At 31.7% G+C, this 110,191-nt stretch overlaps 3 protein-coding genes across 9 annotated transcripts; 1 reads left to right on the top strand and 2 right to left on the bottom strand.

Annotated features, from left to right (window-relative positions):
* Positions 1-2,376: 2,376 nt before the first annotated feature.
* On the bottom strand, positions 2,377-4,786 carry LOC145963577 (odorant receptor 49b). Its single transcript, XM_083085672.1, is given in 7 exon segments — positions 2,377-2,477; positions 2,569-2,724; positions 3,105-3,200; positions 3,605-3,704; positions 3,868-4,685; positions 4,687-4,765; positions 4,767-4,786. Coding segments are annotated over 7 exon segments (1,320 nt in total). The 3' UTR covers positions 2,377-2,426.
* Positions 4,787-8,253: 3,467 nt separating this feature from the next.
* Positions 8,254-94,037, top strand: LOC145963575 (circadian locomoter output cycles protein kaput). 3 transcript variants are annotated; one of them, XM_083085665.1, is made up of 14 exons: positions 8,254-8,596; positions 26,571-26,664; positions 77,833-77,999; positions 78,325-78,398; positions 78,476-78,574; positions 83,924-84,296; positions 86,085-86,345; positions 87,235-87,385; positions 87,625-87,739; positions 87,839-88,901; positions 89,119-89,163; positions 89,235-89,272; positions 89,372-89,527; positions 89,602-94,037. In XM_083085665.1, exons 2-14 carry the CDS (start codon positions 26,585-26,587, stop codon positions 89,692-89,694), a joined length of 2,715 nt encoding a protein of 904 aa, XP_082941791.1. In that variant the 5' UTR covers positions 8,254-8,596; positions 26,571-26,584; the 3' UTR covers positions 89,695-94,037. The 3 variants fall into 3 exon arrangements, with proteins under 3 accessions (XP_082941791.1, XP_082941790.1, XP_082941789.1); XM_083085664.1 differs by lacking the exons at positions 8,254-8,596; positions 26,571-26,664 and adding an exon at positions 32,392-34,126 and having other exon boundaries at positions 89,390-89,527; XM_083085663.1 differs by lacking the exons at positions 8,254-8,596; positions 26,571-26,664 and adding an exon at positions 32,395-34,126.
* A 3,954-nt stretch (positions 94,038-97,991) lies between these two features.
* Positions 97,992-108,349, bottom strand: Aplip1 (JNK-interacting protein Aplip1). 5 transcript variants are annotated; one of them, XM_083085669.1, is made up of 8 exons: positions 108,111-108,345; positions 105,526-105,750; positions 103,789-104,009; positions 101,949-102,224; positions 100,324-100,476; positions 99,540-99,823; positions 99,059-99,237; positions 97,992-98,657 (listed from the first exon to the last, which is right to left on the bottom strand). In XM_083085669.1, exons 1-8 carry the CDS (start codon positions 108,191-108,193, stop codon positions 98,585-98,587), a joined length of 1,494 nt encoding a protein of 497 aa, XP_082941795.1. In that variant the 5' UTR covers positions 108,194-108,345; the 3' UTR covers positions 97,992-98,584. The 5 variants fall into 5 exon arrangements, with proteins under 5 accessions (XP_082941795.1, XP_082941792.1, XP_082941796.1 ...); XM_083085666.1 differs by having other exon boundaries at positions 103,789-104,030; XM_083085670.1 differs by having other exon boundaries at positions 105,538-105,750; positions 108,111-108,344.
* Positions 108,350-110,191: the final 1,842 nt, after the last annotated feature.

A 110,191-nucleotide genomic window follows, 5' to 3' on the forward strand; every position in this document is an offset into this window, starting at 1 on the left:
ACGCAATCGTAAGGTTAATTCAATTCGCGCGAAACGTAAGCGGCCCTTTACAAAGGGCGCACCGAGGGAAGGGTGCGAAAAGACTTTGCCCTTCATCGTTGGAGACGTTTCTTGGACGAAATGAAACCTGGATTGCGTTTTAACGCGCTGGAGTAGCCAATCTGGATGACATGCGTCTTCCTTTCTCGATATCTCTGACGCAAGATCCGCGATCTAAGCGATGATATATCTCTGGACATAAGGTGTGACACGCGCCGCCAGATGAGAATTAAGAAAGCACGTTCTCCAGAACGTATCGCTCCTTTTTTTCTATCCGATTACATTTATTTTATTCCATGCTCTTCATCTTTATTTATAATCCACGTTCGGACAGCGGCACTTTACGAAAAAGAATTGGATGGGATCCGGAATTGACCATCGGTCTTGGGAACACTCTTGCCGTCCTCATGAAAGGCAATGAGTTCGCAGGCGCGAAATTCTATGGCGAATCTACGAGCCTGTCGTTTATCTACCGCATCATTTCGCACAGTTTTTTTCCCCTTCGTTTTCTTAACTTCTGCCCGCGCTTATGTTACTTATGCCCCTCGAGAGCCCCGCAATTCCATCTTTCTTCCATCCATCAAATTTTCGTATCGCAGATTCCGACGGCGACTTGGATATTTTAGTCCACATTCTTACAAAACACGTTTTTACAAAACACGTTTGATATCAACTGTCTCCTGTTAACACACAGACTGTATAATATTTATTTATATCTTTTAAACTTGGCGCATATTTGATCAAAATACGCTAAGAATTGTTTAAACTGTATTTAATTATAAAAATTAAACATTTTTTTAATCATATTTTTTTACATAAATATATGTGTCAGTCAAAGTGTTATTGAGGTATATTTATATCGTAAATATGGTTTTGTTCAAAAGGCGCAAGTGTCTTGACAAAGTTGCGCTTATTGGCCGAAAAGTAAAGAAGCCACGTTTCTGCGAGAAGTTGCTAGGCTCGCTCGTTAGTACAGTAATATCGAAGAAATTCTATTGCCCTCGCTATCGACTATCACGTCTTTCTCTTCTCGTCGGTCCACAAATATCGCTTGCTCGGGAGAGACGCTCCTTTTTATAGATGCGTTTAATATATTCCGAGAGATATATTTGAAACTAAAAGCAACTACAGTAATTGATCCAAGTGTCCTTTAGAGAGATTTGTTTTGAATTTCACTATCGTTTGATTTCATAATTCGTACACGCACATATGAGATACGTAGACGTTCTTTCATGGGATGAACAGCGCTCTGTTAACCGTATTTCTCGTGATGCGGCAGAGTAACTCCCGACACGTACGTGCCGGGGGTGCAACGAAAAGAGAAAATGATCGATGCTCGACTTAAGCCAAGAGTTACATCGAAAGCCTTTCTCTCTCCGACATTTCCTTCGGATTAGTTTCCGCGAAGGTTAACGCCTGCCTCGTTACTTTAAGCAATCGTAACGGAGCTGCGGAGAGAGTGTTTCCGCAGCTAAATCTTCCCACGTTGTCAACACTACGAGCGCCAGTATTCAGAGCTAATCCACGAAAAAGCCTGTCGTATCCAGGATGAGTTCTTCGTCTTTCCACGTTTAATTTTCTCTAATGACGTGCAGCAATCAAGCATCGCGATTATCAGAGTATACAGATATAGTAATTATAAATGTTATTCATTTTTTTTCTTCATAGTTCAATCCATTGTATACACTGAAGTATTCTTTCGTAAATATCTAGGAGAAGATTGCGATAAAAAGATTGCATTTTTTTGTAATTTTCGTTTACTCGCTCAATTTATGTACAGATCCACGAAAAAACTGGTGTATCCAGAATGAATTCTCCGTCTTTCACCACGTTTAATTTTCTCTAAAGACGTGCAGCAATCAAGCATCGCGATTATTAGAGTATACAGATATAGTAATTATAAATGTTATTCATTTTTTTCTTCACAGTTCAATCCATTGTGTACACTGAAGTATTCTTTCGTAAATATCTAGGAGAAGATTGCGATAAAAAGGTTGCATTTTTTTGTAATTTTCGTTTACTCGCTCAATTTATGTACAAATACGCCACGAAAAAGCTTGTTATATCCAGAATGAATTCTCCGTCTTTCACCACGTTTAATTTTCTCTAACGACGTGCAGCAATCAAGCAAGGCAATTATTAGAGTATATATAATAATAAATGTTATTCATTTTTTTTTCTTCGGTTTAATCCACTGTGTGCACTGAAATATTCTTTCGTAAATATCTAGAAGAAGATCGCGATGAAAAGATTGCATTTTTTTGTAATTTTTGTTTACTCGTTTAATTTATGTACAAATAATATTATAATAATCATATAAATATTAACAATCTCATAGATTCTCTACGCAAAACAGTTCGCCTTCTAATGTCATTGATAAAATAACATCAATTCATACTGCGTATCATGGTGAAGAAGGATGCTGCGGATGATATCATCTAAAATATGGCGTCTAATCACTTGTGAAATGATCATGATTAATAAATATAAGATACTTTTTGCGAATATAATATAAATATATGTACGTACGGACGCAAAAGTTTGCAAGGATAACGGTACGATATATCCGGCGGACAACTGCGTTGGTTTCTGAGCTCTCATCGTAATAATATTTAGAGATCTTTTCAGCTGGTACGGAAAGCGATACCACGATGTAAAGTACATTGCTCTTGCTACGTCTTGACTCTGAAACATAATTCAGTCGTGCTATTATGTAAGTTTTAAGATGAATATAAATAAGAAACTGAGAAAAATAAAACATAAAAAGATGTTATGAAAATATATTATGTTATGATGCACGTGTTTTTTTTATACTTGCGAAAGAAACTTTTCAGTATTTTTCATCCTCGGATCATAATAACACATGTTCAACTCTAAAATATTCTCTATATAATTTTTTCAAATTCTTAAAATAATAAAGAGAAATTAGAAAAAGAGTTGACGATAAAAATAGAAATATTTTTATGTTATAAATCGATTTTGAACATCGGCACTTGTACTGCATTGTGTTTCTCATTTTTTCAAATTACATTTTTCATTCGAATTATTATAATCTAGTTACATACTTCGGTGAGAAGAACGTCCGCCGGCCAGTTACATAAAAACAATTGAATCATGGCAATTGACAATTGTGTTGTGTATTTAAATTTATCAGGATCATCCTGTAATTGTTACACGATTGATAAGAAAATTTCTAAGAGATATTTATTTCAACTAATTTATTTTTTTCTTTGGATTTCCCATAATTGATCACAATAAAATAATAATGGATAACATCAACAAAATTTTGAAAGATTTTAAAAGCTAATAATACTTTTATATTTTATCTATATTATTTTATATTGAACGTATCTTTCCTTTGTATGTTATTCATTAAATTTTAAGACTGCTACATTTTAAGTGTTAGTATGAAAAAGATTTATAAAAATTTTTAAGAATTTTCCAAGTCACTTCAAATATATATAATTTGTTTTAGAACTAGAAATCATAGAAGTTGAGAAAAATTTATTTACGAAAGCAAAATGATTGATAATACGTAAAAAAAAGATAATTTCAATTCTCTTACCCCTGCTAATTTAAATCCTACAAGAGAGACGTTGTACGTACTACCGACAAGCTGCGTTAAAAAGATGCCGTTGGTGAGTTTCTCAACTTCTTTGCAAAACCTGTTCGAACAACGCCAAACATTTATAGATTAGTCCAATTATTTATAATATAATTATATATAATTATTTTGCGCTTTCGCGCAAATATAGTTTAAGGCACATTTAAAAAATTTAATAGTCAATCAACCCCTTTATTTATTATATAAATCATTCTCTTACATACTCGAGTACCATTTGATGATAGTGTACACAGTCTTTGAGGTCAGATTTCGCACGATTTCTCGATACACCGCGCATTATTTCGAGAGTATCCGCGGATGTCGGACACGAGTTTTCCGAATACACTCGATTGCGATGGCTGAGGTTCAAGATTCGCGAATTGAGGACCTTGAAGTGGCCGCAAACGGTCAGGATGAGCACCGGTCCGAGGGTATCCGCAGCGGCGCAGGTGAGACCGACGTTGATCATGCTACTCAATTGCAGAGCGTACATTATCTCGTAATAGGGTGTCCGATGAACCTGGACCGGACAAGCGTACGGCAAAGTCCTCGTCGTTGCGTTCGACGAATCATCGTGCTGTCCCATAAAGAGACTCGCGACGGCGTAGAAGAAGATGGTGAAGGCGCATCCGAAAAGGTAGTAATAAGTCAGACTTCTCGTCGGCTTCACGTAATCGCGCACGCATTTCCTCTCGGTCGCGTTCAACGTCGTCCAGAGCTCCTCGCAGATCGCGAGCAATCGCTGAAACCTGCTACGGAACAGGAGAACGAGCGTGAATCGCGCCTGCCCGCCCACGAGGGAGAGTATCATCGCGAATGACTCCATCCAGGTGTCAAGGTAGACGGTATGCAACGCGAATTCGTACGTGTATAAGAACGCGTACGCGAACAGGCAACCGTAAGCGATCGCGCCGAGGACGTTCTGCGAATTTGTTCGCCGGATAATTCCGTCCTTGTACGATACCACGCCCGAGAATCTCAGCAACATGACATTCGCGCGGATGACACTCGCGAACGATTCGTTCGATACCATCCTGAACGAGGATCGAAATGCGACGAAGTCTGAATCTCGAAGAGGCGTCGAAGTGGAAGCGTGTCTTTCTTTTCGCTTGGAAATCGCCAGTCGACGGAATTCGCGGACATCTATAGGATATCTATATTCGCGAAAAGCCTATAGAATTTGCACCTGCGCGATTCGAGCGAGGAGATCCACGGACAAAGCGCGTACCTTGTGATTATTCTCGAAATAAACTTCCGCGAAGGAAAGAGCTTCCTGTGATACGTGACAATTTTCTTCCGCAAAAAACATCGGTGATCAAACGAATAATTGAGCTCAAGAATGAATAATTTGACATTTGTTTCAAAGTTGTGCGATGTCGTGACGATGCAGCATGCAATTCCACTCGGACATACGAATGCAAAGAGCTACACTAAACATGGGTTTTCTACATTTTTGCTCTTCTCGCGTGGAATTAAAAAGAACTCGTGGATATGATCGTAAGGTTATTGCACTATGTAAATTTGATTTTTCTTTTATAAACATCTCTTTTTAATTTTTGTTATTCTTATATTGATAAAGTGTCAAGTGATATTTAGTAATAATCGTGTTTGAACTTATTAAAGAAAATTAGTGAGTTAATAAAGTTGATATGATTGATGACAAATCATTTGATACAAAAAAGAGAAATTCGATATGTTTATTAAATTTATTAAATCTATTACATATATTATAAAATTCAATTAAATTTATTTAATTAAATTAAATCTAATTAAATTTACTTTTTTTCTATTATATATTATATTATATTTATATTCTATTATATATTATATCACGAGAAAAGACGCAGGAAATGCTAACAATGAAGCAACACCGATCTCCCTAACAAGTAATTATCTGAAAATAAAAAATTATCGGCAGCAGAATAGAGAGATATATCGATGATAGAATAACATCGATCTCCCTCTGTAAATAGAAATAGTAACATTTCTTATCAGGGAGAAAAATAAATCGATGACGAATTTAGTCGACGAAATCTAAACTATCAGGAAACTGATAAATCAAATCAATAATAGTCAGATATAAATCGTACAAAAATTCAAAACCTTAGTAAGAAACTCGCGACATCTGAATAAATTTTGTTAATCTAAAGCGTAATCGAGGGATAAGATAAAAAAGTAAATCGAATCAGGTATAAAAGGGAAAGCTCGCAAGGAGCATCAATCATTTCAGATCAGTCAATCAGTCAGTTCAATTGGTCACTTTAGATCAGTCAGTTCAGTTCGTCTTCAACAGTCCATCCTCAGTTTTCTTGATGCGGGTATACACTTTCGGTCATCAAAGTGCCACAAGGACCCCGTCATCCTTATATTTTAAATGGCGTTGACTCTTAATGGAATCCTTCTTCTCCCCTTCCATCTTCTACACACACACAAACACACACACTTAAAATTTTGTTTTTGTGGTTCAAACTATGCTAAAGTTGTTGTAATATCCAGTCGAATATAAAAAACGCTAAAGATCAGGAACCCATTGAGAGTCGCAACCCAATCATCACTAACATTTTTTTATTGCAAAATTATAAATCAATCTGATTTTTAAATTATTTTCTTTTCTCCTCTTCTTTGTTTATAATTTTTATATTTTAAATGGCGTTGACTTTTAATGGAATCCTTCTTCTCTCCCTCCATCTTCTACACACACACACAAACACACACACTTAAAAATTTGTTTTTGTGGTTCAAACTATGCTAAAGTTGTTGTAATATCCAGTCGAATATAAAAATAAAATTAAAGTCAATTCCCTCTATTCGACTGATAACCTTCATATTAATGTAATCCGCGAAAAAACACACATACACATACACATACTATTACACATGATACCGTCGTAAATTAGATTAAATTATATTAAATCGGATTATAAAATTTAATTATATTGTTATTCTTTTACTTATTCTTTTACTGTCTTAATTTAAACTTTGATTTGATGAATAAATTTAAGATTTTGTAATAAATGTTTTCATTCATTAACTTCCCGGCTCTCATTCCCAGCCATTGAAGATCGCATTTGGTCCCGCCCCGTAAAAGGGATTTCCTTACCGAAAATGGGACCAACGGACGAAACAGAGAAATAGCGACTGAAAAAGAGTCGTTTACCTGTTTTTCAGGCCTTAAGGTTCGTTCGATTCGCCCCGAGTCCTCTTATCGCATGACTTTGGAAAGATATTATTGTTACGCCCTCTTCCTTTGACCCATCCTTCCCCGGGTCTGAACATAACAACATCTTTAATTGAATTTTATTGTGAACTTGAAATTTTTTTCTAATTTTTTTAAATTTTCGACTGGTGTCTTAGCTTTTTAAATATCTCTTAACTAATTTTATTTATTTTTATTTTATTTTATTAATTTTATTTATTTATCTTTAATCTTTTAATTCGAAAAATGATAATATGTCAATTTATTTATAATTAAGAAAGACGAATAATAAGGTATGTAATATTGTAGTGCAATTAACGTAATTATCGAATGTAGCTTACTTAGATCTCGAACTGTATTATAGTTTAAACTACGGGTGGATAAAAACTGGTTAAACTGGATTTACTCTGCAATCAGTAACTCAAACTTGAACGTGCAAAGGTCTCCTATGATAAGTTAACTAACAATGAATAAAGAATCAAATGTGTACGCGTTTCGCTAATATTGCAATCTAAAATAGTAATTGAAGATATTCGATTGAATTGTAATTTATTTTACCCACTAATGTTTAAAAAATTATCATCTCCACATTGAAAGATAGCTGTTAATTATATTTTTTAGCTGATAATTATAATTATATTTCAAAAAGAAAAACGAAAAATAATGTATTACATTTATCAATAAATAGAAGCTCAATTATTATTTTTTAATAACAATACTAATTTTTAATAACTAATAATTGTTAATAAAAAATTCTTAATAATATATATATTATAAAAATAAATGTTCAAATGCGATTAAAAGCATCACTCAAGTAAATGCAAGACTATATCAGTATTTAATTTTGGTAAATTTTTATTAAGAACTTGGAATTTATTTATTTTATCCGATGGCGACAAAATATCGATTTATTTACTCACCTGGTGATGCGATGGGAGATTTCCTAGGTGGCAGCATAGCGATCTAACTTCATTTCGCGGCGCGACCGGCTACGATTCGAAATCTATCGAAGAATAATGACGTTGTAAATTCTCGAAGTGTCGACCAATCACTCTTCGTGATACATCTCGAAGTGCAGTCGGCGATGAGCGCGTCGCGGTGAAGTCGCCATCGCGTCGCTTCGCGATAATCGCGCGAAATAACGAGAGAAAGTGAATCGCAAGTGTCTCGTGAAGCGCCGGACGCTTGTCGCGATGCATTAAACGTCGGGATCGCGACATCGATGGGTCGGCTCGCTCGGGGATCTCGCGAAAAGTCCGCTTCCTCGCAAATCGTAATTTCTCGATTTATGTCATCGCGGCGAGCGCGCTCGGCTCGCGAGCGCCGGCGGACGCGGCCGAGGGGGACCGAGGGGGGCCGAGGGGGACCGAGGGGGGCCGAGCGCGGCCGAGCGCGGCCGAGGACGGCCGAGTCGGCAGAATCCATCGCGAATCGCGACAACAAGAAACATGGCGGCATTGCGCAGCTCCGTCAAACGCGAGGAGGTTGGAGCCAGGTAAACGCACGTTCTCACGCGTCACACAAGTATCGCACGCATCGCGACGAGTATCGCGACACCCGCGAGCCGTTTGACAGCATCGGGAGAACGATTTGAACGCCATGAGCGCGCGCCACGTCGTGTGACAGCATGTGCAGTGTTTTGTGACGAAGGGAGTTCGCCCGTCGCGGCCGACTTGGGAATCTACCTGTTTACCTGGATATCATCGCACGCACGACGACGCGCGATTATCACTCGACAATCTCTCCGATTTTCGCAGGTACGTGCGATTGTTTACATGTCTTGTCTCTGACTTTGTTTGTGTATTTCGCGCGACGAGGTCAACTTCTGTCTCGCTCGTTCTTTTTTACATTCCACGTCCTTCGCGGCGCTTTATCAAATCATCCGATATCGAGTTACGTCTAATTGTGTTCGCGATTCAGTCGGGAAGTTATTGCCGCGCGATGCGCGTCGCACGACTGAACTGTCAGTCTGCCGAATCGCTCGTGATTCCCCGTGTTGTCATATCGTCCCCAAAGGGCATTGACTTGTAAAGCGCATTGCCCTCGAAAAAGAAACAAACGGCCCTTATCTCCCGGTGTTAACAACCTGACGCGTTAACGATCTCGTTTGTTTGTCGCGGATAAGGTTATGGCAGATATTGAGGTAGGCCTTATGATATGTCGTCATAAATGTTGCGCAATGGCGATCAGATAACGAGTTGCCCAATTCGCTCGTTATTGGGCTCGAATTATCCTTGTCGATTATCTTCGCGACGCAATACGTTCGCTGACGTTTGTCGACGCGCCTCAAGTTCAAATCGATTTATTCGCCGATATATATATATATATATATATATATATATATATATATATATATATATATATATATATACTTTGTAGATGCGTGGTAATACTCGAGAATCGATTGAGAAAACATTTTGTGCCTGTAATAAACGCGAAGGTTCGGGACGCTCGAGGAATGTGATTTGAAAAGTAGAATAAATCGATAATCTGGATAAGAGGAATTGATTTCGAAAGTGATCCCGTGAAGGAGCCTAATTATCGAGGTTCTCGTAGATTGCCGCAGGCTAAAATAGCAGGGGGAAGAGTGGAACACGTTCACACATACATTCACGCACACGCACACATGGTGCGTAAGCTGGATATATACGTTCGCGGTAAATAGGTCAGACACTTCTCAATATCGCGGTCGTTGACCCGGGATTCGTCCCGCCGATAAAGCAGAACGTTAATTGCTCTGTTTCATTATCAATATGCACATCGACGAGATAGAGGTCACTACGGGATATATCTTTAATTCACGTGTGATTACTTTTTTCTTTCTTTATTTATTCGTTCATTTGTTCCACCGGACAGGGATTATTGGGATGCTTAGTTTGGCCCAGTCGGTCCGTTGTCTCTCCGAAAATGAACACTTTTTTTGATAAATGTCTCTTTCTGTTTGGAAACTGTGTTATTAATCATGACCTATATTTTTTAAAATATAAAGTAAAAATGATAAAATAAAAATGAATATGTATATTTATCAGTAATCTTAGTTTCGATAATTGGCATTATTTCTTGTTGACGTAAATATTGCATTTTTTTAAAAGAATGTTACTTTCAATGCAAAATCTATCTTCTTTCTACTTTAAGAAATGTAAATTTGATTTATTTATAAATTTGATTTAATAAAAGATTTTTAATGACAAGAATAATATAAATTTGCTACAAAAGAATGATAAAAAAAACCTTTTATAATCTTTGCATAATTTTATCTAATTCATAATTACGAAAAAGTGATTTTATATCTCTTTATTAATGTCCACATCTTTTTTTAATGTCACTTTTGTTAAAATAATTTATACAGTTCGCATTTATACGTGAACTGAATTCTTTGGTAGCGTTAAATTTATCAGAATTAGCTAAGCGTGGAGGAAGGGAAAAAGGTCAACGTTTCGATGTATATTTAAACTTCGTTCGATGATCGCGAGAGGACAAAATGTGCCGGCCTTGAACCCAAGAACTATATTGGACATTGCGTCTCACATTGCACTGCAAGATTTGTCTTATTATTTTTCGAGATTTTCCATGATTTATAGTTTTATATAAGAGAGAATTAATTTTTTTATTCAAAAACATTTATTTTAAAAACAAGAAATATCGATTAAGATAAAACAGTCACTAGTAAACGCGCATAAGAATCAGCATCCAAGCGAGACGTCGATTTTCAAAAATTATTCTAAAACAGTTCTCGAGTATTTTGTATTCATCGAATATATTAATATTAAACATTTCCTGACATTTTATAAAAAGTCTATTATATTTTATTCTATTGTATTTTATTTTATAGACACTTTTTGTAATAATTTAGAATAAATATAAATATTCATTGGAAATTTTAGATTTTATACATATTGGTCGTTCGTTTGGCAAATCAAATTATACGAAATAATAACTCACATAGCTTTAATTTCAAAACATTGGATTGCATATAATGCAATTTAATCGACTGAGTAACTTCCCAAGTAACAAAGTTTAACTCTAGACTTCAATAAAGTTTGAATATAAGCCGAAACGGCATTACTTCGCACCTTAAAGTTATCAAGGACAATGATCATAGCATGCGATACGGATACTATAGCAAAGTCGGGCTGAACAAACAACGCATTCCGCGAGAAAACTGGCAATCCTACAGTAATGCGTTTACATTGTAAAAAAGTCGAATTTGAGATTGGAAGCCGAGATGAAGACATGTTTACGTCGTACAACGTTTCTCCTCGGTTTAATCTTGTACAAGAACACAATTCTGCGTAGGATAAGAGATGATGATGGAGATTAGAGTCCAAATATATCTTTCTAGCATTGAAAATATGAAAAATATATAAAATATACAAATTACGTATTTTAAATATTTTTAACACATTTTATAAACAGAATTATAAACAGAATTATAAATAGAATATTTACAAATAGAATAGAGAAACTAATTTTATATTTTCAGAATTTTCTTTCGTTTGATTCTCATTTTATGAGTTTAATATCATCTTGAAATGATATTAAGATACATGAGTTGAAAAAACCATAAATGAGAGATAACTCAGTAAAATGTAAAGAGAAAAATATTATTATATTTATTACGTTTAGAGAAAAATATTATTATATTTATTATATTTATTTTCCGGAATGTAAATTTTATTTTACATATTTTTTTAATTCGAGAAAAATATAAACATATTTCGAAAAATACGCTACACCTAGAAGTTTGAAAATATTACACGCTATTATGCATTTAACGAGTTCCTGATGAATCGCGTATTAAAGTTATTCATATTGCGTGATATATAATTCGGAGCAACAGAATGTGATCGTCAATATAGTAAAGCTTGTATCTCTTTTTTTACTGCTATGTCGATTCAGCAAATTTTAACCCTACAATCGCTTTTTTGTTGCTATTTTTGCATGTGCCTTGATGGGCTAATTATGATGCCAGATACGAGCGATCCGCTAACCAACCGTCATGATCGTTTAACCAACTACCTTCGAAACTCGTAACGTCGGGTTGCCTTCTTTTAGAGAAATTAACCGACAGGATGGACTTATCAAAAATCTCGAGTGCATTCGCTTAAATTTGAACGGCCGGTTTTAGCTTCTATTTCTCGTATAAACTTAAAATATCGAAAATGAATTATAGAACTAGATCGATATCAGACGTACCGTTGGTTTCCTTATTATACTAAAAATCCCATTACATATATGCCTCATAATTAGTACCACTGTTTGTCGAATTATATATTCTGTATATGATCTGTGTATGTTTGATATTAATTTTTCAAAAATTTTAGAATCATAATTAATTCGAAATTTTTTATAATGAAAATATGTAAAGATATCTATTGTTTTATTAAATATTATATCGCTTTCTTTGAAAGGAACACGCTTTATTTTGTATTTAAAAATTTCTGATATTTATATTATTTTTTCTAAAACCGTACATTTCATTAAAGAAATATATAAATTTTTTTTTGTTTCTTATCTATAAAAATAATATTTTTTCAACATATATTAAAACTCCGATATTTTTGGAAATTATCCGTTTTTTTCTCTTTCTCTCGGAAGCTATTTATTTTTTTAAATGCATTTAAGTAGCATGTTTTAGGATTAGAAATCTTTGTTGTTCTTTTCATCGAGAGCTTAAAAGTAGCACACAATGCGTATACATTCCTCGTTCAAGGATACTAGCGGAATCATGACGAGACTCTCGTTAAAAATCGCGTGGCTTATCGCGGGCGATAAGCGTCTACATTGTATGTAAGTTTGAAATTGCTCTACGGTAAAATCCGCAGTCATTATCGTACGGTGGAAAATATAGAAAAATATGCAGACATAAGCACAGCGAGATATTACAGCGGACAGGTTGCACCGGGAATAATGCATTCGACGTCTCATAAATTTTGGCGGTGACTAATGACACGCAGAGCCGTGCGCGACGACAAAAGCGACGTCGTATCATCATCGATCAGCTGTTACAACAGCACCCGCGCGTAACCACGTACGTAGGGATTTAATAACCGTCGTATATGATAACGCTATTCTCTGCGGAAACAATGGTAACCGTTTTCTCACAAACGCGTTCGTGCGCATTTTAATCCCCGATTTTTCCCAAATGTTGCCGGTAAATTACGTAAGCGCCATTCATCGTCTTCCTTAATATATCATGCTATATTCAGTCTTGTCGTTATTAATCAATTTGCCGTTGGTTTAAGAAATCATTAATAATTGCGTGCCGATCGTAAATCATCTCCTCTAAGGCTAATATTACATTTGTCGTACGACAAATTTTTTTAACACATTGATTGGCTGCGGGATAGAAAGTTTCTAAAGATTCAAAAAATTATTATCCCGCAGCCAATCAATGTGCTTAAAAAATTTGTCATACGACAAATGTAATATCGGCCTAACTAGTGTCCCACTCCAAAAGATATTGCTGGCTAAGGTCTCTATTCGAGTTCCATATTTAGCGTTATATTGTTTGATTTTCATTTGGTTGGACCTTTCCGAGTGATAAGTGTTTGCCTAGTGTGGAAATCGATTAAACATCATTGTTTGGATTATATCCAAGTACTTGGATACTGTCAATTTGACAGAATTATTTCAGCTTCGTACGCTTTATTAATTCACAATACAGTTTCGTGGGAATTATAAGCGCTGAAAATCACATTTAATTGTTTATTTTAGTCTTTTCTCTCAAAATTTTTAGATTTTTCTAATGCATTTTTTATTATATAGTAGTAAAGCGTTTCTTAATCGCTAAGTAACGATCGCGTGTTAATAGCTACAGTCTTTTATTCAGTTACGATCAGTTTCCTATCGTTATTACGAATAATGATGTACGATAGAAATTTCCATTAAATGCGTAGTACTATTTCAATGTTACACACAGTTCTAAATATGCGTTTGAAACACGATGTTGTAGAAGCAATCTAATAGTGCAATATATACGTGAGCATTTCACGTTTGGGTCGTCGTCAATTGTGTCGTAGGCTTATTATCGAAACAGTAAATTTCACAATACGACCGCTGCAATGTGTATCAAAACAGAAACACTATTCACATCCTGACCTAGATATCCGCTAGTCCCTGCGTTCCCTCGTATTTATAGGAAGAATCTCGGACCCGGCCATTTTTTCGGTTCGATCTGATCTGAACGTTCTATCGTCTTCGAATAAGGATATCGAAAAGGGACACGCTCGAGTGACACGCTGCTTGGAATTTCAATAACAATCAATAGCGACCATTAATACAACTTTGGATACAAGTAATCGGACACTATCGAACTGGCTTGATTGATATCCGAGCTATAGTACTTTAAACAATGTGCGAAATTGACCTAAGTTGTAGTATAGTATTCTCTAGGGTCCATATTCTGAATCCTCTTTTATCGATAAAAGTGCCTCTAAAAGTGGCTTATAGCCAATCAGAAGGCTTATAAGCCACTTTTAGAGGCACTTTTATCGATAAAAGAGGATTCAGAATATGGGCCTAGATCACGAAGAGTTATTGAGAGATTTTACACCTTGTTTTCGACATTAATGATTTTTACAAAATTATTTCTTCAATTTAATTCTTTCCCGATTATACAGCTTTATTATAATTATCGTATTTAATGTTGTGAAGAAATGATAATGTTTGAGATACTATGGATTCAATAAAAAGTTTACTCTGCTGTGATTTTTCGTGATGCAAGCAACTTAGAAACTGCCACAATCCATTACGAGCCAACGAAGAAAAGTAAAACCGCATTCGTCATCTTATTACGGAAAATTAAGCGAGAGTTTCTCTCGGGGAAACGTTGCTATGGCGTTTGTCGAACAAAGAAGAAACATGGTAGACTTTTTATCGGGCGTGTTCTTGATCGGTTTGCCAGGTCGAATCGTGACGTGTCAGATTTGCAGCGCAAAAACAAACCGTGGCGAATCATCGCGAAACGATTGCTGCAACCGTCCTTTGAATTTTTATTTAAGCAATCTATATTAAACCGGTCTATTAAAGCGCGTGCAACAATGTTCGCCGGCAATGAATTACCGATGACATCGTTAATTTCTCGATTTTAACGCAATCCGAAGATCCGTCGCGGATGCACATAAATTTCCGCACAAACTATCGCCGGTGAACTTATCTTGATGACAACGTAATACATCATGTTCTAAACACAAGCTTTTCGCGTGCTACAGAGATCTACCGCGTGTTCATTTTCATCCGCGCGAATATCCATTTCTATTATTTTAACTATTTTATTTTTTTATTAATAGTCAATTTTATTTGTAAGATTGATTGAAAAGTACGATAGTTTTCTCTCCTTTTTTCTCTAAAATAAGTTCATATTTTCTATTTAATCTTAAAAAGAATCAGATTGTTTTTAACATAATCATTGAGTGCATCGTGACATCTGAAAAAGCCAGATAAAATAGGATAAAAACTCTCGATTATCTTTAGTTTCTTTCATAAAAATAAATAATAATAATTACAATGATTATTTCTGATGACGGAAAAAATAATTTCCACATTTTTTTATCGTGACATTTTTTCGTGATAATCGATACAATATTTTTCCACATTTATCTTTTCCATTCTTAATTTTCTTTTTCAATTAAGGAATATAATAATATTTAGATATTTTTATTTATTTATTTTATTTATTATGTATTTATTTATTTTATTTATTATTTTATTTATTATGTATGTCTAAGATTTGTATGTGTATATATTTAACCTGAATTTAAGGTGTTTCGCAGTAAAAAGAAATGATAAAAAGCCGACATCGGATTGAAATGTGCATGAGAATTACGTTGTAAAGATTAGGCAAGCGTATTCCAAACACCCCGTACATCGAATGCATAATTTTATCTCGTTAGATTTGCGCGGTTAGAAGTCTGCGACTTTTATAAATGGGAAACTTCGAACCGGGTAGCAATTCTTCGCGTCAAGTAGGGATAATTAACGATCGCGAATGTTGAATCACAAAGAGCGCAGGGCAGATATTTTAGAATCAGGATTCATGATATCAGCCGTTTCTTGCGATCGTGTACGGATCCGCGTATACGGATTGCGCAACGGGACGCCATTAGTCTTCATTAGAAACGGAATCGCGCAAATCTTGCGACGCATTTACGGGCTAAACATAAATCTATCCTTTACATTGATCGCGTCGTGTAATAACAAATTTTTCCCAACACATTGTGTCTGTCGCGTCCATCCTTGTTGCAACATTGATTTACGTCTAGCGGCATACGCGATTATCTCTCACACTGTCGCGCAATATCACCTGATGATCACTTTGCAAGCGTGCGTACGGATATACAATTATAAATGTAATTATATGCAATTAACACAGTCTAATGGGTAATCATAATCCTGCTCGTTGGGAGTCATTGTCTCGTTATAGGAAGTTTTGAATCAAGGCAGATCGTAAGTTTATCGATTACAATCGTATGATCCATTAAATCATTCGTTATCGACTCGATTATCGCGTTTCACTTTAAGATCGCTCGTTAATCTCGCAGTATCTGCAGATTTCATAACGGAACGTTATTCGATAACTATCGAATTTTCCTATTATTATTTAATGTTCACCTTTTTACGAGCTTCTCGCGTCACTTTCTCATAAAGCAGGGATCGTTCATATATTATCAGGTGGCGTCACCAGCGACTTCTAAAGCGGTCGTACATAGTTAATTAGTAGAAGAATGTTCGCTGATTAAACTGGGTCACGCGACTGACGTCCGTCTCCATGCTTGACCGGGTGATGATATTATTTTTACCTCTTCGAGAAGTGCGAGAGAAAGAGAGAGAGAGAGAGAGCCGTCGCAAATTGCAGGGGTGCATTGTTGACATCATCACGCATTCTCGCGTTGTTCACGTGAATGAACGTTACTGCAAGTCTCGTCAAGAGCGAGAAGTTCAAGGATACCGGTCTAAACATTTTAATATTCGGAATAATCGATTAATCGCTTTTAAATTCGCCATTAATGATATAGGCGTGCAGTCTAACTTAAATTATTATTTTTTCCTTTTTTAAACAAAAATTATATTTATACGATTATATAATCGTATTAAATAAATTGCATAATAAATACAATATTTATTATATTTTTTCGATTTAAAGTTCTTTATTCGATTTTGCATCAAATATGTAATAAATATTTATTTTATTTCTCGCTGCTCTGTTTATCTGACAGGGCTGATTTAAAGATATCAGATATTTGTATCCCCCTACTTAAATCTGCAAAACAACCAGTCCGGATTCTTTTTCGTTTTGCGCAGATACACCTGCCGCAGGTGCAGATCACTAAAATAAAATGTCGTAGGGCAATGGCCGTATAGTGTCGGCTAAAATTATCTTCATAAATAGACAAATGACGATGATTTGTATATTAAAAATAATTTGCAATATATTTATCGCACAGATATAAATTTGCAATAATTTTAATTATAATATCTTTTTTTCGATATAATACTTTTCTTAAATGCGATTTTTGAAGTAAATACTAATTAATGTAAATTTTACTTTATCATCATTAAATTTAACATTATAAACAAAAATACAATAACAATTTTTTTAATCGAACAATTGCAGCAAAAATAAAAAGCCAAGTATAAAGAGTCAAGTATTTCAAGTTGCTATTTGTGATTTTAAGGCTAAGAAAAGATATGTATAAATAGATTTATTATGCTGTGTTGAGTGTTTCATTTATGCACGAATGTTATGCGTGCTGCTATTTAATTCTTTATGATATAAGTTGTCATAGATTTCTATTATTAGTATTCACCTTTGCTATTGCAAAGGTTTTTTTCATTTGTGAGTAATATTATGTGCGTGATTGAAAAATTTATCGATGCGCGGAATTGCAATGTAATCTAAGTAATAATGTATAGATTTAAAAATATATCTACGAGAATTTATATATATATGCTTGACTATTTTACACGCATGTATATATTTTACATGACAAACATTATTTGCAAAAGTGCTAAAAATAACACAAGGTAACAAACAAGATCGCGTTGCGATTGCTAAAAAAACAAAAAGGTAAAAAGAAAACTCGGAATTGGCGTCTCTGAAGGAGTAATATTGCATGAGCTGGAGCATTATTGATGTATCGAATTCTGTCGAGAACAATCAACCTAAAATATCTCGATATATATATATATATATATATATATATATATATATATATATATGTGTATGTATATATGTACATATGTATGTATATATGTACATATGTATGTATATATGTATATATGTATATACATATGTATTTTGTATTTGTCCTTGAAGTAGTAATTCCATAAGACGTAAAAGCAAAGTAGTCTTGAAGTGTAATTATCTCGAAGAAAATAATATACATAACATGCGCTCAACTCATATATGTGCATAAGTTGCATAAACCATAGTATTATCCGCACGTAATTCTCAATTAAACCTAACTTGTGTTATTTTAGGTAATATTTTTTATGTAATTTTTATGTAACATTTTAGATGACATTTTGTGGTTATTATCGCGAGTTACATACCCGGGGACTTTTGTCTTATCATCTAATACAAGTAAAAGTATAAGTATCACTTGCAACAGTGTTGCGTCCTCCATGGAAAAGTCGAAGATTTCATGCTTATCGCGTAAAAAATGGGAATGTAACTGCGCAGCGATATCTGTTCGCTATTTCTGTTGCGAGAAAGATAAAAGGAGAGAGATAGTAGATGAGAGAGAGGGAAAGAGAGGATACGAAGTGCAAAGTTATCGTCGATATCGATGCACTCTGCTCACGGATTGCGAAGGTCGGAAGAGCGCGACCGTGTGCACGAAGCGATTGCTTTTTCAAACTTCCGATAATCATTATTTACCGGATGCCATGGTCAGAGACCCATGCATATTAGTGCCAAACACAATTTCAACTATCGTTCGCGAACCATTTATTATTGTTGCAGTCGTTATTGCTAATAATAACCGTCATACGTAATCTTCTGATTATGAAATTTTAATATTTATATATTTTCAATTTTTTTAAATTTTTATAATTATCACACAAGTCGCTACACTTGTTAATTTTTTTTGTACTTTGTTAATAATTTAAATATTTTGTTAAAGATTAAGGTTTTCTAAATTCAATGCAACTTCTTCCGTTACCTTAAAACTCTTAAAAGTTGATAACCTGTCGGAAGTTGTTTCTATTCATATTCTACTACTTATCATATTATAAATATATGAGAGCTTTTAATGGATCATATTATAAATATATGAGAGCTTTTAATGGATTATATATTTTATTATACAAAAAAAATAAAAATGTCAAAATAAAATTGTTATAAAACGCATGTTTCCAAAATATAAAAATTGTTTATATTTGTTGTTAAATTAAATATAAAATTATGATATTTAATTTAGTCATGGTTTGCGAAAAAATATTTCGAATAAAAAGTTAAAAAGTTCAATTTAACGGATTAAAAAAAATTGATATTGATATTTGAGGATATCTTACTAATATTTTTTTTTCTAAATAAAACGGTATTTTTTATACCTACAATGAGACAAAGTACCGATATTTTGTTCGATCGTAACTTTAATACATGAACTTTTGCTTACCTTTTAGCGCTTCGTTTAATTCGCGAGCATGTGCCAACGGCACGCAGAAAGGATTTGCAAGTATTTAGTCGGCAGGATCGGTCGCATGTATAATGCATGGTCGCCCGCATACGTGTATTTTATTAAAACGTTATTGCTATACCCGGCATATCAATGCATGTCGAGCGAACAAACACACGGGACTATAAAGCAAACAATTCGACACATTTCGAATAGTTATATAAAAACGTGGAAAAAACAAAAAAATATATGAATACACAATATGGTTACTGTAAAGATCATAATATAGACCTAAAAATTATTTTTAAGTTATAGTAAATTTTTTTAGATATAGCAAGAGATATTTAAATATTTTATTTTATTATTATATTTACGTAATTAATTATTGTTAACTTAATTATTGTTGTGAATATGATTCAAATATAATCATGCTTGTTAATTAAAATATATATATAATTTATTTCTTTATATTTAATTTTTATAAACAAATTATTTTCTTATTATCTATACTTAAAACATCTTTTATTAAATATTAAATCTTTTATTAAATTTGTTATTAAATATTTGTGTAAGTTTTGGAGAATATAAATAATATTTAAAAGAAAGTCGCAATTATAGGTCGCAATTAATATTTTATTTTTCATATAATTTTGTGGTTTTAAATTAATTAAATCTTGCTTAAAAAATTTAATCAATTTTTTATCAAAGAAAATTTGGTTGTTATACATATAAGAAAATATTATATATGTATCTCTTTCTAGAACTTCTAAAATAATTCTGTATAATCATAATTCATAATTCTATATAAATGTCCTTATACAAACATAAAAAATGGCAGAATAGTACTTTTATGTCCTTGTTCACTAAAAAATAACCAATATATTGGCAAAAGATATACGCACAAAATATGTTTATAGTATTTTTTCGCATCCGAAAAAGATTTCTCGCAGTTACTTTCTCCAATCTCGATAAATGCGAATGATAATGACATAGGAAACGTCGGCAAAATAAAGTAATAAGTTGCAATCACATTGTTATCTTCAATCTTTCCGCCTGATAAGCATTTGCTGAGAAATAACTACTTGTTCGCAGAGTCCCGGCATGTCCGTCACAACAAAATTAACTCGTGTAATGTGTGTCATGTCATTAATAAATCATTAATATCATTCATATCACAAGCTTGCGTCCAATAAGTTCTCGTAACCCAGCGTGATATGAAGATACATGACTTCTGTATACTGTGCTTGGCTGTATTAGGTCATCGCATGTTCTGAATATAATGTTATGGATTATTATTGCAGTTATGGATTATTATGTTGTGGATTATTAATGTGACGCGCAATCGATTGATAAAGTAATTGATGATTGTTTGCTAATTGCCTTGGAAATCAATAGCGTTAATTTTTCATAATGAAAATTGACTTGATCACATTAATGTAACGTAGCGAGGGTGCATTATATATTTTTATTATAATAAGTACATATTGTTTTATACATCAAATTAAATTTTTAATAATCGCATATGCAATATATAGAAATAATTTATTATTTATTGGAAATAATTTATTAATTTTGTTAGAAATATGTGACTAACTTAATTCTAAATTAAGTCACACAAATTTATTGTTTTTAGTTAACTGTTACTCTATTTTTCCTTTTTTATTTTTCCTAATTTTCACTAAACATAAGTTAAAAGTGAATTATATAAAGCAAAAAAATGCAAGAGAACATAGAACAAGAACAATATAATCATTTAATCACGAAGTATTGTTATGTTTAGAAATATAAACATTATTATGATTCACGTATGGAATCTTTATAGACATTTCATGAGATTACTTATGTACATCCGATAGACTCGTTATCCGTGAGTAGTCGTTGAACTTAACACAGGTTTCAGGAATTGCAGTGCATCTAAGAAAAATCAATATACCTTAAAGCGTAAAGATAATATAAATTGTGTGCATTTAGACACATACACACGCCTACACAGGTCTACACACGCCTACACACACACACACACCACTTTCATCTATTAAGAAATGACAGGTAATTACTCATCATTAATAATATATTCATCTATATATCCTTATATCCTTAAGAATATCACATTTGTGACATAATTGCGTAATGGAACTTCAGTAATAATGTAAAATGTGAATTAAAAGTTTTTATTGCATTGCTAAAACAATAAATTTTAGCTAATATACAGAATTTATCATTCATTATTGCAAATGTATAAACTCATGATAAATGTAAAATCATTCTCACATATTTATATATAAGATCGTATAAAGAATTAAGTTAAAAATTTGTCACCCGAAAATTTACAATTATTCGTAATCATAATTTGAATAAAAGTTTCTTATAAGCTCTCTCTATAAGAATTAATAATTTATAAATTGAATTTTGATTTTTGATACTATAATGATTAATTTACTGATATGATATACAATGATTATTCTATCTGTAAGTTGTAAAATTGTGATTGATTTGTTTCAATTTTAATTACTGGAGGCATTTTATGCGTGAAAAATATCTAACGTTACAAAAGATAAAAAGAGGGAGAAAAGAAAAGAGAAAGAGAGAGAATAGAAATTTTAGAAATATATATACATATCACATAGAATATTTTATAATACATCAAGTCACGCGTATATTTTTTTGCATCTCCTCTATAAAATTGTCTACGTTTCCGGGGCAAAGGATTTTAATTCCTGTTTTGTTTAGATCTTGCTCTTATATCACTCTTATATTTAAACATATAAAGTATCTCGAAGATATCTTTAAAGTCCTCTTGAACTCGCGCTTGATTATCTTAAAGAAAGAATTTTCACCAAAGATTAAAAGTAATTTATATGAATCACCGCACATTTCCATGTTGTTCACGCAAACATCTTATGATATCAATGTTGCAAATAATAAGCTATCGAAAAAAGTCATATGAAGACTTTGGATAACATAGTTACTTCATAAAGATAGTTGATATCGCGCTTAAACCGAGCAGCTATTTAAATCGTTATCATCACGGTCTTGTTCAAAGTATGTCAGCGATATTCGAAGCTAAGAGTTGGAAATTTCAAGTTAAATAATCATGATAATGCAGCTACTTTTCTCACGATTATGAGAAAGTTATTTTACAGTGCCCGTTATAAAATAATATAAATTCAAAATTAAATAAATTCAAATTGTTGTAATAATTGGCTTGATGTATACCTTTGTAGAAATTTAAACCCCGTGGCATATTCGGCTTTTTTTTTAATGGATTTAAATACCATGATATCAGCAGTCGAGTTTCAAGTGTCAGGGAATAGACGACGAATGGCATCCGGGTGAAAACGTAGGCAATAGGAAGTAGACGAGCGCGGTGGAGCGAAGCCAAATTGGTCCGCGAGCGTCGTTAATCCGCCATCGAATCGAGAGAGAGGAGAGTCGGAAACGACGGGTGGTCGCGCGTGTGCACGACGAGATTCGTCGAGACGAGCGGGTTTCGTCGTCGTTGATGACCGATGACGTATTGAACATCTTCCCGACCATCGCCGGGAAAACAAGAAGCCGCGACCGGCAGCGCGGGGTTATCCTCGTGCACCTGCGCCCCACGTGTGTGGGACCCCGGGGGTTGTATCGTGGCTCGACCCTCCGCGACAATTCCCGAAAATCAACCAGTCGAGTTGAACAAAAGAAGTCTGATGTCTAGACGGCTGGATATTATTGACGTAGAGCGACGACAAGGATTTCGTTATTGTCTTCCTCTTCCCCCTCCTTAACCGTTCGATGTTTACATTTTCGTTACGAGATTCGGTGGTTTAATTAATTAGCACTCTTTTGATGTTTTTCTATCGAGTTCTTTTTATTTTGTTATTTTTTTTATAGATTATGAAGAAAAAAATAATTTACGAATAATTTACAAGTGCAATTTATTTTTTAGAAATAAACTAGTGAATGATTAATGGGCGAAAGAATGATCATTGAATTTTTATGTTTTTTTTTCACTGTTATAAAATATTATGATCATATTCTGCCTCTGACGTCAAAGATGCGAATATGATATCACGTTTTAGTTATTACAGAGTTACAGAGTTACAAATTCAACAGTTACACGTTTCCTAGAAAGAGCGCTCATCCGTTTCATTCTTTTAATATTATTTTTTTACCTTTCAGTACTTTTAAGCAGTAAAAAATTAAAAATTAGAGGAAATAAATTAGAGGAAATAAATTTTTAAATAATATAGGAAATGGGAGTGGTATAAATATGAATATATGCAATGAGATATATAAATCTAAAATACATGATGCACGATTTATATAAAAAAATATGTACAAATACAGAAAAAAATTAAATTTTTATGACATATTTGACATATCTCTACGAAAGCGCTAAATATATAAAATCAGATGTGTAGATGCATCTCGCGTACTTTGTTCGAGTTCTAAAGGTTTAGAACCGGGTGCATCGTACGTATGTTACCTTTGTCTTATCAGTGTCGTCGCAAATACTGCGTATGCAGCGGAACTTATGATAGTAACGCGATGTCAATGACCTGATATATCAACGCAGTCCTACCTGACGCCAGTTTTAGGTACAGTCACTTGCTCGTCATTCTGTCTTTTACAACACCCTGAAAAACTGGACAAAGATTCAAGCCTCAAGTAGACTTGCAGAGCTCCACTTCACTATACATTGCGTCTTTTATAAAAAATGAACAAGATATTTTCTAAACAAATTCTCGTATTAATAAGAGAAAGATTTGTTGACGTAAATGGATTTTCTTTCTCTTTCTCTCTCTCCTCTCTTTTTCGCTCCTTTCATTCCTTTTATTCCATCATATATAATAAATTATATTTTAGTTCTTTTATTATGTATTAGGGAGAATAAAATATTACCCTTGAGCAGTTTTATACTTTAATCTCGAATAAATAGTTTTCATTACTGTTTTGAGACTTATACGCAAGAATAATGCATAATATGCCGATTAAAATTTTCTTGACATTAAATTACAATGACTAAAGTGCTCTGGAATAATTTCATTATCTAGCTTGGTTAATTAAAAATGCAATGCAATAGAAATATTTTATAGTCTCTTTATTCTATACAATACAAATACAAATTAATTTTATTTTACACAAGAGAAAATGCTTTCGTTAGAAATAATTGTTTAACCTTAAGACGATGAATAATATGTTGATTTTATAATATTATATATACTAAATATCTAAAATTGAGCGCTTTTTATTGAAAAAATACGATTTCAAAACTCGCTCAAAATATTTATAAAAATGTCCATTCTTATTTTAGTCCGTGAAAGCAACTATCCACAAATAGATATATGCATACTTTTCTTTGAGATATTCTTTTATATATTTCTTGAATTTTTCTGAAAAGTATATTTTTACATATTTGCAAAAGATACACGTTCGCATAGTCAAACTTTTTATTCTCTGCAAATATCGATCATCTCGAGGTATCTCGATATGATGGGGTCGGTCAATCCGGACAGGATTATTGCAGCGTCACGAATAGCGAAAACATGTGTCTGTTGTGTTGTGCGATCGGGATTACGTACGTGCTAATCTGCAACTGTACGATGTAACAGAGACTTGCGTGACCATGAACAAAGACTATCCTTGATCCTGGACAACGTCGCGCGATTGTCACGAATTAACGTTGTTATCCGCGCACGCGAAACGTGCGATCATTTTACGCGACGTGGTTTATCCGTGGTCTGAATCGTACGGATTTTACCGGTTTGCCGAATGTCGGTCAGTTCAACTTTATACCGGCATCACACTACGACGAATCGCAAATTCGCCTCGCATTCATGCTCATGCGCGCCCCAACCTGGCGAGTTTTCAATCTACATATCCGTTCAGAATTCGTCATTCATTTTAATAAAATAGATTTCACAGTTTGTTAAAATGAATACGGAACAAATGGATACGGATTGCGAACATGGCGTATTTAATTCTTATGTATGTGCGGTAAAAGCAGGTACAATTTCAAGGCTTGTCACAATTTATTTTTCACATTTTTCTTCGATTAATTAATTAATATGAAATAGTAAATCTCCGGACGCAATACGTTACAGTTGCTATTTCTGTCTTGCCGACTTAAACAAATTTTTTTTTATGCTATAGTTAAAATGTGTACGTATTTTTATGCTAAACTAGCTTTTTCAAAATTGAGCTCTTGAGCAACTTCGGTTTGTATTTAAATAGCTAACATTGCGAATATTTGATGCAAATATTCCTGATGTAAGGTTCAGGTGACAGGGGCTATATAATTACAATCAAGATATGTATTCTACGATTTTAAAATATCGACTATCTTATACGATCAATCACCATAATTTTTCTTTTTCTATCATATATATAACTGGCCGAGCATACTTATTGAATCAGTTTGAAGCTGTATTCTCTAAAAGTGAATCAGTGTATTATCACTGTAATCAGTGCTGTACTTATAACTGCTTGTAATCAGTGAGTATTTACTGTTTTTCAGTGATAATACACTGATTCACGCTAGTGAAAGTAGTATATATACTACTTCGTAATACACTGATTCACTTTTAGAGAGTATGTATCGTAATCGTTATGTCATTTGGTCGACGACGGTGCATCAGTTATCGTTTTTGTATCAATTCTTCCAAGCAGAATTTACTTGTTTTTAAACACTTAATCAGTTTTACTCATGTTAGGCGAGAATCCAAACGCAATCCATCGCACGTGTAAAAAGAATCTCGCTTAGAATGCATCAGACGAATACTTACGAGCATACGTGCTCGAATAAATATTTTACAGTTGATGCAATTGAAGTACGTCCTCTTTATTCGCTCTAATAGCAAACATTTAAATATAGAAGACGCCTCGTCGAGCACATTCTAAATGCGTATAATTTATTTGCCGTATAAAATAGAGTTGTATATTGCACTAGTAGAGTTAACTTTACGCCATAATATACTGTAAGGAAAAAAATTTTAGCTGAAAATTAAAAATCTAAAGAAAAGAAAACATGTTTTTTAATTTAACTTTTTTAATTTTTTTGTGATATATTTTTTTAATTTTTTTATGATATAATATTTCTAAATTAACCAAATATTACTTTAATGTGCAGGAAAACTCTGAAAAATGAAGGATGATGTGGACGAAGATGATTCTGGAACGTCCTCTTCAGGCACGTCCGTATCTGAAAGCATCATTTCATATGGGTAAGTCAAAATTAATACATCTGAAATTGTGTGCCAATAATCTTCGTTTTGATAACGATGAGGTACGTAATTATGTGTCAATAAGAGTATTTTTAGTATGATTTATACTGTGTAAAGAGAGATTCTCTTATATATCGTTGTTACATAAGTTGAAATTCGTTTTAATGATCATTAATTGCGAAATAATATTTATATCTCGAATCGTTAACTTACTCGTAAATATGATTATTTTAAATTTACGAGACGAAAACAAAAAACAGATTTGATATGAAAAAATCATACTAAGTGTGATCATATTGACTAAATTTAATTCAGAATGAAAGAGGAAAATTACACTTTAATATTTAAAATAATTCTTGAATTTTAATCATTATTATTAGCTTATTAAAAAAAAATACGTACAGATCGCTATCTATTAAATCGACGATTATATATGAAGTGGTATAATAGTTAAGTGATATAATAAGTTATGGTATAACTTGAAAATATACATGAATAGTTATTTTCACGGTGAACTTGCATTACAAAGTACCGCACAGTTTAGTCTACGTCTTATAAGTTAGCGGTACAAAATGGGCGGAATCAATTATAATTGATATTTTTATTTGTTGCTCATTTGTTGTTAAAAAGTTGCCAAAGAAAAAAATTTGTTGCTCTGTAATTTAAAAAAAAAATCATTTTCCGCTAAAGGAAGATTAAGTTAGCGGAACAATATATATAACAACAAAATTATACGTAATAATAATATAAAAATTTGTTGCTAATTTGTTGCTAATTTGTTGCTCTTAAAATATTCAATTTGTTGCTTGCAAAATAAATTTAAACAGCGGAAAACTTTTCACAGCGAGCAAAGTTACAAGAGTAAACTATCAGAAAAAAATTTGTTGCTCGCTTAAATTTGGTATTGAGATATTATTTGAATTTGTTGCTCTCGAAATATCCAAGTTTCGAATTTGTTGCTCGCGCAATAAGTTTAAATAATGATGAGAAACCTTTCACAGCGCGCAAAGCTACAAGAGTAAACTACTAGAAAAAAATTTGTTGCTCGCTTAAATTTGGTATTGAGATATTATTTAAATTTGTTGCTCTCGAAATATCCAAGTTTCGAATTTGTTACTCGCGCCATAAGTTTAAATAATGATGAAAAACCTTTCACAGCGTGCAGAGCTACAAGAGTAAACTGTCAAAAATAAATTTGTTGCTCACTTAAATTTTATATTGGAATATAGGTTGAATTTGTTGCTTTCGAAATATGTAAGTTCCGAATTTGTTGCTTGCAAAATAAATTTAAATAATGATGAAAAACCTTTCACAGCGTGCAAAGTTACAAGAGTAAACTATCAGAAAAAAATTTGTTGCTCGCTTAAATTTGGTATTGGAATATAGGTTGAATTTGTTGCTTTCGAAATATCCAAGTTCCGAATTTGTTGGTTGCAAAATAAATTTAAAAAATAACGAAAAACCTTTCACAGCGTGCAAAGTTTAAATTACATCGAAAACATATTGACTGAATTTTTACTTAATATATTTGGCACAAGTATTCAAGGCCATATAAATCTTATTAATTGTTATTGTATCGTCATATACATATTCTTGTAATTTAATTTGTTTATTATTTATACTTATTGCAACAAATTCGAAACTTGGATATTTCGAGAGCAACAAATTCAACCTATATTCCAATACCAAATTTAAGGGAGCAACAAATTTATTTTTGATAGTTTACTCTTGTAGCTTTGCACGCTGTGAAAGGTTTTTCATCATTATTTAAATTTATTTTGCAAGCAACAAATTCGGAACTTGGATATTTCGAAAGCAACAAATTCAAACTATGTCTCAATATCAAATTTAAGCGAGCAACAAATTTTTTTCTAGTAGTTTACTCTTTTAGCTCTGCACGCTGTGAAAGGTTTTTTATCATTATTTAAATTTATTTTGCAAGCAACAAATTCGGAACTTGGATATTTCGAAAGCAACAAATTCAAACTATATCTCAATACCAAATTTAAGCGAGCAACAAATTTTTGTCTAGTAGTTTACTCTTGTAGCTTTGCACGCTGTGAAAGGTTTCTCATCATTATTTAAACTTATGGCGCGAGTAACAAATTCGAAACTTGGATATTTCGAGAGCAACAAATTTAAATAATATCTCAATACCAAATTTAAGCGAGCAACAAATTTTTTTCTAGTAGTTTACTCTTGTAGCTTTGCGCGCTGTGAAAGGTTTCTCATCATTATTTAAACTTATTGCGCGAGCAACAAATTCGAAACTTGGATATTTCGAGAGCAACAAATTCAAATAATATCTCAATACCAAATTTAAGCGAGCAACAAATTTTTTTCTGATAGTTTACTCTTGTAACTTTGCTCGCTGTGAAAAGTTTTCCGCTATTGTTTAAATTTATTTTGCAAGCAACAAATTGAATATTTTAAGAGCAACAAATTAGCAACAAATTTTTATATTATTATTACGTATAATTTTGTTGTTATATATATTGTTCCGCTAACTTAATCTTCCTTTAGCGGAACATGATTTTTTTAAAAAAATTACAGAGCAACAAATTTTTTTCTTTGACAACTTTTTAGCAACAAATGAGCAACAAATAAAAATATCAATTATAATTGATTTCGCCCATTTTGTTCCGCTAACTTATAAGACGTGTTTATTAATTCTATTATAGTTTCCTATATGAATACACCCCTTCGCGGTCGTGTTCAGTTAATTAATCAACCGTAAATACGGCGCATTACTGTACTCTTATCTAACCAGAATTACTAGTTCGCTGCTGTTATAGCATAACTGAGCAAAACGTTTTGTTTTCCAATCCAATTGAATCGGTCATATCAAAGCTTACATTTTATACATGTTTGCTGAATGCAACTTTAGTAAAACTCATGAAAAAATTTGCCCCTTTTAACTTATCTCGTTATTAAGTTTTTTGATAAATAAATCTGAGATATTTTAGTTACTTGATAAAATATCAAAAATTATTTCTAAAATGTGTTACTTATTTTTTATTAAATAGCGAAAGCATTGCAAATTTTGAGATAATTGCTAACAGTAAGATAAATCTTTTTAGAGATATTTTAGAGTTACTTGATAAAATTGTTATCGGCAGTAAGATATTTAAAATTAACATGTTAAAATTATCTCGACTTTATTTTTTCTTTAGAGATATTAATATCAAAAGAGATATTAAATCATTATCAAAAATTATCAACAATTTGCAACAAGAACTGAATATCTCATACAACGTAATGTGATATGTATAAGATGATATGAAAATTAATGTAATTTCTTGTTTATATATATTTTCTTAATAATACGATCGATTATATCTGCACATATTATTTCAAGATTTGCCTCAAAAGCACACGTATTTTACTTATTTAAAGTCAGAACCAAAACAATGGAATCACAACGCGAAGCAAATGCGTAAATAAATTAAACGACAACACTATGCTGAGATACTTTTATGATACTTTTATCACCGTAATCCATATACATATGAAATTGTGCAATACTGAAATTGCAGATTTATATCTCTTGTTTGCGGACAAACATAAGAAAGTAACTCGATATACCTCATGCGCATGGTCCCTGATTATAGTATACAATGCCGCATTAAATGAATATTTATTTTGGATGATAAGAAGAATAAAATCGGACAACGCCATGAAGATACAAATTATTGTATTTGACATTCTCAGCGACAAATGTATGAAATATCACGCGGGATGGAGCCTAGTCTGACATTACGATGTACACGGTTAGGTCGGTCATCGTTTCGAGGGTTGCAACGAATTTTATTTGCACATTGTTTGAAATACGAGATGTAGAGAAAGATCACGTAAAATATTCGATTAAAAAACAACTGCAAATATCGGATCGTCATATTGGATAGATCGGCTATCAAGAAATTCGATGCCTCGCTTTTGGCTTATTTTTCGATAAAAATCATCGGTTTTCTCTGCATATAATATTTGTGAGAATTTAACGAATTGCGCAGTATTCGTTTTCTAAACATCGACCTTCGCATAGTTATTCTCTTGTGATACCTCTTGTGTGTGACCTCTGCGTTTACCATATTATTCTTAAAAAAATCCCGACATTTTTTTAGTCTCTCATGATTTATATATCATAAGAATGTCACAAGAAAATCTTGCAATTGCTCATCATTTGAAAGACCGAAGCCTTGCCGTAAAACAAATGCTGCTAATCATAAAACTTTTTTATGACACAAATGGCGAATAAAAATAGAATTTCTATTCACCATTTGTCGTCGCAGTTAGTATTTTTATTTTATCATTTAATTAGATTTGATTATATATATGTATGTATAATTATATGTATATTATATATATGTATGTATAATTGTGTACTCTCTAGTATATACATTTAAGAAAATCGTAAAGATATAAAATATTTATTAAATATTGTATTCATAAAAATGTGGATTTAATTTTACGAATTAGATTAGGTAGATATATTATATTTATAGCTCAAGTTTCATATGCATTTCAATGACGTAATACAAATTAGACTATTATGCATTAAAAAAAAAGATAACATTTCTGCTAATAATAAAACTGTAAAAATAAACACTGCTAAGAATAAGACCTTTTTGACATAAATGGCGGATAAAAATAGAATTTTTTTTTACCATTTGTCATTAAAATTAATATTTTTACCATTTAATTATATTTAATTATATATCATTATATATATATATATATATATATATATATATATATATATATTGTGTTTCTTTTAATATATACATTTGAGAAGAACAAATATCCATTAAATATCGTTTCATAAAAATAGATTTAATTTTACGAATTAGATTAGATGAATAAATTATATCTACATCCCAAGTTTCATATGCATTTCAATGAATTTTTTTTCGAATGCATAATAATTTAATACAAATTAGACTATTACGTATTAAAAAAAAGAACATTTCTGCTAATGAGACTTTTTTATGACATAAATGGCGGGTAAAAATAGAATTTTTATTTACCATTTGTCATTAGTATTTTTTTATTTAATTATATTTAATTATATATCATTATATATCATTAAATATAATTAATTATATATATATATATATATATATATATATAATGTGTATCTTCTAATATATACATTTGAGAAAAACAGATCTATTAAATGTTGTTTTATAAAAATGTAGATTTCATTTTGCGAATTAGATTAGGTGGATAAATTATATCTACATTGCAAATTGCATATGCATTTCAATGACGTAATGCAAATTAGATGATTATATATTAAAAAAAAGGTAACATATAAATGAAATTATAAATAATAAATAACATTGAAATACATAATTTTAATCATTCACAATTCATTGTTTTTATAAATATATTTTTATTATTATGTTTAAGTAAAAAGTCGTGTTAAATGCAAACGTTAATATTATTGCATTTCATTTCTGATATGTATATTCTTCTCCTACCGTAAATGCGATTTAAGAAACGCATCTAAATAAAGATTCGCAAAATGGAAAAGAAGCGAATATATCGATTTCACATACGTGTGCTCCGAAATCCAGCTCCTTCTTATCAGAAGCCGGCCGGTATGAGTGCGGCTTAATAATGTGTCGTTATCACGCCAAGCGGATGGACGATGCGGGGAGGGAGGGGCAGAGGGAGCGGACGAGGGGAGCGACGATTGGTTGCCTCGGCGAGAGGGGAAACGCTGATTGTTCATTGGGAGTGGGGATGGCGCTCGTCCAGCAGTTCGCATCCGACTGCCGTGAGCCGCGGATACGCGTTCTAGAGCTCGATACGCATTTTTCTCTCTTTCTCTCATCCATCTCTCGTTCCCTTCCCATTCGATTCTTCCCTTCCTCCCTTCCCTCCCCCCGGTGCAATGTGTTTTTAGGGTCGCGTGACGTTTCGCCCGCTGTCAGTTTTGCGGGAGTGCTCGCGCATCCAATCGCGAGGTGGACGACATCGCGTCGTGTCGCGTCGCGTCGCAGTTTTCCGTGCGAAAACGTGGTCCCCTCTTACCCGCATTTTGCGCGGGCACTTCGACCGGCGAGAATCGCAAGGACGCGACGTCGAACGTCGACGAAGAGCGAAGTGGGAGATCCTCAGGAACGTATTGACGCCGCTCGAGACAACTTGCGCCACGACGTTGGACTAACTGGATAAAGATTACCGCGTACGCGAAATAAATCAACGCTCCGCGAACATACGGAGCGAACGCATTCGGGATTACTGTGTCAAGGTCACCGCCGGCGAGTTCGCGCCGCGTGTCACCGCGCAGCGCGCTCTTGCGTAGCGCATTTCTCTGCGCAATAGCCTTGGCGGAGGGAGAGAGAGAGAGAGAGAGGCAGAAATTGCGTCCAAGAGTCGCGGTCGTATCGAGAAACTCGTAACTCCGTAATCGGTAACTCGTGCGTCTCGTCGTTTCTCCTCTCTTTCTCGAGACCTGTTACCAATTTCTGACACTTCGCGGTGTAATTTGCGCAAGTGCAATCTATCATGACGATAATCGCGAACTGTCCAAGATCGGCGTCGAAGATCAATCAAGATCGCAAGCGCACCGAAGCGCCTAATTCTAACCTAGTTCGCGAGTTCTAGTGAAATGGTGCTTGTGCGTGAGATCTCCAAGGAATAGAGTTGTGCGTCGTAGGATATATATCGAGACTTTATACTTTGGCGGGATGTGACTCCTGCAGAGATGACGGAAGATTCGGCGTCGATATCCCTCGCTGACCGGTCCACGAAGCTCGACGAAATTCACGAAACGCTTATCAGATAGAGACGACTTTATTGCTGTCGAGAAAGTTCGTCGAATAACCGCGATTAATCGGCTAATTTTAATTTGATCGCTGTAAATAGGCCGCTACTGTTACGATAACGCGTCATAACATCGGCCCATCGTTGTTGATGCAACGACGACGTACTCGGACGACGCTGCCGGTCTCTAGTAATCCAACAAGTCACGTTGGAGAACATCTGCATCAATCTGCGACCGATATTTATCGATCTCGCGAGTATTTAATAAAAAAAATAAATAAAACTCGTAAGTAACGTGCCAACAACGGTCATCGTACTGTGACGTTAAAACTGTGTGATAATACCAGGCCTCGAAAGAGCGGATTAAAAGAAAGTTCCGATCGTCTTGGACACAATGGCCAACAACGGCGAGCGAATGTGCTTTATCCGAGCGGATGATTGAGAGAACTCTCTTGGAGAGGAAAACATATATTTATATATCTCAATAGAAAAGTACGTCTTTTGTGAGGAACAGCATGTGGCAGCAGCAGCAACAGCAACAAGCGTACTTGAGGAGTTTGCCCTCGCAGCATCCGCAACAACAGACCTTCCACTCGGGGATCATAGGCACGGATGACCGCGCGCATCAATCGCATCACCAACATCACCATCAGCATCATCGCGCCACCATTATGGATATGCCGGTACCAAGGTCAGGCTCGTTTTCTTATTACGAGATAAGGTCGCGGGGCGTATCAAGGTGAACGGATATACGTGCACGCGAATGTGATAGGGATCGCGTCTCGGATGTGATAGCAAATCGCGTATTATGCGAATTTCGTTAACTGTCAACACCAATGTGATGGGATCCTTTCATACTTCAATCATGATTTCCATTAATAATATTAATCAACATCCACTTAACTTAATAATATTAATTAAAAATTCATTCATTCCCTTTCGAGATATAAGGGTTAATCATAATTTCTTTTTTTTTTCTTCAAGCAAATATGTAATAACAAATCATTTAATTTTACTGGCATTTCATCTTTATTATGCATATATGCAGTAAATGATAATGAACTTTTTATATTGACCCCACGATGCCACTTACGTTCTATGAATCGTATTCAAATCGGAGAATATTTCAGAGAATATCTCGAATCTCTTCAATTTAATGATATAATTTTTGATTAATTTGAAATCTCAGTTTTTTCTCAGAATAATTTTGTGATAGTTTATGCAATGATATTTGTTGCAAATCTGACAATTGATGTTTTTATTTTTTCTTACAAACCAAATTTTGATAATGATAAAAATGTTATATCAAATTTCTTATTTTATGTTATATTTAAACAATACTTTATTTATATATCATCATCAATCTTTGTTTTTTTAACGGAAAAAAAATACTCAGCCGAAATCATTTATCATGTTTTCTTATTATAAACTTATCAACATAATAATTAGCAATAATATTGGAAAAAATTGTAAAAAAACCGGTAGCAAAATTGCGTGATATCGGAAAATAAATAACGGCAGACAAAATGTTGGTCATATATATCGATTGCAATTCGCTATATATATAATACATTTGTACATGTCTACATTATATTTTTCTGTTTTATCCATCAATCTCTTAATGGCAAAGCAACTTTTTTGTGTACGCTAATGACACGTAAGACATTGGCTTTTGATCTACTCAAGTATAAATATACGTTGTGCAAGTAGATAAATTTATTTATAAATGCACATTTATCTAACGATAACCAATTATTTTGATGATGATATATTCTTAAAAGCTACATGTGAACATACTAAACATTATGTCTCGTGTTATGTTTCTTTAATTCATTTTTCTCGAAATCGTTTACAAACACATTTTTACGATATAAAAAAATTTACGATATAAAAACTGTTCAATCAAACGTTACTGCAATTTGCACAATAATTGATATTTTTGTTCTTCATACTATAACATAACTAGATTCAATTATTTGTCTAGTATAGAAAGAGTTAAAAATTTGACATAAAAAAATCAATAAATAATTTATCTTCTATCATTTTCTTTTATTCTATTTTCATTTTCATTACAAATAATGCAAATTGAGATCGCGTTTTTTAAAATATTAATTGATATTAGTATATTATTTATTAATTAAAAATATTTCTCTCGCTTTGGATCAGTTGATATTATATGATATTATAAAATTCGAATTTAAAGTAATAATTTATATGGAGAGATAAAGTTCGCGTTTTATTAATATCGTATTACGTTTATAATTATAAGTTATTAAATAGTATAAATTATTAAATAAGTTATTAAACAATTTAAAGCATAAAATATTAATTAAAGTTGCTACAGTTGTAGCCTCGAATAAAAAAAAAAATTTTATATAATATGTGTAAATTAATCTGTTACAATGATAAATAGGTTTTCATTTTTAGGATTCAAAATGAAATGTATATATGTAGCATTTTATATTCCTTGAAGAAAGATAAAAATTCGTCCTTATTATTAATAGCGGTTTAACTTGCAAATATATGACAATATCGCTTATAATCGCCTTTGCAAGTGATAATTTTGTGCATAAACAACGTTGAAAAAGTTTAGGAAATCAACACACACACGCGTAACACGTGATGATAATGCTGACTACTGTAAACTATCAATAATTATTAAAAGCAAGACTACGTGGTTAATGTGCGAAGGTAAGGATTTTATTGTTTTGAAGATTGTCTAAGGTACCTGCAATGAAATTCTATTTCAGTCTTTATGTGCAACCTAAAAGAAAGAAAAAACTTTATTTTTGTATATTATGAAAAAATTTTAGAATTTGATATTAAAATTATCGTTGTATTTATATTAGTTTGAAAGTTTGTTTATCGATATAAAAGCAAGAAAATGAATAATATATGAAGTTAGGGATTTTATTGTCTTTGAGACTGTGATTGAAGTGTTTGCGATTAAACTTTTCTCTTTTAATTTTTAAATATGGGATTTATATATTGATGTGTAATAACAATTTATAATACTAAAAAATTCTAAAACTTTAATTATAAAATGTTTTATTGCAAGAACCGTTACTAATCTATCTCTAACAATCTAAGAATATTGAAAAAATATCATAGTAACGTAAACAAGTAATTACTTATATATATATTGTCTTAAAACATTTTAAATTATTACAATGTTGCCACAATTAATTTTTGTGATATACTTTACTTTATAATACATTTAATTCGCACATATACACATTTTATACATGTACTTAAGTTTGCACGTTTGATCCGTCAAATTTGTGCACATTATGAAATAATTTAAAAGGAGGATTTTCAACAAAAAATAATGAGCAGCCATTTTTATCATAATTTTTAATTCTAACAGAGCTAAAAATTTTAATTTATTATGTAGATCGTAAAACTGTAGAGTGATCAAATGTTAATAGACTATGAGATATATTAATAGATTTCAAACTATTAATAGACTAAACTATAATATTAAATATACAAAATTGTATTTTGACATACATTAAATATAAATTTAATACTACATTGGAGTAAAACGGATCAGATAAAAACACATTTATTAAAATTTATTAAAAACTTTATAAACACAGATTTAAAAAAAAATACAAATAAAAATGTATGATTTAATTGTGATTTTATATTCATGTATTTTTTACATCTTGATTGATTCAGACTTCGGCACATGAGAAAATCGATACAGCATCATAGTGATATGTAATGTCTAGACAATCGATAAGTTTTCAAATCATCGATAGTTATACAGTTCATAAACAGGCGTGCGTATGTTTACAAAAGTCTAACGAGCGATTTTGCTTCCTCGATTGTCGAGTGAGACGAGCGATTCATCGTATAAGAACGCGATGTGATTCTGGATGATTCTGTATCCGCAGCTTGATTTGCATGGCGAATTAATTCAATTCGACGATCTTTATAAAGAACAACATAATAATAACGTTAATGATAGTCTGGCTTGTTTGCATGTTCTCGAGAACGTCACGATAAAGAATCAAAAGAGCAAAGGGTACATAGTTATATCTCTAATAAAATATATAGACACTATGGTGATTTAATAATTCAATAATTCAATAATTGGTCGTTATTATATATTCTGACAAAGGATCCAGTAGGAACTGATTAAATTGTAGAATATAGAAAACAATAGTGAATGATTACGGAATGACGTAATTTGATGATTAACTGTCAGAAATATTTGCTACGAAAACCAAGACATAAAATTAATTTTGCAATATATCTGATAATATCTCGAAGAACCCATTTTTTGCATTTTAATTTTATTATTAATTAATAAAATATTTATGATATTACATGTGTTTTAAATGGTAAATGTAGAGAATCTAGTTTTTTTTTGTTTAATGAAACTAATTATTTTTTACTTTTTTGGAAAAGAAATATGTATGTAGAATTTAGAATATATTGTTTATTGAGATTATTGAAATTATATTATTCTGATGATTTATTACGAATTGAGATATTTATTTTACTAATTTTGACGATATAATTAATTTTCTGGAATCTCTGCCGTCTATACTTTCATTAACTTTCGTACAAACATTTATCATTTCTTTTTTACGGGCTACAAAATTGCCGGTATAAACAATTCGCGCTACTTATCTGTAATTTATGTCTCTGATTTCTATTCGTGACATACATTGGTAAAAGATATTTGCAAATCGAGTTTGGTTTGTAAATCTGAGTCTCCCTACATTTACGACGCCATTCCCGCATACGTCGAAAATAATTTCGATTGCAATGTTTATGTATGATACCCCTGCGCCTTGCTTGTCCCTATCGATCTTCTGAAATCGATCGATTTAATAAATATAAAACATTGTTGCATATTCCATTGTTCTCTACTTCGCATCTATATATTGAAATCGATGTAACAAGTGCAATTTGTTATCACACATTAGTATTTTATATTTGCAAAACTCAAGCAGAGAGAGAGAGAGAAAAACAAATTTGAATTTTCTTATCAATTTTAGAAGTTCAGTTTATCCGAGAAATTTGAATAACTTGAAAATTATTAGACAGAAACAATCGCTTTCAAAATCAGTCAGTTTAAAAATACATTGTTTGTTTCGATCATTTAAAAGCGTAAAGACTTATCTCTCTTGTTTGTGTTTCAAAAATTTGCCATTGTCGAATAATGTAAAATTACCGAGTATTACACTCGAATCGGATTCGACGCTTGAAATCAAACGTCAAAAACATTTAAAAATATAAATATACTTCTTACGTTTTTTGACAACCGATCAATGAATCCCTAAGCCGTTTTTGATATTTTACAAGACGCAGTTTTTGAATACATTTAATTTATAATCAGTAGACAAGCTGGCTATTTCGCTTTGCCTCTGATAATACTCGCAAGATTACGCATATTTATTTCTTCACTCGTTATATAATAGTTATATCGGCGCAAAAGATGTAAGTATCTGCTAGAAGCGTTCACTTGAGTTATCTTACGTCGCTAATATCAAATTCAAGATCGTATTAACTTTGGCGCTCCGTAATTCTATTAAATTAATAAAATAATTTGTTGTATTTATAGGATAGAAAACATATCTGATGTTTCTATAAAAGAAAAATATTATAAAGAGAAAAAATAAATAGAAAAATAAAATTTCTCTCTCTCTCTTTTTCGTATCATAAATATCTTTCAAATATTTGCATTGTTTTGATTCACGCCATAAAGCCTATAGCTAAAGCAAATCTTTATATACCACTTCGAAACAAGAAGATTTGATATCGTTTCGTAAATCAAAAGTATAAAGCAGGACATGTTACGTGAGACAAACAACAGATATTTATTCTCTTCTTTTATCTTCGAATGCAGTTGGCTGTTCCCATTCTAAGATATCGATCTATATAACTACTTTGAAAACACGAGTTTTATCAGTTTTCTACGGCGAACAAATAACAGTGTTAAGATATCCGACTTGTGCGATTGCAGAATTCATAAATAGCTATTGAATTAAATTATATATTATTTGTTATCACATGATACGAGACCAATTAATTTTTTATTTTTGATAAACTTTTATTAATATTATAAATATATATAAATTATAATATATTATAAATTTTGTACAAGATTTCGAACACGAATAAATTTCAATTACGAATAAAAAATGTGATTTAGAATTTTTTTATTTAAAAAAAAATTCTTTTGGCCTTTTAGTGATTTTTAAATCACAATTTAAAACGTGTCTATGAATTTAAAATAATAACTCTAGAATACCTTTCATGGTACATTATTTGCATATTATAAATGAGAAAAATATATCCATGAAGATCGGAAACGAAATGTGCCATAAAGATCGGGAACAAAAGGATTAATGTTAAATCCAGATAAATTGAATAGCACTTGAGGGCAAAGAGACCTTGAATGGCCTTGAATGGTCTTGTTGAATCTTTTTTGACTACTGTTCATTCGCAGTTCATTCATACTCACCGATTTATTGTCTGAGTCTACCGTTATATATTCGTTGGTCGATTCGAATTCGTCAAATTTGCTTGTAGACTTGCAACTTTCGCTTTAGACTCGTCACTTTCAGAGATAAAGATTGAAAATAATCGTAAAGATTTTTTTCTGCGCATTTAAACAATTATATGCAGGATATCTCACAATAAAAATTTTTATCAATTGTAAATATAATATTTTTTATTTTCATTAATTTTAATATCAATGTTATTTAATATATTTGATTAAAAGTTTTGGTGCGAGAATTATTACAAGAATATATTGCTCTTTAATTAATTGTAACGAAAATTTTAATTAGAATTTAATTTTTGAGATTTAGTTAAGAACAAATTAATATTAAATTTATATATATCATAAAAATGATTAAAAGAGCATTTGATTCTGAGTTATCTTACATATATATGAAATAGGAAAAATAATATAAAATAATTATAATAGATAGTATATCGAAAAATAACTGTGTTAGAATAAGGCAATTTACAAGAATGTGAGTATCTGTATGTACAATATATCATAATGAAGAGAAACATTATAGTTTCATGGTTTTTTTTTAGTTTTTAATACAATTACAAAAATATGAGATAAAATAATTAGGGAAGTCTTACTTCAATTAACAAGTTTAATTAAGATTGATTTTGTCATTCATTTCATCCATTTATTATTAATACTTCCTTTTTATTTTGCTTGTGTTCAGCAAAAGAGGTAATGCACGAGTACGCAATCAGGTATCGTTTTTATGACACATGAGACTAATCGTCGCCTCAGAGATTTGTAAGCTTGAATTGGTGTTTTACTAAGCTATGCCGCTCACACATCTTGTATCGTATTCAATTGTCGTACAAGTACGTTTACTTCAAAGAAGAATCTCATTTGCATTGTTAAACTCGTTGACACTCTTTTAATTATTAACAACCTGGAAATTATTCGATACTATATTGTAAATTGCAACAATTATTCTTTTTATTCTTGTTGTCACATGAATGAATTTCAAAATTAGATGATTAAAACAATTTTGCGTAGCACATCTAATGATTCAGATGGGAAGGGGAGTATTGAGAATAGAATATATTTAAAAAATTGTTAGAGTTTCAATAAACCACCGACTATGCAAGATTTTAATTAGTTTAATTAATAGCGAATGAATGTGGTTGAGCGATAATTAGAGCCGAAACTCGCTTATTCACGAACTATGTTCTCTCTTTTACCTATTAACTTATAGTAACCGAATATTTTCTAACATATGTTAATTTATTTAATTACTCGCCGAACCTTGGGGAAACGTAGAGACTAATAATTTCCGCTTCGCTCGTTCGACAATTAAACATAAATTTTACATCATGATTTATTACACGTAACGTTAACGTGATTTATGTAATTGTACTTGTATGTGTAGCAGCATTTTTAATGGTGTAAACTTTTTTGACGCTTTTAACCGTATTTCTACGATTTCGCATTCAGCTTTACTCGATTTAACGATGAGAAAAAATCATGCACAAAATCTCTCTTTGTGTTAATTTACTTTATTTATTTTATTTTATTAAGTCATTAATTTGATACGAATAGCCTTGAATATAATTTCTTGGGGCTTAAGTAAATATTTGCTGAATGCCATCACGCACTATTTTCGTCAATTCGCAATATGCATTCCTGCACGGTCGAGGATGAGCCAATAGAAAAAAATCGCTTAATTATAGTAAGAAAAAAAGGAATCAAATCGTGCAGAAAAATTCGAAAAGATGCAATTGTATGATGGTACGATAATGAAGTACAAGTGTCTTGCATAAAAATTGTAGTCTTAATGAGTCAGAATCAGCAAACTTTGAAAATAACAAGTCTGTTACACCGAAGTAAAGAATTCATGATAATATATACTACCACAAAAAATTAGAATTAATAATTGAATAATCGAAATTTAAACAATTAGATAATATGAAAATATATTTTTGGACAAAACTTGATTTTTCTCGATATTAATAATTAAAGCTTTGTAATTGAAGCTTTGTTTTAGCCTAGAATATACTTTGAAATAATATCATTTTGATTGACATATTTTTCACATATCTCCGAGTTTTTGAAGAGCCTTTTTTCCATGTGCATGGAGAGAGATTTTATGCACGACTTTCTCATCGTTGGCTGCATGTTCGTAGGAAAAAAAGAGATTTTTATATTTCACATTAATAAGAATACGTGGTATTATCATGATAATGTACGGCGTACTTATAATTGTACTTTGATACGTTCAACATCATTAATATAGCGACCGCGCTTCTCTTTTCCTCTCAAATGTCATCAGGGCGAACAACTCAATCTCGGTTTTGTAGATAGATCTTAGGTAACGTAAACCTATTACTTAACCACTGCTCAGGATGTCATGGTGCGTCGACAGCAGCCATAATTTCATAATGCCATTTTGCAAAGTACGATGCTGCTTTTACTGATAGGTCTTGAGAAACAATGAAACGTTTTTATTAATTCCTTGTACAATAGAATTTTACTCATACTAAATTCTTGATATTAAATTCAATCGAGTGATATTAATATCAAGTAAAAAAACTGCGGTAAATTATATTAATTAACATCAGATCACATTAATTCGATTAAATTACCATTTTGTTAAATTTTATTGTATATGAGAAACAAAACATCAAAGTATTTATGTCTTAAATATATTATAATATTATTTCTTTTCTTGAAGCACAAGCCATGGAATTATTAACAAAAATAAAAATAATCATCTTGGCATTTTGACTGTCAAGAGTCCCGAGTTTTAAATTTCTAACATGTGGATTGCACGCGTATTGCAAGCGTAAGGTGCAGCTTGAGACTTTAATGATAAATTTATGGCCAAGATATATCGGCTTTATTGTCTTCAATATTTTCTAAGCTATCTGGCAATAAAACGTTCGACTGCCGTATCTACTCTATAACGCTCGCGGTTATTCCGCGGCAGAGAAGTTGTGCAAGGTCGCGATCGAGACCTCCGCAAGGCCGCTATATTATTTTCAGTCTCGCCGTGTCAGCATTTCGTATTTTAGTTCGCCAAGTATCTCCGCGAAAATGTACGTCGAAGAGCGGCGCGTCTTTTCAGTCGAGCATAGCGTCGTAATAGCTTTCAATATGCATATCGGATCGAGGAAGTAAATACCATTGGGACAGTGCTATTACACACGCCTGCAAGTGCGCATTAAAGAGTATCGCGTTGCAGGAATTAAATCGGATTCCTTGCAACGGAACGTAGTCTTGTCCTTTTTTTTTTTGCTTTCGCGTGCTTCGTCATGACCTTAATAGTCGTCGTCGTCGTCAATCGGAAAATTGTCACTTATCTACCAAGCGCAAACACGCGAACGAGAACGCGAAATACGAATGCATAATTGCAGTACATATTTTCACGTGGGTGGAGTACTTGAATCAAGTCTTATGGTGAAAATGCAGTCTCAATGCGTGATCATAAAATTACTTGCCTTTCAAGGTATCAAAATGTATCTCGTTAATCGTAATACATTCTTCTTATAATAGAATAATATACATTTCGAATTTACTAACGTATAATAAATAACATGTTATTAACGCTTCATAAAATTTAAATTCTTTTTTGATATGATACTTTTGTTAAATACGAGTCTCAAAATAATATAATTAATTGATAAAATATTTACTATCAATTTAATCAAAATTCATTTATTAATTAATAAACAAATTTCATCCTTACTCTGCTATTGTAAATCCTTGCAACTCAAAGTATTAGTTTTATATATTTTTTAGAATTAGTTACACACACACAGTCAAAATTCAAATTTGTTAGATATAATGGATGCAGGAAATGTATAAGGTTTGTAAAATTTAAGGATTAAAATGGAATTTTTTATTTTTCTTTCTATGAATTAATACAAAATTAAAATTTTGAAAAGATTAGATTTCATTATTTTATAATTACTTTTTAATTAATAGGATGTGTTTTTATTTTATATATATATATATATGAATCCATATAGGCGTTTAAAAACTTTTTAAAGTAAAAATAATCTTCGACAGTTCTTATCGTAGATTTATCTTATTGCTACTGCGAGAATCGAATTCTCAAGTGGACGCACACTAATACGCAGCTCAATGACACGCTTATTCTCCACTGTGATTACACTGTTCTTTACCTAGGGCATTGCGTTCTTAGTTATGTTCGGTAGACTATCTCGATTGCGTCACTCTTACGCTCATGAAAACTTCGCTGACAATAGAAAAAAATAATGAATATTTGTCACCATTTCGCATATAAACAGCGGCAATCATAAAGAAAAAATATATCGCATCTAGAAATAGTAAAATATATTTATTATTTATTTATTCTCTCGCAAAATTTTTTAAAAATTCAATTAATTTAATCTTATTTGGAATTTAAATAAAGAATAAAATTACGATAATTGGATACGAAGTTAAAAAGTAAAGTAACAAAAAAATATGTATATATAGATATATAATTTGACATAATTTTACATAAATTATGAAATATCTCGTAATTTTGATACTGAATTTTGGCCATTCTACTCTTATAATTTTTACGCCGAATATTGCGAGAAATTGATTTATGTAAAAAAATTAGGATGATTCCATTTAAAAAAACTGAATCAAATAGATGTACATCGAAATATGAAATGGTGATGATGATATCATATCCAGCTTGTCCCCTATACAGGGTGTTCGGAAATTCAACCGACAAATTTTCAGAGATTGTCAGGGGGACCATAAGAATCATTTTTTGCAAATGAACCTGGGGTCGGAAACGTGTCATTACATCGCTACGGAAGGTTCCATTTCAAAAATTCAAGGTGGCCTTGTCGTGACCTTGGCGACGCCATCCAAGGTCAAACACATGGCGCCAGTAAATAGACCTTTTTACACCCTACAACTTTTGTTTGAAACAATTTTTTGTAAAACTTCTATTTTTTGTGATATTTCGAGGTCCCGACTCTTTCGAACACTCCGTATGCCGTAGCGATGTAATGACACGTTTCCGACCCCAGGTTCATTTGCAAAAAATGATTCTTATGGTGCCCCCGACAATCTCTGAAAATTTGTCGGTTGAATTTCCGAACACCCTGTATATCTTACTACTTTTATTTAAGTAATTATCTTACTATTTTTCGCGATTATTTTACGATTTATTGTTCTACTATTTTTATTATTTTTCACGAGTCATTCAAGTGTATTATTTTATTTCGAGGGCTCTATATATACATATGCTATCTGCATATGCTATATTTATATCTGTTTTCTATCTCTCACCTCTCGCTATCTTCCGATGATAAGGCATAATCTTCGTTTCGCGGTAATGTTTAATAGGTGATTACGCATCAGGTCGTTTTGCGTGCTCCCCGACGTCTTAACGCCAGGACGGTCGCTTGTTTTTAATCATTTGCAATTTGCATCTTAAAATAGCCTCGCAACAGTGTTGCGACTTCTTTTTTGCGCTGCATTTGCGTATGCACGTCCGCTTGCACGCGCACATGACTTCGTTCCCGTTTCATTGTAGAGTGATTATGTAAAGTCGATCGCATAATTTATACCTGCCAAAATTGACACGCGTAATATATAATACATATGTGTGATCGGAAGATCGAGTCACGAGGTGCAGATTCATCTGAAAGTCATTATGACTTGTCAAAAATACTTGTTTCGATTTTACCAATACTTGTTTTATGTATTCAATTGTAAAATTATATAAGAAGCATACACACACACAAGAAAGAGGTCTTTTGTAAGTAATTATTAGATACCGCTTTGAAATTATATGTACTATTATAATTATGTTTACATGGAGATAAATGAGGATAGATGGAATTATTTTCTGTTTTATCTCTCTCATAAAGATCATTGCAAGAATTATAACATATAAATAAACATACACATATATTTGTGAGTGTGATTTTATTAATTATTTAAAATATCTTAATTTTTTTATTTTAAAAATAGTATGAAAGAGTATCTATAAAAAATTTCATTAATATTAAGCACGAAGCAATATAACTGATATAAATTTAATCTTCAATTTGTTTTATCCACCTTGTTATTTTTGTTGTATATTATATTTTACTTGATTTTTTTCTGAACAATTTAATGATAAAAAAAAGAAAGTAATAGTTTAATCTCGCGTAACATTTGCCAGGTATTAGCGAGAGAACGAATTCTTTTACAGTGCAGGGTAAATTTTAAATGTTATCAAGCGGGACATTTTCATCGTGAGAAAGCTCGGGCACGATTGCTCGGCGCGTTCGTTCCACAGATTATTTGCTTTCGTGACGATTGAAAGTGCTTTCTCTTCTTGCGCAACAGGTCCGAGATCCTACCGCAACCTCCATATTCTCTCCGTTTCTCCTTCTCTGTCCCTTTCTTCTTTCCTTCTCTCTCTCTCTCTCTCTTTGGCGTCCTACCACAACGTTTGTTCTACCTCTCTTTCTGTATCTCCTCGCCGCACCATCACACTCTCCTCTCGAGCTCTCCATTCGTACCTGTCAATATCAGGAACATCGTGTGATAACGCGCACATCCCGCATCTTTCTTCTTAAGAATACACTTAAGGAGAGGAATTGGATCAGCTATTTTAGCAGATATTTTAAAAGGCTAAAAGTGCTTTGCGCAATGTCAAATTTATGAATCTCGAAATATATTAGATTTCTTAATTTTTCGCGCAGCTGATTCATTCACTTTTTCTTTAAGCATTAGAATATATAATTGAACTAATACAAAATGATAAACGAATTTTTCTAGTTTTCGTAAATGGAAATTCTCGCAAATCTCATCGAGTTTTATGAAAAAAATAATAATTTTTTCAACTTTTTAATATTTTTCTTTTTCTTGCTCATTTATTATTATTTTTTTTCAATGTAAGAACTTTTTTTTAATAAAAATTTATGTAATGTAAAAATATCTTTAATTTGTATTTTTGAATTCGATGTGTTATCACATATTCAGATTTTATCTTCTGACTTCATAAAAGTCAAGATTTTGATCGAAATAATAACTCTCATGAATGTGGAACATGTTTATTTTATAAAGTCGCACTCGCGTTTTGTAATAAACAAGAATCACTCGACATACACGCAACGCAGCAATAAAATGCAGACTGCACTTGATAAGACTGCTTGGATAACGTTCTTTGACAAGAGAGCTAAAATGCAACATATTATAAGAGCGCAATGCAATTGATGTTGCAACGTGTTTTCTAGTATTCATAATATATTCGTGCTTTTGTATGTTTCTCAATTTACTCAGTGAAATTACTTCTGTGCAATAATCTACCATCTGCTGTACCGCGAATTCATTTCCGAGATGAATTACGTTCGCGCATTATTCGCTGATACTCGCAAATGTCGAAATAATATGAACGATATGACGCTATTGCGAATAGATCGACTTTACTTTCTATATATGCAGAGCAGTATTAAATGGAAATATGTTGAATAAGAATTTTATCATATAATATTTATCTTGTATCATCTTTCTTTCAGCAACCTTATTTTTTATTGATTTTTTTGTAAAAATGTTTTTCCAGAACTTTTTATCAGAAGCTACTGAATCATATTGATACTTTTTATATTGAATAAATAATACATTATTTATTAATTCTCTCTTTTCTTATCTCTCTTGAATATTTTGTTTACAAAATATAAATAGTATAAATATTTAGTATTTTAGGAATTATATATACATACTTTGTAAAACATAAATATTAAATGCCAAATTGGAAAGAGAGAAATGATTCGAATATATAGTATTGTCAAAAATTTTGATATTCGAAAATTGAAAAGATTCATATCGATATGAAAATCATTGAGAAGTCATTTCTATCGGAAATGGCGAGACTTCCGTTTCGTTCTTTTTTCCTTTTTTTTTTGAAACGCTGGTCGTGCTATCTAAAAAAAATCTATAATGCGCCGGAATCGTACAAGAGCAATCGTGGAAAATTTCTCGACGCGCGCGATAACACTCGGGAAAGAGATAGTTCTCTATCTATCGCTCATCTTTCGATTCGCACTCGCTGTCAGAGTGCTCGAAGACAATTTCGATGGAGCTGAACTCGGGTGAAAGTTTTAATTGCCTGCGAGAATTGAGATTTCCTTCCGACGTCAAAAGGGAGAGAGAGAAAACAAGAAGTGCAAAAGTGTTATTTGCAAGTAAGCTCGTTCATTCGCGTTGCAATTGCGATGCTCATTCCTATTGCGCTGAATATCGTCTATATTTTATTTATTATAACGACGATGAGAGATGGAAAGTAGTTTTTGCGATATTTTTCAAACAAATCAAGAAGTTTTGTGTCTCGAAATGGGAAATGTGACTTTAAATGAGCAAAAATTTATGCATATATATAAATTTAAAATATGTTTAAATAACTATAGCATACATTTATATAGTATACATTATTATTATTATATTTATTTACAAAAATTTAAAATATTTTTAAATAATTATAGTATACATTTATACATTATTATTATTATATTTTGAATCGTATTATCTCATTTTTTATTTTAGACTTACTTTGAGTAGGTTAGATTATTTTTAATATTTTATTAATAAACCTGACACAAGTTATTCAATAGTAAGCATATTAAATACGGTTGTATAGGAATTAATCAAAACATATGGCGCGATATAACTGTGATTGCATTTATTAATTATAAGTTAGGAATGCATGGAGAGAGAGAGAGAGAGAGAGAGAGAGAGAGAGAGAGAGAGAGAGAGAGAGAGAATACTTGAGTTGCGATTTAATCTCGTAAATTATGTTCTCGATACATCGTAGGATGTGTGTCGACGTTCGGCTTTAATTAATCAATACCAAATTTCTATGTGGCGCCTTTTGCAGAATAAATTATATTTCGTATATATACTAGACATAATTAAATTTTAGATTGTGTAATATAAAACGATACAACAAATTTATTTGCATCCGTAATGCGAAGAAGAGAAAATGCAATATTGAGATCCAAGGGATACTGATATATCAGAAGATACATGTATACAGGAGCTTATGGCAAATTCGTTTGAGAGATGATATGTTGGAGGATATTCTATCTGAACGCATTCTAAACGTCTGACCAAGCGATTATATGTGTTACTTTAACTCTTGTATCAGTAACTTAACTGAGATTTGGTCTGTTGAAGCTACACAATCCGAAGAACTCTGTATTCATGTAAGAGAAAATTTCCGTTTGATAGACCAGGCACATCACAGACGCGTGAAGTTAGACCCTCAATATTAGAAATAATTGATTTTTTTCATGATTTGATTGCACATTGTTTGCACAGAAATGTACTTTTTTCATTTTCGTTTGCACATTCCTAGTAAAAAAAGTTATTTAAAAAAAAACTTTTGGGAGGGCCAACTTCACATTGGTCCCCAATTTTCTCAAAAATGGTTTTCAATCAACATAATCAATAGTAATTGAGACGATTATTACATATTACGTTTAAGTTGAGTGTTGTATATTACTCGTGATGATTTAGTAAACTTTTCAATTTTATTTTTCAGGGATAACAAATATTAAAAATAATTTAAATTATATAATATATTATATAATATAATAATTAAAAATTATTCCCGCGCGGTTGTTTATCGCCGAAAGTCATATATTTTTATCAGCTTATAGTCAGAAATTTCATGATCTCTGTATATGGGTGTTTGTGTCACTAGAAAATTAATACGTTTTAAAATTTTTATAATCTTTTCATCGCTCCAACCTTAAAATATGCATATAAAAGATTATCATATATATAAGAGAGATTAAAATATATATAAAAGAGAGCTATATAATATTTTAAAATTGTAAACAGGTACAGGTATTAAAAACCCCATATGTAAACGGCGGATTGTCGGCCTGGCGCGCTCATCAAGAGATATTACTCTCTCTAACGATAAGTGATAGGCGGTTGGGCGCGTGTAAATGTGCGACGAGATGCCCGCCATCATCCCCCGCCTGTATGAGGGTAAGAACCTCGAAAAATCGTCGCACGCGTGGGTGCGTGTAACAGTGTTGCGTGCTCGCCGCATTAGGCGCGCGCTGGATTGACCGAGCCCGTCGAAAAAAATAAAACGAAAAAGAAGAAGCCGGGCGAAATTACGTACGTCGTGAACGTTCAGCTGGAAGAGCTTTAGAAAAGTCTAGACATGAGCGGTGGCGGTGTCGAGAGGTATGCTTGCTCTCTCTTTCTCTCTTTCTCTCGCGCCAGCGGTCGCCGAAAAAACGTGTTTCTGAAAGCTAGTCACCGGTTATTATCGCCGCCGTTGGCGAAATTTGCCTACTGCTTTCTAGACGGATCGATAGCCATGGACGGAGCGAAATTAAGCTGAGATAAGCGGAAAGAAAAAAATTAAACTGCTATTGCCATTTAATCGCGATGAGAGAGAAAGTAAGAGAGGAAGAGAGAGATGGTCCATCGTGATGTCCCATCGTGAGATTCTGTGATATTTCGTAATCTGTTTATCATTGCAAGGATTCTGCCGAATCGGAGAAGCATTCTGCAGTAGCACATTCTCCTTGATCATATGTTTCTCACGGCTAATGTTGTTGAAAGCGTTCGTGTACGTTCTTCGCTGTCCGATGCGCTACCTGATGATGCCGCAATTAAAATGCTGACGGTTTTTTACCGTTAACATTTCAAGTGCAAGGCCATCACGTACTGGCAATTGATTTCCGGCTTTAGCCTGGAATCCTTTGGCCCGCACTCATATTTCTGTTTAACGTTGCATTTGTTGGCGAATTTAGAATTAAATTTAGAAATGTAAAAAGTATATTTTTATTTTTCGCATTTTCCTATGTTTTTGAGTATTTTTTAAATAGGTATTTTTAGCTAAAAAGAATAATCGCAACATTTACATAAAATAATTTACAAACTTTTATTAATTGATCAAAAAAGGAAAAATTTATTTTTGAGAGGGAATTCTCATTTCTTGATACTCTTGATACTCGCAAGGAAACGTGTATTTTTTGCTTTATAATTATTGATTAATTCTCATTAATTGGTTAGAAATAAAGATTATAAACGGACTTATCAAAATCGGAATGCATTAACTAATTATATCAGTTTCATATCCGGGAAAAATAGTTTTCGATAACATATGAATTAATCGAATGATGCATTTAGTGAAAATTCAATTCTTTATAAAATTGTGCGCTTATCATGAAAAGGATAAAAGTATTTCCTTGAAGTAGTTTTTCTGACAGAAAATTGCAACTTCTCTTTTTTATGACTAACGATTAATTATCATCTATGTTGCATCGTAAATCGACAAAAGTATTTGAATGATTTGCTTCAGCGATGGAAAATTTATTCGAACGTCATTAGATAATCTATATCTTTAACTCTGAATATTTTACAATATTTTATATCGCCATTTGACGTTTATAGCTACGTTTTTTTAACTGTTAACTTTAATGTTCTCGCGATGTCTCCAATCAACGATCTCGAAACGCGTATCTTAACATATAGGCTGGATGTAATTTCACGGATCTTCTCGTATATATATATATATATATATATAAAATAAATTTTTATTAAATATAAGGAAAGATGGATTATTGTTATGCCGACAAGTAATATCGCGAATATCGGAGTGCTAATATACTTTAAATTGGCTCATCAATCAAATTATCAATTCCCTCGATTAAGCTTCTTTATATAAAGTCTTCGAGAAAAAATCCGCCTCGTCAAAATATTCTTATCTATAAACTCTTCTAAATTTGCAATGTCACTTATATCATTTGTTTCGCATTCAGAGCCATTCCTGATGCAACATATGCGTTATATTATATATATATATATATACTTCAATTTTATATATTTAATAAATTAATTTTTGTACAGATTTGACATTTTATAAGAAACTTATTATGTTAATAATATTTTTACATTTATTTTTTTAATTAATAAGTAGTTAAATTAAATAATCAGTATAAACAGAAAGAATCTTTCATCGAAAATTCACAATTAGCTAAGTAACATTGAATCAAATTATTTGATATCTTCTCACGAAGCATAGAGTTTTATTTTCTGCAACTTAGTCGCTCCAGTGGCGTCGTTTTATATCTACGACAGCATTTCTCTCGATGGGATACGCGAATGTTTCCACTCTGGATCCTTTTTCTCCATGCTAGGACCGACAAAAGCGAAACTTGCTGTCTCATCCGGAAGAGCGACTCGCGTATGACATAAAAGTGTCCACGAACGACGAGGAAAGACACGCGAAACGTCTGCATCCCCAGATCACTTTCAGCCGTCGAGACGTATCGCTTGTCTGACGAATCAAGTCTGGGATCTGGTTTACAGACGACATCACGTCCGATAAGGGATTCGGCCGCGTGTCATCGGATGCATGCGTCATATTCCCGCGATGAAAGGATATTACATTATGGCAGTATTATGAAAGTTTATTGGAATTGTATTGTGTAAAATAGAAAAATCCTGCTGCGTAGGAGAGGGAGGAATTTTAACCAAAATTCCTTTATCGAATAAAATAGGAATGAAAAATTGAATTTTGTAATATAGATTTATTGCGCTTCACGGAATATAAAAAGAGAAGTTCTTTATTGTGCGCTCTATTTTGTATTGTATTTTTGAAAGCAATATTTCGAGATTCTATTAGATCATGGATATTTATCGGAGAGAAGTCAAAAGACGTAATTTAAAATCGATTTTAAATGATTTTCGTCATTTCTTGCTTTTGCAGGTATTTCAAAAGATTTAATTACACAGATATAAAGATATTTATTATATCGCTTAACCTTTTTTTTTTTTTTTGCAAAATTAATTAAAATCACAGTTAAATCGCGATGTAAAGCAGCCTCTGTGTGCTCTCCGGTGTAACTCGATATTTATTATCGGTAAAGAACAGTTACGTTTTTAATAGAAACCATTTAATATCTCTCGCGTTACTGCAACACGCGACGAAAGAGCCAATAACCGTCGACGATCGTAACCGTTGATGTCAGTGTCTAGCAAATGGAGGATGTAAAACGACGTTCAATATAGACTTTAGCGCACAGGAGACGAATCGACATTCTGACGTTTAATTAACTTTGTCGCGTTAATTGAGAGACAGCGTTCGCCGCTCGAAGGTGGTCCATTTGGCGGTCGAAATAGTCTCAATACGGTAGAAGAGTTCAGTTTTGACGTTTTAGCACGATCGGAGTACTCTTTTCCATGGAGCTCTCTATCGATTAAAAACGTTAAAAATGCGTATTAGCAGAAATACGCACGAAAAAGTCCGGTTATAAATGTTTGCCGAAAATGAAAAGTCGGTTATCGTTTAACGCCATGGACGGAATCAACGAAAACAACCGTAACGTTCATTCAACGATTCGATACGGATCTTAAACTGTTAAAGCTAAGGCACTCGATTTTATCGTGAAACGGAGTAGATTAAATAGTATCGCGATGAGCTGATTAAAAGACGCATTATTTAGAAATTTTATTTCTAATTGTGCCACTTTTTATTCTTAACGAAGTCTTGAATATTAATCTTAAACCAGATGGTACGTTTCGATAGCACATATACTTTTGTATTAAATTTTCTGATAATATGTAAGCGCGCGAAATTATTATAATAATGAAAACTAGCTTGAATTTTGATGGTTAAGAAATAATTTTGCAACTTCCGACCTCATTTGCCGGGAAGCAATGTTCAATAAATTTTCTCGTGAGACAGTATTTGATGATATTTTTCCGATGATTTATTTCGCTATTTATCTCGTACATCATTTTACTCTTATTTCCTTATCTTTAATCTATGATTGATTCGACGAGGCAAATATCTCATTTACATTATGACTTTTGCCATTTATTAATATTAATCTACAATCTCGAATATTGTCGTAGTCGTTCTGTTTAGTATGTATAGCGCTATAAATGCACGCGAGTTTATTATTATAATTTCTTAGTTATTAATAATCTACACATGTTATGAAAATCTATCGAACATGTTAAGTACAACGAGTAATTGCTCCAGTAGACCGACCGAGCTGATTAATTATAAAACCAACTCGTGTTGGTCAATATTAATTGATTAGCTCTCCATGCACAACCTTCAATTATGCGTACAGCTAAAACGTTGCAATTCGCGGCGCTATTGAGAAATTGAGTTTGATTCCATAATCTACCGTCATTGTTCCTTATTCGCGGATCATTATTCGCGGCTACCGCTCATTGGAATGCAACGCGTCGAATATGTAAGTTAAATTGACAGATCGTATAGCGGGGTCTCTTTTTGTTGAAATTCGTCAAACTGAATTATCGTCACGTGACTCAATCCCAAAAGTATCAAATTTTCATAGTGAAGAGAATTATCGAGTCAATATGAAAAGAGGAGAAAAAAATAATTCTGAATGTCATTACAGCGATGTGGAATTGGCAATAAGAGAATGAGACTTCTGATAGTTTAATATATAATTTAAAGTAGAGTTTTAAATTATAATCTATTGCGTTAGAGAGAGAGGGAGGGAGAGAGAGAGAGAGAGAGAGAGAGAGAGAGAGAGAGAGAGAAGTATTGAATTGTATTGTATATATTACTTTATTATCGTAGCCTGCGACAGTATGACAAATTACTGGTGGTAAAACAGTTGTGTCTTTACTATGTATTTCTAAAGGACTTTTCCGACACGTAGAAGGAATAACATTACGTAAGATGGATGTTCTGTCCTTCAGACGTCCAGTTGTCTGTAACGCGATAAAATTATAGGTCATTGCATTCGGCAAAAAATTCTTCGCGTACTCTTACACCGGTAATTATTACACAAAGTTGTAGATAATGAAATGATTAAGGAGAACGTATTGGAATAGCTCGACAAAGCTCAAGATACGCGAGGTGATTAGATATCGAAAAACCTTCATAAGCTTCACAACTGATTGCAATATTGCAATATAGAATAACTTATTCGAACTAAATGATCGATAAGATGATTACTTGCACTTTTGTCGATAATTTCGATTAAGCGCAGCTGGCTGTAATAATAAGCAATTTTTTGTAATACGTCGTATTATTGATTTTACTGCTGCATCAAAAAATTTCGATCAGTTTTAATTCGATGAGAGATAAGGGATAAATAAAAATTCCCAACATTACTTTTATTATTCTCGTATTACAAAAGATTCGTCAAATTCTCAATATTTCAGTCTCTTTGAATTTTCAATTATTGATTTTAATATATTAGAAAAGAGATGCAAATTTAAATTTCTCATATTGAAATTACATCATATTTATGTAGAACTTGAATTTCACGTGGCGTATTTTGAATTGAATCCATAACAATGTCACACCGTTTATTAAAAATAATTTAATGTAATACGCATATTAACGCGTACATACCATGCGCCTTTATGTTCAATTTCTATTGTGTTCGATGATAGTCGACGCTTTGTCGCCGTTAATTGGTGCGTCTTTATTCATTACATCGTCGTTCATCATCACGAATCGTGCTGCAATATACCGTATATATCGTTATATATCGCTAACGGTAATATCGAACTCTCATTGTAACGTAATGTAACGCGTAATTCAATTATCTGGACTTCATCATCGAGAGTCGCCTCGCCACTCGACCACATATGATTACCACATCGGCGGGTTTTTCCCCAGCAAAAATCGCGAGCGACTTTGTCGGAAAATTGTATTAGAACCGCGGAGAATTATAAACCATCGACTCTACTACCGTCATCGCCGCATGCTCGTTCTTGAATGAAGAAAATTGCATCCATTAGCAAATTACTCTTACCTACTTTGACCGCCTCGTCTCCGGCGAAGGGCTGTAAAAGATAGCGCGGTTAGTTATATTGGATAAGGCAAAAATAATATCGTGCTCGTGTAGCCGTATACGAAAATAAACTCGAGCGGTTGACAAACAACAATCCCTTTCTTTCTCGTTTTATTTATTCATTTCGTGACGTTTGTCGAGCCTTCTAAGTAGCGGTCCCACGATCGATTTATTAGTCCACCTTGCGGGGGCTGTAACGATGTTAATGACACAACGAGCGATAGCCTCTTGACAATTTATAGGAATAATTCGTTTTTCGAGCCAATGCTGGGCATCAACGCGCGATTATGACACGGTCGAATAATTTTATTTCCCGAGAAATTTTAACTCTTAGCGACAAAATCGAGTTTATGAGCGTAAGACATTATCTTGAGACAATTGTTATCGACCAGTTATTTTTATCATATTTATTCACAAGTATGACTCTATAATAATTTGATTTGGTTGTAAGGAAGCAAATGTCAGAGAAATAAAAATTAAATGGTCAGTTTTAATATCGAATTTATATCAATAAAAATTCTCATATTGGTAAAAAAATCAATCTCATGATGAATTTTGTTTTATACATTGAATCGTTCAGTTATCTTTCTGCGACGCGAAGATAAGATAAGATTTGAATTGAATGCGCGTAAAAGTTGGAACAATAAGAAAGCGAGAAAATTTATCAATAATTACGTAATTGGCGTGGAAATAAAACTTGATTACGCGTTTCTTTATTTGGTTTTATGAGATCTTTCTGCCTTTATCGCGTACTCATTTCATTGTATACATTCTTAAACGATACGTATTCAAGAAATTTTCCCGAAAATATTCCAGAATAATCTAGAATAACGTCTCAGAATATTTTAGAATCGCGACGAATAATCACGTTCGCGCGTTTTTCACATGATAATAACGAGACCGCGAGCCATATTCTATAAATTTCTACGAATGATTACGTAACAAGATAATAATCAGTTGAAATAGTTTTGGGGGGTAGAGATCAACTGCCGAGTCCGAAATCCGGTTTTCATTTCGACCCCGAGAATGCACACGATCCAGTTTTTCGCATATATTTATCGCCTTCTGAGATTGATTCGCTTGCTCGAGTGTGTTAGTTCATTGACTTCGCCTTTTACGTTACGGGATGATTTAACAATTATCTCGATTACGCAGGACGAGATATAACCGGTAATGAAATTTGATTTATTTTCCTTGGATGACTCTGACACTTAAAATATACGTTTTGTTTTTAAAATCAGTCGGCAATCGATCGATGCGCGAATGTGATGTCGAGTTCATCTCGGTATCCATCAATTAGCATAATTTACGCGCTTGTAAAATAAAACAAATGTGCCTTGATATTTTTTTATTGCATTAACATCAAAAATTGCACTAAATATAGAGCAATTCTTTTTTTATATTTTGCTTTTTTATTATAGAACATTCGATCGTGATATAAGATTATATAATGTAATATGTGTTGGATGGTACATGTTTTGTGCGATTAAGTAAGCTATTAAATATGAATCACGTGTTAATGCAATTCTTCTGTTTTTCATGTATAAAGTACTGTAAATAACATTGTAATGTGTATTTTTTTCATGCATTTATCGTCTCTTTAAAAATTCTTTGTTAAAAATATCTCTTCTTTAATAGACCAAATTGTCACTGTCAAACTGTTTTTCAAACTAAATGATGCGAAATACGTGGATTTATATGAGTAAAAATTAATAATTTACTTGGTCTTATTAAATTATTAAAAAATAGAACTCTGTAATTATATGTATATTATTTTATTGGATAACTTTCAACATGGAATAGCAAGAAATAAATTTTTACGAAATAGGAAAGAGTTAAACTGCGATAAGAGTATAAAAAGAATACGAATATCTCTTTATTAAAGCCAAACAGACCGTCGCGTCGTCCGCTGGGGTATTTAGTGACAGTTCTCTCGTGTCGTATCATATGCTTCATCTTTCAGCGTATTTGATGCATGTCGTAATTCGCGAATGGATTATCGAATGGCTTCCAGGAAATAATTGACATCGTGTTTCTCTTCTCACAGAAATAAAGCCGGACTTTAAAATAAATTTTAAAGAGACTTTAAAATAAATTTGTATATCATTTTCTGAACATATAAGCGAATGCATCTGATTAAACAATGCCCCGATAGACAGTATCGTTAATAAGTTCTTGGCCCCGAGTGACAGCTGTCCACACTTTGGCGCACTTGTGACCTTCTTGTTGAACCACGCGCATATGTGAATATCAGCACGCTTTACGTACGATCTCGTTTCAATTTCAATAATACATTCCTTCCTCGTTTTTTCATCTTTATTTACCTATACACTTCTTTTTGTTTTTATCCGAATAAAAATGATTATGAATTGAGAAACGATTAAAAATGATTAAGATTTATACTCGATGATTATGATTGAGTATGCAGGAAGAAATTCAAAATGTAACTTTAAATCATTCTTATATAAATAAAATTCGTATAAACACTATTCGTATATACTATTAGTAATAGACTTGTCATAGGCAGTAGATGTTTCATCGATCAAGTATTTTGTGCGAACGAGAAATATAACATTTTTCTTTTTTTTTGCGAGTTTAAAAAAGACGCTGTCACCAGCTTAATCTTTCATCTCGTTATTTACATACATAAATTGACTGAAAATTAAATAGCCAGAAGCAAAAATTTAAAAATGTTATGTTAAATTCTTTTGTTAGTTCATGATTAGTATTACATCATATCATATTATCTGGTGAATGCACGTAAGTGAAGAAAAAAAGAAACTGTTAATTATAACTATAATTAATTATTGATACATTTAATTACTGATACATTTTAATGGCAATTATTTTATGTAAATTGATTAAAGTGTTTAATTATGCATGTGAACATCTTGCAAACAGATGCGTAATAAAAAATTGGCATATTTAATAGAGATAAATTATCATCTTGCAAATTTGAAAAATCATCATCATTTATTTTTTTAATTTAATAAATTCGAAGAGATCATAATTATTTGATAAATTTCAAAAAATACTCGATAGATTTTAGAAATTGCACATGTAATCATTCTTGTTCGATTATGTTTTTTCATGTCTTTACGATGTTAAAATCTCGCGATTGTAAACGAGACGAATTTTTCGTGAATGCAATTTTTATTCATCGGACTAGACGACATCTCGATTTGTTTTAAGCATCAAAATATTTATCATGGCACGAAAGCAAAGTGAAAATGAGATTTACGCCTTTACTTCCTTTCAAGGACGAACTGAACGAATCAGCTACGTCAAAAGTTAATAAATCTAATACAAGTCGAGATTTCATAAGTTGGACATTATGCAAAACACCTTTAGCCTTTTAAAATATAAAATTAATAATTAATTGTGTGAGTTAAAATAAAGATTTGCTTTGCAGAATCTTAAAATTGTAAATATTACAATATATTTTATATCGAACTAAGTTTTTTAGTGATTATAACACAATTTTAACTGTACGACATAAAAATTTTTGACAATAAAATTTTTTTATTAATTTTATATTTTAAAAAACTAAAAATGCTTTGTGCAATGTCAAATTCATGAGTCTTGAAATGTATGAAATCAATTAATTTTTGATGCAGCTGATCCATTCAGTTTCTCCTTAATTAAGTCAGTAAATGCGATTGCACAGTGCGTGACCGCATTTTGACATAATTATTTCAAGTATCGGTTCACCAGTTGATTTCGTCAGTTTCCAGCTACAGCGCGATGCATTTACGGTTAATATGCGGCATAATGTGTATAATGCAAGTGCATGTTGCATACATAAGGCATCGCGCCACAAAAAAGAAAAAAAAAGAACACTTTACCTCGCCGATAAAAATTAATCAGTATACACTGTTTATATAACATACTGTCGTAATGTCGATAAGTATCTGGAATTAATTAATATTAAGTCAATAATGCATTACTAATCTGGGAATATTGTATATTTATTTTTTCAACGCTAGCAAGAAATATTTAATTAAGATTTACAATGTGGCGCAGTGCGACGATTTATATGTACATTAAACTACAAAGTCTTTATTACACTGCAAGCAATCATTGTTGCAAAATAGAATAATATAAATGTGATTTATATTCATGACTAGCATATTTATGTATTAATATGCATCATATGACTTTATTTATAGCATGAAGTATATAACTAAGACATAATAATAAAAAAAATATTGTAATGAAATGGAATTGACACCTCGTTATTAATGATCTTCCTAGAATGGAGAAATCTCCTCCATCGCAATATTTTACATTCGGAAGTTCGGCAATAAGGAATGGATAGGAAGTCCGCATCCGTTGGTGAGGCGACGATCAGTGTTTAAAAATATTCACATCATGCAGTCCTTTGCATCTCTCCATCTTTAATGACACAAACGATTGCAGCGTCTTTCTCGGTGTCTAGACGCGGCCGTCATCGCTGTCATCCAAGTTTTCATTTCAGTTCGTCACGTCGATTTATCCAGCAATTGAGATTAATCATTGTCACCCTGGCTCTCTTTTCGGCGCCATCGTGATATCGCTGGTACGTGTCCATTTGATTCATCTAGAAGCTTTACGCTCACATAAGTAAATCAATAAAGACAGATCAAGAAATCAGGCATTGAATCACATTCGAACCGCGTGATTTGTCGATATGAGAAAAACCTATAGAAATTTTTCTAATACAGGAAAAGAAATGGAAAAGATCGTTATCGTGAGAGATTTCTTTGTTTGAAACACATTAAATACATGACGTTATCACGAAAATGCATAATCTCTTCTTCTTTCAATATCAAATTGCATAGTTAATGCTTCGAAATTTCCTTCTAAGTTGAATTTTTTGAATTAATTGTCATTTAATCGATATATCAATTCGCGATATCTATATATATATATATATATATATATATATTTCGTGCTTAAGATCGACGTAGTTGTATTCTACAAACTTTATACTGATTTTCATTTGCAAAACGAGATACATCTTGCATGATATTGGAGCGATATTGTTCTTATAATATTGAGTAATAACTCAACATTTTTGAAGATTTTACGATCGGTCTAACAAACATATTTAAAAAAATTTATTTTCGCAATTCTTGATTTTAATGAACCCAATTTTGCGCCACAATTATATTATTCAGTCATTAGCAGTCACGTGGTTTATAAGAACTGACAATAAATTCTCAGCAGACATTATACGTCTAGGTAATCTTTTAAGAAACAGCTTAGACAGAGCGAAATTAAATTGCTATTGCTATCTCATCTGTAAATATCGGGTGCTCTGAGAAAGCTATTAATCCGTAACACAATTGTATTCTCAGCGGAATTAAATTGTTTAAGACATACATTTGTAATAAAATTGCATAAAATGTTCGATAAGCAATAAATAATCAATATTAAATATAATAATCTACAGAATCTATTAAGATTATTAAGACATTTTTTAGAAACATGAATTCCTTAATTGCCTTCAGAAACCGGTAATTTTCAATAAAAACTGTCCATGTAATATTTTAGTATAAATTTTGTGGAAATATTTGCTGACATGTAATCAATTTCAAATTGATTGAATGCTCTATAATGTATGAAAAAGAATTGTATATTTTCATACTTAATTGAGAAATGTATGTTGTGATAATTACAGTAGGGAAAATTGATGGAATTTAATATCTAATTTGCGCGCATCGAAACATGATATTACATAAACTAGTTAGTACAAATTAGTTTTTAAATGAGAACTTTTGAATAATTAAAGAAATGATAAATTAATCGTAAATACAGAATGGCATTTCAGAGAACTCTCATTAAGTATTCTTCGACGATAATAGAATATCTTTTGTACTTGTTTATAATAAATGTTAAATATCTTGATAATCAATTCTGAAAAGAAATTTTCATTAAAATAACTATTTCGAATAAAACTCGAGAAACAAGTTTTTTATTATTCGGAAAACCTGGAAGTTTGATCCCAAGAGTTTTCAAAAGGTTTGAATAGTCAATATTGAATGACTCGCCGACACTTCACTATGCTAAATTACATAAAGTAAGTATAAGATCTCATTATAAATATATGTCTCTCTTGGGGCGCCTTACAGCGCGAGAACGCCATCATGAAACGCACTTCATCTGAGAAACCATTAAACAGGGGTGGCATAATAGAGTTGCGGATTTTACGACCTTCCGTAAGCTCCGTCTCTTTCAACCATCGCTCCTTCCAATTTTCCGCAGCTATAGCGCGAAGGTTAGTTCTACTCTAGCTAGTATCCTTACGCACCTTGCTGAGGAGTGGTCATGGTTGAACTTGATTCAGACTCAAAAATAAAAGGAATAGGAGTGTGTCTAACGCGACTTTTTTAATTAGAAACAGATGCAATAATATCGTAATTGTATACACATATATATAAAAATATACACAAGAAAATTTAAATATATATCATTAATAATTTAATATTATTTTAATTTGAAGATTCAACTAATTTTATTATATAGAATTAATATTAATCTCTCTTTAGATTACAACGTAAAAATTAAAATTAATGAATCCAAGCTATAAATAAATTTATAACGATTTTGTTTATAACTTTATTTCAAATATATATAGCATCATATTTTTTGCATATAAAAATATTTTATTATTTTCTCAATAAAAAAATGGCACTCTAAATTCGATACATTGAAAAAGATGCGATATTATGACGATTTTATATGTGGAAATTAAAATGTGCGGTGAAAGAATAAATATATCTTTATGCGCACTTACAATATTATATAATCGAATAACGAAAGTACTTAATTTAGTAAATTAAGTATTTAATTTTTTGCGTGTGATATTGAGATGTTAGGTCTTACTGAAAATATTATGTAATATTCGCGTGACAGACATTTTTAATACCTCTTTCTGACAGTTTAACAATGAACAGTCATAATCAGATTATGAAAAGAGAAGTGAAAATTCTAAAATGGAGCTTTAATTATAGAATGCGAATTGTCAAAGTTTCTCCCTCTCTGCTCTCATTCCCCTTTTCTTTACCCCTTTCCTCTGAATATGAAAAATGTGGAGGAGAAATGTCGTTAAAAGAGTTAAGTGTTTTCGTGCATAAATCGCCACGCGAACTAGAACGGAAAGAAAACAAAATTCGGTAAAACAGGATTTAAGTTATAGACTATATCTCTCGTTGCTGTTTTATTTTATATATTACCTCCTGTCGTCAGATTTATAACTTGTACATTATAGAGATCCTCAATTCGCTATTTTTAACCCGCGTGACTGTACGCACGCGAACCGGCTGACGACCATTTTCCTCAACATATACCGGCGCAAGGATGGTCATGGTCGATGGTCGGTGGTGGTTCGAAACACAAAGGGCGAGCGAATCCAGTCGAGTCGGAGGATGGGTATGGGTCGCGATGGAAGTGAGAAATGGCAGGGTAGAGAAAGAGAGAGAGAGGGAGAGAGGAAGGGAAGCAGGTTTCTCTTGAATAATCCGTGGACCGAAATATCGAGCGCTCCTACCTCCCTCTACTCCTGCCAAAGCCTTCGTTCGGATCGATAAAAACCGCGTTACATTCTGTAAATGATGTTTTCGGCTGCCCTGCCATCGTTATGCCACACATCTCGGTTTATATACCTCGCAAATATATATATAATTTAGTAGTTATATACGTAATATGCGAAATACGTCGCGATTGCTTGACGAAAAACGTAAATGTCGGCCAGATGTGAATGTGCCAAAACGATGCACTCTAAATAGGTCGTATATGTTATAGTTTACTAGTAAAATTTTGATACTTTGGTTCACGTATATATATACATAAATATACACACATGTACGTATATATATTTATATAGCATTTATCGTTGCTATGTTTAATCGATGCGTAACTTATCCCGACCTACGGCTGTCTAGAATATCAATGAATAGCTTTCATCAATCTAAAACTGTTCTAATATGTATGATGTATATAGCGATGAGTAACATGTATTGCTTGTGCAAATTAAATATAGTTTAGGCAAAAATGTTTACTCGCATCGTTGAGGAATAAAAAAATATATTAAGAGCACTTTAACAATTTTATTAATAAAACACAGAAATTTCTTTTTTTCTCTTACTCTTAATGAAATATTACAATCAATGATTGAACTAAATAATTTAAAACGATATGAATCAAATTTATTCTATTGAAAATTGAAAAATAATTAACATTTCTATATCTAAAAAAATATATAAACCTTAAAAAGTTCGTTACTTATGTAATCTATGTATTTCTGATATCTGGGATTTATAAGCTCGTCATTTCTATTCTTATAAGATTGTAAAATTTATTCTATGTTTTATTTACTCGTATAATACTTGTGAAGTATGCGATATGAATGTTGATTGAAATATAGCGAAGCCAAATGTTTACAATAAATTATGTATAAAGGGTAATGCCTCTCTTCAATCAATTTTCGTAAGATAATACCGCGCTGCGCAGTTTCTTCGACTAAAAATGGCGGCTGCCAATCCCAAACTCACGCCATTCCGTCAATGTGGTAAGTTTAGCGAACCCCGCCCTGATCCGAACCTAACGGAATGAACGTTTGTGTGATGGACGAAAACGAAAGAACGACCGTAGATAGCTTGAGAAAGATGGAAAGCACAGGGAGAGCGGGGGAGAGCCGAAAGGGGGAAAAAAGAAACCGACATACACAGAAAAGCCAAGACAGAGTTAGAACAAGAGGAAGCTGGTTGGAACGAAAGAGTGAAGAAAACTTAGAAAGAGAGAACGAGAGGTGGTTTACAGACTGAGAGATGGTGGAGGGTCAGGATAGAGCAGAGGGCGGAGGACGGTAGATTTACGATATGGTCATGAATAAAGGAGAGGAAAGGGGCCAAGGATTGCGAGGCTGGAGGAGCGTAGAAGAGATACGCGGGCAGAAGGGATTCGGTTTCGCGTTGATGGGAAGAAGAGGGGCAATAGGCAACGAGTCGGTGAGGGGAACAGGGAGAGGACGGGGGCACAGCGATATAGCCTCAAGCTGCGCGGGAGGCAAAGGGAGGAGAGAGAGAATTCGGGGCTGTTGACCGGGCTCCGAATTTGAAAGGCTTACGCGGGCTCGCAGTGAGGCAGGACGCGGTCCCGCTGTGTCGCAACGCTGATGGTACTAGAGAGAGGAATAAAGGGAGAGTGAAATAGAGAGAGATAGAGAGAAGAGAAGAGGACAACCATACACACTACTGCACGCAACTGCCGACACCGCCCGGATTTCGCAATAGAGGTGCCCAAACAAAACTGTGCGCCATGAACGACGAGTCCTTCAACTTGCTTCGCATTGAAAGAGGTCATTCAAATACTTGAATGTAAAAATCTATTCATAGAATCTATTTCGTATGCCATCAAAAATAGCAAGTAAATTATAAAGTTTATATGTATACACATTTATATTATAGAATAATATTAATATTTTCATAAATTTCACGTGACTAGAATATTTTAAATTTTTAATAAATAACTCGTTATTAAATAAATTGTTATTAAACAAGTAAGATCTTTTATTGAGAACGGTTAATTAAATTATAATGATAAGAATTGCTTTTTATTACACATAGCGTATTGATTAAATAATTTATATTTATATATTAATATATACAACTAAATTGAACTTTAATGAAAATTGTAATTAAAAAGTAAATTTGGATGCGTTACATCGATCCATTTACATCATATTTACAAATATAATAAGTCTAATATGGTACAAGAATAGAATATGCCGTCACCGTATACTCCAATAAAATAACGCTAATGAATACATGTTTTGTTTTGCGAGTTGTATATCAGTAACGTCGGCCCTGAAATATAATATGTGTAGTGATAAAATTCTAAGTAGCGGATTATAATTATCTCATTTTTGTGTCGCGTGATAACGCTTCTGCAAAGATAAATTATATAAAGAATATAATAATACGAATGTATTAATATATTATGACACGCATTTATTAATATTTATTAATAATACGAAATTGAAAAAATGTTTCACGATATAAAATAATATGAAATTTTTGTTAATTACTGTTAATGTGCATTTTTACATTGTGATTATCGACTACATCTGGGAAAAAAGAAGAACCGATTTATTGTTATAATTTATATATTTTACCGCGTTTGAAAAAAAAAATACACGAAATCGCTCAGTATCTATCAAAATTTTAATCAACTTAGTGTCACATTCTCTTACAATTAAATTATTTTTATAAAAAGAAATTAAAAAATTGCTCCTAAATATATCCGCTGGCACGAAACCTATTGAATACGCAACTAACAAAAATCGTGAAATTGAGCGCGCCTGCCGCTCCGTACAATTTCGTTTCATCGAGCGACCTTGAATGCGTATATCAGTCGACCGGCCGTTGTGGGAGGGTAGCAAACCCGTTATCGATCCCTGCAGGAACGCGGACTCCTCTCCGGTTCTATCCCATTCGCAAAGCCGTGCTACCGAAACCCCTTCCCCATGACGATCGAAAGTCTGGTGTCCTTGACGATGGAGAGAAGAGGGCGCGGCAAATACAGGGGTCGTATGGGGGATATCGTCCCTGCCAGGATAAACTTTTCGGATTATGGAAGAGATTTCGGCGAGCGTGCGAAAGGACGGACCGAAAATCGTCAGTGCAAAGGCGTATCATCCGTATATCTAATCGTTTGACGTTCTGTCAAGTGACAGAAATCTTAAACTCAATTATGAAGTTGAAAAGCTTGATTTTTTCGAATTTCAAGTAGAATATTGGCTACTCGGTTATAATACATTCGTCAAAACGATAGTAATTAAAACGAGCCAATTAAAAGGGCGAGATACGCATCGTTAAGAGCAACTTGTTAAGAGCCGAGCATAAGGCGCTTTGATCTAAGCAAAGAACGACGACAACGCTCTTATTTTATTCCATGAATAAGTAGCAGAGGAAAAAATGCGAATAATATCATCTCCTTCTGAAAGAATACTTGATATTCTGTAAAAACAACTTTAGAGAATGATGGCTCTTTTTAAAAGAAATTTAAGCCCCAGAAGTTCTTTTAATCGAAAGTTAATTTATATTAATAATTGAAAAAATTCTATATAACTATATAACTCTATAGTTTTTAAAAAAGAAATTTTTATATATATGTTGCAAAATTTGCATGCAATATGCGTGCCATTATAATAATATTTTTATATATGGAAAGTAAATAAAATATAATAGAAATATGTTACATATAAAATATATGTTATGAAAACTACATCGTAAATTATTAATTTAAAATTTTTGAAATATTTCCCAATTATTTATAAAATAAATATATATTCCGTAGAATTATATATGTATCATTATTTTTAATATAATTCTATAATTTTTAATAGTTGAAACAAATCCTAATCGGTAAATCAAAGAAGTTGCCTCGGATTGACACGCCAAGTTTATGCAGCGTCATATTTAATGGCCGAGATTTTTCATATCATTATTTGTTAAATATTAAAAAATTATAATTTTATATAAATTGTAAAATGATATCATTTTCTTATTCCTTAAATAGGGAATGTAATTCTAAAAATGTTGTTTACGCGCTGTCTCCTAGAACGATTGATTGAATTATCAAGTGCGATGTGCAATCAATGGCAGAAAACCTTGTGACCATGAACTCACGGTCGTTAAACTTCAAAAGTCACACACTTCGTTTCCTGAATCAATAAGGAAACGGTCTACCTACGACGTGAGCGTGCACTTGAATGCGCGCTTTGTGCCATTGCGTCTCCAGGCTTATGACTTATGGTTAGCGTAGGAAGTGCCGGGCGCTTTGACAGAATTAATGAAGTATATATGCGCGCTAATTATTTGCTCCTATAATCCATCATTCCCATCGTGCTTCCGTCGTTGCATGCCGGCATTGTTTTTTCAAAACGTCAAAGTGCTTTTATATTTACTCATTCAAGAAAAACCTTTGTAAACGCGATGAAATATTCGGATAGCGAAATTGGAATAATCTCTTTTGCATATTGAAATGTTTAATAATTGAGTTGTTTTAAATTGTTACGCTTCTCCTCCTGGGAACTCTTTCCGTTTCTGATATTCTGACATTTCAAGTTTGCATATACCGCGCACGATAGTTTAGAATGTACATATTGAATGTTTATACACACACATTGCGTGGACACATATAATATTTATGTTAATTCTCAATATGGCATGTAATTATCATAAGATTTGGTGTGTGATTTACTATGGTTTTAACTATCGTTTAAATCATTAAAAAAATTATTATATATACATATGTGTGTATTATTTATTTCTCTCTCTATAAATTCGAAAAAATATAAATTTTATCTAATATATTTCTTCCTAAATTTTAAGAAATCTGATTACATTTTCTGTGACGCTATGTATTTTTAATTTTAACCTTTTATGCGATAAATTAATAATGAAGTTTTTTTGCACCAACTTTCATGAAGAATGAAAATTTCATCCGTATGAGAACATTCGTCGACATGTTGCTTTTGTCACGTTTTGCCACGACCTACCCAACTTATAATTCCAGGACACTTCTCGTACGTTCTCACGTGTATGCGAGTGTGCGTGCTTATGCATGAGGGACACAAAAAAAATTAAATGTATGAGAATGGGGTCCCTCATGGACCGGGCGGCAACAAAAATTTTTGCTGTCCTATACTAGTTTAGCTTGTTTTGCAGACAATCATCAAGATGTAATGTCTAGAGTACATACAAAATATATCGCGGAAAAAATAAAGAGTTGCAGAAATTGGTGACTTGCTAAACAAACGGAATCAAATTCTAATTATTTAATTCACAAGTATATAAATAATTTATTTACTTAAATTTATTTATTTAGATTGCTTATTATATTTAATTATTTATTATTATATTATTATTATTGAATAAATACTATATGCAGTTTCGGTTAATAATTTATATTAAATGGTTTCTTTTTCAATCGAATTGAAATTTGTGGATTTATATATTATGAGAAATTAATTATACAGTATTTAATTTTGTGCTTTATGTAAACTGATAGTAGAAGTTTATCGTTCCGGAACGGAAACGAGTAAATATAAGTGAAAATGAAAATATGGTACTTAAATATTATGCATACTTATCGATACGATAAAATCTTATTTACAGAATTTTTTATACTTTTTATATTTTGTAATTTTTTACATCCTGTGTATTTTAAGATAAAAATTACAATTAAAATTCTTGACACTACTTAAGACAAAAGCATTAAAAATTGAGTTTCCCTCTATTTATTATTATTCTCTTTATCTGTTATTATTATAACTTTTTTATTCAATTCTTTTGCCAATTGAGCGAATTGTTAGGTTGTGAAAAATAATTGTAAATGCCAAATCATGAATATTCGAAATAAGCCAATAAAAAATGCATAAAGTTTTTATTATATTCGCTTTTATCAATAATATATATATGTATACATATATATATATATATATATATATATATATATATATATATATATATATCAGAATTTTCGTGTAATATTATAATCTCGATTTAAAAATTCTAATCTTAAATTTTGTTCATTTGTCAAAAAGAGCTAATGAATCAGAGTGAAGAGAATACCGCAGTTTACTTAATCCCGTAGAAATTATATTATAAAAATCCGTTACTATATAAAATTTGCTCTTTCCTGTATATCCTTGCATATTCTAATATAATAAAAACAAAGAATATATTTCTCTCGTAATTTTAAAGCATTTATTTATACATGTATTCTGTATCAAAGCATATATGTTGTTAGATATTGTTTGAGACTTCTTGCAGATTAAATCAAATCTATTAATATAATATGCAAAATGTTATGTTTCTCTTCTGTGCTTTTGCTTTTGTAAAACTGATCCAAGAAGAGATTCGAGTTAATCTCCCTACCAATCTCTTTTTACTACCAATCTTATTAATCTTTCTCGAAAAAAATATTCTCTTAATAATTTCTAATATTAAATCAATCGTTTTTTTTTTAATTTCGTTCACAGAAAGTTTACTTTCCGAAATGAGAGAGACGAATTGTTATTCATTATAAGTATATCCATCTGCTCTGTTCGAAAGAATCTTTTCTCCAATCACAAAAAGTAAGAAAGAAAATCCAAGTTGCTTCTAGAGACAATCTATATCTCTGAATTTCATTAAGCATTAAAATTGAAAAAGACGGTATTTAAAAAGAATACAAATTTATTACAGTGTTTTTTAAGAGTTAAATATCTCCAGTAAAGTACCCAGATATATACTTTTAACGAATGCCTCTAATGAACATTTGGTCGTCTTTTTGACTCCTTCCGGTTTGACTGGCTTTGTCTGCATCTGAATGCCATATAAGCATAAGGAAAGGACACAGATGATGTAACACGGAAAAAAGAAGCGGTTACGTTTGGGAGAGTTTATAAGAATCATCTGGACATAATTTATCGCGGATAGTGACTCCCAAATTAAGTCCGATCAAATTAATGACTTCTGCCTTAATTGCCTCATCAGCAACGCGCGGAATAATATCAGCAGCTCTCGCAATGTGTATTAAATTTACCACGCAAGTATACCCTACATGTGTATTTAATATCTATCGCAAAATTATTATCTATACAACAATTATCGCATTATATATCGCGGTTTGCTAATTATTAGTTAATTGATTAATAGTGACACTTTAATTACCAATCACTTTCATTTTACATTGCAGCAGTGCGCCAAACAAATAATGATATTCGCCGTGACGGTAATAATAATAATAATTTATATGATATAATAACAACATAATATAATATAATAACGATATAATTTATTATAAATTTATATATATATATATATATATACACATAATTTTCTCCTCAATATTATGACTAATTTTTTTAACACATAGATTAAAGATTGTAATATATGATCGTCATTTTTTACTCTCTCTTTTTGTCAGTTCTATTTAATTAGTAATTTATCTTTTAATGATAATCTTTTTTTTTAACAACAAGAGATAAAAATTCTAAGAAATTCTATACGTAATTGTTTTCAAATATTTTATCGAAAAAAAAATCACTTCATTAATTACTATAAATTTATAAATGTCATGAAATTAATTGATTATCAGAGGTTGTAATGTAAAAATCTTATGTAAAAAATAATATTATTAGATAACATTACGAGTGAAAAAGAGATATTCATTCGCGCACGAATGAAGCCAACAAAGAGTGCGAGCGATGGACGGGAAATAGTGAATCGTCGCGTAAAAGAATTAGTAGACGTGCATGGTTTACTGATGCACATGATTTGCTCTTATTTTCGAGATTTCGACGCTTCTTAATGATAAAGACTTATTTATTGACAAATAATTATCTATGGCCGCCAGCGAACTAGCCTTCGAGCGGCATAAAAGATCGGCAAGCGGTTACGTCATTGTCTGAAAAGGTTTCGACGACCTTGCGTACGGTCGAATAAATTTCGCACATGCTTTTTTTACATTCGCGACGAAAAAGAAAGCGGGCCCCCGCTTCCCCTCGACGCGATTAATTAAATTTCTAATTTACGAGGGTAATTTTCGCGATTTTATCGCTTTTTTGACGAGGGGAAAATCGAAATAATCGATTTTTACCTTTTGAGCATTCGCTTTGTCCCTCGAGAACTGCAACCTCGCAAAAATATGTATAACTCCGCGTGTAAAATTTCTGTTGCCTCGCAATATTGTCGCGTCTATGCGCCGACAGTGGCGACGTTGAATTTTTATGCCATTGTTTCGCGGCGAGCTTAAATATTTATTGCCTGTCGCGCAATAACGACGCCAGCGAAATATATATCTCTCCTGTCATATCTCGCGGATTACATTATTACATTATTACGACGTTGGAATATATGTTCGGCAGCTAACATTTACATCGGCAGCTCGCTCGCGAGGAAATTTATCATATTTATTATAATTTCAATATTTTTCCATATTATTGGTATTAAAGAAAATCTCGCACATCTCGTCTCGATGTCACTTTTTGCTTAATTCATCAAACTTCGTCTGTCGATTAATCTTTATCCTAAAAATTATTTATAATTATGTTTTCACAATATATTATGTATATATAATCTTTCTTATATTATATATTTTATTATCAAAAAATTCGTATATATATAATATTTTTAACTATTCTATATAACTAGTCCATGTAGAGTATCAATCGCAAGACCTGGAAGGAAAAGAAAACATCATCCATCCAAGAATAAAATAATATTATTTGCTCGACGCGATAACGTGATACCAAAAATTTGATGCCATTGCGCGTTTACGACGAAGTTGTGCCGACGAATTGGTTTAATTATCTCTCTCTCATCCTGTTTTTGTTAAACCTCTCGAGATCGCTACCCCGTAACTGTCTCAACAGCGACTGTATCAAAACGTCAAAGCGAGGTCTTAATCGCCGTTATCGACGCGATAAAAAGCAGCCCAAGGCCATCGCTAGAATAATTACTTAAAATGATCGCGATATATTATGCAAGAAAAAAAAGTCGTAATATCCGTATGCTAATTTCAGGAATAGTATTGTTAATAACATAAATACAATAAAAATACGGAATCAATTTTTCTTTAAATTGATCGTCTTTTGCTGTATTATCTTCCTCTTACTATTATTATATTATTCATTTTGATTATTTTTATTAATCATTTAGATGTATTTTATATCGTTACTAATGTTATTAGAGTATTAATATTTTTTTAATGAAGCTACATATGTTGCAAATTCAATCTCCCCTAATGTAATTTAAAAATGACTTTATTAAAGTTTTATTAAAATTTTAAGAGCATTTTATTTTTGCTTCAATAATGCCTAATATTTTAATATTTGATATTTATATTTGTAATAAAATAACAAATGTTTCATTTCTATTAATTTAATAAAAGTTTTAAATTTTTAAATGTTTCTATATACAAAAAAATCATATCGCGTTGTATAAAGAGTCTTTCATTAGATTTAATGAAAACCATTTTTTTATATGATTTATTACGCATGAATTGATTACAATGGGTCACACTATACATTGAATGATATTTCATTTCAATATAATGTCTCATCGTGTTATATAGTATTCCAATCAACATCTATATATAAGTGAATACGTCCTACATTTAATAAACTAAATTTTCAATGTAGAAAGTGATATTTTGTTTGCACTAATAATAATTTCGTTTGTAGTGGAAATTATAAAAAAATAGCATTTTGGAAAAATGATTTAATCGACTTAAGATAAAAAGAATTTGCTGATATCTTTTAAAATTATTCGGAATTATTTGTTTATAATAATTTTATTTTTATTTATAGTTAAATCCTTTGAAAGATACATTAACAATATAGCTTTGACTGAACAAAGTTATTATTACAAATAATTTTAAACGAAATATTATCATTTTTATCATTTTTTGTACTAAAAATTTAATAAAAATAAAATATCAAACTTATATAGAATTAATTATATGTACAATCCTCTTTGTTTAACGCAATCAACATGCGAAATAGATTTTCCATTTTTATAATATTATTTTATCACACGTTTTATTTTCAGAAATTAATTAATATCTATGACGTACACATGATGACACAGATATTTCATATTATTGCAATCTGCAATCGTTATCATTTAGATGTTAAAATTAATTTAATTTAATTTTCTTAGTGATCACGAGCATATCTCTAATTTCTCCGCTTCTTATCTTTGCGGATTAACGGTTTATAGTAGATCGCAGATTTTATTTGTGCTTAAGAACATTTTTGTATTGCTGCGCGTCCCAGCCTTTTCGAGTTATCCCGTTCGCTAACTTTATTGCATGCCCTATTCTATCGTCACGACATCGACTCAAAGTTCGCCAGATAGGCTCTCGGCCAGATACGTAGCGGATACCAGACACCATGCCAAAGCGCCGATTGTTTATTGGTGCTGACATGTCAGCAGAGAAAAGTGTCTCGCGCGAAATAAATATTTCGGACGACGAATTAATTTAATGTGCATTAAACCAATTAGTTCGATTTACGCGAACGATGCGGAATGATTTACCGGAGTCGACCAAGATCTCGGTAAATTGCTCGGCTACGATTTTTGAGAGAGGCACAAAAGCTTCGCACGTGCGGATCATAAATCGGTGAAATCATGCCGCTAGCCTTGATCTATAACTGACTTACGTTCAAGAATCCCGCGTGGCATCCCGGCAATGCGTTTGATGCTTTTTAAACAACACATTGTAGTCAATGTTGTTTCTACTCATGGCAAAAATACATATATTCATGCGAGGTTCCACGGTGCCAAAAAAGCGATCGATTAATACTATTTAAGATGGAGAACTCTAACTATCTAATTATAATATACATATGTGCGCGCATCGTGCAAAACATGCGGCATAATTTTGCTCAGTTACGTATAAAGTTATTTATAGCTTTTTTTATGGTTTGGAAATTCGTAATTAAAAAGTTTATTAGAGGGTCAGGATGTTACAGCTCTAATTCCATTATGTAAGCGATTCGAACAAAAAGATTAAAATCATAAATGTGTGCTGTCGAGATGTTGTAATCGCGTGTTTGCTTATTTTATACGTGTACCAAGCAACAGGTCGTGAGATATTTTCAAATATTTGTGAAAGATGCAACGCGCTTAAATCAACAATATTGTCCCGAATAAACCAGGTTACCCCTTTATGTATGATAAACACACATTTTTACAGATTATATTAAAAAATTCGAATTTAATTATAACTGATGGAGCTTAATAATTAATAAAACGCGCTGAATATTATATATATATATATATATATATATATATATATATATATAATACATGTATGTAGTATGTAAGTATATAGTGCATTTGAAGTACAAACTTAGTACATAGTATGTTAATTAGCGGAGACAAATAAACGTCATACCGTTGTTTCTTGAATATTCGATTACGTAATCTTACAAAGTCACCGTACACACGTTCATAAAGTATTAGTATGTAAGTTGCAATCCATCATGATGTCAATCTATCCATGGAAAATTAATAGTTTGAATAATCCGAATAAGTTATTGATTTCTCTTGTAATTTGTAACCAACATCTTTCTTTTGTATATATCTCTTGTATATTTATATAAAAAGATACATAAATTATATACAAAAAATTAATATTATAGCGAAACATTTTATTCGTACACAATGCTCCGGAATAATAATAATGATTATTTTAATTAAATTGTTTAATAATAATGAGAATTTTAATTAAATTTGTCCCAATAACAATAATTATTATTTTAATTAAATCTGTCTTTCAATTCTTTACAGAAATACAAATTAGTAGTGAGTTGATATATGTGTTTGTCATAAGATTTATAGTCTTTGTTGTCATGTTTATTGTCAGCGAATATTTTAAGAAAAAAAAGATAGAGATTATTAAATAATTATTTTATAAGATACTTTGGAAAATTAAATTTCTAAAACAAACAGTGACATATTCGCCGATTAATATACAATCTAATGGAATTTTAGCGCGTCAAAAATATTGAATATTGAATTTTAGAAAGCTGTGACAAATGATGAGCTTTCTTAATTTACATGTGACATTAATTGTACGACAGTTTGTAACATATGAGAGATTTTGCAACTTTTACTACATATTTTTACGTGAAAAATACTATAAATTTTTTCAATTTCTTTTTACTTATGTCAAGGATACTCATTATGTTGAATTCATAAACTATTTTATTATTTATAATTATAACTGTATTGAATTAAAATCTTAAAAATAGATATATAGTATTCACATAAGATTATTTTAAAATGATTGTATTTATTTGCCGTGCTCTCGTCGAGAAACCAAATTCTCTGATGACACATTTAAATACTGGAATGCCTGCCTCAAGGCCGATGATGAACACGAAGACTTATCCATACACACACATTTATATGGTCGTCATCTCGTAAAAAATGGATAACCGAATTTAAAGATTTTCTGCAAACATACTGTGACGTAATCGGGAAGAAATATTTATGTACGATACGTTAACTTTGTATGCGTCTATACTTCATTACTTATAAATAACTCGAGAATAGAAACAAAACATGACAGTAATAAGATTGAAGATAGCTTTGTTCTTTTGATCATGTCATGATTAAAAACACATATAAACAATAGACGAAGAATTAATTTAATAAATCTGAATTAAATTTGAGAGACAATTTTCTCGCCTCCAATTTTGAATGAATTTTCATTTAATTAAAATGTTACTATGTATTAGATTTGTTATATATAAAGTTACTATTATATCTTGAAATAAAAAAATTGTAAATATAGAAGAATTAAAAATTGAATAAATAATAAAAGTAAAAAAATTATAAATATAATAATCTTAATGTTTAATTTTTTACATACACACATAATTGAGAATATCATTGAAAACTTTTATATCCAAAATATCAATATCAATACCACATCTCTCCGAGGTCACTTTAATTTACGTTTAATATCTCTGTAATACTGTATAGCGAGCCAACATCCTGCGTTAATTGACGTAATTCTATTCTATCTCACGCTTTACGCTTATCACTTACCACTTTAGCAAGAACAAACCGTCTCAATGTGATTTCCGTAGAATTTTAAATTCTTTCTTGTGGAATGGCCAATGTCATTTGCGTAATATCTTGATAAGTGGAATGCAAATACTGATGTCGTCAGACGTAAAACTTATGACCGATACAGTCACAACGTTGTTGCAAACTATACAAGTGCAAGGACCCGTAAACAAACCACAAACGTGCAAAAAGTAAAATTATTATGACTGTTGTTAAATACATGTATGTGTATGTACGTATGTATAACAGAGATTTTAAAAATAGAATCTATTTGTTTTGTGAATTTTCCAGAAAATAATTTTGATATTAAATTAATTTTGATATCAAATATGCTCTATCTGTAAATAAATATCCTTGTGTTATGTATGTGTATGTGCAAAAAATTTTTTGATATTACATAAATTATATTAATTTTATCAAATAAATGTGCGTGTATATATATATATATATATATTTGTATGTGTAAATATATAAAAAATCTTTGAAATCTTTGAAATTGTCAGTGCCATCAATATACACGCGCATGTAAGATACACGCGCAACTGTTTATTGGAGTGTACACGTACACTCAGATATTAGTTATCGTCATGGCTCATATGTACTGTAAATTTATTTTTGTCCACAATCTCGCGACAGTGTATTAGTCGACTATATAACTGCGGGAAGCTGTACGCGATGTAATAAAGAAACTACGTGTCTCTGCATGAGGTATGATATATTTATACGTAAATTGGGATATTTGTCGTGGGAGTAGAAATTATTGAATCAAAAATTCATGTGTGAATAATTAAGCTGATTCTTCATCTCTTGTTACATTCATCATCATGAACACGAAATTTGTTTATTATTATTATTATTATTATTATTATTATTATTATTATTATTATTATTATTATTATTATCATTATCATCATCATCATCATCATTATTATTATAAAACAAGCAATTATCAGCCGGATATGGTATTATTGATAATAAATAAAACAAGAAAAATATATTTATAATAATTTTTTAATATAATAATAATTTTCACAATTATTATAGTATTATAACTATGTATCGCAACTATTATAATTAGATATAGTTAGACTATTATACAAGAAATTATATAATACCTTATGCATTAATAATATCTTCTTTTTGATAAAATCGAAGTATCATCAAAAGATCGGTTTCAATATTGTATTATAATATATTAATTTCTACATAAAATTAATTTTCTGTATTTTAATTTATGGAAATTTAAATTCGAGGTGGATATATATTACTCACATTAACATACAAGAATTTTGTTAAAAGAAGTTTGTTATAACTTAATTTATGGAAATTTATAAATTTAAAGTGAATATAATATATCACTTAGCGTATTAATAATATATGAAGATGCATTTCTATAATTTATAAGATAAAAAACTTTTATGTTTCGTATGTTAATAATTCATTACTATTAAATTCCACTCCTCATTTCTTTTTACAGCAACCCACGTGCGTCGCGGAATATGGCAGAAAAGCAACGCCGTGACAATCTCAATACAAATATCTCGACGATGGCGGCCCTCGTACCCATCGTTGCTGGAAGTTCGAGGAGGATGGACAAGATATCCATTCTGAGATTAGCGGCCGCCTTCCTAAGGACACAATACAGTAAGTTGAATTTTTTAAAATTCTTTCCTACAAAAATGTTTTAATTATAATTTCTTATTAATCATCATATTCTGTTATTGTTATTCTAAATTTTTACTGTAATTAAATTCGTAATATTATAATTTATTATTAATTTTCTCATATTTTTGTTATTATTCTAATATTTCTAGATATTTTTTCGTTTTCTTATTTTACTATTATGCTAAATAATAAATGAGGCTGAATTACTTGTCACATCATATATACTTTTAATGTAAATAGATTTAATCAAAAGTCTAAACTCACGGTCTCATTATTACTCTTATACTTTATGCATTATTTATAGTACTCGGACGTCGTTCGACGAATTTTCTTCCCCGACAGTTCAACGAGTTCGACTTGGAGCAATATTTTGTCGACGTAAGTACACAACGCTTATAAGTGATGCAAATCTTGAGACAGGCGGCATTGTAGAATCGTTTTTCAAATTATAATAGCACATAGTTGACAGCGGAGGGTTCTTCCTCGTAGTCACTGCAACAGGGAAAATCGTCTACGTCAGCCGACAAGTGGAGCAACACCTCGGCCATGTTCAGGTGAGTTTTTCTCCTGATTATGCAGTGAATTATTCTCGTTAATATAACTGAATAATTTTGTCAATTATTTCTTCTCTTAAAGTTTACTTTGCCAGGAGTTTCTTTTGATAAAATTAAAATTAATTGTTCGGGTATTTTATACTTCGACAGTTTGCATTACATTATTGCAGAGAATGTAGTTACCTCTGCTTCTTGCAATATATAAAACAACAAGCAATTAAAAACTTGATTAATCACGAATATATCAGAATTATCTTTGCTTCTCTCATGTTCGTTCTCGATATCTCGATAAAGAATAGCTTATCGAGATACATAAGTGAAAATGTAAACACATTGCCGATGAAAAAGAGAGAGGGAGAGAGAGAGAGAGAGAGAGAGAGCTGAAGGTACACAACTTTTCAATATGAAAATACGTTTGTCCGACAGCGAAACATATTAATGCGCTTTTTTATGAATCGATGATAAAATCAAATTTATATCTTGCATTGCTCGTGATAAAACGCTCGAAATATTCGCTCGGTGATTATTCAAAGAAGCTAATTATACATATCAGTGTTTGGCGAAATTTTTCATTCTCTCTCGTCCTTTTTTTTTAACAGCATATTTATATTGCGGCCATTGAAAAGTATACGACCGTATAATATTTTCGCGCCGGCGCTGAGAAGAATGTAAATAGGCGGTCGGAGAGGAAGAGGAAAAAAAGAGGACAGAGGAGAGCGATCACGATCTCTCGCGGCTGCAGCTGCAGCTGCAACACCGACCTGCCCTGTACGCGCGGAGTTAGGAATTATCGATCAAATGAGTGCGTGCAACGCAAATACGCTCCCATGGCAACCGTATGCCCTCTGCTCCTTTTCGCTCGCTATGAACATACATATCTACCAATATCCGTATTCGTTTCGCGTATTTGTACGTGGGAATTACCCGCGCGATTGCTCGCGAAAAAGGATCGCATGTCCATTCGCGCGTTTCGCGATGAAAAATAAAAAAAAACGACTCGTCCGCTACCGATGAAACGTACGATGATCTCGCTTGGTAATTATTCACCGGATCCACGTGCGACTTTTTCCGGAAATTCGCGCGTTTAACCTGGTGGGAATATCCTAATGGATTCGATGATATTTCGGGAGAGTTAAAACACGTTAAATTACGGAATTTGTAAAATTAAAAGATACGAAGAAATTTAACGTTATTTAACTACGTGATGAAGAGAGAAAAAAAGTATGTTTCTCTTATATTTCATAATTTAAAGTATTTTAAATTATGAAGTACATTCAAATATGTATGTGTAATTATAAGCGTATAGGAATTTAGTTTGAACAATGATACGATAATTGTAACTTAAAATGAGAATTGTGCGTTACTGATTATATTTTAAAATGATACGTAATGTGTGCCAATTTAATGGCACATTAAAATATCATTATGTAAATTATTAATACTAATTAATATTAATACACACATGATTTTAAAATGCAAATCAAAAGATATAATCAAAAGATAAATTTAGATAGATCATTAAGTGAACTGTTCCACCGCTCGTGGTTTTCTCTGTTTGTTCCGTTCATATTAAAAGAAGTGAGCGATAATTGCATATCATAAAATGCGAAATTTGGTCGAGAAATATGAATTTTATCGGACGCAATGAAATAAACGTTCCGGGATATCAAAAGAGGAAACGTGGAGAAGGAACGCGTGATTAACCAGAGACAGATTTAAGGATCAAGTAATGAACGTTGCGGGAACAATGTGCACGTCCATTTATATCGTGCTATAGAATCAAGCCGGCTATCTGCTGCAGATATTAAGCGTGTATTGTACAAAAATAATTAGCTCGGTCGATATTGAGATATACATAACGAGAGAATCTCGCTTTGCTACCTGCTGCGCTTCTTTGTCCCTGACGTAGCATAGTCATCTGTCGAGATTGACTGACGGCCTTTCCAAACTATCGGAGACATCGTAATTATGCACGTGACGTCGCTTCAGCATCGGAATAATTTTATATCACTTGGAGTCTCACTGAAGAAACTGAGATAATATATCTTTCATCCGGATGCAGAATTGCGCAACATTATGAAAAAAAGATTAAATAGATAAGTGAAAAAGTATAAGGAAAAAGTATAAACAGCATAAGAAGCTTTTATGTTATCTTGAAATCGGAAATCAGAAACGGAAGCTAAAAAAATGCTATATGGTCAGATATATTTCTAATTTAGTCCTCTAACGTTAAAGGCAAATTCCGTCTCGAAGCGACTTTAATTGTGGCGTGTAAGCAAATTCCGCGAAATCTGATATAAAAATTTGAAACACGATAGTAATAAAAGCCTCCAGAGAAAATTCTTATAATAGATTGTAAATAATTAATTTTATTTCTTTTTTTGAAATATAATTGACATTTTAAACAAACATCAATTATCATTTTTGAGACCAATATTATTATTGAAATCTGTAGCTGTATCTGAATTTGTGAATTGAAATTATTTTTGGCAATAAATCACAAAGTTTTGCAAACAGATTATAACAAATTATTAGTCATATTAAAATATTTGAATATTTTGTACGGAATCAAGTCAACAGTCAACTTAAATGGAACCAAAATCTATATGAAATATGTAAATAATCAAAACATAGAAATAACAGAGATCAATAATACAGATCGAATATTAATAATATATTTGTATTCGAAAAAATATTTTTATAATTTTAATAAGTACGACTCACTGATTATTTTCATTTTTTCAAACATAAAGCGATTGAATTACAATTAATTGTGTAAGTAAAAAGAGGTTCTTTAAATATTAAAAATTTAATTATTGAGTGTTTAATATCTTTTCTGTGTACGCACAAAATTCTCGTTCACGAGGCCTTGATTTCGCAAGATTCCCAAATTCACCCATCTCACGGTCAGATTTTGACCGAGACTTAGCAAAACAATCCTTTTTTAACATATAAGGATAATGTGGGCGCTAACGATGGCTAAAACAACCGGCTAATTTTGGGGTTTTCGCTGAAGAAAATGCGAGTTTAGATTATGACCGATGACACAAGAACCTCTCAGGGTCCTCAAAATAATACGACCCTGCAAATATTAGACGATGGATCACGAGCTGAAGAATGTATACCTGAAAAAAGATATAGACTAATTAGGACAGAAGAGATATTATGGAATTAGAGACAAATGGAGAATGTAATCAGACTTTTTCGATAATTTGTTCTAACTTTGTTTTATGCATGCTATTCAATAATACATTCCTTATACATTTTTGCACTTTTGCAATTGCAACTTCTTCTTCTTGTTAGTATGAAAATATTCTTTTTTTGAATAAGATTTCTGTAATGAAAAATTATCAAACTTGTGTCATTAAACTGGAGTCATGTAATCATTCCATTGTGAAAGAACCATAAAATTGCGTGCTTTTCTTTATTAATAAATTTATCTTGATTCTTTGCATATTTTAGAAAGCACTTGCATTTAAATTCTATATTTCTATCATTTATTTATAGCGCACTCTCTGATTTACTGTAATTTGCTACTTGTTTGTGATGCATTCATTGAATTAAATAGAATTACGCAAAATAATTACATTAGATAATGTTATTAAAGAAAACTAATAATTTAGAATGGATATCCTAATAAAAAAATTCTAATAATCTAAATTTTTAAGAGAGCAATATTAAGAGGAAATCTTCTCGAAGATGTTTTCGTCAAAAGTGCGTGCTTTCATCGTCATTGAGTAGGGTTATCGCCCTTTTGTTTGCGTTCAAGGCGACACGCATTTACGCGTGCAAGATCCAAGATCACTAGGAAAAGCTTTATTCAATAACAAAGATGATATAGTTCTCAAAACAGCAAGATGAATAAAAATATTACGAGATAATGATGATTATTCGCTCGTGGCATCAAACATACAAACATATTTCACAAGAATGATAAAACCAATTAAAATATAGATGTCTAGAAATAGAAATGCGCGTGTGTATCCCAGATTAGGAAGTCCTCGGAGACTTCAATGCGCGTTTCACATTCTTGTCCGCGTTTCACGAGATTAACGTCGTGCCACGAGAGGAAAGGAGCGCTGTCAACGTGCTTTATCGCTTCTTTATCCTCGCTCCCTCCTCCCCTTGAAGTATCCTCTGTATTTTTGCAGAAGGAAGCAACAACGAGAATAAAGTGTAAAAAAATGCCCGCGCTATCGATCGCGTTCGCCAGTGACGTCCCAGATTCAGGCATAACGATAATTTGCCACTCTGCCATAACGAACCGGCTCTTGGGAGCCGATCGAGTCCTTCTCTCTTTCTCCTTTTCTCTTTTGGCTCCTGATATGTAAAGGATGCCAGAACGAGTGGGCTATGCAGAGAAAAAAGGACAGAAAGCGAAAGAGGGAGAGGGAGGGAGAAGAAGAGAAGATGGAAGAGTAGGAGGAAGATGTGCAGGGGCGGGATAGAAGTTGTTTGTGAACGTGGGTTTGCTCTCGTTTTTTAAGAAAACACTCACAATCAGGCTGTATTGTTCTCAAGGAGAAACCGCCTGCCGCGAAAACGAGCTCCGTCGCCGACGCGGTGCACCATCGTCGTCGTCTTCGTCGTAGTCTTCGTCGTCGTTGTCGTTGCCGTTGTCGTTGACATATCGCGATTCGCTGCGCGAAAGGTATCGTTGAGTTTGGCTAAGTGTATATATATGGCCCTTTACAGAAGGAGTCTGAAACTTTGCGAACGAAACTTTGAAGTATTTCTATTCAGGGAATGAGGGTGCTCTTCCAGCACGTGGAAAATTAATAGAATATAAATCGTCGATTATTAGATTTTAGTTTGTGACAAGGATTGATGGTATTTTTTCTTGTGCTGGGGTAAGAAAGCTAATTAATAAACGATACGCATTTGATATCTTTGAAAAACAACGAAAATACAATACTGAAAGCGCCAAAATACTATTATTATTTGTTCTTTCTTGTCTTAAAGTACTATATTATTTATCAAATTTTAAAAGTTAAGAACCAGATTATATTTTTAAATTTTAATGTTTTAAAAAAGAGAAAAATTGAGAATATTAATCTTAATTATCTTCTCATAACATGCTTTTCCAGTTTCTTTTCAACTTTTTTACAACTAATAAATAATTAATTTTTAATTTAATTTTAATAATTAATTTTTTATAATAAGTTTTTGTAATAAGAATTCTAAGATATGACTACTACACGATTCTATATTCAATGTTGATGTAAACACTCGTATCAGATCACACGAACAACAAAAGTCAACACCAGCGATGATGAGACAGTTTGATCTAAACTTTGAAATTAGAGACTGACTCTCTATCTGAATTTCGAAACTGTTTGAATTTCGCAGAACGAATTGCTGGGTCAATCTCTGTACAATTTCGTCTATCCCGAGGATCATGATGAGCTTACGCGAAATCTTAGGCCCGACGACATACAAGCGTCGGCGACGCCGTCGCCGACTGGAGTCACGCAGGTGTCCGATTTGGTGCACGACAACAATTCCAGTTCCTCCGAGGATTCGACGGTGAATCACAACAGAGTAAGCGAGAAGAAAAGGCTATTCCACGAGCAGAGGCGGAACTTCAAGATCCGTATGGCGCAGCGCACCGTCTCCAGGCGTGAACACACGCAGTACGAGTCTTTTGACATTTCAGGAGTTCTCCGACTCGCAGAAGCTTGCAAGAATGCGGATGCCAACGGAAACCGAGGGAGACATCGAGGTGAGTCTACATAAAAATTTGTAACACATGAAAAGTGTATTAATTATGTGTATTAATTACCGCGACATTTAATATAAAATATTAATTACAATTTAATTTCACTTACACTTTAATCGATTTGATAAAGCTGAAGTTTTTTCAATTACAATGTGTGTGTGTTTTACCATGTAATAACATATTTAAATAACTCGTAATAGGTATTAAGAAATAAATGTTCAAGTGAAAGTTGTGAGATATATAGCGGGATATCACCAATACTTTATTTCATTTCGGTGACATCTATCCGATTCAACTTTTTTAAATAAAACTCTAATTTTTTTATATAAATCAATTTCATACAATATTTAGCATAAAATAATAAGAAGAATCAATTGATGTAAAGAAGACACATAATTATTTTTAAGAAAAAAATATGAATTTACAATGAGCACACACACACACACACACACACACACACACACACACACACACACACACACACACACACACACACACACAGTTGCTTACTTTTCCTTTTTATGCTTTTTTTTATTTCTTTTATTATTTTACGCATAAAAATATTGAAGTTTTTTGAAGTAAAATAAAATTAAAAAATGAGTACTTTACAAGATATTTCTGTCTCTCTTTCATAGTTTATATAAAATTATATCAAATTAAAGTATAAAATATCTCATAAACTATATTCAATTTCTGGCCATGCTATTCTTATCATTTTTTATGGTTTCATTTAAAAAAACTGAGTCGGATGTAAACCGAAATGCTGGTGATGACATTATATCCAGCTTACCCCTAATATGTCTCACAACTTTTATTTGAATAATTATTTTCTACTGTTTACGAGTTATTCAAGTGTATTGTTTTCGAAAATCTTGCATAATTACAGACGTCCTTTCGTATTACAAATCAGCAATATTGCGCTTCATTATGTATTCTATAACGTAACGAGCGACTCGAAAGGAGAGGAGTTCCCGCGCGAATTCCCGGATCGATGGTCTTGTTTTATCATGGCTGAAACCCGTAGCGCTGGTTTCGTAACGAGTATCGCAAATATTTACGCTACTCCTGTATTTAAATTTAGACCTTCGCCGTCGCCGACGAAGATATGTTAGGCACAGTCACGAGCGTTTAGATTCTTTGAGACCTCGCCTGTTAGATCAGAACTGAAAAGCACGTGTTGTGCGATGCACTGTTTGAGAGATGCGCTCAGAGGCGGACTAGCACAGGTGGATTTACCGGGCATGACGGTTTTATTACGCAAGATGCTCGGACTTGTCCGATGCCACCTTTTACTTAGAAATTCTTTGATGTATCTTGAATCGATCTTTCCTTAGTGGATATTTAATGGAAAGGCAACAACCGCCGCCGTAACTTTTCACTTTCCAACATTGAATATCTCAGTAATCTAGTTTAAAATTACATTTTTGTTGGGATAAAGGTTGCTCGAGGCAAGTGAAATATGATTTACGTATTTGCGTTTAAGCTTTGTTTGCATAAAAATCTCTCAACTTTCAATAGCTTACAGAGCCCGAAAGTTATTGATGCCTCGAAATTGAATACCAGAATTGAATATTTTTTTCTTCGGTTTAATTTCTAATATCTTATTAATCAAAAAACATCGTTACAATTTTCTGTCTTATAAATATTAGTAGTCTCGCAAGCCTCTAAATACTTCTCATCAAATCATGATTCGAGGTTCTCTTTTAAGATAATCATATTTCACTTGCAATTGTATCATATGCGATCGTGTCTGATTGTTTGCTAACTCTAGTTCTATTATATCTTTGACAGAGATGACGGGCACTAGCAACGACATCGTTTTCACTGGTGTAGCGACCCTACCGAAGAAACGGCCCATCACCGAATTGTCAATAATGGACGCCAATAAAGACGAGTATGTGACGCGGCATCTGGTCGACGGGCGTATCATCTATTGCGATCATAGGGTGTCCGTGGTTGCTGGTTACATGTCGGAGGAGGTGTCTGGTCTGAATGCGTTTGCCTTCATGCACAAGGATGATTTTAGATGGACAATGATCGGCCTACGGCAAAGTAAGTTATTATATTAATTAACTTTTAATTAACATCAGAATTTTAAGTGTAATTGACATTAGAATTTTAAATATTAATTAACATTAGAATTTTTATTCTCGTGTTAAAAGATATTTACAATGTGTATAGCTTGAACAGAGTGTCTATGACCTGAAAAAACATGGAAAATGTGAATTTCTCAGGGATTTATTTTGTATCTATTAAGGAATTATTATAAAATTTTATTGAGGGTCAAATAATATTTTAAAAAATTCTTTCTTTAATAATAATTTTGCTCTTATATTGTAAACAGTCAGTAAGCCAAATGAAATGTTCGTTTCAGACATATTATAAATATATATCTCTATTTATACATTCAATGTCTTAACAAAATGCGTAGCATATATTTTTATTGTAATTTTTAGTGATAAAAAAATAATATTATGTAATAATATTAAATAAATATTTATCTTATGAAAATTATTTGATTTTTTTCTGCATTTATTTTTGAACAAAAGTACCTGGCAAGTCAGTGCATTTTCACGGAATTTCTTATTTAAGGATTTCTACAAAGCAACTACCCTTGTTGAAAGTATATAAACTGTTAAATAAAATATCAAAATATGCATTTTTTTATTATATTTGGTCAAATTATTAAAAAATTACATATATTATTTTATTTAAAAAATTATATATATTTAATAATTAGATAAATAACATTTTATATCATATTACCGACATTATTTTAATACATTCAAGCTTCACGACGAACGTCTATGATATTTTGCATCCCATTTCCATAACCAATCGCAATTTAAACATGACAATAAAGTATATGTAAAGTGATCTATTTAAAATCCAAGTGTCATTTTGCACATGTAATTACTTATCATTTATTATGCATTCGCAGTGTACGATCGTGCCGAACCATGTGGCTCGTCATGCTACAGGTTACTCACAAAAACCGGTGAATTCATCTACCTACGGACACATGGTTACTTGGAATACGATAAGGATACGCAAACAGTGGAATCCTTCGTTTGCGTCAACACATTGGTATCGTAAGTATATTTCACATTTTTAATTACATTAAAGAACAGATGGAGGGAGTAAATAAGAAGCCGATTCGCAAATTTATCGAATATCAACGATAAAGCAATAAATATAAAGAAACAGATTCAATTATTTCTATATCTTTCGTTAAATATTAAATTTGATCTTTCGTATTAAATATTAAATTTGATTTTTTTTTGTAAAACAAATATAGCATTAAACATAAGGAAAACTTTGTTGCATGCAGGGAGCAAGAAGGTATCCAACTAATACAAGAGATGAAAAGAAGATTCTCGGCGACTGTGAACACAGCCAGCAAAAATCTTCTGAAGAATATCGACGTTAATTCAATGATAGAATTAGTAAGTCAAATTATATTCTACGCGTTTACAATATTGTTTATATTTGCGTACAAAAGTTGTGAGTGAAAAAAATTGTTTAACGGTTTAAATTTATGTTAGGATTCAAACTCCGAATCATCGAATCCACGATGTAGCCTCCTCGAAGAAAAATTGAATCTCGAGAACGCCATCGGTTTCCTAATTAGCGACTTACCTTCGCCGGCTGTATCGGAAGAACATTTTTCATCCTCGCCGATGCAGGACACACAATATGTGAAGGCCGCCATAATTTCTTCTCGTATGCCGCCAGTTTCCGCGCAAGTGAATAAAATTGGTATCAATAAGATTGGCCATTACGTCACTATTCAAAACAATGGCAATCAAACTCCAAAGCAAGAATTCAAGGAACACAAATATACGAATATTGGAAAATATATGAATTGCAGTAGTGCGGAGCAAAGCCCGATATCAGATTCCGAAAGCACGAAATCATCCAGCAAACCTTTGTCGATGCTCGATATGATGAATGGAGTGCACAATAATCATAATAACGTTCAAAATACTGATGTCTCTGCACAATCGAACACTCGCAAACCTAATACGAATCATTGTAGAAATGTGTCTCGTAATCATACACCATACATAGATGTATCTCAAAACGTGAACGGTTTGAACGCGCAGGAAAGAATAAAACAGCGTAATATGCTATCACCAAGCGATTTACACAAAAACAACATCAAGCTTGAATGCGGCATCGAGACGTTCAATCATCAAAAGCAAGAATCACAATACTTTGATAACAGTGCGAGCGATAGTTCTATCATTTCGCAAGTGATTGAACCGCATAATCGGTGTATGTTGAAGAGAGTATGTAGCGACGAGAATGTTCCAACGATGCACAGCAAGAAGAGATCTAATGATGTATTATATACGTCGACGAATGCCAATGACGAACAGCAATGCGTTTCCTATGTGAACTGCGCGAATTTCGCCATCGAAAACAAGTATTCGACAGTCGAGTTCAATCGGCACAACGATGCTAAGTCGCAACCGCTGATCACTGCGGAATCACCCAATTCAAATCTCGAGCACGAGGTCGTAACGAGTCCCGACGAGGAGCAGTTTGATTTGCGGGATATGCGGGACGATACTCCTCTAAATTCGGACTTGGAGAACGCAAAGGGTAAATTGCAATAGCAACTTGTGCTCATTCATCAATAAAATAAAATTATTAGTCTAGTTTTGTCCTAAATAGTAAATGATACATTGAATGTTATTATAATATTGTCACATTAAATCCGATTTATTTTTTTTTCTTCGCTCAAACTCATTATTACGAATCACATGATAATTAGCAGTTTTTTAAATGATATTCATAATAAATCTTTTTTCTCTTACAGAACTCATGATAACGATACTTAATAATGTTCATAACGAATCTGTAGGTGAGTTGATTTTACATCATTTGTGAATATCCTTTACAAGATATATTCGTTAAAAGCTTATATTATTTCAGATTTGAATGAAACATTGCAGCAACATGCTCCTAACCATGTAAGTATATTTATTGTCCAGAATTTATTATCCATCTAAAAATGATTTTGAAAAATCAGATTTTAAGTGGAATATTAAATTTATGCAATGCGTTTTCAGCAACGAACTGTTATTCAGGTGTTAAGACGTCATCGTCAAATAACGAACAACATAACGAACAACTTAACGTCACAAAAGACCCAAATTAGTATGATGGCAAATGATTTAAAAAACCCAGGCCTTCGTGCTCAGAGGGAGAACTTGTCACAATTACAGGTACATAGATTGATAATGAGAAAATATTATCTGAGAAAATTAAGATATCAAGATTAATGCTTGTTATTTTCCAGATTGAACACAGCAAGCAAAAGAAAATGATTAAAACTTTGCAACAGGATCATCATAAAATACAAGTGAATGCTAAGCATAACCTTGGAATATAAGAAACCGGATAGTTTTCCAGGTCGTTTCACGAATTTTGCTGAAACCAATTTAAGAAGTTCAAAGCGAGCTTAATAGAATACTCTTCGGAATTAATTGATAAGAATCAAGCTTTAAAAGTTATCCTTTTTGCGGAAGACTTAAACAAAAATATCGGCGTATGTGCAATTTGCATAATATTCCTTGTATTCTGGTATCGTGTTTCTTCGTTTTCGCGAATTACCGATATCACATAAATTTGCTACAAAAATGTCTAAAAGGTAACCGTGTCATCATCGGTGCAAACAACGAATAGACGAATAGACATTTGCATTAATGCATATATCATATAAAAAAACTGCTCAGCTCATGAAGAATCAAGGTAGGTGCTCAGATATATCGATGATTTATCATTAAAGCAATCTGCTTCAACCTATGTTTTCCATCGACCACAAATGGAAAAGAAACGAGTGAGAAAAGATATTGCTAAGTTAAAGAACTCGTACAGAGAATAGTCGAGTGATTACGAACGTATATATAAATGGTTTTTTTCCACATTTTGAACTCTGTGCGACTAAGAACTCTTACGAATTGCCGTATGAAAAGTCGTGCACTTCGCTCACTAATCGATCATGCAGATCGTACGAAACCGCTGGTGAATGGTCCGTTATAAATAACAGTCGCTCTTCAAGCAGATTTCCTGCAGCGACTGAGTGTTACACGCAGTTGGTAGTTTTCAAATTTTATGATAGTGAACTTGTACATATAGTATACATTCGATTTTAACGCCATGCGGTGCTCTACTCGCGCTAATTTACTCGCTCGCGGCAAGTCCGATCGAGTTTGAACTACCTCTGGTTATGTATATGTGATTACGCATGTATCGGATGGATACGAAACCAGTGTCAGCTTTATTGGTTGTAATTGTGGACCCCTTCATACATATGGTATCAATGATTAATACTCGAAGTGCTATTTACTTTTTTATAATCATAAATCAATGTCATGACTAATTCGATAAAAGAAATGATGTGGTAATTTTATCGAATGATGTTTTAACTGATTGCATTTTGTGAAAATTTTATTATATAATATCTGTGTGGAAAAGAACGAAATTTAGAGTATGTCTATGGGGTTGCCACTATATAGGCCAGATTTAGACCAATTATCCTCTATTTAGAGTGGAATGGTTTTACAACTGCATGTACCTGAATTACTTTACATTTAAATGTTCTATCATATATTTGGGAACTAAAAATCTAATCATGTGTTATTAAGAAATAATGACAAATATAAATTCAGTCATTAAAAACAGATCTCATCTTTTACTTGATTTTCCCTTCCCACGATTACATGCCTCTGTGTCCTGTACTCTTCTATTTTGTACTCTTTTTAAAATGTGGTAACCCTAAATATATCTCTAAATTTGGATTAAATTATTATATACATGCAATAGAAATTTTTAAAATATTTTAAATTTTTGCATCATATAAACAAAAAAAATATATTAAATGCAATAATGTAAAGTATAAATGTAAATAAGACATTGAAAGACTTATATTTAAATTTTTTATAAAAACGAATTATCTAGCTATATTCATATTATTTCATTGATTGATTTATACAAGTGACATGCAAGGCAGTTTTATGCAAAGTTCACTCCAATGCAAGTTTCATCCAAAGTTCTATCATGTCTTTTTATAACTTGCTTGAATGACTTTTTTGTTGACTGGCCGTGTTATCCATCCAATATTATGTTACTACACAAATACACATTATAAATGCTATTTTTATTTCATCGGTAGTTGATCTCCGCATTGAAAAATAAATAGTGATGTGGAAGCTACATGGTTGACTTATGTGTGTCAATTAAATTAGTGATACAAATACACATTGATTAACCGTGTTTTAAAGCTACTACTTACGACGCCGCGGGTCAGCGTGAATATATTGTATATTGTAAAAGTGTTTAAAGGGTAAATGATATTAATATAAGAGAGTGACGGGAGAGAGAAAAATTGTCCACTTATGTGAACATATTCAGCACTGGCACTTAACAGATCTACAAATTTACTTAAAACCAATATACGTGTACAAAGATATAACATAAGGCTGGCCCTGTAAATAAAAATGTTGAACACGATGTTTTTTTTTTCGTTTAACAGTGTTCTAAATGCCGTACTTTTCTTTTCTTTCTCAGATACTATTCATCGAGCATCTAGAATGTATATCTGTTATTTGCAATGATGTGCTATATTTTTAAATATTAAGTTGATCAAAAAATTTATTCCTTTACTATTATGCTAGAATAAAATTCAATTAAATTGAACAAATTTTTTGATCAACATGATACTTTATATAAGTTTTTCATGCTCCTGCCTTTTGTTATCATACGTCTATCTGAGACGTTTGCGAGACCTGGAATTTCATTGCAATTTATAAAAAAATATATTGTAATGACATATACACATACATATGTACATATGCATACATGCATCATGCCATATACATATATATACACATACATACATACATATATATATATATATATATATATATATATATATATATATATATATATATATATATATATATATATATATATATATATATACATACATGTACATATACATACATACATACATACATACATACATACATATATATATATGTGTGTGTGTGTGTGTGTGTGTGTGTGTGTGTGCACACACATTATACTGCGAAAAATGTTTTTAATGTTACATTGATGTCGGGTGAGGAAGTCAAGATTGCCAGGTAATAAAGGCCTCTATATAAATAGAATTGTTACGTAAGTGCAATGTGTCAGAATTGTTCAAAATAGTTTCTTGTTGTCAGTTTTACCGGGGACTTGACTATCCTCACGTGTCGATCATGCGCGCGCATCAATGATAAAAATATACATTCTTTTTTTTTATGCGGAAGTCTGCCGCTGAAATAAGAGATATCTAATTGACCTCTATGTATATGAAAATCATGTCGCATAATCGACGATCGCGTGTAAAGCGGCCATCGAGTTGCTCGTTCCACTTGATGCCCAACTTTCCTCGCGATCTTATAGTACAAAGAACAAGTCTAAACTGTCTGTGTTCGGTGTACCTCATCCTCTTCTCTCGTTCTCTCTCTCTCTCTCTCTCTCTCTCTCTCTCTCTCTCTCTCTCTCTTTCTCTCTTTTTCTCTCAAACTATCTCTTCGTACTGTCATCAGTTATGCCGGTGATGACTTGTATTAATATGTAACTTTGGACATGATATATGCCAGCTTGGTTGTCGAGTCTCTTACATCCTAAGTCAAATTGATTAATTCCACTTTATGTAAATTTCATGATTTTAGTATCAGAGTATTAATCATATATCTTGATATTAAAATTAAAATTAAGGGATTTATAAAAAATGGAATTGTTCTGGAATTTGGCTTTTGAGAATAATTCGTATAAGACAGGGCAGTTAAAACAATACATTCAAATATTAGTTACGCACGAACATAAATGGGAAAGTAACGAAAAGGGAAAATGTGTGACAGCGCGTAGAGATTTCTTTCAATATCGACTTTCGATCTTTTCCATATATTTCATGATATTTCTATCAAGCCTGGTATTGTTTGTAAAAAAATGTCAATTCAAAAAGTGTCATCATCAAAAAAAAAATCATTCAAAGAATCGAATCATTAATTTTTACGATATGCGTAAAACTATTTTATATTATTGACGATAAGTTACGACAAAGGACAACCAAGTGTTACTACGATTTGCTACGATTACATTGTGCATTATAGCCATAGATTTCATTTATTGTCACGAAATGGAAGAGACATCTAAACCTTATCAAAATGGATGAATTATGCACTTTTATTATATAACTTGATAGAAATTAAAGACTTGTCTGTGATTACAGTTGCGTATATTAAATGGTATTCTTATAACATGAAATTAAAAAAAAAGTGAAGAGATTTTATTCCTCTAAACTTCTCTTTATCTAAAATTAACTAAGAGCCTCTCTTTATGTATCTTTTACATAATGGATGACTGTATAATATTTATGCGAAAATATTGGAAATGAGTGGATACCAATGCAACACAGACAGACGGCTCTACAGTTTATTATATATGCTATAAAGTAAAGTTTAACTTACTTATATCACTGTAAATATCTACTGCGTTATTATATTTTATACTCTGCTGATTGCACGTATAAGGCTTTTCGATTTCTTTCTATAAACAAAAACAAAGGCGATTAAGTGTGGTTGTGTACCTTTTCTTTTTGTACACCTTTATGCATATATTAAATGCAGAATGTGGAGCGTTTCGATGCCGTTTGAATTTTCGTAAGATTAAATTGTATTAATTGTACATGATCCAAGTTATTGATTCTTAAAAACCCACAAATTTCAAAGATTCTTGCTTGGAATGCGAAAGTTATCTCCTCACAATTTCCAATAGTGTTATACATTACATTGAGAGTCAAACATATTTTTCTACCTCCTTAATTTGTATTAATTTGTATTAATTACGCCGAAACTCGTAAAACGAATGGAGGCAGGATAGAACAGAATGTGCAGAATGTAACAGGTAAGCTTTGATAACTCGGCTGATTGCAAAATTCAATTTGATATTGTATTCTGAATTTTCACTTAATAATTATTTCTATTAATTATATAATGATGAGAGGACTAATTATTAAATAAATTGTAAATTCTCACGATGAGTATATGGCTCGTTGAACATTGCGCGCATGATAGAAGATTAACGTTTTTCATAAAACGAAAAAAAAAATTTATTACTTACCTCTCCTGTGCAGTTTACTTACATGTTATGAATATTTTCATTAATTTTCATCGAATAAAACGACCCATATACGAATACGTGAATTATTTCGAACGAGTCTCAGCCGGCCGATAATTGTACGAGCGAAAATATTTGTAGAAAATTTTCTGATGTGTAATCTCAGTGTTTTTCTCTATCTGTTAAGCACTATGTAAATTTCGATAGAGCTATTAAGAAATGTCGAATGTAATTCGCAACACTTCGGTAGGAAATCCACCGCCACAGATTATTTTGTTTTTTTGATTTTTATCTTGCATCTAATTTTCATTTTATATGCTTCGGTTAGACGAATATTTTTGCAACATGCATACACATATATACATACATATACATATACGTATAAACATTTTTAGAAATTATAAGTAAATTTTTTGACTAATTTTTCAGTTTATAATTTATATATACATGCTAGGAAAAAACTGGAATCCAATCTACAACTGAAAGAATTAATTTTCCCGTTTCTAAAGATTAATAATATATCATGCTCGTGACAGTATATAATATGATTATTATTATATATACATATGTTGAACTCGATATTTTTTATTTTATAATATATTGTCGACACGAGAATATCTTAATATATTTAGAATTCTGATTTCTAGAGAATACATCGTCATATATAATTATCAGAATGATAAAAAGACGAAAAAGCATTTTATTTTTTATTTTATATTCGGAGGTGGATGATTTCCTTACCAAGAAATTAAGATAATAATCAATGGAAATACGAATACGAATATGAGTCGAAGAATGGTCAAAGAAAGTGCAGAGATTTATAAAAATGTTTACAGTCAAGTTGTTAGAGGAGTGCTAATGTTCATTTGGCGCAGGGATTATAAGACTTGATGAAACAAATTTGGAAATAAAAATATCATTTTTTTTAGTCAGATTTTTTACTTTTGGTGAGCGACACAAATTAATGACTTAAGATATAGTTTGCATGAGTTCGGCTAACTGTTATTAAATATTAATATATAACGAAAGAGATATGCATACAAGAAACATTCAGGCAATGAAAAAAATATGTAATTGTAACTAATAAAGAAATATAATGTGTTGAGGGAGAGTCATGTACATGCATAGTTATTGTGTCAAGACTGAATTATTAAGACTTCGTAAAAGATGGAACATTTTTGTAAATAATACTGCCTCTGGGAGGGGAAGAAATATATATGTAAAAGTTATATGAATACTGATATGGAAGAGTGTCGATTTTTCGTTTAATTCATATTTGTCCTTTTTTATCTTTGCTTACAATCTACCTGGTGCTGAAGAAAGTATACTGCATTCAAAATATTAATATCAAGTTTTTTATTAAATTAACAGATACGCAAAATAATTGCAGGACCGATCGGTTCACAAACGTAAAATTGTAAAAATCTCGTCACATTAGATACAATTGTCGAGATGACTTCTTTGATTGATTCGAATTTCTATTACAAGATAATTAATGAATTAAAATTTCTACGTTTGTTTCAAATTTAATTGTTTAATGAACGCGAAGATGATAAATATATATAATTCAATGAAAATGCTCGTTTGAATCATGCACCTTTATTATCTATTTGATAAAGTGTCTTAAACAGATTTGAGAAGAATTATTATGTCAGAATAATAGATTTTTACGCGAGAGTGATATAATTGCATGAGAAAGTAATCGAAAAGGCACAGCATTTCGAGACGACCCAATCAAAGGCACGTTTTACATATCGCGAAGTAAATGAGAGTCTCCTATAAAATGAGTAATCATCATAATTTGTCTCTTAATTTTTATTCAATATATCGTATAATTGAAGCGTGTTGCATCGAACGTGTATGTGATTGTTCATCGTGTGTAAGAGTCATATATTTATCTAACATGCACTAACTCTCAATGAAACAACGCTTATATTGTCGAAATGTCTATAAATCAGAAAGATTCCTGTGTGTGTAGAAATTTTTACGAAACCGCGAGATTTTACCGTAAAATATTATGATTTTAATGCTCTAATATTCAAATCTCATATTAATATAAAGCTCGATATTGAATCTGATGGTTTTTAAAATAACTAAATATTTGCAAATAAAAAAATATTTCAAGGAATTTCTTATGAATACGTTGTTCTTTGCTTCATATATATTTTAAATTAAATCGCAAAAGCGATCGCATTTGATAATTTAAAAACAATTTATACATACAATTCTGTTTATCGATCGAATCGATGACTGATTGCATCTCGATAGAAATTCAAGATCAATAGGTGTGGTTTATGGGAAATTATATACACTTTTACGCAATGATAAAGGAAATGTAAAACAAATAACAGATCAATAGTGATAAATATTAATTAATAATAATACTGTCCATGTCGATTGTACGAACAAGTAATATCATTTTTCACTTTTCTATTTTCTTTTTTTTTATTATTTCACATTATTCGCAACAAAACGGTAAACTTTGCAATTTAGTTCATCCTATATAAGTATTCGGCGAAAACATTGCAATGCAGCATAATAATATTTTGGTTACAGAGGCCAATGTGCGTTTCGGTAGTGTCGGCTTTCAAGGTCGGACGAGACTGGAAGAGATTCAAGAGTACAAACTTCAAGCCTTATCGCCATAATAACAAAACTTATAATCATGATTGTACAGCAATGAAAGATAGAAAAATATACGAGATTCTAATAATGGCGCGCACATATACACATTGACCGCTGTCCTCTTACAATAACAACAATATTTGGAGATCGTTCTAGACTGTTCGTTGCTACGATGAAGACTGACATCAGCAAAAAGCACATCCGATACGCGCCAAAAGAGTTATATGTATATAATTATCAGTTTTGTCTTAAATCGTCCAATCTCTACTATGATTTTTTTTCTCTAAACTCCGTATGATCCAACGCTATTGTCGTTTTCTTTTTCTATATGTATATCGCTAAACGAATTAACTTGGTCGTAGAATTGCAGTTTAGGAATTAATTCGCATTTTAGCTATTAGTTATCAAATTTTTGCTTATTAAGGAATATTTAACGAACATTTTTCCAGATGTGATTAACTATCACTTATAATTGGGTTGTGATATTTATCCGCTTAATTGTCAAACTGCTTTTTGATCTAAAATTAAATAATTTCTAATTTCTTTATGTTCACTTTTGACTAATCAAAACCGCTTTAATCCGATTTAGATTTTTAAAAAATCTATTTTAAGTATCAATATATATGTATATCTATTGCAATATTAATATAAATATTTATATTATCTTAAAAATTGATATACATTTATTTGAGGCATAAATATAGCAGAAAATAAGGGCGTTAATCAAATTGTCATCAAATGTGATGTTCTTAATTGTGAACACTAATGGGGTTAAACGATTAAAATAATTTGCAAAAGTTGCTCTGCTTTCAACTATGAGAGTGTAGTACTAGAAATAAATTTTTACATTTTTGAAAACAGATCAATTTTTATCAACTGTTAAAGCGTCAACACATATTACTTTTCATTCATTCTTTATTCGTCACTTTTCGTATCATTTTGAAATATCGTTCCAATAAATTTCGCTCCAATAATAAAATTTTATATCCATCTGGAGAGAAAGAAGACACATTCGTAAATGTTTCATAAAATAATAATAGTATGTCTCATTCAAAAATTATAACGTAATGCAAAAGAAACAAGAACATACTCCAATATCTTTCAGTATAAAAATAGTATTAATTTCAACCGACATGATGCCCTGGTAGAAAATCAAGATAATTGTGTTGGCCAGTATTATTCAAAAGTCATTTCTTTCCGCTCTATTCTGCATGCATAGAATCATATTGGATTGTGTATGCATGAAATAGAAAAGAATTGTTTAGGAACAAAGTATGCTATAATGGAAAATTGAATCCGTCGTGACGCTTCCCAAAAACGCTCAGTACACATAGATATACATATGATCAATATATGTATAAATATTGAGTGTTTGATTCGCGTTTATTATTTTATATCTACAATGATAGCGGGCGATATGTACAGGGGATAAGGGGGAAGTGAGATTTATCATTTTCTCTACAGCCGTTATATATCAGGCCGAGAGCAATTTATTCAATGTAGATGTCCTCTATTGGGAAAGCAGTCTCGATGAATTTTGTGTAGAACCGATGAAAAGCGCGTCTGAAAGAAAAAAATCTCTGAGTTATCTATGAACAATGTTTCATCGTAAGATACAAAATTCTCTTTTGCATTTTTCAAGGATATTTAAAATGTTAAATATTTAATATAAGGATGTTTAAAATATTAAATATTTAAAATAAGATATCTAAAATGTTTGAACACACATTATGTTATCAAATTTTTAGTTATGTAACGATTTATAAAATAATTTATAATGAAATTTATAATGAAATATAATAACATGTAAAGAAAGAATACATTAGCATATTTATTATTATTAATAATAATAAAAGAAATCAATTACAAATGAATCAAAAGGTTTCAAATTAATAAATCTATGTAGAACAACATGCTGTTTCCGGCGAAAATAATAAAATTATATAAAAAATCACCCGACTCACCCGACGGCTTCGGCGACTGGTCTTGTAGATTCTTGACCAATGAACACGTGACAAGCGAACCTCTGCAGTGTAGGGTGCTTCGTGATGAAACCGAGGTAGCGATGATCGCGAGGATGAAACGCACAGAACGATACATTCTTCAGTGAATAGAAATAATCGTGACAAGGACCCTGACTTTTCTGTAAAACCATATCAACTATTAACAATTCTTCGACTTTCTCATTTTCCCTCCTAATTACTTACTTAATTATTATTATATTATACACGTAATATTAGATGTATGCAAACAATAAAACTTTAAAAAAATAAATAAATAGTTTATTTAAAATAATTTGCTTATATATGTAAATTTTTTTAAGTGGGATTGTGTATTCTATAGTGTATCTAAAGTTTAACAAAATATATAGTTTTTGTTGAGGAATAAATAGCTTGCATAAATCACACACGCACGAAGAAATTTCAATCGCAAGAAATTGCTTACCCTTGGCTTACTTCTATCGACCATTCGAAGACCTTGATCGGATACTTCCAAGATGCAGCTTTGCGAGACGGGTGGATCCTGCAATGAGTTGCGTAGAATTCTCCGTACAGCCTGGCAAACCACCCCTGTACCCTTGTGCGCCAGAGTCTCTACCGAACCCAAATAACCCAAAAGATATCTTTCTCTCTTCACTTTGGGTGCAGTGGGATCGAAATCACTATAATCCATGTCGACCGCGTAAGCTGATGGAAAGATACCTTGCCGACCTGTTCTCAGATTTACTCCTAATACACGGAGAACAGAAGGGTTGATTATATCAATAATACATCTAAAGATAATATATCTTATTGTTTTTTATTTTCCTCTTTCGTTTTTATTTATTTAAGATCTCTTGAAAACTGAGCTAAATAAATATTTAATATGTATCTGGAAATTAATTTTAAATATTCAGTTTTATGATTTGTAAATCAATAATTCGTTGTTAACTTATTATATAGATCACAAAACATTTTTAACAAATAACAATCATTCATTTGATATAAAGTTTATGCCCCAGTTTCTTCAACAAATTTCATACATTTTTAAAAATGTGAACAAAAAATATAGTTATTCTAAGAATAGCCGAAAAATTAGAACTTTATCTAAATCTCTTTATATATCTTTCGGGATATTTGTTGCTTAACAATTTATCATCATCGCTAGAAGTCTGAAGGAATTGATTAGATTATATTAAGTGAATGAAAAGAAAAATTATGATTAAGGTTTCAATATCTTTATTATGTACCTTCACACCATAGGTCGTCGGCCTCCTTCTGCACGTATATAGGGTCTCCGATTTCAAGATCAATTTCATCATGATGCCGTGGTATGAACTTGTGCAGGCCTCGATGCGTTGCCTCGAGCAGTTCCAGCTGGGTGAACGGTACGCCTCCGCTTCCTTCGAAATAAAAAAGCAAGCTAGTATTGATTTATCCTAGTTATTCTGATTTGTTCGAAAACAATTTATAACGCGAACAATAATTCTCTCCTCCACGACTTTCGAAACTTTATCGAAGGCAACAGAATCTACAGACTTGTTTGACAGTTTCTCGCAGAGAATCTAACAAGATTCCGGAAACATTGTAAAAATATTATTTATTTCTCATGTATTGTACAAAATTTTTAACAATAATTCTATTTTTTGCCAAAAAAGCAGAAAAATTTTTTTTGCAGAAAAATCAGCTTCAAATGCAAATTTTTCTAATATTAAAAATTAATGCATATTTAAAGATTTAGACATAAAGAATAAAAATAAGATAAAATCTTATTCTTCATACTTATTAAATTTTACATTAATTTTACATCAATATACATATAAGACACATTTGAAGGAATCTTAATAAGATTAAAAATATTTTGAAGCTAAATAAATATCTAATATGTAGAAATTAATTTTACAATTAAATATTTAATTTTATTTGCATATCAATAATTCGTTGCACAATTTATTATATCTAAATCTCAAAATATTTTTAACAAGTATCAATCACTCATTTGAAGTTGTACGCTTTTTCTCAATAAATTTCATACATATGTAAGGACGATTGTAAAATTTTCTTCACTTTTTGACAAGTGTTTAATATATTTAAGTTGTTGTTTATTACTAAATGGAATTTTTGAACACTCGTATTTAACAATTTAAATAGTCTTACGTAAAAAAAAAGAAAAAGAAAATAAAAGAAAAAGTTCAAAGGACTTAAATGAACTATGATTCTTTGTAAACGCTGATGACTTTTCGAACAAAAACGAGTATCTTCTGTTTGGAAGAGATCCTTGATGAAATGTATTACTTTTGATATTCGTTTCATCAATAGACATGATATATTCTTTTTTGCGTCATGTCTATTGATGAAATGAATATCTATTTTATTATATAAAAAAGCTCTAAAAACTAGACGAGAAAAGAAATATGATGTAAGTGCAAAATTTGCGAAAGAAACCGATTTACAATAATCACTGAATTACAATTGGGAACAGAACCGATGTGTAAAAATTTAAACAAATGATTTATACGAAACACTAACTGCAATATATCATTCAAAAAGTAAATTGAAATAATTAAAGTGGCAACATATATCCGTTTCGAGGTTATCCTAATCATTTATATGGTTAATTGTTAAAATATTATTGATTATAAATTTATAAATATTTTAAAAATTGAATACCTTTAAAATATTTATTAATGTTTGGAAATATATTTATTAAGATTTTTTTTTATTTAATTCTGCGAGAAACACTTGTTGAAAGAGGCACAATGTGTATTCTATTTATGTTTGATCGTAATCAAATAATTTGAGAGATTTAAATTAGTATAAACAAAGAAAGATAATATCAAAAATAGATAATATCACCGAAGAGAATTACAGTTACCTGGGGTACTACTAGGCGATACTGAATTCGTGTTTTGCAGGGTATTGCAAGGTATGGGAGATACGCTTTTGGGTCCGTTTTCAGGTGAATGAGCAGTGGAATGACCACTATCGGTGGCCATTCTCTCGCTGTCAGGTGAGCTGTCCTCGTGGCGAAGTCTGGGATGACATTTTCTCAGGATAAGATGAGGCCGGGCCGATGTCGAGCCGGTGGCAGCGCTCAATTCATCTGCCAGAGAAGACGATGTCTGCATGGATGTCTGGCACATGGGCATAGCTGAAACAAGGTATGACACCTGAAATATTCTTTTTTATTTGAGACTTTATTCTCTTAAAATATCAATAATTAATTCAGTGACAGTAATTTCACCAAAGTTCAATGAACATTTTACTGATCTTCAATGTGAAAACATTTATATTTTATTCTTATATTTATCTTATATTTTATTATGGCAATCAAATTTCACTAAAGAATTAGCTACTATTACTAACTTTTTTTAAAATGAGATTTTACTCTTTAGTGCTATACTTATAACTGAAATTATTACTCTCTTATCAGTAATAATACATTAATAATACATTTTATTAAAGAACATAAGGATCTGAATATATATAAAATTAAATAATAAAAAGTATATTTCACACACACGCACAACTGACAGTAAAGATAACAAAAATTTATATATAATAAATTATAGAATTGAAATTGAATGATTTAGAGATTATATTGATCAATTGAATTATGCTGTCAAATCAATGATCTCTAAATTTAATCTTCTCACACAAAGTTTATTTTATTTTCTCATTCTTTCTAAAAATAATCACAATTATATGTTAAAATCTTTTTCTCAAATACTATGAAAATATAAAAAAAAATAACTTTTGCTTTTCTTCTTTGATTAATTCTTAATTCTTTCATATTTATTGTTGGCTTTTTTATTATACTGAATTTTTACACATGTAAAAAATGTAAAATTACTAAAATTTAAACATTTTTCCCACATTTGCAAAATAATATTTAAATAAATATATTTGAATTTATAAGATGATAAATTCATCTCGATTATATATGAAAAACTGTTTTGCAATGTGTTTTTTATAGACCTGATGGTATAATACAAGTGGATTCTTTTATTGCGGTTGGTTTTCAGTTTCATTGATACACATAACTAACATGTTACGCGGAGACGAAAAATGATATAGTTGATATCTATCGGATACTATAGATACATATGAAAATTATATATGTTTTATTTTATCGTACTATAATAAAAGCAACGAAATATGAAAATAACAAAGTAATATAATTTTATATAATATATAAATATTAAAATTACATTATTTACATATTTATAAAATATGTAAATTTTGTATTTAATATAAATATTAAAATCATATTATCTAAATTTTAAGATACTTATCATATTGTCTCTTATCTTGCTGTCCTAATCATAAGTGATATTATACAATCAGATATCAAGAAGAATCACTTATCAGATATCAAAAAATATCTAATAACAGATTAATGAAATTCTATGTGTTGGTATATTCATCATTATAAACGCAAATCTAATCTCATTCACAGCATTCTTTACTAAATTTTTGAAAGTTCTGATTATTTACAATAATTTGACAATATTAATTTAAAGAGAATTTCTACGTGGCAGATTTTATTAGTATATCGTTATTAAATAAATTATTTATTCAATTTTTAAAATTTCTTCTCTTACCAATAATTTCGATAACTCAAAATTAAGATTGAAGAAACGTATATTGGCAATTTTTTCCATTATTGTTATCATTATGGATTGAATTATTTATACATGCGGTGCCTTTCTTACATTTCTTGTTTTTCGGAATTTCCGGCAATCTTCGACGTCTGCGCTCTGTACCGCCACTTCCGGGTCGATTCGATGGCACGTGCTCCGGTGTAGGCCAGGAACTCAAACTGGAACACGAGTCGCCGACATCGCTGACGACACTATCCCGACCACCGTTACCGGATACAGTAGTGCCACCCCCGCCTGGTCCTGGTCCGCCACCGCCTACTGATCGACCCCTGCTGCTCAGTCCACCGAACAGGCTAATGTCATCCAAGGATAGTCGTATAGTAAGCTAAACTATCATTTCCCATGCTGCCTATTTTATTTTAATCCTTCGGGAAATACGAGTAAAAAAAACTCGTTCTTGATTGGCGTGAAATTTTATATCATCATGCAACACTTGAAATTACACCTTAATCAAGAATTAAAAAAGAAAAAGAATTGTCAGGATTGTAAAAGATTGTGCAGGAGGTACTACTATGTGATCAATATTTTTTTAATCTTTTCAAATTTTAATGATTTGAATGAAAATAACTAGTATTAAGATAAAAATATGAATTCTTGACATTATAAATTACTTTTTCATATTTTTAATCATATAACTTTGAATATTTATTGCAATGTATTACGTAATATAAACATATCTTGTCATTACTTTATACATGCAATTATGAAGAGGGATTATTAATGAAAGATATATTTATATTTTAGTAATAAAGTTTAAAAAATTGTACAATTATCAATTGTACAATTATCACAAAAATTATACATATATGTAATATGTAGATTTTCTTCGCTATACAACAATTATTTTACTGTAATAATCCAAAGAAAATGAAATGGAATAATTTAACATTCTCAGAAACTTTATTTCGAATTCACAAATTTCGTAATATGATATATTTTACATAAAATTAAAATATTTTTGATCATTTTATCGCACGTAGGACTAAATTGAAAAAAGTTAAGTTGTAGAAATATAAATAGGGGAGATGCAAAAACTCATGCATGCTTAAACATTCGAAAATATCGTGCTTTGAAATACTGCATGGAAACACATCTCGATTACCATCCGCATCACACTTTCCAACCACGTTACAGTAGGCGGCATTAATTAATTATGAGCTGCATGTCGCGAACTCTCCCGGAGAGTATTTCCGGACATCCTTGAGTTATTTTTAACAAAATCAAAGTTTTTATGGAATTGCGGTAATGATAAATGTATGTTATGTGTATATGCGAGTGGTATTATATATATATATATATATATACTTATATATATATCGTGCAGAAAGATATAATTACGTTTGAACGTGAAATAAATTATAACTTATAAGTAAATTATAAATTATAATAAGTTATGACATAATTTTGACTACTTAATAAAATTATAAAATATTTGACAAATGAAATTGATTTTGCATTATATGCAAAGCGTTATAAAGAGAATTTAAACATCATGAATAATAATTATCCATCTCATTGCGCGAAAAATGCAAGTTATTCTTTCATTTCCAATATTGCTTTAAATTTGCAATTAAATTGCTATAAATAAAAATATTTTATCTTTGTCGCCTTCTTTGTTTCGAATTTTGTATATCTTTTGTCAAAGAATACTCCGTCGAAATATTGCAATTCGATGTATCAACATACCGGATGTACTCATAATACAAAATTATACATCAAAGAAAAATACACGACATAAATAAAGTATATAATGATATAATTTATAATAATAAGTAAGTAAACACTTACGATGTTACCAACCTAAAATCACTATCAGCTATAATCGAACAGTGGTGATCCAGCTCCTCGCTGTCATCAGGGGTGGTATGTCCGCTTTGGTCATCGTGTCGATGAATAACGACAACTTCCTCATCCTCAGAGTCGCCAGTAACGACATCACAAGATCTGCCGACTTCCTCATCGCTTCCTTGTGAAGATGTTGGCGAATCATCGATCATCACATCATGTACGAGCCTGATAGCCAAATTATTAAATTTGCATGTAAGATACATTAAATTAATTTGTAATAAAAAACGATTCATAAATATGACATATAAAAAGAATCAATGAAGTGTCTCTGATGACAACAAATTGTTCTTTAATTGTTTTTTAATTTTAAACGGTCGGGAATATTTATGATAATTGTTTGTAAATTAATACATTAAATTAATGGCATAAATATGTCATATGAAGAAAAATCAATATATATAAAGTGTGTCTGATAGCAAATTGTTTTTTAATTATTCAAAAAGTCGCGGAAATCCCTATAATAATTGCTTTATCATTTGTAAATTAATACATTATCGTTTAATGTAATTTAGAGTTTTCCTCACTTTCAAAATTTAAAATAATCATTAAAATTTTTTTATAATGATATATAATAATAATCATAAAACATGTAGCAGAAATGATAGTAGTATCTCTTTATCGATAATCATACTCGTAAAAGAAATTAGAAACTAAATAGAACAAAACACAAAACCAATTTATTTTTATATATTCAATAATTTCAATAATCATAATAATTTCTGCAATGATCACGAATGAATTATATTTGTTATTATTCTTATAAAAATTAATTCCGTAAAAATTAATTATATATTTGTTATGTGATTTTTAACGAAAAATACACTTATATAATAGAATAAAGAGATTATACATATTATAATAGTTATCCAATATTTCTGCATTTTTTGAAATTGCAAAAATGATTATATTTATATATTTCTGTTACTTGTAAAAAATTTTCTATTTTTAAGAAAAAATTAAACTCTATCTTTATTCACTTAATCTCATGTTTAATATGATCAGTACTCAATGCAATCAAGACATGGTTACATAAACATTACAATTGTTATATTACAATTATGAAGGTAATCGTTATGCAGAATTATACAATTAAATTGTACGTCAGAGAACCTCCCATTCATACACGTATATATACATACACACATACATACATTCACACATATTATACAATTTAACAATAGCTAGCTCTCTATAAAGAAAATCATTGGTTATTTGCGACAATAAAGGTAGATATATGTATATGTATGCGTCACAACGAAAGCCGTAGATCACTACCAAAGTTGTCTATATGCGCGTTATGTTGCAGTTTCATGTCGCATATTCTTGTGTCACTTACACTACAGGATCAATAATTTTAAAGACACGATGCCGACTTGGCTGTTCTTCTATGACTTTTATTCTAATCATATATCGAATCTATTAGCAATTTCAAACTACGATTTTATAGCTCCCTTGAGTCATGAACTCCCTTGTATCATGTATGTTAGATATATTTGTACATTTTTCTTTTTGTTTTACAATATTATGCAGTATTGCAGTAATTTGTCATCGAAGAGAAATGATACGATCAGATGGTAATGTGTTTCAATATATATATGCGCAACTTTTTTATTAATTCTATAGATGTCATAAGAAAAATCTTATAAAAAATATATATACTAATATTAGAATTTATATATATTACATATAAATTATAGCCATATTTAAAATTTGTTCAGAAGTTTTTGAAATATAAAGATAATAATTTTGTTTTATTAAGAAATATGTTTTTTTTAACTGCTAGCAATCAATGTCATCACATATAATGCCTACTAACGTGACACGTCGCCATTTCTATCGTCAATGATCAATTTTATCATTTGTAAAAATGCAGAATATAAATAAATTATAAATAGAGAATCTTTAGGAATTGATAAAATTTATTAAAAGGAAACACAATGTGAGACTGAGATCATTTTTTTATTCGTATTATATGAATAATATGCATTATTTGTTTGTCTATAAATATTTGATTTTTTAATATATAAGACAATGTTCTTTATATATGGAATAATTGATATTTGGAGAGAATTCAGCATGTATATATATTCTGAAAATCATTATATATATTTTCAAACAATATTAAGATAAAAATGTGGTACTTAAACGAATGGTAGTTTGATTTGTTTAATCTACATTTATTTTCGCCAATTTCATAAAAATAGCTGGATAATGACGTATTATTGATATTTTTTACACATCAATCGATTTTATCAACGTGGTCCACTCCATCTACAACCTACATTATCGCCCTGCATATTTTTACTTAGTAACAATGTATGACCTGCGACATATTATCGTTTTATTTCAGCTTCTAATGTAAATTCCTACATGAATCCTCCTGTTCGGTTCTCTATTTAAATTAGCTGCTTCCTTTAATTTCAAACCGCCTCCCTTTGTAAATGATGTCACTGTCGCGGTCCTTATCGCATCATCTATCGTGTCATCTGTTCCGAAGGCAGGTTTGTCGCGGGGCGCGTACTCACGTGTAGTTGGAGAGCGGGGCCTTCAGATGTTGGGGCAGCCTCTCGAAGTAGTGCCGGAATTCCTCGAACTCGCTGTCAGCCATCGTCGAGTTGTTTGCAGGGTGAGCAAAATACAGGGCGCAAGGCAGGGATCCGTCCCGAGGGCGGCCGTGGCGGCCTGGAGGAGAGCTGCTCGTCGACCCCCAGGAACTATACGGGGTAAAAAGATGTCGCTGACGTTGTCGACGACGTCGCTTCGACGCCGTGCAAACGCGACGCAACCCCTATTGATTCCTGCGTGGCAAACGTCGCGCGCCTGCTCGCGTGGGGGTGGACAGGGGTTGGTTCTCGAGAGAGAGGAAAGGAATAGAGAGAGAAAGGGGAAAGTAAAACGAGAGCTATGCTCTAGGGTGAATGTTTGGCTGCATATTCTCATCTTGCATTTAGCGTTAAATACAGCGACCACTGAGAACGACGATAACATCGAACACGGGTTAACAAGAGGCATGCATTGCATATGACATTAAATGAACATTATGAATGCCCTTCTATCTATCTTTTATCTTGACTTCCTTCAAGAGATTTAACTCAATTGTTATGTTTAAGTTGAGATAGCGTAATTATCTATGATGCCATAAATTAATTAACATAAATTAATTGATGGTTCATTTATAAAAGGAAAGTTTTATTATGAAATAATATACATATATTGGATCAATTTTCAAACTTTCCATTATATAATTTTCAAAAGACCTTCAGGAAGCGATTATGAAAAAACAATAGACAATTTTCCATTATCTAATTTTCAAAAGACCTTCAAGGAGAGATTATGAAAAAACAATAGACTATATGTACGCTTCGAGAAAATGTGGGCCAAGACGGGTCTCTGTTTGAACATTTGTGGATCTAGCGCACCGCTGGTCGATATACTACGCAATGAAACATTTATCAGTAGGGCGCATAAACTTCCAGGAGTTTACAGTCGTATCTCCCGAAGTAGCTTAGAATTCGTGGCGGAGAACGACGCGATGTTACGATATAAAATTCCGGAGAGATGGTTAAATATTTTACAGTCGCTCCGCGCAATCGATCTTTTGCACTCATAAACAACGATGTTGCAACAGTAGATTTATCTTCTTCATATTCCGAGGATGACTCATCGAAAATTTTCCAATTTGCGATATTTCAATCAAATAATATGCCCGTAAAAAAATTACGAATTGGGTATAAATGCACATTCAGTTTTGCACATACTAAAATTAATGTCTAATTTTTTCTGATAATTAATTAACATGAAAATTGCAATTTAAATAATCAAGTTCTTGTTCCAAAAGATTAGAATTTAATTAAATAAGGCTCAAAAATTAAGCAACATTGATAAAATTGATAAAATCTTGTTAATTAAAACTGTATTAATAAATGCTAGCGCAAACTTAGAGATGAATTAATTCATTAAATGATTTTAAATAAATCAGATTTAATAAATTAAATGATAAATTTCTTATACAGAACTTATTAAGATATATAACTTATTTTTCTTTAATATTGTAATTAATTCCTTCAATATAATGTCGTCCGTCTTTTAATTGATCGTTGAGATTTTTGTCAAGCATTTATCTTACAATGTCGTAATAATATTATCAACCATTTTGTCAGTCATTGTAAACATTATATTGGTTATAAATTTCTATTGGCGTTTCATCAAAATCAAGTTACACCCCGAGAATACGACTGCATTTCGCGAATATTTATTCACAATTCTTTGCCAGCTACAGGGAGAACATTTTTCACATTCTGTGTGTCCTCCCGTTTCTCACATCCACCCCTATTTCTTCAATCGTCGGTTATACTTTTCTTTCGTGCTGAGAGAATGCTCAGAAAGGATTTTCCTGTTTGTCGATGGGTAATCATCTTTTTCTTCGTCGTGAGGACCTTTTGCGCAATTCGGTCTCTTCGATCGATTAAAAAAGTTTACTCGAAACCACTTTGATAGCTTTAAGGAAGAACGCATCTCATGATATCGAAGCAACAGGCGAGGCTGTAACATGGACAAAATATGCTTAAATACAAAGACCGCATAGAAAAAATAAAATATATAAATC

The sequence above is a fragment of the Camponotus vicinus genome, unplaced genomic scaffold, assembly GCF_025532165.1.
Source record: "Camponotus vicinus isolate PSW18456_S1 unplaced genomic scaffold, iyCamVici1.0 SCAF_12, whole genome shotgun sequence".
Classification (NCBI taxonomy): Eukaryota; Metazoa; Arthropoda; class Insecta; order Hymenoptera; family Formicidae; genus Camponotus; species Camponotus vicinus.

What these genes read in the sequence shown, in the direction of transcription:
- LOC145963575 (XM_083085663.1), top strand. Translation starts at nt 33,951, where the DNA reads ATGTGGCAGCAGCAGCAACAGCAACAAGCGTACTTGAGGAGTTTGCCC. An exon ending in AAACCGAGGGAGACATCGAG is followed by an intron (nt 84,297 to 86,084) that starts GTGAGTCTACAT and finishes TATCTTTGACAG; the next exon opens with AGATGACGGGCACTAGCAAC. An exon ending in TTAATTCAATGATAGAATTA is followed by an intron (nt 87,740 to 87,838) that starts GTAAGTCAAATT and finishes AATTTATGTTAG; the next exon opens with GATTCAAACTCCGAATCATC.
- Aplip1 (XM_083085666.1), bottom strand. Translation starts at nt 108,193, where the DNA reads ATGGCTGACAGCGAGTTCGAGGAATTCCGGCACTACTTCGAGAGGCTG. An exon ending in GCCCCGCTCTCCAACTACAC is followed by an intron (nt 105,751 to 108,110) that starts GTGAGTACGCGC and finishes TTTGGCTATCAG; the next exon opens with GCTCGTACATGATGTGATGA. An exon ending in CCAGTCGCCGAAGCCGTCGG is followed by an intron (nt 98,658 to 99,058) that starts GTGAGTCGGGTG and finishes TTTTTCTTTCAG; the next exon opens with ACGCGCTTTTCATCGGTTCT.